The 121369-nt window shown below is 45.5% G+C and overlaps 8 protein-coding genes, 2 long non-coding RNA genes and 19 other non-coding genes across 31 annotated transcripts; 15 read left to right on the top strand and 14 right to left on the bottom strand.

The window, feature by feature from the left end:
* The first annotated feature begins 3414 nt into the window (after positions 1 to 3414).
* LOC113264292 (histone H4) lies at positions 3415 to 4041 on the top strand. The gene has a single exon (XM_026511221.4). The coding sequence runs from the start codon at positions 3438 to 3440 to the stop codon at positions 3747 to 3749; it is 312 nt and encodes a 103-aa protein (XP_026367006.1). The 5' UTR covers positions 3415 to 3437; the 3' UTR covers positions 3750 to 4041.
* Positions 4042 to 6586: 2545 nt separating this feature from the next.
* Positions 6587 to 6983, bottom strand: LOC113264295 (histone H4). The gene has a single exon (XM_026511223.4). It carries the CDS (start codon positions 6951 to 6953, stop codon positions 6642 to 6644), a length of 312 nt encoding a protein of 103 aa, XP_026367008.1. The 5' UTR covers positions 6954 to 6983; the 3' UTR covers positions 6587 to 6641.
* Positions 6984 to 11366: 4383 nt separating this feature from the next.
* LOC113264287 (histone H2B type 1-C/E/F/G/I) lies at positions 11367 to 11838 on the bottom strand. The gene has a single exon (XM_026511216.4). It carries the CDS (start codon positions 11804 to 11806, stop codon positions 11426 to 11428), a length of 381 nt encoding a protein of 126 aa, XP_026367001.1. The 5' UTR covers positions 11807 to 11838; the 3' UTR covers positions 11367 to 11425.
* Positions 11839 to 12076: 238 nt separating this feature from the next.
* On the top strand, positions 12077 to 12535 carry LOC113264281 (histone H2A type 1-H). The gene has a single exon (XM_026511206.3). The coding sequence runs from the start codon at positions 12105 to 12107 to the stop codon at positions 12489 to 12491; it is 387 nt and encodes a 128-aa protein (XP_026366991.1). The 5' UTR covers positions 12077 to 12104; the 3' UTR covers positions 12492 to 12535.
* Positions 12536 to 15469: 2934 nt separating this feature from the next.
* LOC113264300 (histone H3.1) lies at positions 15470 to 15916 on the bottom strand. Its single transcript, XM_026511232.3, has one exon. The coding sequence runs from the start codon at positions 15906 to 15908 to the stop codon at positions 15498 to 15500; it is 411 nt and encodes a 136-aa protein (XP_026367017.1). The 5' UTR covers positions 15909 to 15916; the 3' UTR covers positions 15470 to 15497.
* Positions 15917 to 17475: 1559 nt separating this feature from the next.
* On the bottom strand, positions 17476 to 17965 carry LOC113264277 (histone H2A type 1). Its single transcript, XM_026511202.3, has one exon. The coding sequence runs from the start codon at positions 17942 to 17944 to the stop codon at positions 17552 to 17554; it is 393 nt and encodes a 130-aa protein (XP_026366987.1). The 5' UTR covers positions 17945 to 17965; the 3' UTR covers positions 17476 to 17551.
* A 258-nt stretch (positions 17966 to 18223) lies between these two features.
* LOC113264286 (histone H2B type 1-H) lies at positions 18224 to 18699 on the top strand. The gene has a single exon (XM_026511214.4). It carries the CDS (start codon positions 18271 to 18273, stop codon positions 18649 to 18651), a length of 381 nt encoding a protein of 126 aa, XP_026366999.3. The 5' UTR covers positions 18224 to 18270; the 3' UTR covers positions 18652 to 18699.
* A 5839-nt stretch (positions 18700 to 24538) lies between these two features.
* TRNAQ-UUG (transfer RNA glutamine (anticodon UUG)) lies at positions 24539 to 24610 on the top strand. Its single transcript has one exon. It is a non-coding gene; the product is annotated as a tRNA-Gln (tRNA).
* A 2625-nt stretch (positions 24611 to 27235) lies between these two features.
* LOC123001720 (uncharacterized) lies at positions 27236 to 85924 on the top strand. Its single transcript, XR_008956670.1, has 6 exons — positions 27236 to 27387; positions 42680 to 42847; positions 52366 to 52494; positions 56812 to 60772; positions 80166 to 80324; positions 85767 to 85924. It is a non-coding gene; the product is annotated as an uncharacterized LOC123001720 (long non-coding RNA).
* Positions 28714 to 28785, top strand: TRNAQ-CUG (transfer RNA glutamine (anticodon CUG)). Its single transcript has one exon. It is a non-coding gene; the product is annotated as a tRNA-Gln (tRNA).
* On the bottom strand, positions 34228 to 34299 carry TRNAM-CAU (transfer RNA methionine (anticodon CAU)). Its single transcript has one exon. It is a non-coding gene; the product is annotated as a tRNA-Met (tRNA).
* Positions 41098 to 41170, top strand: TRNAV-CAC (transfer RNA valine (anticodon CAC)). The gene has a single exon. It is a non-coding gene; the product is annotated as a tRNA-Val (tRNA).
* On the bottom strand, positions 42536 to 42609 carry TRNAT-AGU (transfer RNA threonine (anticodon AGU)). The gene has a single exon. It is a non-coding gene; the product is annotated as a tRNA-Thr (tRNA).
* Positions 47051 to 47133, top strand: TRNAL-UAA (transfer RNA leucine (anticodon UAA)). The gene has a single exon. It is a non-coding gene; the product is annotated as a tRNA-Leu (tRNA).
* On the bottom strand, positions 50428 to 63172 carry LOC125283543 (uncharacterized). Of its 3 annotated transcripts, XR_008956665.1 has the most exons (6): positions 62776 to 63157; positions 60252 to 60733; positions 56834 to 56966; positions 52343 to 52535; positions 51602 to 51738; positions 50428 to 50892 (listed from the first exon to the last, which is right to left on the bottom strand). It is a non-coding gene; the product is annotated as an uncharacterized LOC125283543 (long non-coding RNA). The 3 variants fall into 3 exon arrangements; XR_007191449.2 differs by having other exon boundaries at positions 56834 to 60733; positions 62776 to 63172; XR_008956666.1 differs by having other exon boundaries at positions 50428 to 52535; positions 62776 to 63154.
* On the bottom strand, positions 66052 to 66125 carry TRNAI-AAU (transfer RNA isoleucine (anticodon AAU)). The gene has a single exon. It is a non-coding gene; the product is annotated as a tRNA-Ile (tRNA).
* TRNAT-AGU (transfer RNA threonine (anticodon AGU)) lies at positions 68246 to 68319 on the top strand. Its single transcript has one exon. It is a non-coding gene; the product is annotated as a tRNA-Thr (tRNA).
* Positions 71706 to 71778, top strand: TRNAV-AAC (transfer RNA valine (anticodon AAC)). The gene has a single exon. It is a non-coding gene; the product is annotated as a tRNA-Val (tRNA).
* TRNAS-CGA (transfer RNA serine (anticodon CGA)) lies at positions 73305 to 73386 on the top strand. The gene has a single exon. It is a non-coding gene; the product is annotated as a tRNA-Ser (tRNA).
* Positions 74427 to 74499, top strand: TRNAR-ACG (transfer RNA arginine (anticodon ACG)). The gene has a single exon. It is a non-coding gene; the product is annotated as a tRNA-Arg (tRNA).
* TRNAI-AAU (transfer RNA isoleucine (anticodon AAU)) lies at positions 75962 to 76035 on the bottom strand. Its single transcript has one exon. It is a non-coding gene; the product is annotated as a tRNA-Ile (tRNA).
* On the bottom strand, positions 77894 to 77966 carry TRNAF-GAA (transfer RNA phenylalanine (anticodon GAA)). The gene has a single exon. It is a non-coding gene; the product is annotated as a tRNA-Phe (tRNA).
* A 927-nt stretch (positions 85925 to 86851) lies between the features above and the next one.
* TRNAI-UAU (transfer RNA isoleucine (anticodon UAU)) lies at positions 86852 to 86945 on the bottom strand. The gene is made up of 2 exons: positions 86908 to 86945; positions 86852 to 86887 (listed from the first exon to the last, which is right to left on the bottom strand). It is a non-coding gene; the product is annotated as a tRNA-Ile (tRNA).
* Positions 86946 to 97248: 10303 nt separating this feature from the next.
* Positions 97249 to 97321, bottom strand: TRNAT-CGU (transfer RNA threonine (anticodon CGU)). Its single transcript has one exon. It is a non-coding gene; the product is annotated as a tRNA-Thr (tRNA).
* Positions 97322 to 105480: 8159 nt separating this feature from the next.
* Positions 105481 to 105586, top strand: TRNAL-CAA (transfer RNA leucine (anticodon CAA)). The gene is made up of 2 exons: positions 105481 to 105518; positions 105541 to 105586. It is a non-coding gene; the product is annotated as a tRNA-Leu (tRNA).
* A 3868-nt stretch (positions 105587 to 109454) lies between these two features.
* TRNAL-CAA (transfer RNA leucine (anticodon CAA)) lies at positions 109455 to 109560 on the bottom strand. Its single transcript has 2 exons — positions 109523 to 109560; positions 109455 to 109500 (listed from the first exon to the last, which is right to left on the bottom strand). It is a non-coding gene; the product is annotated as a tRNA-Leu (tRNA).
* A 5025-nt stretch (positions 109561 to 114585) lies between these two features.
* TRNAM-CAU (transfer RNA methionine (anticodon CAU)) lies at positions 114586 to 114657 on the top strand. The gene has a single exon. It is a non-coding gene; the product is annotated as a tRNA-Met (tRNA).
* A 453-nt stretch (positions 114658 to 115110) lies between these two features.
* On the bottom strand, positions 115111 to 117884 carry LOC130542241 (TBC1 domain family member 30-like). The gene is made up of 2 exons (XM_057304971.1): positions 116391 to 117884; positions 115111 to 115357 (listed from the first exon to the last, which is right to left on the bottom strand). Exons 1-2 carry the CDS (start codon positions 117875 to 117877, stop codon positions 115354 to 115356), a joined length of 1491 nt encoding a protein of 496 aa, XP_057160954.1. The 5' UTR covers positions 117878 to 117884; the 3' UTR covers positions 115111 to 115353.
* A 1059-nt stretch (positions 117885 to 118943) lies between these two features.
* Positions 118944 to 119016, top strand: TRNAK-UUU (transfer RNA lysine (anticodon UUU)). The gene has a single exon. It is a non-coding gene; the product is annotated as a tRNA-Lys (tRNA).
* The last annotated feature ends 2353 nt before the right edge of the window (positions 119017 to 121369 follow it).

Here is a 121369-nt window from a genome sequence, read left to right on the forward strand (position 1 = left end):
TGTGTGCTCTCTCTCTCTCTCAAATAAATAAAATCTTTAAAGAAATAATAAAATAAAAACAAAAAAAAAGAGGTTGAAAGGTAAACAAGGATGGAAAACATGGCGGAAAACATAGGAGTTGTTAAGTGAGCAACTGGAAAGCCGTCAACGAGCGGAGGCAGCGTGAGGATGAGATGGGTCCAAGGAGCAAAGACCGCTTTAAAGACTGAAATTGCCTTTTCAGTTCATGATGTTAATTTATCTGGAAAAAGGTTGCTCTGGATGACATTATTAATGTGGTCTACCTCCTGCTTTCAGCCCCAATCTATCAACAATCCCACATTTAAATAAACACTACGGATGTTAATGAATGCTAGTTCCCTGGTGGAAGAAGGAAACAGCTTCAGCGATGGGGGTGGGGGGACACCAGAGTTTGGAGGAAGGTGGGTTCTCTGGACAAGGAGCAAATGCCCAGAGCAGAGGATTAGGGATCACCCAACCAAGACAAATTTCTGAGCTCTCAAACAATGCCTTTCCCCTATCAATGTTTTTCTGTGGTTTTTATAAATCTCTCATCTTCCAGACTTCTACATATGCTTGTATTTAGATTGTTTCTATGGAAATACTAGTTTTCCTGGTGTGGTGGTGTTTCAGGAGGGGGTTTTGGTAAAGAGGGAGTAGCAATGAATCCTTTGCTGTGATCACCGTTCACTTACATTTTTAGCTGTTAGGATACGGATTAGAAGTTACTTCAAAACACAATACATGATAAAGATGATCATACATATATAAGAAATTTGCACAAAGAATAAATTAATAGAAGTTTATTTTGTTCAGGGTAATAAATATTAAAAATGTATTTTGACTAAAAATAAATGTCCCTAAAAATCTATATTGAAGAAGAGCAGATTTTGTCCCCCCCAAATATGTCTCTTTGGCATAAGGATTATCTTTTTAAGATACGATTTATTTGAGAGAGGGTGAGATCACACAGGCATCCTGATGTGGGGCTCGACCCCAGCACCAGGATCATGACCTGAGCTGAAGGCAGACACTTAACCTACTGAGCCACCCAGCTGCCCCCCCCACCCCCCCACCCCCCACCCCCCACCCCGCATAGAGATTATTTTGAGATAAAGGCAGTCAAAATTCAGTCGATTTTGGAAACCCTCTTAATTTCCCCCTCAACAGCCTAAATTTACATTGGAAAAGAGGCCTGTACCAAGAAAAGAGCTATTACCAGAGACACCTTTTCACCTAACAATGTCATCTGCATAACAAGGCAACCTTTATTTTCCAACAACTCTCTCCTGCCTGTGAATGGTCTTCCTTCCCTTTATACTCCCAGACCCTTACCCTTTTCCTTAGTTCAGGATGTTATGTAAGACTCAATTAACTGGAAAAAAAAAAAAAGACTCAATTAACTGGGAGCAGGACGGGTTTTACATTTTTACGAGTCTCCCATACATGCAAAGTTTGTTTTCCTCCTGTTAATCTGTCTCATATCAATTTAATTATTAGATCAGCCAAAGAACTTAGAAGGGAAGAAGGGAAATATTCCCTCCCACATACTATAAATACATATTTAAGATAAATATGATACTATGGGCAAAAATAAATATTACTTAACATTTTATATATAATATAGAATATTTTAAATCCATGTTTATCAAAGTAAAAGAATTTCAGAGGATTATATAAATACAAAATATTTAAAATTTAGTATTAAAAATAAAAATTACTTATACTATATAGAATCATGCTCTGTATACTCAATATATTATATAAATTATCTCCATTATTTCTTTGAGAGAGACATGGACACGGAAGGGGCAGAGGGAGACAGAGAATCCCAAGCAGTCTCCATGCCCAGCACAGAGCCCAACCTAGGGATTGAACTCACTACCCCGAGATGATGACCTAAGCTGAAATCAAGACTCTGACGCTTAATCGACTGAGCCTCCCAGGTGCCCCTCCATTAGTTCTTAAAGTAACTGTATGATGTTAAGTATTGTTACTATCCCAATCCCAGTCTAGATGAGCAAAGATTTAGAAGACCTAAGGAAGGACCCCAAACTCGATTGGTAGAGGAGATACAATTTAAAATCAAGTTTTTCTAAGTCGAGTTTCAGCTATTAAGAACTTTCTAAAACAACTGAATAATGAGTGACATTAGTTACAGGAGTTTACAAAATTATGTTAGTGTCAAGAATTTCACAGTATGATCCTGTATTTTTTTAAATAAAATTCAATGCATGCAAAAAATAATTCCATATTAAATATTATATGAAAACAGAAGTTAAAAAAACAAAAAACAGAATTTTTAGTCATTAAAAATTAAGCTTAAAATCAACTAGAAGCACAAGGTTTGAACTTAAGTACTCGATTTCGTAGGGCTTTAATTATATTCTAATTAATTCATAGTTAATGCAACCGTGATCAGAAGCTCAAAGGGATTTTTTACCAAGCTACTACGATGATTCTAAACTTACACACACACAAAAGGAATCTTGTGAAACTATATCAGAAACTTCTGAAAAGAAATAACGGGCCCTGCAGTGCCAAATTATGACCTGTTATTCAACTACAATTTAAAATATTGATGTAATAAAAAGAACAGTGTAGGGGAGGAAAAATAATTTCCCCTCCACCCTTCTAGGTGCTGTGAACCTCTCCCCATAATAAAAGACAGAGTAACGAGAAAAACAAACAGCAGTTTAATAACATGTTTACCTCCTGTATACATGGGAGATACTCTGAAGAACTGAGTAAAACTCCCTGGAAAGGCCCAAACCACCACCTTAAATACCATCTCCAGCTGAGAGAGGTTGGGGTGGGAGGGGAGCGCACGGGGAGCCAGGAATGGGTGACCAGGAAAAGGATGGTGACCAGCTTGTGATGCGGCATTAAGTCTGGGCCTTCTCCATGGACAAGCTTCTCTGGTGATGTAGTCATCCTTCTCTTTCTGGTACAGAGAGGGAGACAGATGGAGATCTCCTTTATAAATGTAAAATGTTCCTTAAAGAGGTCTCTGATTTTAGAGATTCTTCTGCCTGGTGTTTCTTAAAAATAATCTGCTCAAAAATAGTTCTCACGAAAAGAGGCGTATTTTGGGGCGGCATCTTAGGTACCGTTCCCAGCTAACGATCCCTTCTGAAGGAGAAAGGACAGTACTTCCTTGTAAACTAGAAGCCGCTGTGAACAATCTCATAGGAAGAGACAGCTGCGGATACAGATATCCCGGGCTCAGGAAAATCCAGAGCTTCCACGGGAAACCGCCCTGCTCCCTGCCGGGCAGAGAGCGGGGCTCTGCCCAGAGAGGGGCGGAGCCGGGGGTGGGGCCGCGGGTGCCGCCCGCGCTTTCAGTCCTCAACCAGGTCCGCAGTCTGCTTATAATTACTCCTGACGGACGCACAGGGCCATCGCTGTGTGGCACTCGGCCGAGCGTTTGAGCAGTCATGTCAGGCCGCGGCAAGGGCGGGAAGGGCCTGGGCAAGGGGGGCGCCAAGCGCCACCGCAAGGTGCTGCGCGACAACATCCAGGGCATCACCAAGCCCGCCATCCGGCGGCTGGCCCGGCGCGGCGGCGTCAAGCGCATCTCCGGCCTCATCTACGAGGAGACCCGCGGGGTGCTCAAGGTGTTCCTGGAGAACGTGATCCGGGACGCCGTCACCTACACGGAGCACGCCAAGCGCAAGACGGTCACGGCCATGGACGTGGTCTACGCGCTCAAGCGCCAGGGCCGCACCCTCTACGGCTTCGGGGGCTGAGCACGCCCCCCACCCCAGCGGAACGCAATGTTTCTCAACCAAAGGCCCTTTTTAGGGCCCCTAGTTTTCCATCTGAGGAGCCGTGATGCTGGTTTGCCTTTAACTTGGGGTAGGTCTTGGCCTTGAAAGTATATATCCGTAACCTGCTTAGGAAGTTACTCCGTATTCAACTAGGGAAGTTACTTGTCCCTTAATTTTCCGTGTTTTCACGCAGGGTTTTGGAGAGTTGTATTATGTTGATGGCTTTCGCACTTCATATGTAACATTTGTCATTTACATTCTAGGGTAGAATTTTAACTCTGTAATAAGAACGTTGGCATGACAGTTGGGAGTAAGCGGGTTTAGGACTTGAGAAAGACTTTCTCGGTGTGGATCTGGGTCAAGTGCAGGTTTTGGGGTTGAAAGTAACAACGGCAAGAACCTCAGCGCTGAATCGGTGAGAAGGTGCATTTCTGTGTACCCGAGGCTTTAAAATTTAATCACGATGTAGTTATCTCCGTTCTGGTGCCCCGTGTCTTCTCGAGAAACAAACGAGTGTTAAGTAGACTCTAATTGGAGACCACCAGTTGTGACAGTTGGTGCGAGACCAAGCATGTGATGGGCCTCTGGCTCTAGACCTGGTGTCTGCTGGGAGTGGAGACTGGAAGCTCCTAGAGGACTTACAGGCCAATACCCCACAGAGCACTTACTGAGAGTGGGATGCAATTAAAAGGCATTTCAGCTAAATGATAAAGGGAAACAAGGTTGCATTACAGAAATGTTGCCATGAAAGAAAGCAGCCCCTAGCCCAGGAGAGCTACTAAAAAGAGATCCTTGGTACAGAGTAGAAAAGGAATCAAACACGGGATTAGGACATAAATCCAGACCTATGCTCAAAGTATGTTTTAGGATTCTCCCAGAGGAGGTCTTAAAAACTAGAGAAAGAAACCCAAAAGCAAAGGGGAAGACTTGGGTGTTGGTTGGAAGCTTGGCTAATGCAGACACACAGACTAAAGCAGTAATTGCCCACACGTATATAAAAAGAGTAAGCATTGATGAGATGAATACCTTTTACAGCTGAAGTTAAAAACTTCCAACATCTCCTTGTGTCTCAGCAGGATTTAACCCTTGTAAGGTCAAATGCTAACTGTGCATCTGGCCCGTCTACCAGCTCAGGAAGGTTTCCTCAAGGACAGTTCTGAAATACAGTGCTGTCTTTCTCAATGATGCCGATCTCCCATTTTCCTGGGAAGACATGGACTTAACTTCAGCGAACATATGACTGCAAATTGCAATACTACAGTGTTTTGGGTGGGTTGTGTCCATTTAGCTCACCCAACAGAGTGAGATTTCTCTTTGTGCTATTCCAGGTAGCACATTGCCCGTGATGTGCATTGCGTTCTGGTTAACGCTTATCAATAATAAAACATTTCTGTTTCTACTACCTTTGTAGAGCGGTTTCTGGGTTGGGAGATTTTGTTTTTAATTCTATTTCCCCAACACCTTCTGAGGGCCAATTATGTACTTGTGGCTTTCCATTAATTTCTTTTGTTTTTTTAACATTTGATTGATTGATTATTTATTTAACTCAGAGAGAGAGAGAGAGAGCACAAACAGGGGGGAGTGGCAGGCAGAGGGAAAAGCAGACTCCCCAATGACCAGGGAGCCCAGTGTGGGGCTTGATCCCAGGGTATGAGCAGAAGGCAGATGCTTAACCGCCTGAGCCACCCAGGCACCCCGCTTTCCATTAATTTCTTGAATAATTTTGGTAAAAGTCTCTCAGTTCTTATCCTAAGTATTCTGTATATTATTTCAATGCTTTTATAGGTAATAGTCTCGTACTTGTCCTTCGATATCTGACTTATGTTCATAGCCTGATTTAATGAAACTTAAAACTTCTTGATAATACTTTTCCAAAATCCAGGCCCTAAATTTTGAATAATGAAACCTTTAAGGTATTACTTATATCTAAACTCATGCAGTTTCTCAAGTGGCCCCTGGGCTGCACATAATTTCATGAGAGGAGACATGGTTTGTATTCGTGATTAACCGTATGCAATTGTGAGAACAGTTTTGTTAAATATGGTGCAATAGGGAAAAAAGCAAATAAAAAATAAACTATACATCCTTGTTACCCAGATAAAATTTAATATAAATGTTTAACAATGTACTTCTTAAATTGGATAGAACATGCTTACATTTGCTTATTAAAACAATGTTACATTAACTGTAACTGAGTTTTTATTGGTGATCACTGATGACACATTCATCACTTGTCCATCATAAACGCTGAATGAGTGCCAATTATGATCATTGTCCTTCAAGATAAACAAAAATACCTTTACTAACTTCAAAAGTTCTCTACTCTTTTTGGTAAGTGATGGAGACCAGCAATAGGCCAGTAATTGTCCCTCCAGGCTGATAGTGACCTTCTGATTTGACAAGCCAGGTCCCATTTAGGAGCTGGGATCAGTTATAATCAAACTCAAAAACTGCCTTTTTCTGACAGAACACCTCCAGAGTTTCGGTCTGAACACTTTTCAAACTCTGCCGACTCTCCATTAGATTTCTTGCAAGATTACCGGAGGTCGAAGGGTTTTTGCCGTGCCCCAAAAACAGCGGTTTTATAAAAATAGCTGAGCGGAACGCAACACGCCCAAAGGATCTCACAGGGCCTACTGAGCAAATTCCTCAGCAACTTAAGATGCCAAACCAACTTAGAGAAAGATTCACGGCTATGGGGTTGGTTGGCAGAACTAGCGATTTGTGCAGGTCACGGTGACATGACCCGCAGCGCCACGTGGCTACGCGGACCAGTGTGCGCATAAAACCAGTGCCACGGCTCCTTGGGTGAAAGTGGGGGGAGCCCTGAAAAGGGCTTTTGGTTGGTTTGGGTGTGGACTTGGGTAAGGCTCAGCCCCCGAAGCCGTAGAGAGTGCGGCCCTGGCGCTTGAGCGCGTAGACCACGTCCATGGCCGTGACCGTCTTGCGCTTGGCGTGCTCCGTGTAGGTGACGGCGTCCCGGATCACGTTCTCCAGGAACACCTTGAGCACCCCGCGGGTCTCCTCGTAGATGAGGCCGGAGATGCGCTTGACGCCGCCGCGCCGGGCCAGCCGCCGGATGGCGGGCTTGGTGATGCCCTGGATGTTGTCGCGCAGCACCTTGCGGTGGCGCTTGGCGCCCCCCTTGCCCAGGCCCTTCCCGCCCTTGCCGCGACCAGACATGCTGAGAGAAGCGACTGCACAGCGCCCTGTGAGGGGTCCAGTGCGGCAGGCTTTTATACCGCTGCTGCGGACCGAACTGAGAACCTCAGACAGCGGGAAGTGCCACCCCGCGGGGGGAGGGAAGTGTAACAAGACAAAAAAAAAAAAAAAAAAGTCTTAGGTTTCCTTGTACTGTGTCTTGTTTTGTACCTCGTAACTATTTTGTTACACTGTTTTAAAGCTTTAAAAATTGTTTTCCAGTGCGAACGCCGAACGCGAATGTTGTGAGAAATACAGAAAAGGGCAAGTAGAACCTGAGTACTGCTGGCCAGTCTCTACTTTGGTGAATAGATAAGTGCACCTACTCGTTCAAAGAAAATTCCCACAGCGCCATGGATGGCGTTTTGGAGCTTCTTTACACTGATTCCATTCTAATCAGTTTCCCTCCTCCAAAGACTAAAAAAGTTGTTTTTAATATCCACTTGTTATTCCTTCTTAAGAATTCTCTATAATACGCTTTAACCAATTCCCTAGCAATTCCTTAATAAGCCACATGTTTAAAATAATTCTTTTGCTGACTGATTGATGTACCACTTGTGACACTATACTTGGAACTGTAGGGGTCAAGGGCAGGCCACCCTAAGATGGGCCACTTTGACATGGAGGTTATTAAAATCCAGCAAATTTTGGAAAAGCTTGTTACCTCCTCCATGACTGCCTAAAAGGAAATTAGATAGAGGACCTGCTCCAGGAAGAGAGTTATCACAGCAGAGAACTGTATTATATTATGAGCGAGGTATTGATGATGGGAGAAGCAAGGCCAGTTTGATCAAAGCCCTTGACGTCCCATTGTTTCCAAGTGGCATCGCAAACATTTATGTTTGAGGCATTTACTTTTCTGTGAATTACATTCCTTCCCTTTGAAGTCCCAGACCCCTGTCCCCTTCTCTTTAGTTCAGAAAGACCTATATACTTCATTTTGCTTCATTGTCTTTGAAATTTCATGTCTGTGTGGATTCCCTGTGCATATACTATTGTATTTGACTTTCTCCTGTTAATCTGTCTCACGTCAATTTGATTCTTAGCCCAGCTAGAAGGACCTCCAAAAGGACAGGATATTTCTCCTCCCAGACAGAACTATTACTAAAAATTCTATTCTGTTCTATAGTTTAATCAATTTCCTTTGCCAAAGGAAATCTATTTTCAGTTGAATCTTTGGAAAATTTCCATTAGGGAAAGTGAAACAAGTGATTATTTATGTCTGTGTAATATTCTATCATAAGCATTTTCTAGGATACCTTTTAAGCAAAATCTCTAGTATTTAACATAATGTGCTTTGTACTTTTTCTATTTTAAAGGATATCTGTACATAATTTGTTTCTGAGGATAACCTAGAATTGAAGTGCTTTGTCAGAGAGGATGTAGATTTTGTGGTATTTGATTAATATTGCTACATTTTCCACAAAATTCTTATCACATTCACCTGTGTCAGCAATAACTGTTGTGCATATAAGTTTACCATCACTGATACAATACCAAAGAGGCATATTTTGAGATGATCTATTCTGCTCCCCTTCAAAATATTGTAACTTGTTTCAGGTTTAAAGGAAAAAATGAACTCCCTTTGGAATTTTTATCATAATTGCATTACATTGATTAGCTGGGGCAGAAAAATGGGCATTTTTAGAAGAATGAGTTCTTCATCTTTGTATATTGTAGGAGCTGGAAAATTTTACCTTTTTTCCTTCTAGGTTCTTTGGCTAATCTACTAATTAAAATGACATAAAACAGATTAACAGAGAAAAATATTTAGTTTCATAAGCACAGAAACCCTGTAAAAAAAATAAGTCTTAAAGGCAGTCAGGCTATGAAGGCTTACATGCCATCCTCCGCTAAGGAATGGGAGAGGGGCCTGGGGCTAGAGGGGAGGACAATTCACAGCAAGATAAGAGTTTAGTGATCACATGTCTGCCCCACCAAGCTGAGTCCTTCACATGAAAAAGTTCTGTCTGATAATAGCTCTCCCTCTCTGTTATCAACCCCTTACCTAAATTCTTAAGGCAGTTAGGGGGAGGGCGAAAGTTCCTCTTGACCCGTGGTGCTCTCAGTTGACTTTAGTTCAAGATAGTCCTCGTGTCAGTGTCATTCTGGGGAGACTTGTTCTGAACCCCTTCACTGTCATATCGCTAGGTTGGAGTTGTGCCTGCTCACGGTAGAGGGGCAATGAGTCTCTATTGAATGAAATGTAGGGGAATGAAAAATTCTCTGTCCTCTTTGGATCTCTGCCTAAGAAACTGACATAAGGCAGGTGAACAGGAAAAAGCATACACGTTTTATTGGATTTTTACATGTCACATGGCAGCCTTCACAAGAGAAGGAAGTCCCAAAGCAACTAGTCAGAGGAATTTCATATTTTTAGACTAAGATAAATTTGTGAAGAATTGATGAGACAAAGAGGTTTGGGCTTGGGGTAGTAAATCGAAGAAATAACAAGGTTTTTTTCTTGTGGCCTTTCAGCCCTAAATTCCCTCTGGTGATAAGAAGGCCTCCTTTCCTCAGGGCACAGGGCGGGTACCTGGCACAGGGGAGGTTCACCTCCTGCTTTCAGGGAAAGGTGGGGGGGGGGGAGTCAAACCAAGCGACCTTCCTGCTTCCCCAGTTTTCTTTTAAGCTGTAGATAGTCAATATATGCCTAGGTGCTTTGTGGCGTTGAGTCCGAATGAACACTGCAAGTCTTTCCTCCCAAGCCCACTTTCTGAAGCCCTTTCTTGAGCAGTGATGTTGCGAGACATTCCAGCCTGTCCTCCTTCACCTTCCCCGTTAAATCATTCTGCAACAAGGCCTAACCTTTCTGCTTCCTTTTCCTCCGCTCTCTACCTTTTTTTCCCTCCTCCTCCTCTTCCCAATTGCTGCCCCTCCTTAGTTCAGACCCTCACCCCTGGCTGGTATTTCCAAACTTTTGACCTGGATCTCACCCCCCTTTCAATCCATTCTCAACTGGGCCACCAGAATAATGATTCTGAATCATACATTTTATAAGATTTTAAAATTCTGCAGTCTGCCTTCCCCTAATAGATAAACTTTATATTTCTTTTCAAGGTGTACAAAGCTCCTGAGTATCGTAAGAGTCTCTGCGGCACCTTCTCCTTACCGTTCCACATTCATCTCCAGCCATTCCAGCCTGCAGGCCTCCCAGAGGCTTTCTAAGTCCAGACCGCTCTGCCTGGAGCGCGCTTCCCCTCCCTGCTACAGGACCTGCCCCACGCAGCAGGCTCCATTTGCCTCCCTTCCCAGTTTCTTTTTAGAGTCCGTATTTTCTTAACTGTTTCTTCTGAAGACGCTGGAACTTTCCCATTGCAGGTACATTTCTTAGCACCTGTGAGACACCCGAGACCAGTTTGCGGGATAAATGTACGAGTGAAGAATGGTGGTTGCTTTGAGAAAGCAAATCTCAAAGTTAGGCTTAAGAAGTAACCTGGCCACACGTGTTTTGTTCTTGCAATCCACCCTGCGAGTCCTTACTCTTGAGCAAAGTTCATGACAGTAGATCTTCCTGGATTTACTAAAGCTGGTAGTCCAAAAACAGCACCCAAACCAGGCATGCCTTTAATATGGCTTCCCATTACCAGAGGCACCAGACTTCCCTGCAACCGAAATGAAGACAGAAAAAAACGTGCTGCATGACTGGGAATATGATTTTACAGAATTGAAGACGTGGAGAAGAAACATTTCCGGCTCTTCACTCAGCTCCACGAGAAAGAACTCAGGTTTAATTTCAAACCATATTGGTTACACTGCTAATAGGCCTTTAACAATGCTTGGAATTTTAATGGGAGATGGTGGACGGTGGTGAGGGCATCTCCGGGGGTAACCAGCCTGAGTTAACTAGGTGAAAGTAGAAAATGGAACACAGTCTAAATTATACTGCCTGGTGGCCCTGTCCCCATTTTCAGTCAGCACAACTGTCCCAACACACTATCTCCCAAAGATAGTTTTAAAAGACGAAGGAGGCTGTGGGCCTACTCCAGCGTGGCGAGGAGAATTAGAGAAAATAGCTGAATAATTCTCCAGTCTCATTAAATGAAACTTACCACTCCAAGATCCTGATTAATCCTTTAACTCTGGAGGCAATTAAGCGAGGCCTAACCAGAGATAAGCTGACGAAGCCAGAACTATTGGGAGATACACAGGACTTCCAAATACTTCTGCAGCCCAACAAAAGACCCGAGGTCTTATTTGCATTGGTGTCTTATTAGACAAAATGTTATTACTAAAAGTCAACTGCAAACTAAAAACACTAAAAATGAACTGCAAATCCCAGAAGCTAGCTAGAAGGTGCAGTTTACCTAAAGCTACTTATGTTAAAAAAAAAAAAAAGTGTTTACTTCTACTTTTAACCAAAGGTAAACGGTGCACAAGCTCTTTCTTAGAAAGTGTGGATGGCTCTGAAAAGAGCCGTTGGGGTTGGGTATCAAGACGCTTACTTGGCAAGTTTACTTGGAGCTAGTGTACTTGGTGACGGCCTTGGTGCCCTCGGACACGGCGTGCTTGGCCAGTTCCCCGGGCAGCAGCAGGCGCACGGCCGTCTGGATCTCCCTGGACGTGATGGTCGAGCGCTTGTTGTAATGCGCCAGGCGCGACGCCTCGCCCGCGATGCGCTCGAAGATGTCGTTGACGAACGAGTTCATGATGCCCATGGCCTTGGACGAGATGCCGGTGTCGGGGTGCACCTGCTTCAGCACCTTGTACACGTACACCGAGTAGCTCTCCTTGCGGCTGCGCTTGCGCTTCTTGCCGTCCTTCTTCTGCGCCTTGGTCACGGCCTTCTTGGAGCCCTTCTTCGGGGCGGGCGCGGACTTCGCTGGCTCAGGCATGGTGAACAGTGACAGAGTAAAGCAAGACAGGAACAGGCCCCTCTTTACTTATAATGACTTATGCAAATGAGATGTGGAGGGTCGATGGTGATTGGTGATAAATTTGGGTGACATCGCGTCCCAGTTTGACCCAATCAAGATACTCATTCTACATGGTTGCGTTTTCATTGGTCTAAATTAAAATGAAACATTAACCAATCGTATAGCCTCTTTTTCGCGCCCAGGAGGGGCTATAAAATATGTATTTCTGCATTTAAAAGCTGTAGTCAGTCTTGACAAGCGTCGTTGGCCATAGATCATGTCAGGACGCGGGAAACAGGGCGGCAAGGCTCGCGCCAAGGCCAAGACGCGCTCCTCGCGGGCCGGCCTCCAGTTCCCGGTGGGCCGTGTGCACCGCCTGCTCCGCAAGGGCAACTACGCCGAGCGGGTCGGGGCCGGCGCGCCCGTGTACCTGGCGGCCGTGCTGGAGTACCTGACGGCCGAGATCCTGGAGCTGGCGGGCAACGCGGCCCGCGACAACAAGAAGACGCGCATCATCCCGCGCCACCTGCAGCTGGCCATCCGCAACGACGAGGAGCTCAACAAGCTGCTGGGCAAAGTCACCATCGCGCAGGGCGGCGTCCTGCCCAACATCCAGGCCGTGCTGCTGCCCAAGAAGACCGAGAGCCACCACAAGGCCAAGTGAAGAAGTTTAGAAACAACTAAAGAACAAAAGGCTCTTTTCAGAGCCACTACTACAGTCATAAAAAGGTGACACTCGTTTTATTTTCATTTTATGCTACCAGTAAGGATGATTTGGGACACCATTCCCAGTTATGCTTTAGTCCTGGCTAATCTTCAACCTTTGTCTACACTTCATGAATTGGTGTTTAATGACCAAGGGCAGGCTCCCCCCGCCCCAAAAAGTTAGCACAATAGCATATTGATTATTGTGAATTGAGGCTATTTCAAAAACAGATTAAAGACACTCAGACCTTCCTGTTTCCCCCGAAAGCAGGAATTAAACCTATATGAAAAACGCTCTCTCTATACTAAGATAAAAAGACATCCTTGTCACTAGAGATCACTAGAGATAAATGGACTCTCAAGGCTAGGGAGCGGCAGAAACAAATCTCAACATTTTACTCCTCTACCTGAGCTCAAATTCTGTTTCCTCACTAATTCAGGCTCCCAAACATTGGTTTTCTTTAACCTGTCAAGTCCTCAAACATTTGTCTAAAAAGTATGAAAAGTGCCTCCTTGGTCATTTCTTTGGGGTTGGAGATTTCAGTGGGCCTCTGCATGTAATAAAACATGCTTTTCCTCCTGTTAAATCTGCCCCATGTCAATTTATTTCTTAAACCAAGTAGGGTAGAAGAGTAGAAGGGTAGAAGAAGAAATCGTTTTCCTTCTCTTCAGTATTTAGGATACTTTGCCAACCAGTTGACATTTGTGAACTAAAAAGGCTATTATTTCAAAGTCATTTATATTGAATACACAAGAACAATAAATTGACTCAAGATGATTACCTAAATCCATATCTAGAAATTAGTTCTGGGTGGCTTATGGGTGACAAATTTTACTACCAAAGCAACTTTGGGGAGACGCAGGAGTGGTTTCCATAAATGGTACACAGAAACCCATTGGGGTTGTTAGTAGGAAGTAGTAAATCTTGTATCTTAAAAAATTTGCCTTTAAAGAATAATTTTTAAATGATGCTTACTAAAAGTATTCAAGTATAATTTATTATCCATATTACCACCTGACGGCACATATATGTCCACACTGCCAAATGAGATGTTCAACACAGCAGTGCAGGCTTGGTTGTAACAAGGATGATACTGAATGCTATTAACTTGATTCCAAGTTCTGATGATAGAGACCCATAATTCATAAAAAATAGGAACATGTCTGAAAAGCCAAAGGCTGTTTTGAGAACAGTGAGGTCAACGATCCTGGCATGTTGTCCATGTTTCTGTATGGGCAAAGCAAGACCCTTTTATTCTGGGCCTCCGAAAGGACTGGAATGTTTATTCCACTTCCTAGTTTTGCCATCTCAAGAAATGGAGGCACAAAGACTATTTCTTCTGTTTCCTCTTATTGAATCTTCATGTACTTTTACTTTCTATAAATTTTCATTTCATATTCAGGGACAATGCATTAAGGACACACCAATAAAACACTGCTGGTCCAAAAGAAACTCAATCTAATGGGAAGAATCACACAAAAGCAAATAATTAAAGCACGATATAGCAAGAGATGTAAGGGCAGGATATTAGGAGGGCATAGAGGAGTAAGATCTGCGAGAACAAACTTCTGATCTAAAAGCTAAAGGAAATTGGATAAGCATCATCAGACTCATGGCCTGTGATATGTTCAGGCAGATGACATGAAGTTTGATACCGGCAATAAAGCGGAGATTGCAAGAGACAGGATGGAACCAGAAGGGACCTGTAGGCCACTCCCTTGGCTTAAAATACTGCTTAAATACGAATAACTCCCAAATCTTTCTGTCCATCCCAGACTTATCTCCTGAGTTCAGACGTGCATATTCACTCTTGTAGATTCCAGGAAACTCTGAATTCATATCCCAGACTGATCAACACCATCACTACTCCTCCAGTGAGCCTTATCTTGGTAGCTGGCCCACGGTCTACACATTAGCACGAGCCATGTCTGGGGTCACTGAGTGTTTTTGTGTGCCATTCCTACAGCAAAACTCAAGTCCTGGTATGGGGTGATGAGAGAACCTTGAAAGCCCGGAAAGAGCTTAGGTAGAGGGCCACAAGACGATCAGTTTAGCACATGGAGTATTTTGAAAAGCGTGGAGTATCCATGTCCACAGAACGAAAAACGTCCACAAAACTAGAACCACTTGCTGGTCCTGAGTAAATCTTCATATAATCAGAACTGAAAGACCAATTTGGAGAATTATATTTACTGCATATCTCCAGGAGAGGGGGCTCAGCCAGCCAACGAGAGTACTGATCAGTGGGGACAGGGACTTCTTATGTGGGCCCTTCTTAATAGCCTTGTTTCCCAGTACATAGGAAAAGAAGGCACTGCTTACACTCAATACAGGTCTGGTTAGAAGCTGGCCTTAGACTGGATCACCACCGTCTCAAGAGTGCGTGTGGTGGGGAAAGTGAGTTGTGAGGGAGGGTAGAACTTTCCACCAAATATTCTACTTTTCCTTCCACAGGAAGGCAGATCATTGACAGGACACAATACTTACTTTTGCTGAAAGGTATTAGAACATTTTTAATTGGTAAAATATTGACATCCTAAACTCCAGCTATGGAAATCGCATGTTCTACTTACCCTGAAATCACCTACAAGAAGGCAATAAGATGATCACGGTCGATGGTTTAACAGCGGTTGTGTATCTTCCTGTGCAATTTCTAATTTCTTCCTACCCGCTTCACAAAGTCTAGAGAGAAAGATACAATCTGCAGGTAGTTCTCCTGTACACTTAAGCGAAGCTATTGTTTACCGCCCTCTGCGTGAGATGAAGGGTAAAGTACACCAGACCGTAACAGGTGAAGCAGGAAAAGCGCAAAGTGGAGCACAAGCCTGTCAAGACAGCAGGGGGGAAACGCACTTATAAAGAATCTTAGTAGATACTTATAAATTACAAGGAAACAGGTCTTTTCAGAGAGCGTGTGGTGGCTCTGAAAAGAGCCTTTGGGAAAGAGTGGGCAGACCTTGTGGTTCAGGCCCTCTCCCCGCGGATGCGGCGCGCCAGCTGGATGTCCTTGGGCATGATGGTGACGCGCTTGGCGTGGATGGCGCACAGGTTGGTGTCCTCGAAGAGCCCCACCAGGTAGGCCTCGCACGCCTCCTGCAGCGCCATGACGGCCGAGCTCTGGAAGCGCAGGTCGGTCTTGAAGTCCTGCGCGATCTCGCGCACCAGCCGCTGGAACGGCAGCTTGCGGATCAGCAGCTCGGTGGACTTCTGGTAGCGCCGGATCTCGCGCAGGGCCACCGTGCCGGGCCGGTAGCGGTGCGGCTTCTTGACGCCGCCGGTGGCCGGCGCGCTCTTGCGGGCCGCCTTGGTGGCCAGCTGCTTGCGCGGGGCCTTGCCGCCCGTCGACTTACGCGCCGTCTGCTTTGTGCGAGCCATGGCGGGAACGCTCAATGCCAGTGAGAAGCGAAAGCTGGTCAGAGTATTTATAGTGAGAGTCAGAAGCTGATTGGACAAAAGGGGACCAGACTACACAACCCGAAACCGGATTGGTTAAGGACTCGAACTTTTCATTGTGCCCCAAATGCCCTGATATGACTTGCCCATGACCTCAATATATGTTTTCCAGTAGAAACAAGTGCAAGCTATAAAAGAAATAGTATTTTTCTAGGATCCACATTAGAACGAAGTAAAACCAGGAAAAATTATTTTAAATAATATTTTGCTTAACACAATATATCCAAAACATTCATTTCGACATGTAGTCAGCAATTGTTAGCGTACATTCCTTTTTATTTTGTACGAACCCTGAAGAATACAGTGTATTTTATAGGTTCTGCACTTACTAGGGTCAGACCAGCGCCTTGCCTAGTGATTACCAGCCACAATTAGCTAGATGTTACCACATGGGACAGCTCAATTCTATACCCTCTCCTCTCAATTTCTTATTCTTTGAATACTTACATTTAAGATTTGTTTTTATTTTTCAGCTAGAAAAATTTAATTTGCATGTGAGCAATCCAAGGCAAGTAACTTCACAGAGAAATACATCCTTACATGGACTTCTTCTCATTTTCAGGTAATATAAGACAATCCCATTGTAGCATGCTTTATTTTTCTGCTATACTGGAAATTCAAAATTATAAAAGAAACCTACTGTCTTCTTTTATTAATTTGGGGGCGGAGGGGCTGGCTCTGCCATGAGCATGAAGCATTGTATGTCTGCAATTTAACAGAATTACTCCTAATTCCTTTGTCTTAAAGAATCTAATTCCCCACCACCAGTAATCTAAGTAGGGATAAATACACCACCCCTTGGCATCTACATCTAACACTTCTCTTTAGCAACTGGCAAAACCATAGGATACGTTCCTCACATAGCATAATGGATCTTGATGCCTCCTGAGCTAGAAGTCACCCAGGCAGGTAATTATAGAATCTAATTCTATTCGTGCATGAAGACCTCTAAGTCACAAAGACCAAGATAAACGCATTTTAAAAACAGAGGAATGAGCATCAGTTAATCAGCTACCTTAACTTTTCAAGAGGCTGATTAAAATTATTTCAACTTAGCAATGTGAAAACAGGTGTCTCAGAATTCTAAAGGGTCAATCCCTGCACGTAAGGATGTCTTTAATTACCAAGAGCCAAGAAACAAGGTTTTGAAACTGCTGTTTGCCTCCAAGAAACCCACTGCCAGACCAGAATTCACCCCTTTAAGAGGCTTAAAATAGGAGAGGTGAAGAAAGCCAGTATTGAAAAGTTAAGGAGACACTGCATAATCCTCCATTACCAAATGCAGCTGAACCCAAATCCCTCGTTTAGAATATTCTATGCACCAACTCTTAAGATGGCATGAAGGCACAGGATTTTCAAAATTTCAGGCTTCACAAAAGGGGAACCTTGATCAATTTGCCATCCCTTAACCCAAGCTGTGAAGATAATGTGAACTGCTGTCCTTAGAAATTCAAACGGTGAAAGGTTTTGAAAGTGTTCAGTTCTTCATAGAAATTTGTAGGTGGCTCTTAAAAGAGCCTTTGGTTTGACTAGGAGAGTTGTGTGTGGCAAGTTAAACCACGATTCTATTTGCCCTTGGCCTTGTGGTGGCTCTCAGTCTTCTTGGGCAGCAGCACGGCCTGGATGTTGGGCAGGACGCCGCCCTGCGCGATGGTGACTTTGCCCAGCAGCTTGTTGAGCTCCTCGTCGTTGCGGATGGCCAGCTGCAGGTGGCGCGGGATGATGCGCGTCTTCTTGTTGTCGCGGGCCGCGTTGCCCGCCAGCTCCAGGATCTCGGCCGTCAGGTACTCCAGCACGGCCGCCAGGTACACGGGCGCGCCGGCCCCGACCCGCTCGGCGTAGTTGCCCTTGCGGAGCAGGCGGTGCACACGGCCCACCGGGAACTGGAGGCCGGCCCGCGAGGAGCGCGTCTTGGCCTTGGCGCGAGCCTTGCCGCCCTGTTTGCCGCGTCCGGACATCACGACCGTAACTGCACCGAAAGCAGGTACCGAAGCCAAAGGCCAAGCCGGGCACTTTTTATAACCCCTGAGCGCGCGAAAAAGAAGGTTTTCCATTGGTTAAATTTGGGGCTTTATAGTAACCAATGAAAGTGCGACTTTGGGATCCTTGCATTCTGATTGGGCAGAACTAACGTCTGACGTTGCCCTTAATAGTCACCAATCAGATACAGGACTGTAACTTACACCTTATTTGCATAAGGGCTTCTATATAAAAGGGACAAGTTGCTTTTTTTCTTCACGCTATTACTCTTTTTTTTTCTGATCGCTTCGGTGTTGTGTCCACCATGCCTGACCCAGCGAAGTCCGCGCCCGCCCCGAAGAAGGGCTCCAAGAAGGCGGTGACCAAGGCGCAGAAGAAGGACGGCAAGAAGCGCAAGCGCAGCCGCAAGGAGAGCTACTCGGTGTACGTGTACAAGGTGCTGAAGCAGGTGCACCCCGACACCGGCATCTCGTCCAAGGCCATGGGCATCATGAACTCGTTCGTCAACGACATCTTCGAGCGCATCGCGGGCGAGGCGTCGCGCCTGGCGCATTACAACAAGCGCTCGACCATCACGTCCAGGGAGATCCAGACGGCCGTGCGCCTGCTGCTGCCCGGGGAGCTGGCCAAGCACGCCGTGTCCGAGGGCACCAAGGCCGTCACCAAGTACACCAGCTCCAAGTGAGTGCGCTCCGAGGCACAATCAACCCCAAAGGCTCTTTTCAGAGCCACTTAAGTTTTACCAAGAAAAAGCTGTTGCACTTTGCCTATTGAAAAGCGCATATTACTCCGTGTAGGTGAGAGCGACCCGGATGACTTTCCCCAGGAACACCTTGAGCAACCCGCGGGTCTCCTATAGTTGAAGCCGGATGGCGGGTTTCGAGGTGCCTGCGTGTTGTCGTGCAGCACCTTATGGTAGCTCTTGGCAACCCCCCCCCCCTTACTCAGTCCCAGTTCCTCGTTCCTTTGCCACAGCTAGACCTGATTTTGACGGTATAGACGGAAACCCCAAGGACAAAAGTCAAAAATAGGGGCACTAAAGAGGGAAGGGGCGGGGTCACAGGCTTGCTTGAACCCTTCCGACCAAATTGAAAACTAGAGCAGCGCGGGCGGGAAAGCCTCACCGTTCGGTTCTGCCCCTTCCTCCTTCCAAAAGTGGAGGCAGGGAGGTACGTGCCGAAGCTTCTCGTGAGTCCCTGAGGCCGTCTTTGCGGTGCCCTCGCGGGGGATAAAGGGTGCTGTGGACTCTGGTATGAATATTTGAGGCAAGAAAAAGACGTTAGTGAATGTGGGTCTCCGCTTGCTACTTGCCAAACTGCAAATGAGGTCACAAGGTACGATGAAGTTCTTCAACTTGGAATAGGGATGAAAAGATCGGCTTCTGGCTTCAGCCCCACCCCTTGCCTGTGAGCATGGGTCTGTTTAACCGCTGAGTCCTGGTCTGTACTTACTGTTCGCAAACGCTCGCAGTACAATACGGCTTGTCACAGGGCTCGGGGTGTGCTAACTTCTTAGAACACCTCTGTGAAGTAGGGACAGTCATCTCCGTCTCTCAAATAAGGTAAAACAGAAGTAACTTATGCAAGGTCACACAGCGAAAAATGGGGTGAATGGAACTTAAGCTGCCAAAGTTTGAGTCCCTGCTTGTAGTACGATCTACTGCCTGTTTCAGGTCATAATCCCCACCTATGTGAGAATGGAAAGTGCAAATGAAGACTGAAAACAGGCCTTTGTTTTTATCAGTCGTTCTTTCATGATAACTACTCATTTATTCAAATTTATTGGGCATTAACTGTGTTCCCAGAGCCGGGCTAGGTTCTTAGCCCAACTAGGCCACTTCTTGGCTCTGTGTCTTGCACCAAATTACGTAAGACAGGGCTCTCCATATCTTTCTTCCATAAAATGGGAATAACTTGAAGATTGTAATGGTAAATTTAAATGGGGCTTCCAGCTCTTAGTCTCTCAATGTTCATTTGTCTTTTTGCCCTTGTATCTTTTCATATGTATTAGAATCATATGAAATAATAAATGTGAAGACTCATTATTACAATAGGGAAGCATTTTGCTACAGGAAAGCCAATAAATCAATTGTAGTCTGGCCAAAATTCTACTTATGATCTGCCACTCTGTTGCACTCTGTTTATTAAGGTATTAATAAAACTGCAGTAATGTTCGTTTATTACTCTTTCCAGGTTCTAAAATACATCTCTGTAATAGTAGCCCAACTCAGAGTGATCAATAAAAGTGATCAATTTCTACCCTGTCTTCCAATAATCTTCGGTGACTTTATTAGCAAACAAGATGCCAAAATGGATTTTAAAATGCTTTCCTTGGGGCGCCTGGGTGGCACAGCGGTTGGGCGTCTGCCTTTGGCTCGGGGCGTGATCCCGGGGCGTGATCCTGGTGCTGTGGGATCGAGCCCCACATCAGGCTCCTCCCCTATGGGCCTGCTTCTTCCTCTCCCACTCCCCCTGCTTGTGTTCCCTCTCTCGCTGGCTGTCTCTATCCTGTCGAATAAATAAATAAAATCTTTAAGAAATAAATAAATAAATAAATAAATAAATAAATAAATAAATAAAATGCTTTCCTTGCTGTCCCCCAAAAGCCAACTGTATTTCCTAAACCATTCTTCCACCCAATTAACTAACATTTTATTTAGCATTTACTATTCACTATAGGCTGGTCATTGTGTGTTGGGTTAGGAATGGCAATTCCTGAATAAGACTCTGTGATCTTAATTCTCAGTCACCACTGGTGGCCCTGAAAATAGGTAAAACTTTCATGGAGGAAAATTTGGCAATATCTCTCAAAACAGTGCACATAGTTTTACACCCAGAAACCCTACCTCTGGGATTGCACCATCCTTGAAAATGTGCAAAATGGCATAGGAGCAATCTGACTGATCAAAAACAAAGGAATGAATTACAGTGCATTATTCTATCTGATGGTAAAAACAAATGAGAATGCTCTTTTTCATAATAACAGTAGCTAGTATTTACTGCTTGCCAGATAATGTCCTAAAAGCTTCCTTACATACATCCAATTGTTTAATTTTTATAACAACCTTACGAGTACTATGCCAGTTTTATAGATTTATGAAATGGGGGTTCAGAGAGTTTCAGTAAATTGCCTGAGGTTGCACAGCTAATATGTAGCAAAAACATATTTTTTTTTAAAAATCTAGCTTCAGAAGACCTATTCATAACCACTGTGTATTATCAGGCTTCTCCAGATATTGATATGTGATGATTTCCAAGATCTACTGGCAAGTGCAAAAAGTGCAGGACAGTGTGCAGTAGAATTTTCTACATGTATGTTTATATGATTGTAAAACATCTCTAGAAGGATACTAGGTAAAATGCCACGGATGAAGGGAGAATCTTTTCAATTTAACCCTTTTATGCTCTTTGAATTTTAAATTATGTATGCATTGCCAGGGAATAAATGAATGAATGAATAAATAAATAAATGAATAAATAAATAAATAAATAAATAAATAAATAAATAAATAAATCTGATAATCCCCCGGCTCAAATATTAATAAAATAATATTGATCAATAAATGCCTCAGTAAAGATGTGTGTGGAAAGCCCCAGAGTACAAGATAGATAATATTCCCGGTAGGGTTTGGGGTAGTAAAAAACTATTCTAGGCAGATGAAGTAAGAAAGTGGGTATCACATTCCAGGAATCAGTTGGTGGGGCTAGAGTCTCCGAGGGTAGGCAGAAGGGAGCAGCCCAAGGAGCTGAGCAAGGAGTCTGACGGAATGTTAAACCCAGGGCTTCATTCTGTACCAGGCACAGGCTCCTTAAAATGATGACAGGATCTCAAGATAAAACAACTAGGTAAGAATTGTGAAGAACTTATCGAGTAAGATTCTGAAATACGCAAAATTCTAGATGCCAGTATAACAGTGTATGGTTATTTAAGTGAAGCAGACTCTCAAATTATTTATTAAATCAATCCAGCATTCATAAGATTTCTTTGTTCCATGAGCATGAAGGAGAAAAAGAAACTATCACTGGTTTATTTTGACACTAGCAGAGGAATCGTACAAGTATTTATTACCGGTTAAAAGGCGAGACTTCATACACAACATTGTTACCTTTGTAGCATATAATCAAGTAAGCCAGGGGATCAGAATGGCACCCTGCGTGGATACAGGTCTAAGATCTGTGCAACAATGTCCAGCATTTGGAAGTCCCAGGAGACCCCTTACAAAACAAATGACACTCCTGTGTTTTAATTCACTGAAAACAACTGGGTGACAGCTTTGAACACTGGCCCAGAACTCCATATTGGCTAGGCAACATGGTATGCAGGCAGGGCCACATAGGGCAGCCTTGAATTCATATTTTACATGAAGAAACAGAAAAGAGGTTGAAGAGGATTTTATTTCATACTACAGAATCGGGGCATGTAGCATCCTTTGATGGGGCTTTGTCTTCTACCATCCAGGAGATCCTTCTTTCATAAGTACTTATTGGCTTATTGTCAGTAATAAGGGTCTTCTTTGGTTTTTCTTTTTATATGTCTAGTATAGAAACATTCCCCATCTTCTTTCATGCAAGGTTCTTTTCTAAATTGATTTCCTTTAACTTCATATTTTCCTCTATGAACTTACTCTTCAGTCTGTCTCAGAACATGTTGACAAGATAGGAACTGTAACAAAGGTCTGAATAACCCACAGAGCTTGAGATCATGTGTGTAACAGGAACATAATTAAGCATCACGCATCAAGGGAAGAAGAAGAATATACACATTATTGCAAATTCCAGTTATAAGTCAGGGAAATCATTGGAGAGCCAATAACTTTACCTCTGTGTGTAAAGAAAATTAATGTATTTAATCATAAAATAGGACCATCTATTATATGGCAGGAACTAGTCTAGCATTGAGGAGAGACAGTGAAAAAAGCCTGTGAGTGTTTCTGTTCTTGCGGTACATCGAGGGGAGGAGTGAGCCAGACAATAAGAAACAAATTAATAAAACCTGTGATATGTCAGCTCCTTGATGAAGTAGCTTGTAAAACATAAAGGAAGGAAGTGGGAGTCGCAACGGGCAGGAGGGTATGCACAGGGCCTCATTGGGGCACCACTGGCAGCAAGTGCTGAGGAATCACCATCTGGGGGAAGCTACTCCGGGCGGAAGGAATGAGGGCGAAGTACACCAGTCAGCTCCCTGCTTAGCATGCTCTGGAAACAGCAAGAGAGGCTGGTGTGGTTGTGGATGGGGTGAGAAGTTTTGAGCTTCACATGTCTGCCTCTTTCTCTGAGTCCAACTTAATTCTTGCATTGAGCCTCAAAACCCTGAAGGTTTTTAAATAGTTGAGGATAAGCTCTGCAAAATAAGAGAAGATGGCCCACCTCTGCTAGGATCTAGATCTAGGAAAGCAAATGACATTTTTGTAAAACTCTCCCTAAAGAGGTGAATTCTAACAGAGGCATCTTGTTCCCAATCACACATACCCCCAGCACCAAGACAGGGTCGGGAATGGATTGACGTGCCCACAGATGGCTATTTACTGCTTAATGTAGTAGCAATACATAGCACTTAGAGGATGTCTTTGGGGGGAGTTTTCTTATCCTTACTCATCTACCTCATATTTTTAACTTTTCCCTAACAAATTTGTAAACAATCATTTTTGGAAGTGTATGACAAGATCTTAAACACGCGCACAAGAAGACATGAGCACTGACGTTCATCAACGTATTACTTATGGTGACAAAAGAAATTGAGGGCAGTCATCTTGGGCAATACTGAGGGAGTCGTTAGGGACAACTGCTGTTTCTAGAGGGGTTTTTTTAGTTACTGTTACTGCATAGTAAGCCAGCCCAAAATCTGGTGCCATAAAACAAACATTTTGTTAAGTTCATGGCCTCTGTGGTCAGGATGCACTGGGGGATGTCTGGAGCCTCAGCCAGAAGTTCTCTGACGTGGGGTGGTTCTTGGGATAGGTGCTGAGGGCTAGAATCATCTGCAGGTGTCTTCACTCACATGTCTGTCCACGGGGACTGTCATCCAGAGCTCTACTATCTCTGGTTTGGGCTTCTTAAAACGGTGGTGGCCTCACCACGGTCAGACTTACCATTCCAAAGGTGAGTCTCCTAGGACACTCACCCAGCAGCTGTGACCTCCCACCTCAGAATAAAAGTCAAAATCCTAACAAGGTCCTACACTGCCCGACAAGTTGTGTATGTGATGATTCAGGATGGATAGAAGGGGACAAAGGCGGGAGCAGGAATGTCACTATTAAAAAAGGCCCCTGAAAACCAGATGAAACATACAAGATCAGTTTACGAAAGCTGTGCGATCTCAAGGATTATTCTTTGTCTAAGACTGTCCCGAGAATTTCAGGACTTCCAGCCTCTCTGGTCCTGACCTGTACAAGCCATTTGTGCCCCCATCCACGGAGACGACCACAACGCTCACACGTTTCCAAAATACCCCTGTAAGGTGCAGTTTCGTCGGAAAAAGAGGGAAAAAAATCTTTTAATTTTAGTAATTAGGATTTGGTGCCGCAGTGATGCATATTTATCACAAGAGTTACCTGAGAGGCAACGGCCCCCGCCGGCCCCATGGTGTAATGGTTAGCACTCTGGACTTTGAATCCAGCGATCCGAGTTCAAATCTCGGTGGGACCTTAGAAACTTTACTTTGCAAATTTTTTCCATTTTTCTTTCTGCTATCTCCTTTCTTAAAACTAGCATTTTTTTCCCCCCAGTAATCCAGCCAATACGGCAGCCAGAAGGAGCAATAATATTATCGGAAGTCTGAGCCCACGTGCTGGAGCAAGACCGGGGCGGAGAGCCGCGCACGCAGAAGCGGCCGCCAATCCTGAGCTGGGCCCAAATCCGGGTGGGGGTCGGGGCGGGAGAGGGTGTGGGGGGGAGGGCGTGGCTCCGACCTCAGCCCTCCGCTTGGCGCCCAGAGAGGAATTTGTGTGTGCACAGCGGAGGCCTTGTGTGTTAGAAAGAACGGCCCCAGTCCTGCGAGACCCGAGCGGGACGCGCGGCCGGAGAAGGGGCGAGGAGCCGACCTGGGCGCGCTGTCCCCGCCTTTCTCCCCGACTCTCGGAGCCGGCGTCCGCGCGCACGCGGGCCGAGCACGCGGCTAGCGGTCTGCGGCGCTCTCTCCGGGCCCCGCAGGCCCGCCGCTGCCAGCTCTGGGGTGCGCGTCGTCTGTCAGGGTGCCCTGCGCTCAGCCGAGTCGTGCCCCGAGGCCGCGCTCTCGCAGCTGCAGGCGGCCGCCCCTCGGGTCGCCGCGGAGAACGCTCATGCCGCACAAGCCTTGCGGCTTTCTAGGGGCGGCTTTCTCCGTCGCTGGCTGCTGCCCTAACCTGCCCACACCTCCAGCCTCATTTTCACCGTTCCTGCCGCTCACGTACCCCCGCCCCCACGACCTTCTAGTCACCAGCCCGGTGAACTTATTTCTATTTTCTCATTTTCCCCCTTCTTCTCATTTTCCGTCTGCGGAGTGGTTTTGCCCTCCTCTCTCCCCTCGTGTGATGAGGTCCAATTCTCTACCCATTCCTCAAATAGTAACTTAGACCTTTCAGCCCTTCTCCCTGAGGCCATCCTTGGCCCCCTTTATCTGGGCTTAAGTGCCTGCTCTGCGTTTCCTCAGGACCCTAAAGCCCCTTCTCAGACCTGTCCCAACGGCTTGTTCAGTAGGCCCTCCCTCCTGTTCAAGACAGCACGTTCTCCTGCGGGAAGGATCCGTCCTGGGGCCTGTTCCGCTTTCCCTTCTCAGTCCCACGCCCCTGGCTCGCGGCCGGAGTTCACAAACACTTGCTGGGTGCAGAGCCTTTCACCTAATCGGGTTTGACCGTCCCGGAAGCCAGAAGAGCTCCTTCCGTGCTTGGTTCCAAAACGTTCTGCTCTGCTCTTCCCAGATTTCTTCTGACTGCTTCTCCTTCGATGACCCCAAGTCCACGCCGGCGCTAAGAACAAGCTCTGCCCAAGACTGGAGCACAAGTCTCCTTGGAGATGGATGTCAACCATGACTTTTTTTTTTTTTTTTTAAGATTTATTTATGTATTTATTTGAGGAGAGCGAGCAAGCGGGGGACAGGGGGGAGCGGTGGAGGAGCAGAGGGGAAGCAGACTCTCTGCTGAATGGGGAGTCCAGACCAGGGGCTCAGTCCCCTGACAGGGAGTTCATGACCTGATCCAAAACCAAGAGTCCGGGGCCCCATTCATGACTTGTCTTAATGAGGCCACTCAGAAGCTAAAGGTGGGGGGGGGGTGGGGGTGGACCACTGCATTTTGCATGTCTGGGGTGAGAATTCGCCTCAGGCACGAAAGGCTTCTCTCACTGCATACCTGCCCAGTCATCCTGAGGTCTGCATGTGCCTACTTCTGATTACCTGTTGGTTGTAAGGAGCCCAGTGCCTGTCGGGGGCCTAGACTCTGGAAAGCACTAATTGCACGTTTGTGATTAAGTTGAAGCTTTTTGAGTGCTGCCCAGGAAGCAAGGTTTTGGGCTGAAGGTGTCTCTATTTCCTCTCTGAGGGCTCAGGAAGGAGACACTGGCTTCTGAACTGTGCACGTACTGGGCTCCTACTCGTGCCGCCCTTGGCTTCCATCGCAGCCCGCTGAGGGGGGAAGGAGACAGCAGGTGGCCCAGGAGCAGCACAGCTATGTTGTCTGCTAAACGGAGAGCCGCTGCTGCTCAAGTCAGGGGCACCTTCTGAACCCCGCAGGGTCAAGGCCATTGGACCTGTTTTTCCCTTTGGCCTCGGAAAAATGGGATCAAACGAGTGTTCATCTGCCTAGTTTTGTCAAGGAATGAGAAGATTTCTCAGTGCAGGTTTAAAAGTATTTCCTTTGTGAGGCCCTTTTCCTTATCTCTGCCAGGTTCTGAGGGTGGGGGCTCACCTGTGGAGGACTTTTACCCTCTCTCCTGAGGATCTCCTACCACTTCCGTGCAACAACGAACCGACCTTGACCATCCTCCACCCGTTCTAGCTTGAGGAAAATTCCCAGCCCAGCTTTCCAGAAAAGACCCAATTGTCCCGTAAGAGCCACCCTGCAGAAGTCGCTTTGCAAGGGAATCCCTCAAGAAGCCCGGTGTTCACTGGGAGAGTAGCGTGTTGTGGGGTTGGGGTGCCCCTGTTTGGGGTGCTGGGGGCTCTTTGGTTTCGCTTCGCTTTGCTGCGCGTTACCGCCCCTCCACCAGAGGGCGCGCCGCCCTCGAAGCGCGGCTCCGCGAAGCCCTGCAACCCGGCGGGGCAGCCCCCACCCCGCGCACGCCGGAAACGGCCTTTCCACCCGGCGGTCCCGCAGCCGCGGCCCCGAGTCCCGGGAGGCACCTGGACAACCCGCGCAGCTGAGGAAATGGCCGCGGCCCTCGCTCCTCCGCCGAGCGCCGTCGCGCCCCGAGCGGGCGGCAGGCCCCCACGTAGCCCCCTCAGGTGCCAGGTCAGGACGCCACTCCGCTTTCTACCAGACGTGCCCCCCCCACAAGCGCGCGCGCATTCTCCGAGGCCGCGTGGGTCAGACAGAGGGCGCCGACGCGGGTGCGGGCAACGCGCGCGGCAGGTGGCGCAGAGCCTTCGCGTGAGTTCGGGGGACCTCCCCTGCGCCGGCTTTCCGTCGGGGAGGAGGACGCGAGGGCGCGGGGCTGGTGCGGGAGCGCTTCTGAGGGCCCCCACCCCGACCCGAGGTGCCCCAGGGCCGCGGGGACCCTCCTCCCGCCTCGTCCCCAGCCCCCCTCACGGGTGCCCCAGCGACCCTCCTCCCGCCTCGTCCCCAGCCCCCCCTCACGGGTGCCCCAGCGACCCTCCTGGTCCCCAGCCCCCCCGCACGGGTGCCCCAGCGACCCTCCTCCCTCCTGCTCCCCAGCCCCCCCCCCACGGGTGTCCCACTGACCCTCCTCCCGCCTCGTCCCCAGCCCCCCCTCACGGGTGTCCCACCGACCCTCCTGGTCCCCAGCCCCCCCGCACGGGTGCCCCAGCGACCCTCCTCCCGCCTGCTCCCCAGCCCCCCCCCACGGGTGTCCCACTGACCCTCCTCCCGCCTGGTCCCCAGCCCCCCCTCACAGGTGTCCCACCGACCCTCCTGGTCCCCAGCCCCCCTCACAGGTGCCCCAGCGACCCTCCTCCCGCCTGCTCCCCAGCCCCCCCCAACAGGTGCCCCAGCGACCCTCCTGGTCCCCAGCCCCCCCCCCCCCCAGGTGCCCCAGCGACCGTCCTGGTCCCCAGCGCCGCCTACAGGTGCGGGAGGAGGGTCGCTGTGCCAGGGGCTTTGGTGAGACCCGCAGGGCGTCCGCAGGCTCCGGCTTCCTCCTCAGTTAGGACGGTTGTTCGCGGAGGGAACAGAATCGAGAAAGCAGAGGGGGGCCCTCAGGTGTCTCCCCAGTAAAGTAGCGACAGTGGTCCCACCTCAGGGTGCCCTGAGCCTGGGGGGGGATAACACTACGAAACACCTGTCACAGAGCCTGCGCCTCGGGGAGGAAGGTTCGGGCTCCGCCACGGCCTCACCTGCTTCAGCGGAGAAGCGGGGGCCCGGCACCCAGTTCCCGAACCTCGGGGAGGAAATTCGGGGGTGAGGGGAGGATTCCTGGCGTCTGACGTCAGCGTTGCTCAGTAAGACTCTGGTGTCGAAGGTGTGCAACAGGTAACCGTCACATCATCCCAGAGGAGGAAAAGCGTAGCGCGCTGGTATGGACCTTTTAGACAGGAAGGTCAGGAGACCTGGGGGAGGAAAAACTGTCATCTAAGCGTTAGAAAACACCACAAGCAGGTGGGCCCCATGGTGTAATGGTCAGCACTCTGGACTCTGAATCCAGCGATCCGAGTTCAAATCTCGGTGGGACCTCAGTGTAAATCTTTTAATTCCATTCCTAGCTCCTTTCTGTAAACTACTGATCATTTTACTACCTTTACCAAAACCTTTCCATTCTAGCCCTAGAAATTGTCATCCACAGATACCTGACCTAAATGGCGGGGGGAAGGGGGGCGGGCGCGGAATCCCAACCCTTTCATTAAGTTCCAATACAGTTTTCTTTTTCATATACTGTATACTTATGAAAAATTACATATTTACTTTTTATTGATTGCATACTGTTAAATTTAAAGACAACTCAAACTGGAAGAAAAACACTTAAAATAGAAAGACTTAGAAACACTTGAAATAACTAAAAATCATACCTCAATTTTTATGTTTTTCTGTTTTAGACTAGTGTGATAGGGTAATTAATCACAGCCTTTAAGCATAAAAATGCAATATCTTGGGATATAATTCTGTGACAGTTATAGAATAGAAATACTTTTAAAAGAAAGAATTCATGAATTTTTTTAAACATTTTTTAAACTGCCATATTTTTTTTAATTGAGGTATAATTAATATATAACACTAGTTTTGGGTGTACCATATAATGATTTGATATTTATATATATTGTGAAGTGATCACTGCAATAAATCTAGTTAACGTCCAATACTGTACATAGTTACTTTTTTTTTTTTTTACTTGTGATGAGAACTTTTCAGATCTCCTCTCTTAGCAACTTTCAGATATGCAATACAGTGTTATCTATGACAGTTACCGTGATGTGCATTACCTCCCCGGGACTGATCTCTCTTGTAACGGGAAGTTTGTACCTATTGACCCTGTTCTGTCTTGCCACCTTCTGCCTCCGTAGCCACTAGTTGGTTCTCTGTATCTATTAGTTCTTTTGTTTGTTCTTGTTTTAGATTCCACATACAAATGGTCATATGGTATTGGTATTTGTCTCTCTCTGTCCTACTTATTTCACCAAGTATGTTTTTAGAGAATGCTAGTGCATATCAAATTGTTAGAGCTTTTAGTTTCCAATGGCCAAAATCCAATCATTGATTGGACTCTTTCTTCATGTCCACATTTTACCATATGCTAGCAGATACATTCTTCAGAGTGACTTAAATTTATGAGGAAACCTTTTAGAAGACCGCTGGAAAGCAATATGTGAGAACACAAAATTACTGTGGAAATTCATAAAGACTCCAAGGAATTAAAATTGCTTGAGGACACTGTTCTTGGTTAAAACAATGAAGTGATGGGCCAAAGCAGCCCCCTCTATCACCTCCATCAGACTGGTTCATTTCTCATTTTCAGACGGATTTTTTCCTTTTGTTTGTGTACATTTGATTTAAGGTGGTTTGATTTAGGACGGTTTATTATGATTTTCTAAGCTTTCATTGAAGAGTATTTATATTAAGCCTCGTTGCTCAAATATGCGACAGTTTCCAGTAAGTTTTCTCTGAGTTCTCTTATTAATTGCAACTACGCGTTTGGTTAGCTGATATTTTGTATTGAAATCATGAATCTATCTGGAACTGGATTTTTTACACGGTTGAGAGGTAAACGTCCACCTTTGTTTTCCGCCATAGGCAAGTTAGTTGTGCCATCAGAATTTATTTTAAAGTCGCCTTTACCTGCTGACTTGAAATACTAACTTTGCCATATGTTAACTGCCATCTATCCTTGTATCCATTTCTTAATTTATCTATTTCCCCCATGTATACTTCTGACAATGCTAAAATTTTCTGATTAGATTCTCTTTTAATGCATTTTAATTCCCTTGCAGCATTCTTCCCCTTAGAGTATTTGAAATTTTCAGGTACAGGGGAATAAGAAGATAAAAGGGGGAGGCTGGCGATTCCGATAATGTTTCATTTTGTAATTTCCAGCTTCTGGTAAAGAACTGAGGACAAGTGAGGCTGCTGGCGAGCATACGTATGAACTAGTTAGTCTGGAGGAGAGACTGGGGGGCTGGATTCCAGTGCTTTCAATCTCTGTTTAGCTTCCTGGGTGAACCTGGCAGGCTTTGAAGGATCCATAGGTCATAAAAGGGCTTCAGCATTTGTTTGATATTTGGAATATGATACAGCTCATAGTCTGCACAAATCAAGCCAAGGGCTCCATCTCTGAGGGACATCTTTTGATTTTCGTGATCCACACCTCAAGGGCCGTCTGTGACCCTCCTATGTTTCTCTCTTCCACGATTCCCTATTCCTTCTCTATTTCTACCACGAGCCTCGATTTTTTTCCTTATTCTCTTCCCTGCCTACCCGTGAAGTAAGCTGACGTATTGTGTCTGTGCGCTTTCTGAGCTGCAGGGAAGGACTGCTTTTCAGGCCTGAAACTGTCCGAAGCACGGTAACAGCACCACGCTTCTCTGCGGCGGCACCACTAGAGACTTGCGGACTGGGTGGCAGTTTCAAATCCTGGATTCGCCCTGAGGTTTTTATAATATGCATGAATCAAAGCAGGTGCTCCGTGTCGGAAAACTGAGAAGCTTCCTTCTGAGCCGGGTACGTCTGACCTGGAGCCTCAGGAATGACACGGCTGGAGAATGCTGAGCAGCTTCAGTGTGAATCCTCGCTTCCTGTGGGTGAGCTCCGGGAATGTTCCATCTACTTCCACAAACGGTGACTCCTTCAAAGTATGGAGCCTCTGCAGCTCGCAGCTGAGTGTATGTCGCGAAGTTAGGAAGGACGAGTGTGGTTCCTTCTCTTTAAGCCAACGGCCGAGAGTAGCATGGACTGGAAGCTCGTTCTCCCGATGAATGCAGTCGTTACCATGCAGACAGTGGTCCAGGTCTCCCCTTTCTGTGCCTTCTCAGAGACTTCTACTTTGGGGTCGGTGAAGAAAGACCTCAAAGACATCTGGGAACAGACAGAGCAGATTTGGGACCAAAGGTGAAAGTGAGCCGTGGGGTTCTGGGGAGGGTCAAGTCAGGGTAAATGCCAGGTCCTGCTCCAGGCATGAGTTTATGAACTCCCATGCTGACCCAGGCCGGTGCTGGGCAGTGGGGACTCTGCGGAGAACCAGGCCTCAGGACTGGTCCCCACGTGGGAAGCTTGCAGGCAGGGAACGAAGGCAAAGGAGTGACAGCAGAGTGGGGAGCTAAAGAGTCCGGTGGGCAAACTGAAGATGAGCACCGTGAGGAGGAGAGAATGTGACCATCGCTGGCACTTGGAAGGCCCACGTGCAGCAGCACGTTGGTTGGGGCAGCACCACCCAAGTGTAAAGGCTCCTCAGAGAATTCTCTCCTTGTTTACCAGTCTGCACTCCATATTCTATTTTAAGCAAGAGTCCTCCCTTTTCTCCGTTAATTAAATATCACTCATCAATGTGAATTCATGGAATCTCCCCCACCCCCCAATGGTTTATGCTTCATTATTGCCCTTAACTATACTGGTGTTGAAATTTACCCATATTTAGCCAGGGGAAGCCCCTTCAAGCTGGCTTCTGTGTCCTTGGAACATACCACTGTCATGCGTGTAAGCTTTCTTGTACTTTCTTACTTTCTGGCATAACCAACCATTGCAGACTTGACTCCCATCTACCCTGCCCCCCACCCCCTGAAGTCAGGTGTTTCCCAGAGATGCCCGGGTATCTTTCAGTAGGAAAAAGGATTAGAAACCAGCATTTGGGAGCTTAGTGTACTAATTGCTTCTATGATGTCTGCTTCTTAGTCCTTTTAATGGAAAGATCTAGGAAATGCATGTGGATTCCTGTGCACATATATATACATATATTCCTATATTCTTACATGCATATATGTGCAGATACACATATGTACATGTTTTATGAATCATGAGCTCACAACGATACCTCCAACTCCAATCTGTCTCTGCAGTATGCTTTCTTGCATTCCCTCATTCCATATTTGTATATGTCCCTCCTTCCACACTGCGACCCCTAGCTCCAGCCCGTTGGAGTGCTGACTCACCTGCTTCTTGTGTACCTACAGTAGTTTCAGAGTGCTTTTGGCCCTCCACTACCAAAAACCCTCTACTAAAGAGAGTTGAAGAGTTGTTTGCAGTTCCCCCCGACCTCCCACCCCCTGGCTAAGAGTAACAGTGTACCCTCGGGAGGCATGCTCACAAATTATGTTCTTTTCCCTTCCATATCTTTATGATGATGGAATAGAATTCAGTTCATTTGCTTTCAGCTTTGTTTTTCTTTCCTTCACTTCCCATCCTTGCTGGTTTAATACTAATTTTTGAAAATGTAGAACATTCACATACTTTCAAGAGGAAAAAGTTTGCCAAAAAGTATACTCAGAGAAATTCTTCCCGGACTCAATTTCCCCCTACTACCCTCTAAGAAAAACAGCTTCACTGGTTGTCTGTGAACAATACTGTACGTGTAGGTTTTCCTAACTCCCCTTCTTTCTTAAAAAAGGGTAGCATAGTATAATGTTCATCTGTACCCCCCCCCCTTAACAATATCTCCTGGAAATCAGTCTATGTCATTTTCGTAGCTGCATGGTGCTTCTCTTTGAGTCCATATGTCACTGTTTCTTCAACCAATCTCCTCTGCCTGGACATTGAAAGTTAGTTAAAATGCTTTTAGGGGGTAAGCAAGCAAAATAAATTGAAGATGGTTGGTCCTGCCAAACAGGAATCTTCACCCCTAAACTGAGGGAACAAAACGGGTCTACTGCGTACACATTTGTATTAATATTTTTGTTTTTGATATCTTGCTCTGTGAATTTCCATTGTTTAGAAGAGTTTATATTTTCCTGCCACACTCTAGGCACTCATTAAAAGTATTTCAATTAGTAATTTTCTCTCAGTTTCTTCTGCAAATATATCAGAAAGACTACTATTTTTCTTCCTTGTTTGTCCATGGAATTTGATGCACAAAATGCTTCAATTTCATGTATTCCAATGTTTTCTACCATTTCATATTTAACTTCTTTGCTTCTTGCTTTTCCCATAACATTCCCAAGAATCCAGTGTCTGTGGGTATGGACAAGGAGAGGCTATAAAAGACATCTTCCCGGGGACTGCACATAAATTGCTTTAGAGAAGAATTTGCAGCCCATTGCCATCAACTTGAAATGGATGTAATAAAATCATGCATAGACATAGACAAAAGAATGAAAGAAGCAGAAAACTCCCCCACCCCCAAGTAAAAAAAGGCAATATAGATTTACGGTAACCAATGGTCTCGGGCAGAAGTAATGTTTTTCCTTTAAGTGTAAGAAAATGTGCACGGAAATGTAAAGTCATGTGCCACCTAAAAGTAGATTCTATTCCCTGGAAGGTGGGTTAACCTGTTGGGAGCAAAATTCTCTTTTCTAGAGGTAAGATCTACCTCTACTTTGAAATGAGCAAGAAAGGAATTATGTAATCATTTGGAGAGAAGGGAGGAAAATACTGCATTTCTAGAAATCAGATGTAATGTCAGAGGTGAATTTTAGTAAGGGGCATGCACTTACTTTCTGAGGCCCTCTCCCTCCAGGCACAAGGGATCAAAAAAAGGGCTAGCAGAGGATGGTTTCGATCCATCGACCTCTGGGTTATGGGCCCAGCACGCTTCCGCTGCGCCACTCTGCTCCACAGTGAGAGAGTTTGCTCTTATTATTTATCATGGGAAGGATCAGCCCCCTCGCCAGCCTGTTTTACATCTCCCTTATTTCTCCCTCTCCTGCCCCCCGGCTCCCGCCTGGCCTCTGCAGGACCACCTCCTCCGGGAAGCCGGCTTCAACTGGGGGAGCTGCTCTGGGCCCAGCCCGACGGGAGGAGGTGCGCAGAAGCCTAGCTTCCGCCCCGGGGTTCTTGCGGTTTCTGCCTCTGCCTTGGGCTTAGAGTCAAGGCCGAGCCCGTGGCCCGTGCCCTCCAGCCCCTGGCACCCGCGGCCCCTGCACAGCCTTCCTCTGCCCAGTCACCAGCTCCTGCACCTGCCTTTTCAGGTGCCTTCACGGAGGACTTGTGGACCAGCCCCAGGACACATAGGGTGTCCGTTACTGTTACTCCGGTAGGGGAGGGAAAATCATGTTCTCTCTACCCTTGGAAGCCCTTGGCTGGGAACTCTGTAACAAGAGAGCAGCAAAAGAAACACACGTTTATTAACATGTGTACCCCCTGCGTGCCTGGAAGAGACGCAGGGGGAAAGGAGCCCCTCCCAGAGGTGGGCTGGAAGGACTCCAGTACCACCGTCTGCTAAGGACAAAAGAGAGAAACGTGTGGGGGAGGCCAGTCACGGGGAGGTGACCGGGACAAGCACAGGACGCAAGGGTAGGTGTGTCACACAGACTCGAGTTTGTGCCTTCTCCATCAGAAGGGTCTAGAGCTGTCCTGGGGATTAACTTTTGTCTTGCCCCGTGGAGAGGGGAGGATGGGCCCCTTTGTAAACTTCTGTCCCGCGTTGAGGCCCATGGGGGTAGGAGGGAGGGCAGAGAGATTTTCTTGCACCTGGTTCTTCTCTGGTGCCTTCAGCTCAAAAGAATCCTCATGCCAAAGTGGCAGATTTGGGGGTGGCCTAATTCTGCCACCCTTCGCTCCAGCCATTCTTTTCGAGTTTTTTCCTTCTTGAAGAAACAGGCTGACAGCCTGAGGTTAGGAATACATTGCAGAACAGGAGAAAGATGAAGGATTCCCGTGCACAAGATGGATCCTCAGCAAAACAGATCCAGGCCCACCTCGGAGGTGACCTGTGACCCCCAGACTTGGGGGCCTGGCACTTACTGTCTAGGGGTGAGATTCAGCAGCTTACCTTGTTCCCCAGCCTCTGCTCCCCGAGGCCCACATGGTCCCTGCAGCTCTCCCTGGGACCTGGACACTATCTCCTTCCTGTGCTCCTTCTGCAGTGTTCTTCCATAGTCCCTGCAGACTTCATCGTCTGCCTTCTCTGTGAAGTACTTCTTTTTCACCTTTCCTGCAAGGCCCATCTATGACAATGTATTCCTTCTACTCTGGCTCATCTGACCAAGTCTCTTTCTTCTGCACATTGAAGGTTAGCTTCACTGTAACAGAATTCCACACTGGTAGTTGTTTCTCTCAACCCTTTAAATACTTTACTCCACTCTTCATGCTTGCATGGTTCCTGAGAAGTCAGCCGTGACTCTTATCCTTGCTCCCCTCCAGACGAGGTGTTCCGCCTTCTTCATCGAACCCCACATAAAAGCCCTAGGCTTTAGCCCTGTTCTCCAGTCTTCCTTCCTTAGGAAGGCTCCACGCCCTGTAAAACTTACAGAAATGTGTGTGCATTCCTCCTGTTCATCTGTCTCTGTGGGTCTAATCTCCAGACCCAACCAGGGACCCTAAGAGGGGAAAGAAAAACATTCTCTCCCCTGAAAGCTTGGTACATGAATCATAGCCCTTGGTACAACAATCATAGTTGTTTCACACTCCTGGTCTGATGACTCTAAAAATTTCCCCTACAGATCTAATTCTCAGGCTTTCTCTGTCTCTAAATATCATGTTTTTGTCTTTTAGCATGACTTGTCATTTTTTTGAAAGCCAAACACGAGCGCTGGTGAAAGGAACTGAGGTCAGTAGGCCTGCAGTGTGGGCTGTTAGGCTTACCTGGCTAGAAGGGATGCCGTGTTCGGTTTGCTAAAGTCTCTCTGCTGCCCTGTCTTGTCCTCCCCTGTGGGGTTTGGCTTTCCCTAGAGATGTCTTAAGTAAGGTCTGCGAGGTACAGTTCTTTCCGTAGTCATTCAAGGAGTGAGGGGACGGAGGGGAAGCACTCTGTGCCTAGGGCTCAGTGGGTCAGTGAGCCTGAGCCTCAGGCTGTGACCTTTGGGACCGTCACAAGCACTGCTCAGTTTTTGCCGCCTGTCCCTCTTGGGGTGAGCACAGAAGGCTAGAGGAGGCTGGGAGCTGGGTGTCCACCCCCTGCCAGGTCTGTTAGGCTCTGGTGGACAGTTTCCCCTGCGCACAGGCCTTGTTAGGGAGAACCGAATGCTTTCAGGCTATTTTTAAATGGTCACTGTTGCCCTCCCCCAGGGCAAGCGTGAGGAGATTTTGTTCTCCAGTCTTCACTGGGAGAACCTGGTAGGACTCCCAGAGGTAAACTCAAATGTATGGGGACCTCCCTAAGACAGGGCCACCACCAGTTTTTGACTTCATGCTTGTCCACGGGGAGCCTCCAGCAACTCGTCGTTGAAGTGACCTCCGTGGTGTTGGCTCCAGCGAGCCCTGGTGCTCGGCAGCCACCTGTCTCTCAATTCGGGACGCAGCGGTTTGCCCTGTTGACCTCAGTTCTTTGATGGATCTAAGAAAAGTTGTTAGTTTTCAGTTTGTTTAGCTTTTTTCTCATTATGAGGACAGGAGTGACAACTTCTAAACAATTTATATGCAGGATGGGAAACAAGAAGTCGTCAAATTGGCTTTAAAATACTTCTGTTTTATCAAAGATACATGCATGGCTAGGGTGGTTCTCGGCCATTCTCACCTACAAATTAATGACCCTTGGCAACACTATGGAATGAATTAACTAAATGAAAGAATTACCATGAGACTCTCAGTGGTTTCTGAGCAATATGCATCTGCCCATCTATATTGTTTAGTAATAAAAATTTAATTTACGGTTTCTGGATTCAGTAAGTTCTCCGGAGAAAGGGCATGAGGGGTGAGGGGTGTTGATGGTCGAGACTGGTCAAGTAATTAGACTGTGCCTACGAGACCAGCTCACTGTAAGACCCCTTCACCAGGAACAGACTTTGAGCCTCGTGGGAATGATGCAGGCAGGATGGGTCTGAGGACCCAGACACGGGTCCCACAGGACCAGCCAAGAGGGTTCTTGGCTTCATGCAGGATAGAAATCAAGCATGAGCCAGAGAAAGTGAAAACACAATTGAAGAGACAGGGTGAGCATCAGAGCCATACCCAGGGCAGAGACACTGCAATTATGAGACCCAGAATTTAAAACAACTATGGTAAATGTGCTAAGAGTGCTCATGGGTAAAGTAGGCAACATGCAAGAACATGGGCAATATAAGCAGAGAGAGGGAAATTCTATGAAAGGACCAAAAGCACTGTAACAGAAATGAAGAACACCTCTGACGGGCTTATTAGCACACTGGGCATGGCTGAGTGAAGAATCTCTGAGCATGAGAATATCTTAGTAGAAACATCTAAAACTGAAAAGCAAAGGAAAAAAAAAAGACCAAAGAGAAGAGAACAGAATATCCGAGAACAGTGATAAGTTGGAAAGGCATTACATAGGCATAATGGAAAAGAAAAGATATTTGAACAGAAAAGAACAGAAAAAATATTTGAAACAATAATGACTGAAAAATTTCCCAGATTAACGTCAGACACCAAATTACAGATCCAGGAAGCCCAGAGAGCACCAGCCAGAATAAATACCAAAAAGATTATACCCAGATGCATCACTTTCAAACTACAGAAAAACAAAGATAAAGAAAAAAATTCCTGAGAGCTGCTAGAGGGAAAAAAATTACCTACAGAGAAGGAAAGATAAAGCTTCTCAGAAACCATGCAAGGAAGGAAAGTGAGGTGAAATATTTAGTGTCGAGAGAAAAACCCACCAATCTAGACATCTGCTTTCTATGAAATTATCCCTAAAAAGTGAAGAAGAAAGAAAGATTTTCCCAGACACAATATTGAGAGAATTTGCTGCCAGTGGATCTGTCTTGCAAGAAATGTTAAAAGAAGTTCTTTAGAAGAAGGAAATGATAAAAGATCAGAAACTTGGATCTATGTGAGAAAGACCATCAGAGAAGGAATAAGTGAAGGTAAAATAAAAATTTTTGTATTTCTTATTCTAAATTTATCTGACTGATAACAGGTGGTTCAGAATAATAATCCCAACACCATATTTGATTGTGTATGTATATGTGTATGTATGTATACATAAATTTGCTTATGTATCAGTAAAACAAATGGCAACAATGATACATGGAACAGGAGGAAGGAATTGGGATCATTTTGCTATTATAAGGTATTCACGCTATCTGTGAAGTGGCACAGTGTTATTCGAAAGTGGGCTTGGGTTAGTTCTAAATATATATTGCAAACTCTAGGGCCACCACTAAAAAAAGTAAAAAAAAAAAAAAAAGTACAGCTGATATGCTAAGAAAGGAGAGAAAGTGAAATAATATAAAATGCTCAGTTAAAACCACAAAAGACAGAAAAAGAGTAGACAAAGACAAAAACAGGAACGAAAAACAAAGGCAACAAATAGAAAATTGTAACAACTATGGAAAATATTAATCCAATTCTATCAGAAATCAGTTTAAATGTCAATGGTCTAATGCACCAATTAAAAGACAGAGATTGTCAGAAGGGACTGAGAAACAAGACTAAAGTATATGTTGTCTATGAAAAATCCACTTTAAACATAAAGACTCATAGACTGAAGGTCAATGAACGGAGAACGGCATACCATACTAACACTAGTAAAGACAAAGCAGAAGTAACTATATTAATTTCAGACAGAGCAGACTTCAGAACAAGGAAAATTATCAGGGATAGAAAAGAACATTACAGAATGATAAGGGGTTCAATTTTCCCTTGATGAAATCAACATCTCCAGACAGCTTATCCAACAACAGCAGAACACACATTCTTAAACTCACATGGAACATTCACCAAGATAGACCACATTCTGGGCCATAAGACACACCTTAACACATTTAAAAGAATTGAAATCATACATGTCTGCTCTCAGACCACAATGGAATTAAAGTAGCAATCAATAACAGAGAGATGGCAGGAAAATCCCCAAATACCTGGAGACTAAACTACACACTTCTAAATAACATATGGATCAAAGAAAAATTCTCAGGAGAAATTTTAAAATATTTCAAATTAAAGGACAATAAAAATACAACTTATCAAATTTTTTTGGATACAGTGGAAGAAATGCTTATAGGGAAATTTCTAGCATTGAATGCATATATTTGAAAAGAAAGATCTGAAATGAATCATCTAAGCTTCCATCCTAGGAAAGTAGAAAAAGAAAACCTAATTATCCAAAATAAGCAGAAAAAAATAAATAAAAGAGCAGAAATTAGAAACAGGAAATCAATGAAACCAAAAGCTGATTCTTTGAAAAGATCAATAAAATCAATGAAATCAATCAACCTCTCACCAGGCTAACTAAGAAAAAAGGGAGAGGGCACAAATTAGTGATATCAGAATTGAAAGAGGGGACATCACTACAGATCCTACTCATTTTAAAAGGATAATAAAGGACTATTACGAACAACCTTTATGCCCACAGTTTGGATAACCTAGATGAAATGGACCAATTGAAATTGTGAAGACAAAATTTGCCAAAACTCACACAAGAAGGAAGAAATAATCTGAATAGGCCTATATGTATTTTAAAAATTGAATCAATAATTAATAACATTCCAAAACAGAAATTTCAGGCCCAGATAAGCTCATGGTGAATTCTGCCAAACATTTAAGGAACACATTATACCAATTCTCTGTGATCTCTTTCAAAAGACAGAAGCAGAGGGAGTATTTCAAAAATTCTATGAGGCCAGCTTTACCCTAATACCAGTATCAAAGACATTACAGGAAAAGACGACCACAGACCATCATCTCTTATGAACCCAGATGCAAAAATCCTCAGCAAAATAATAGCAAATTTATTCCAACGGCATATGAAAAGATATCCCACGACAGAGTGGGATTTCTTCCAGGCGTGCAAGGCTGGTTCAACATTCAAAACCACTTAACGGAATCCATCACACCGACAGGCTAAGAGAGAAAAAGTACATGATCAGATCAAAAGAGGTAGAAAAAGCATTCAACAAAATCCAACTTCCTTCCGTGATAAGAACTCAGTAAATGTACCTTGTACTCAGTTTTGCTGTGAACCTGAAACAGCTTTTTACAAACTCTAATAAAAAATAATAAGTACATATATTAGAAAAGAAAAATGGTTTCTGTTTGCGGAATTTTATGAAGAAGTGAAGTCCTGCCTTTCAAGCGAGGCGGGGAGTAGACGGAGAGCCCTGCCCGGGAGCTGCGCGGAGACGGAGAGCAGCTACCAGGCGTCGCAGCGAGCAGGCAGAGCCTTCAGGGTTTGGCAATCATTCCCACGCTGGGTGAGCGGGTGGAGAGGCATTCCGAGGGGTGCGCGAGTGCAGTGCAAGCTTGTCAGCGCCGAGATGTTCGAGAGTATTCCGATGCTCGTCCTGGCTCTCGCAGAAGACTCACAGACCTTGAATACTTCCAACTACCTGGGAGTTGGGTACCTCCTCACCTCGGCGTGCTGCTTGATTTTTGGATCAAGTTTAAAATGCAGCTGCGGACAGTGACTCCGTAACGGACCTGAGCAGAGAGAAGACCCCAGGGTTTTGGGAACCAGCGCGGGGGAAGGCAGGAAGCCTACGAGAGAGCTCCGAGCGCGCCCTTGCGCACAGAGGAGTTTCCGTAGTGTAGTGGTTATCACGTTCGCCTCACACGCGAAAGGTCCCCGGTTCGAAACCGGGCGGAAACACGCTTGCTCCGTGGGGGGTAGTTTTTCTTTCTCCTTCACAGTTAGACCGCGCGTTTCATGGACACCTCCGACCCTTTCCGACCCAGCGTCCTATTCAAACCTAGCGATGGTATCCGGCGCACGGCCGCACTGTGTGGAGCACAGCCCAAGTTAGACAGTCACCGGGATGCGCCCGGCCGGGGTGCCTGTGTACCCTGTCGCCAAGGCCAGGTGGCGTTTAATGGGACCTGGAACGAGGAGTCGTTTGAGAAAAGAACATGAGCCAGAAAAATATTGTTGGACAGAAAACGCTTCAACCAAGTTTTTTTCACAGTTTTTGTTTATACGGTGTAACATTCCCACGTCAGTACCTTCAAGCTGTCCTCTAAAAGTACTTGATATCGTGGACCGTCACTTGGGATTCCATTCCACTTTTAGATGTCCTTTAAAATCCAGTCTTTGGGCAAAAAAATCGCACTCCCAGAGAGGGCTGGCTTCGTGCTCGCCACCCGCGCGTTCGCGCCAGGCCAGACTCTTGATTTAATGTTCTGCGATGGCTGGTTGGGAAATCTCAGTAACTTTTAAACAAAAAGTCCTGCGTTCTCATTTTGCACTGGGAACATAAGTAATGTAACAAGTTCTCCCAAAACCTCACAAATGGAGCAAAAGCTCCCAAAACACACTAAAGGAGCAATCATCCGAGTTCAGCGTTCTTGACAGGGAGGAGCAAGAAGCTAAGAACAAGGCCACCGTCTGATTGACAAGAAAAGTGCGCGTTACTGCGGGTGAGGGCATGACTTGTAGAATATACTTGAAGACACGCCCTAGGATATCAAAAGAAAAAGATCCACTAGAACATATAAAACTTGATTCTAGGGTTTGACGGATTTTTCCAGCCTTTTATTTTCATCTGAGTCCTTCAGGTCTCGCTTGCCTCCCACCTCGCTATAGCTTTCTTGTCTTCCACTCTGTTTTGTTTCGGTTCATGTCATCACTAATCATTCTTACTCTTTCAAGATTCCATCCGGTTGCTCTACTTTCCAAGCATTCAGTGATCATGCAGGATCATGGGAGAAGGAGGGATCGTTATCATAGCACTCAGTTTATACAATATGCACATTTTATCTCTTTTTTTCTTGTCTTCTTTTTGAATTATATTCAAAGCAGAATGTGAAGGGAGACTGCGCGTTTCTTAGGAAATGTGGAGTGTAGTAGCTACAAGTTTAAAATTAGGAAACTAGCTCAAGTCTAGTTCATAGCATAGACGTTGCTAATTCATGGTGACAAATTCTCTAACTCTTATACAAAGTACCTCAGGCAGGTTGACTGGTTGTCTGAGGCTTCAATCAGCTATAAATCCAAGTTTTCATAAAAGCACGAAAGGAAAGGCCCCGCTGGGATTTGAACCCAGGATCTCCTGTTTACTAGACAGGCGCTTTAACCAGCTAAGCCACAGAGCCTTATAGTCCAGGTATTGTTGTCACGTATTGTTTTAAAAATTCCACACCTTTATCTGTGTTCTTATTTCAGCAATTTCTCTAGGATTTAGCAAGAAAGTGAACCTGGACCCCAGTCAGAACCAAAGAAGAACGCTTCCTCTGTGGAAAGAGAACCCTATTGAGAATCCAGTCTTGCATGGTTCTGAGACCCATCACATCCCTCAGGACCAGCAGTTAGCCTGCCTGTCCAACTCTGTGGGTGAGTGATATTAGGATTTTATCCATACGTCCCCCTAACTTTTGACCTCCAGCGATTCTGTCTCTCCTACATGCCAAAATACACTCCACCCTCCCAGTCTGATTCCTTTGTAACATCAAGGTGAAGTCCAGGATGGCATCATCTAAATCAGGTGAAGGCTCAGACGAAGTTCCTCAGGTGGGAAGTAGAATCCTTTGTAACTTGAACATCTGTGGACCTAGCATACAAATCACCTGTCTTCCCGGACAGGCACAGGAGGCAGAGGATAAGCTCTATACACACTCCCGTTCAAAGAGAACGAAAGCAGGGGACACGCTGGTCCACAGCAATTGTAGAAGCCAGTGGGCACGTGATGCCACTTGATTGGGACTCAGTCATGCTGTCTGGGAATTGTCCTCCTGGACCCTTGGCTTCACCCTCTGAATCACCCATCCTGTTCATACGACACTTCTCTGACTTACTGAGTCGTCTTCTTAGCCCACTTCCTTCCCATCACAATCTGGAAGGTTCAGGGTCCTCTTTTCATTTTGTGCTGTCCTCTACCCTTTTAGCTCAAGCCGTCAGTGTTCAGCCACCGTGCTCTTGACATACCTGTGATGTCACGAGCGTTGCTGGAGCATAGTCCTTTAGACTTGGAGTCGGCAAACGATGACCCACAGGCCATACCTGGCCAGCTACCTGTTTTTATAGTTTTATTGGAACACAGCAGTACTTACTCGTTTCATATTATCTGTGGCTGCTTTCCTGCTACAACAGCAGATGTGAGTCATTTTGACAGACGCTGTATGGTCCACAAAGCCTAAAATATTTACTGTCTGGCCCATTGAAGAAAAAGTTTTCCAACCTCTGTATTAAACAAAAACGGCATTCTCGAACCTGATGAAAATAAGCCCTTGTTTACCTTGGCTTCCTATGAAGCTGCTGGTGGGCCACACCCCTGAGATTTGCGGTTTCGTGGAGGGGCTGCGTAGGGCATGTCCTGAGGATCCTTAGAGGCTTGTTGTTCTGCCTAGAGCTCGCCTTAACTCACTTGGGAGTGCCAACACAAGATTTCACAGTCACACGTTTGGCTTCTGACAGCGCTCTGGACTTGATGTTTGCCTGAAAGCCCTATCTTCGTTTTAGCATCGGTTTTCATCTGGAGCGGCTTCGGAATAAGAAACAGCTTTTCTTTCAAACCCTTGTGAGCTCCGGCTCATTTGTATTTAACAGTCCTTCCCTGAACTTCAATCTCTCATCTCACATTTTACTATAAACAGCAAGAAAGGCTAAGCAAGCCGTCACCATCCGGACCGGAAATCTCTTTAGCTAAATTAGCCAGCTCGGAGTTTGTTGTCTACATCCCATAATACTGCCGGCAATAGTGTTTGTAAATTCTCTGCTCCTCCATTAAGAACCCCTTTTCTTCCAAGCTCAGGTAACGTTTTCTTTGGGGTCCGTGTGCCCCACCTGTGGCTGACCTATAAACCTCATTAGGGAGGGTCCAAACCTAAGGTTCTGCCTTTGTACAGACTCCCCCTGATGCCCCGTAAGTTACGATGTCCCTTCAGGACAGCTGCTGGGAGCTAATTCAGGCACTTTATATGCAGCTTACTTTTATCCAAGGGCTTTTCCTCCAGCCTTGCAGAGTTTTAACCCCACTGACATGAACCAGTATTCCACGGAAGGGGCCACAAAGCCCCTCTGCCAACACTGGGCTCTCTCTCTTTCTGTGTCTCTCTGTGCAGGTTTCTCCTCTCTGGCATCCTGTTCCAAATATGCTAACTGCATTGGCCTCCCTGAAATGTGATCTTTGTGCCCCCAGTTTAGCGACCCTGCCTGGCTCGGAAATCCCACCGGCCTAGAGGCCTAGAAACTGCCTCTTAGGCAACAAGCTAAAACCTTTAGAAGACTCATGGCGTCTGTTCCCCTTCCGTCAGGGACCAAGGTCCTGCACTGACAGCAAGTGTCAGAAAACAGTTATTCACATATTTATGTCTAGCATCCTGGTTGTATCCAGGGGAAGCGTCATTCCTACAGCGGCTGAAACAGGAGGTGTGGTCTGTTTGCAGAGCTCTTTTGCAATAGCGTTAGAATTTTAAGTTCCATCCGTCTTGCTCTGTGGTCACATTCTCTGTTATTATAGAATAAATGTGCATACTATTCTAAAGGATGCATTTACACTGCCTAATAATGAAAACCAAAGTTTCTCCCAATTTCACAAGACCGCACCCAATGCTGTGACTAACTTCCTTCCGAGTGTCCTCTGTCATGGGTAGGATTTGAGGGGCAGCAAGGGTGGGGGAAGATTCAAAAGCAGGAGCAGAATAGCTCCATGCTAGAACGGGAACATCCTTTACTAGAGTAAGAAGTTCTCCAGGAGGACATCCTCGATTTCAGACCCCACCAGCAGGACATGAGCATTCTTTAATTCCTAGTCCTACAATAATGGGTTTTACTCAGCTTTTTACTTTGCCAATCAAATGGCGGTAGAGTACTGTCTTTTTTTACTTTTTTTTTCTGTGGCAATTAATGATTTGGGAAATTTTTTGCTGTATATTTGTTAGTCTTGTGTATCTCTCTCTTAAATTGCTTGTCGTGTCCTTTGTCCATTTCCTTTTGATCTTGCTGCTTCTCATGGCTTCTTGCTATTATATCATCTATCTATCCATCTTGCCCCTGCCATTTGGGGACAATTTAAATATACTCTCCCCGATCACATTTATCTATTTCTATTTCTATTATGTCCTTTATTTTACATATTCTTCATTTTAATGGAAGCAAATACTAGAATTGTATTTCCTTGTTGTTCGTGCCTCACTGGCAGACGAGGATATTCTCCTTCCTGCGCCTCTGGTAGTTTTATTTTTACTTTCACATTTAAGAATTTAACTGAATAGCTGAATCTACTGTGTAGCCCAGGTGAAGAACAACAGTAATAGAATATTTTGGAAACCTTTGTATCTGTCTATACATGATGGATTCTATCTCTGATCTGTTTTTTTGTGGAACCCTGGCGTCCTGTCCGACCCCATCCGCAGCCCAGTTCTCACCCCAGAACTGAGAGATCTGCGTTTCCTTCAGAGCCTGGGAGGCGCGGGACTCTCTCAGGCAATGTCTCCTTTCTAGGAGTTGAACCTTGATCTGGCCAGAGACAGAACCCAGAGTGGGACAACCACAGCACGTGAGGGGGCCATGCTTTGTACGTGAATTTATCAGGAAAAGAGAAAGATCTGGATGTGGACCCAGTCAGTCTGAACATTCAAAATGAAGGGTGGGCTTCTTCATCAACTGGGAAGAGTCATGTTCAGACCCTCTGCTTGTCTTGTACCGCTGACATAACCCGCTCCTCTTGGGGGGCCTTCCCTCAGCTGCCTGAGATGCCCTGTCACACACTAGGTGTTCCGTATTGTTACATAAATTAATTATATTCCAGCCTGTGCTCTGGGATTTCATTTCAGCTCCGTGTCCTCCAGAGACCCCAAATGTCCCCTCTGGGAGCTTCTTTCCTGGATCCTTAAGTTCCCCATGACCACTCCTAGCATCCTTGATTGAGTGTAGTCAGCAAACAGTTGACGTTAGTCAGCTGGGTGTGTTTGCTGGAAATCCGATTCTTGGGGTCCTCCCTATATCGGAGTTGGGGTGGGGGTGTCTTTCTGTGCAGCCCACGCTGAGCTCAGTGCGCTCCTATGTGGACATACTGGGCGTCAGTGAAAGCGTCTTGTCATTAAAATCAAAGCCACGAATTCGAACTGTGTCCACTAGGGGTTTCCAAATTTCCCGCCAGGGCGAGCTCGTTTTCACCTCCTGTCCCTCGGGGCCCAGCCCTGCAGCCTCCAGCACTGGGAGGGTTGAGAGGTGGGGAGGGTTGGGCCACAGCAGGAACCACGGTCTCTTCCGGGAGGACTGGGGGGGCGTCTGCAGGGGCAGAGGAAGCAGGTGCACCCCGGCGGTGGTTTCTCTTACTCTCTGTCTCTCCCCTCATGCGTGTTGCTTTCCATCAAATAAAAACAGCGATTTCTCTGAAACACCGGCGGTGATCTAGCGAGGGGAGCTGGGGGAAAGTGGGCGCTTTCTGAAAGCACAAAAAGCGTGCTGTTTTCTCCATCACAATCCTTCTCGTGCAATTCCACAGAAACAGAAATAATTCTGTATTTCTTTCATGCGCAGCACAAATACATTGGTTCCAATAAAAAAATAATTGCCAACAGGAGGAGCCCAGCCACCGGGATGGCCGAGTGGTTAAGGCGTTGGACTTAAGATCCAATGGGCGTGTGCCCGCGTGGGTTCGAACCCCACTCCCGGTAGAGCAAGTTTTCGTCTTTGCAACCCCTCCTGGGGAGGGGGTTGGCCCCTGGCAATGTGCCGGGTCGGCTCCGGTGTCTGCTTTTCCACCCCTCTGCGAACACATTTCCTGCTGTGCAGTAAGGAGGGCGAGTCAGTGGTACCTGCGTGGACTATTTTCTGCCCCGACCCCATCAAATTGCCAACGCAAGGAAAACTCACCCAAGTCAGTCGACAGTCTTCGTAAAGAGATGTTAATACTCCAGGCACTTCAGTTGCAAGGGGCATCGACCTTGGAGGCTTTGCCCTTGAGGCTCCAGGAAAGCAGCGCTTGTTCTCTGCGGCCCCTGCGAAGTGAGAACCACGTACCGGGGATTCTCACAGTTTCCAACGGTGGGTGGTCGGAGCTCGGCCAGGGCAGTCCCGTCAGCTCGCTCCGGAAAGCAGAGTTGAACCCTCCCCAGCAGAACATGAACGCTTAGATTTTGCCTTTCTCGGGTTAGTGTTGTTGAGCACTTTTAAAGCTTATAAGCCGCCTGTATTTCCTTTTCTGTGTACTCGTTTTTCTATTAGTTGTTAGGTCTTTTATGATTTGTAGGAGCTCTTTAAATATGAATCAATTAAGCCCTATTCTGATATGTCCCTGATAATCCAGTTTATTTGCCTTAGAATTTATCAGTGATTTGGGTCTGCGGCCAAAGTGATGAGTCTTCTGGTTCAGCGTCTGACTTAGATGTGTCTTTCCCCACTAGGAGATCAAAAAGAGTCATAGAGGAATGCCATGCTTTCTTCTAGAATGTACACGATTTTTTTGTATTTAGATCTTTGCTTTATCCAATTTTTCCTGTGTTTTAATATGTGAGATACAGATCTAACTCTACCTTATCTCCAGAGAACTGCTGGTAATCCCAACACCATATTTTTTCATTTAAATTCAATTTAATTAACATATACTGTATTATTAGTTTCAGAGGTAGAGATCAGTGGTTCATCAGTTGTGTATAACACCCAGTGCTCATCACATCAAGTGCCCTCCTTAAGGCCCATCACCCACTTACCCCATACCCCACCCACCTCCCCTCCAGCAACCCTCAGTTTGTTTCCTATGATTATGAGTCTCTTATGGTTTGTCTCCCTCTCTGGTTTCATCTTATTTTTCCCTCCCTTCCCCTATGATCCTCAGTTTTGTTTCTCAGATTCCACATATCAGTGAGATCATATGATAATTGTCTTTCTCTGACTGACTTATTTCACTTAGCATAATACTCTCTAGTTCTATCCACATCGTTCCAAGTGGCAAGATTTCAATCCTTTGGCTCTGTACACCAAAGATATACCCAGCATAATGGAGAAAAGATGAAATACTTAAAATAAAACTTTATAAAGAATGTCTTGCTCTGACAGCATAGGGCTGACCCTCAGGGTTCCTTACGCAGGATAGGAATGAATTAAGTCAAAACGATAGAAACTTTGAACAATTAACATTCTGCTTTATCATAGGGGTTCTCTGAATTTAGTTATCTAGATAGGAGGATTCCTACAAAGGTAGTCACTCTCTAGGAAAAAGATGTTTGCTTTTCAAAGGCTAGTTCAGAATGAAGACTTTGGAGCAGATTGCTCAGATCTAGATAAGTCATCCCCTTACCTGAGACCTTGAGAAGGGAAAAGCTCATGGACACGTGGACACTGCAGCCCAACAATCTTGTCTCCCAGTTCTGGCTTTGCTACCTACTCTCCCTGAGCCACAGTGTCTTCGTTATTAAGATAGAGATAATCTCTTAATAACTGGATTGTGAGCAGACACAGACATATGCGCACACACATGCACACACGAGCAGACACACACGAGCACACACATGAGCGCACACACGAGCAGACACACGCGCACACACATGCGCACACACATGCACACACACACGCACACATGAGCAGACACACACGAGCAGACACGCGCACACACATGCACACACGAGCACACACGCGCGCACACATGCATGCACGAGCACACACACGAGCAGACACACACACATGCACGCACGAGCAGACACACGCGCACACACATGCGCACACACATGCACGCACGAGCAGACACGCGCACACACATGCACACACGAGCAGACACACACGCACACACACATGCGCACAGACATGCACGCACGAGCAGACACGCGCACACACATGCACACACGAGCAGACACACACGAGCAGACACACACGCGCACACACATGCACGCACGAGCACACACACGAGCAGACACGCACACACATGTACGCACGAGCAGACACACACGCGCGCACACATGCGCACACACATGCACGCACGAGCAGACACGTGCACACACATGCACACACGAGCAGACACACACGAGCAGACACACACGAGCGCACACACGAGCAAACACACACACATGCACACACGAGCAGACACACACGCGCACACACATGCGCACAGACATGCACGCACGAGCAGACACGCGCACACACATGCACACACGAGCAGACACACATGCACACACGAGCAGACACACACGAGCACACACACGAGCAAACACACACACACGCACACATGAGCAGACACACACACGAGCACACACACGCGCACACACATATGCACACACGAGCACACACACGAGCAGACACACACACACACACTGTGTGTAGCACAGCGCCTGGTCAGTAGTAAGTGCGCAGTATTAGTTCCTTTGCCCTTTAAAAGAAAACTGTTTTCTTCCTTTATAAACTGTCCTTAATGAAAATGTTCCGGATTAATTTCTGTAGCTTTTTTTTTTTTTTTAAAGATTTTATTTATTTATTTGGCAGAGATAGAGACAGCCAGCGAGAGAGGGAACACAACCATGGGGAGTTGGAGAGGAAGAAGCAGGCTCATAGCAGAAGAGCCTGATGTGGGGCTCGATCCCAGAACGCCGGGATCACGCCCTGAGCCGAAGGCAGACGCTTAACCGCTGTGCCACCCAGGCGCCCCTAATTTCTGTAGCTTTTAAAATAGTCTAGAATTCATTTCTCCCTTCTCTAAGAACTGTTCTCTCATCAACACCTCTGTCAGTGAAGCACCTGTGTGGGATATTCTCAGTGGAACAGACAGTTGGCAGTGTCTCTTTGGTCTCTAGGACCCGTCTGCTGCGCCTTCCACGGCAATGGTTTTGTACGTGGTAGGGCCACGTGGTTACCGCCTTTCTGGTGCACCAGACGACCAGCTAGCAGAGTGAGGACGACCTCTCCCCCAAACACAGAAGCCGTGCCCACCAGCCACAGTTGCTGAAATAACACTGTGGGGAAAAAACAACCAGTCACAACACTTCCAGAGGAAAGAGGGCTTTTATTAAACTTCACAGATGGGATAAGGGCTTTGTTAAGGACAAGGAAACACCCCGTAAAACAGGCACCCCTGTGAGCGCAGCGTTGTGGAGATAATGGCAAGCAGGCCCCTACCACGCTGCCTATCTGCTTCTCCCGCACACACAATTCTATCTCCTTCCCTTCCTCTGCCATGAAACAGACCTGGGGTCCAGGGCTCCGGAAAGATAAGTGAACAGAACAAGGGGAAGAAGTCAGTTCTTTCCAGAGTCAGTGACACTGTCTTTGGGGTGAGTGGCTGAGGAACCCCAGTCACGGGCAGAGAGTCCTCTTCATTCTGTTCACGCCTTCTGCTCGGTTTTAGGCTCAGTGTTGTGTCTTCTAATGAAATGGTAGCCATGTGGTAGGGTCAGGATCTTAAAACTCTGACAGCTTCCAAACACTGGGAATTGTGAGGCAGAGGGCTCCTAAGAAAATAACTATACTGATGATTCTGGCAAGGACAACTCTAATTTTCAAAGAGCGTAACTGGACCAAAAACGAAAGCGCAGGTTACCCACACATGTTTTTGTTATCATCCCACAACACGTCCGAGCTGACTTCCCAGTCACATGACTTGGGCGGAGACACAGGGTCCTCCTGTGCTTGGATGAGCCTCACACTTGCTTTAATGCTCTGCCATCAGTGTCTTGAAATTGTTAATAATTTTTGAACAAGAGACTCCACATCTTCATTTTGCACTGGGCCTCACAAATTATATAACTGGTCCTACATGTTGTCTTTCTATTTCCCGTTGTCAAAAAAAGGAAACAATTCTTTCCCATATTCTGCATTCTACACCCTTGTTCAAGGTATGTTTGTTGCAGAGAGTTCGCTTCTCAATCCCAATTTTGGGGTTTTATACTGCAAAACTGAATTGCAGGAAGAAATCAAGAAGGAACAAAATTTTTAATATAGGTCACTGGACATTAGGATGAATTCCTGGACAAGCATCATAAGGGACACCAATGCCCAGAAACCAAAGAGGAAAAGGAGAACATTAGATAATCGGCTGTGGATAAAACTTTCACATGTTTGAGACTAAGACAAAAGAAAAGGGAGATCAAAGAAATGAGCTTTACCCACTTTCTGGGAGGTTAACTCACCTTCCTCCATCAGAACCCAGTGATCACTCACCAGAGACTAGGACAGGCCAGAGCTGGACACGTTCACGAAGTAAGGAAACTTATAGGTGACTTTTGGTGGATCAGGTTCCTGAGACACTTCCAAAATTTGCATGTAGTGCATAAATAATGAGAGGAACACAAAAGTACCTGCCAACCCAAGAAAGGGGCGAGACAGGTCTGATTAGCCTACGCCAGCCCTCCAAGGTTCCGCTGTTGGGTCATGATCACTGAACCAGAATCATGTCATTGGTACCGCCCTCACTTTCCTCTGCCTCCTTTGAGACCGTGTGTTTCTCCTAGACTTTTCTTTTCCTCTGTACTCTCCTGGACAGTGTTTAAAAAGCTAATCAAGTGAAAATCCCACCCTAACCCAAAGCCAAGACCTTGCGAGTTCATTCCTGCCTCTCCTTCCCTGTGATGATGAAGATAAAAGCACAGGAAACATACTGTTTCTGGGTCTCAGGGAATAACTGAGGGAAGACCAGCAACAAGAAGTTGAAACAGAGTGAGAGGAGAAGGGCGCTGATCATGAGACCTCCACCCAGTATGAAGTAGGCTAGAATCAGGGAAGGATGACAAGAGAGAGTCTGATAAGTTCGTCCTTTTTTAGGGTCCACTCCCTGGTTTTCCGAGTGCCCAGGTGTACAGGCAGCACAGCAGGTGTGGGTGGGCACCAACGGGAAGGAGTGGCAGGGACGGCGAGGTGGGCAGGAGGCAGGTACCCGAGGCTGCAGGTTAAACCAGGACTCACTTGGCTTGTGTTTGGGCACCCAGCACATTTGACTACTGCAGTCTTTGAAGGGCGCACTGACGAGGATGTTGGGATCTCCAGGCAGTTCTATTTCCACCCAGGAGGAGACGAGGAAAGACCACCACATCAGGATGGTGGCCAGGAAATGACAGGTGAGGATCACGTCTCTCTTCAGTTTCTTCATCCTAAAGCACTGATGGAAAGGGAAGAGGTGGGGAGGCATTTCCCCACACCCTCCAGATTCACTCTTCATCCTTCAAAGACAATTCCTAATGATCCCTCATTCCTAACACTTTCTTAAATCTCCCATTCTAGCCCCAGTATCCCCTCTACAATTTAGCTCCCTATTTAACAAGTACTGTAGGCCCACAGTGTGAAGTTCTGGAACATTGCCTCCTAATGTCTCTCCCAGGCTCCAGCCATTATTGCCACCATTCCAGACTCCAGACTGACAGCCCCTCCCCCAATAACTTTATCAGGTTCTCCCCCACTCTTGGAAGCCCCCTAACATCTCCCTGAGCACATCTAATGTGATCCTTCGAGTGACATCCAAGCCCTTCCTTAATCTAGCTTCAACATATCTTTGAGCTTTATTTCTGTCTACTCCCTCCAAAAATTCAACCTCTCTGCCAAAATGTGTTCACCACACTGTTTCCCAAATCCTATACAGGCAAGTGTTTCTCCAATGGGCTCCATCTAAACCTTCTGTCCCATTGCCCACTAAGTACCATCCAAATATCTCTCGTTCACTAAATAAATGTCTTCACCACCTACTATGGTGTCTATACTGTTCCAGGTGCCTGATACTGGTTTGCAAACAAGTATGGTTACCATATGGAGATACCCCTAGAGTGGTACAACCCTTTGCCTTTGCTCAATCCCATCTACTAGGTCCTCCTGTTTCCCTTTTCTCATCAGCCAGTATAAATCTATCCTTCGAGGCCCAAGCTTGGGTTGAAAGCTTATTCAACCACATTGGCCAAACCGTGTTCACCCTGTGTGGATACATATGACAATGGCTGACTGCCTCATTTCATAGTCAATCACATATCACTTCAAGCGAGGAGGCCAGCATGGTGGCTGGAGTGGGGTGGAGTGAGAGGGGAAAGTCTAGAGGTCAGAAAGGAGATGGAGGCCAGATTGTGTAAGATCCATCAGGTAACATTAAAAAATTTGGTGTTTATTCTAAGAAGCCATTGGAGCAGAGGAATAAGATCAGACTCACATTTCTATGGATTCGCTTGGTTGCTGCATTATGATTAGACCATAGGGCATGGGTTTAAGCAAGGAACACAGGAGCTACTGGAGTAGTGATGCCATATGAGACGATGGTGGTTTGGAGAATGTTCTTGGTTGAGCAGGGCATTAGCAGTCTCATACTGGGCTTACTGTGCAGGCAGAGCCATTGGACTTAGTGATGAGATGAGATGTGTGATACGAAAGAGATAGGAGTCAGGAACGACCTCAAGGCTTTTGGATTCAGATTGGTAAAGTCTGAGTTGCCCTTTACTGATATGGGTTAGACCAAGTCGGAGGCACAAGGGAGTGAGAAGCAATTTTATTTTAGACATGTTACATTTGATATGCCTTTTAGATCTCCAAAGAAAATGTTAGGTGAGTATATATACTACTGTGAGGGTTAGCAAAGAGGTCCAAGCTAGAGAGACCGGGATTTAAATTTGAGAAACATCCACAATACATAGGAATTAAAACCACTGAGAGTAAATGAGTTTCAGTGTGGCCCAAGGAGAGAAGTGGTCCAGGACTGAGCTTTTCAGGATTTAGAGACCCAGAGATGAGAAGTACCCAACAAAGAGGACTGGGAAGAAGTCCCAGAAGCCAAGAGATGAAAATGTTTCAAGAAGGAGGAAACGTCTGTGTCAAATGTCACCCATAAGCCAAGTCAGGTGAGGCATGAAAACGGATCACCAGTTCATCAATGAGAAGGCCACTGCAACCTTGACAAAAGCTCTTGGCGTGGAACGACAGGTAGAGCCTATCAAAAAGACAGAAGAGGAGGTGTCAAGGAAGGACAGACCGGGAGAGGTGGGTATAGCAACAATAGACAACTCTTTGAAGAGCTTGCAGAAAAAGCAAAGAGGCTGAAGCTAGAGGAATATGTGGGACCAAAGGTCTTTTGTTTTTAACATGCAGGAGACAGATACTAGTAACTTGAAGGAGAGGTCACTATTCCCGGGGCTGGCCGCAGATGAACGAGCAAGCTCTGCATAGTCGTCAGAAAGAACAGCAGACTATATACCAGCAAGTTGATAGATGGGGTAATGACGAGGTATGGGAAATGTCTTCTGATTGCTTCTATTTTCTCAGAGTAACAGAAGGCAAAGTCATAGCTGAGGTGAGCACAGGGTAGAAGGTACTGGAGATCTGCGGAGGTGAGAAGTTACCTAGAACAGTGGGCTGGGGAATGGTGTGGGATCACATGGCAGCATGAAGGGCTCACTCAAGGTGTACGGTCATGAATTTACAGCTGGACAAGTCAGTCTGCTTGTTTTTTTCCAGTTTCATTCACCTATATGGGTGCAGGCAATGAGTAAATAGAAATGCAGATTATTAGAAGGGTAAACATCTCGTACAAGTATTGAGGAAACATGTAGGGTAAGTGTGTGGGCAATAGAGTGGCTGCAGTGGTGAGCCATGGACTCTAGTTTGGGTAAGGAGGGAAGTGAGGGTGTGGGGGGGGGGATGGGCAAGACTGTAGGACAATGGATACATATTTGGTACTAACTTCATACTTTGTACCTGTGGTAGCAAAGAAAGTAGTAGATTGCAAAACTTCCAGTTACAAATATTCACACGCAGGCATAGTCTAAATGGAAGGTGTATTCATGACTGTGACCTGACGCAAAAGAAGGTGGAAATCACTGGTCTGAGTTTGGGGCACATGAGGGGTTGAAAGGAGAGTGGAAACAAGATCACTGGATGACGGATCAGGGAACTGGGAGGCCAAGAGCACAGGAAAAATCGCCTTCCTGGATACTAACATCACCAGGAATTACGACAGGAGTAGTATCAGAGACTGAGAGTGATCTAAGGACTTAAATGTTCAAGGAATGAGAGGAATTATTCCAACAGTCTGTAGATGACAGCAAAACGAAGGAAGAGTGGTCAAGTCTAGGAGAAAAGCTTCCAGATTAGGTGTTTTTATGGAGAAGGGAGGACAAAACCCAGAAGGGGCAATGAGGAGCAAGAGGGAGACCTACCCATCTCCAGGCCCAGCGGTAACAAAGGGTAGGGAAGAAATAGCAGTTACTGCTCAGAAGGACTGCAAGGCAGGCAGGGTCAATAGGAGCGAGCCAGATGAAAGGAACAGTCAGACAGACTGAGAATATAGGTAATTTATCCTGCTTGCTCATTGGTGGGACCACTTAGTGACATCATAAAAGTGGGAAAATTCTTATGGACCCAAGATTATGATTTAATCTGCCTTTGCGAACACAGCCAATGTTCTCAGCTTTCTTTGGCACTCGACACAAAGCCATCCTTTGTGTCCCTTTTTTCTGCTCTAGAGGAAGGAAGAAACCCTATGCTCAGGAACAAAGTCTAGAGGTAATGAAAAGAGAGGTCAGGGTCACTGAGTGAGTGGCCAGCAGCTGAAAGATTCTGGGCTGGGAGTGGGGGGAAGGTGTAATGACATTAGGGTGTGGAGAAGACTCCTGGGGCCCCGGAGCTGCAGGTGGGTGGAGAGCATCATGGGCCATTCACTCTGCCAGCTTCTCTCTCCCCACTAGGCAAATGAGATTCAGGGCTCCAAAAACTACAAGGCCAAGGAAAAGATGGGATTTCTTAAGTGTCCATACTCCCATGTTGGCAGTTCTGTGCAAGTGTAGTTTATAATTAATATCCAGTTCTTTGCTCAAGGGCCGCCTTTGCTCTCCACCCCACATGATAGAGCACTCCTCCTCCTTCTCTGTCCACGCACTCTGCTTTTTCTTCATAGCTCTTATCTACCAGAGATACATTTTTTGTTTCCTCCCAGTAGCCCATAAGGTCCCTGACCTTGTCTGTTTCCCGATTGCCTAGAACAGTCTGGCATGTAGTCACCTGTGCTCTTTGCTGAGTGATGAAGCCATCACAGAATCATGGCCCCAGTGCTCAGAAAACCGTAAATCCCAAGTGGAGTATTCAAAACTGGAATGGTCAAGAGCTAGAGCTCCTTTACCACAGAGCTAGTTAAACTTCCAGGATGGCCTCGCACTCTCAGGAAGCAGTCACTGGAACTACAGTGCTAGCAGGGATAAGAGCCCACCACGAACGCTCCGGCCGTACTCCAAGAGCTGGGTGATCCGTCATGGTGCACTGAGAATACAAGATCAGTGCTATTTCTGGAGCAAGACGGGCTGTAGGAAGCCGTGGACCTCCTTATTCCCACAAACACACCAATTTAGTAACAATTCATGGACAGACTCCCTTTTTGAGAAATCAAAAACTAAAAGGCTTCTGCATCCTAGGTGAACACAACATTCGACTCACCCAAACTGGTAGACTTGGGACACACTCTTGCTGGGTCTGCCAGCGTGTTCATCATCGCCAACACACCTCAACGATGACTCGATGAACAGGATACACCACGTTGACGAAGAAAGGATAAAAGTCACATGATCATCTTAACAGGGCAGAAAAAGCATCTGATAAGATTCGACAACATTTTATGATTAAAAAAACTCCCAACAAACTGGGTTTAGAAGGATGTACCTAAACATAACTTAAGATCAAGTATGAGCCCACAGCTAACATCATTCTCACAGGTGAATAAATGAAACTTTTCCTTTAAGATCAGGAACAAGGCAAGGATGCCCACTCTTGCCACTTCTATTCATCGTAGTAGCAGAAGCCCCTCACTCAGAGCAATGAGGCAAGAAAGAGAAAGAAAGGGCATCCAAATCAGAAGTGAAGAAGTAAAATTATTCCTGTTTACAGCTGACAAGCGGAATGACATCAAGTTAAAAACCTTCTGCATAGCAAAGGAAACCATCAACAGAGTGAAGAGGCGACCTACAAAATGGGAGAAGATATTTGCAAACCCTGTATCTGATAAGGGATAATTCTCTATATAAGGAACCGCTACAGCTCAATAGCAATAAACAAAACCAAAAGACGAATAGGTCAACAAAAAATTGGGCTAAAGACTCGAATAGACATTTCTCCAACAAAGATATTTATGTATATGGCCCCACGGGTACATGAAAAGATGCTCAGTGTCATTAATCATCAGAGGAATACAAATCAAAACCACAATGAGATACCACCTCACCACACCTGTGAGGATGGCTATTATCAAAACACCAAGGACCCGCCTCCCAAAAAAAGACAAGTGTTGGTAAAGATGTGGAGAAAATGGAACACTTGCACCCTGTGGGTAGGAATGAAACGCTGCAGCACTTATGAAAACAGCATGGAGTTTCCTCAAAACATCAAAAGCATACTGTGCTCCAGCCATCCCACTTCTGGGTATTTATCCAAAAGAATCGAAATCAGGATCTGGAAGAGATCTTAGCGCTCCCTTGTTCGCTGCAACAATGTTCAGGATAGCCAAGACGTGAATACAACCTAGATTTCAACTGCATTAAGAAAACATGGTCTGTGCACACAGTGCAATGTTATTCAGCCTTAAAAAGAATGGAATTCGGCAACATTCGACAACATGGATGAACCTTGAGGATAGACTAAGTGAGATAAGCCATTACAGAAGGACAAATACTGCATGGTTCCACTTACTTGAGGCATCTAACAGTCAAATTCACAGAAGCCAAGAATGGAACGGGGGTTGTCAGGGGTTCGGGGTCAAACGGAGTTATTCATCAACAGGCACAGTTTCAGTCGAGAATGAGTGAGCTCCGGAGATCTGCCGAACAACGCTGTACCTACAGCCAGTGCTAATCTACTGCACATTTAAAAATGTGTTAAGAGGGCAGAGCTCATGTTAAGTGTTCTGTGCACAACAGAAAGAAAGAAAAGAAAAGAAAAGAAAAGAGAAAAGAAAAGAGAAAAGAAAAGAAAAGAAAAGAAAAGAAAAGAAAAGAAAAGAAAAGAGAAATGAATCAGTGTACTCCCGGAGAGAAGAAAAGCAACCTAGTGCAGACACAGGAGAAATGACAGGAGGATGTGGGGCCAGCAAAGAATGAAAACAAGCTGAATACTTGTGATTCTAAACTCATTTCCCCTCGTTTGGATTACACAGAACCCCCCTTTGGAGGTTGAGGCCCAAAGTCCAGAAGTGGCATGAAGGGTAATCTCTTGGAATTTAAGAATTTGGCTATGACTATTGCTACCAGGACAAGGTGTCTACTGAACTTAGGACATATTCAGAGTATTTGAATCTTTACCTAAAACTGTGTGAAGAAAAAGTTAAAGATGACGCAAGATACTCAAATAATCCCCTCTCAGGGGTGTATATTGACACAGAGTACAAACAATTTGTGACTTGCAGCTTACCTCCATGTTCTTTGCAGATACACCTACTTTCCAGGTGAGAAACTTAAACTCAAGTAATCTGTTTTACATTTTGTAGAACGTGGCGACGATGATTCTAAGAGATCTCTTAGTATCCTTTAGCTTTCAAGCTGGGATATGTGCATCCCTGGGATACACGGACACACTTCTCAGGGAATCCACCTGCTGACCCTGGGCTTCCACGTAGACTCATCATCACTGATCTGCCTGGAGCTTCCTGCTTTCCCACCTACCCTTTTGTCACAACCCCTCGCCCACTAAGGAAACAGGAGGTAACTCTCAACCATCCCAAGGTATCTTCATGTTGCCCCAAGACACAAAGCCTCCTCAAAGCATCTGACAACAGGCTCTAAAATAATGATGTCAGTGAGCAAGACAAAGGCCTTCCACACCTCAGGTGGTTTCTCACATCTGCTTTCAACAAAAGCGGGTCTAACCCAGTCGTCAGCAACAGATTAACAATTTTTTGTAATACATAATGTGATTCTGGCATGTAATACAGGAGTCAGAATAATCAGAATTGCATTCCTACTTCAAAAATCCTTGAATTCCTACCTACTTATGTAAACTGATATAATCTCTCATATCTATAATAATGAAAATTGACATAAAACTGATGTTGAACTTTTCTCATTCTTGCAACAAGGAATATTGATCCATAGATACATAAATTCATTAGAAAATCTTAGCAACATCCATCTCATTAAGAGGTGCATTTGCAATTCGACTTTATCTGTTAACTTATCAAAATATATAATACATTCACAATGAATTTGATTTTATACTAATAAAAATCATAATAACTTAATACAGAAAATAAATTTACTCTTAAAGCTGTTAAAGTCACTGGAACTTTTTTTAAAAAATATGAAATTCACTGTTCGTACTTTTTTGGTGCAGAGAAGTATGACAAGGTAGACCAAAAATAGCCATGTTACAACAGAATTTACTTTTGTGGGGTAGGGAAATGAAAATACAAGTTCAGGTACAAAGAGAAGGATATAAAATTTCAAATGTTAGAGGAAAATTATTTTTTTTAAATGGATAATAGTCTGTTTAAAATAATAATCACTGAGGTACTTAGATTCCATTGGATACATTTAAGAGAGTGATTGAACACATTTTAAAATGTCATAATTTACAATGGACTGGAAACCACATTCTTTACCATTGCTTAAACTTATGATGTAAAATTTCATATGTGCAAGGGGGTACATTATTTTTCAAAGGGGTACTAGAGACCACTTCTCTAGAGCAGGAGTTCTTATCATGGGATGTAATGTAGTCATTATAGATACAGACCGAGTAGTTAGTCTTACTGGCTGAAGGACATGAGGCAAGTGACTTAAATTCAGCTCAGTCTACTTGTCTGTAAAATGGGTATAGCACCCTATCTATAGAGATAAACCTGTCAAACTTCAGCATACATCGGAATTACCTGGAAGGCTTCTTAAAACAGACTGCTGGGCCTCTACTCCCAGAGTTTCTGATTCGGGTCTGGGGTCAGGCACCCAAAGTTGCACTTCCAGCAAGTTTCCAGGTAGTGGTGATGCTGTTGGCTCAGGAACCACACTTCTGAGATCTTTCGGTCTATCTCCGAAGATTGTTATGAGGACTGTCAAAGTTAATACATAACGTGGTTAGAGCTGCACTGGCACAGAACAGGTGCTAGTGTTTACCAGCTGGTATCACCAGTTAGGACTGAATTCCCTGCAATGGGAAAGTCTACCCAGTGGGTGACACAGAAAGGAGTGAGCATGTCATTTAACAAGAGGTCCTGGGGTAAAGCTTCCAGGGCTGGCACCACTGGTCAAGAATGGCATGACGTTCCCAGGCATCTTCTGTCTTCTTAACTGTCTCTGTCCTGTGGCTTTCAGCATCACAGACGCGTAATAGCTGCTGTCACTCCAAGAATCTTGTCTGCGGTCCAAATAGGAAGAGAGAAGAGCAAAGTTCAAGGTAAGGAGCTGATGGAACGTGCTAGCTAAGTCACCCTGTACCTTTACAAAGACTTTATTTTTTTAGAGAAGTCACTCCCTTTAAAAACAGGTTTCCCTCTGGAAGCCCCTCAGAAGTGATTGTCACTTGAATTTCAATGGTCAGACCCAGGTCACATGTCAGCCACTCCAACTATAAGGGAGTCAGGGAAGAATTTTTGGCTCTCTAGCTACTATGGTGCAGGAAACCAAAGGAGAAAGGGACCTGGATAGAAAATATAGAGCATCAGCATGTAGACATTGGCCATGGGTGATCAATTCAACCTCCAGCCCCTCTCCCCTTGCTGGAAGTCGGGGGGCGGGGGCGGGTAGAGCTGGAAGTTGCAATCCTCTAAACTCAAAATTGGTTCCTAACCCTATTTTAAGTTACTAGGAGCTTTCCAAAAAAATCACTTTATTAACATAAACTCAGGTGTGGTTGAAAGGGGTTTGTAGTGAATAACAGAAGATACTCTTTTTACATTTACCACTCTAAAGATACTTCAGGAACCAAAGGGTAAACACCAAATACAGCAAAAGATGCCCCTCTTATTCTAGTCTCTAAGGAAACTACAAAGATTTTGGGCGCTATAAGCCAAGAACCATAGATAAAGACCACCAAAATATGTATTTATTATGTTATCATAATAAATAGTTTATTCATACATAAATAAGCTATTACTAAGATGGTGGTAAGTGGAGAAAAGTAAGTGTAATGTGCACTCTAACATACAAGAAAGAGTGAAAATAAGAACATAGATTTGTGTTTGCTTGTATATTCACAAAGGAATTCTGGAGAGACAGCTAAAAACACTAACAAAGATGGTTACCTGTTTGCTGTGGTGGCAACGGAACAGCTGGATGGGAGGTTGGGTAGGAGGGAGACTTTACTATGTACCTTCTTTAGTATTTTGATTTTGAATCACATGAATATATTATGTTTCTCAAAAAGTATATTTATAATAAAGACGTTTTAAAAATTGAGAGACTGTAGCAGAAGCACCCCATTGGCTTAAAAGTAAACAACACAGGCTCTGATGTCATACAAAGATGAATTCAAACCCTTGGTTCTGACGCTTACTAGCTATGTGATCTCGACCTATTTAGCAAGTTAAACTCACTAAGCCCCAGCTCTACACGGTGTAAACGCATCTCTCGTGCAGGGTTGTGAGGATTAATCACAAAATAGTTGTAAAGCTGTTTGGTAGTAGCTGGCACAGAATTCCTCCCTGTGTGTTCTTACAACTACTGCAACAGAGCAAAGATCTTTTGAAGGATTTTTTCAGATCACTGGAGCTTTTAAGAGCATCGCTCAATTTTCACCCTAATTCCTGACAGAAAAGACACTAAAATTCTATCACTGAGCTCTTATCAGTGCCAGAAAATCCTTACATGGACTCTATTTTTGCTGAAGAAAAACCTGCTTAAACAGAGAAAAAATACTGCGGAGTTCTTCACCTTAGACAAAGACAGAGATAAAAGTGAATTCCGCCCCTCCGCTCTTTCCTTGTACTACGGGGCTGGTAAATTTCACTCGGCGAACCACACACACACGAATTAAGAGCCGGCTGAGCCACCACGCCTCGACTAGACACAGTGTCAAAGAACGGTGTCTCCCCAGAAGGAAGAGGGAGAAGCACCTCTGGGATCCGACAGGAGCCCCAGGGTTCCCGTCGCCGTCTGCACATTAACACTGCTCAACAACTCCAATCTCCACTGATTTCGAGGTAGAGGCAGGGTGTTGAGGTCGACGGACTGCTAGGACGATCCCGTCCCCGCGCCCCGCCCCAGGACAGTACACCTCTCACACTTACTGAGGCCCAGAATCATCAGTGCTGCCTTCCAGGGAATGGTTCTGCAGAAGATGCTGTTACCCTGAGCAGTAACCTCCAGCACCTGCCGCTCCAGCACCTGCCGCTCCAGCACCGAACCCCCCCTCCCGTGCGTCCCCGTCCCCAACCCCACGCACAAACAGGGACGTCCTACCGTCCGCAAGGCCAGGCGGCTCCGGGCGGACCTCCCCGGTGGGGAGCGGCCAAGCCACGGCCATCTGCTGCCGGGCCCGAGCACTCTCGCTGCACAGTCATCCGCTCGGTTCCCGCCCGAAGGCCGGGAGCCCCCGCAGCCAGCAGTGTGCCGCGGGGACAGCTCTCGTCGCGAACCTACGTTTCTGGACGTGTCCCCCCCACGTCTCGCCTTCGTCAGGTGCCAGGCTCCGAAGCCTGGCCCTCCTCGAGCCGCCTCAAAGCCCATAGCGGTCCTGCTGTCCTCTGGACTCGGGGAGCCGGTTTCCCACTCCGCGGGAGCTCACGTCACCGGAAAGCCGGCGAGCACAGGGACCTCTCGGCTCCACAACCGGACGGCTCGGCTTCCCCGCGGGCGTCATTTCCGGTCCGCTCTAGGAACCTGGGAGGGCTCTGCGCCTCTGTGGTTGGTTCTCGAGGTGAATGCTCCGCTAGCGTTTCCCGCTCCCTTGCTGCCCCCGATATGGTTTGACCGAGAATAGTATCGTAAACCCCATAACCACATCTAACACGTTCAATAATTATCAACTCATCTATTTCCAGCCCTCACTCCCCCTACACACTGAAGTAAATGTCAGACATGAAGCTCCGTAACTTCAGCGCAGCCGGGGTAGGGTAAGGCGAGTCAGCGCCTGCCTGGGCACAAAATTTAGAAGGCTTACCAAAAACCTTAGCAAAGAGGAGATATTTTAAAGTGGTATTTTTTAAAAATAAAAATCAATGCAAAAGATGCATAATGAATACAATATCCAAGTTTTTAATAGGGAATCAGTATTACTGATGTTTCCTTTTGTCTCAGGGTCCAATATAACTGGCACAGGACTAATACTCAAGTATGTATCTCTAAAAGATAAGGAAAAAAGTATGAATAAATAAAAATAAAAGGTGAGGACTCTGAAAAAAAACCTAATCACAAAACAATGATCACATCTAAAAATAAAAATAAAATTAAGTATTCAATTACTGTTCAAAGTTTGCCACTTGTTTCATATATTTTATAAATGAGCCCTATAATATATAACAATTATATGTAGATATTATAATGATAATATTCTATATAATATAGAATATATTACAAAAAGCATATATATAGATATATAGATAGATTACACATATACTTTTTAAAAAACAAGTCTTTGGACATACATGTCACTTAAGTTCTTTGAATCTATAGTTTCACTCTCCCTCCTTCTATTTTTAGAAGAAACTTGAGATTTTCCACAGTCTGAATTTTGTTTCCTGGGGACTTTTAAGAATGCACACATCAGAAAACTCCAGTCGCTCACTCCAATGAAGAGAAGCAAAAATAATCTTTCCTTCTGCCCTTCTAAGTTATTGATATGAGTCCCTGTAACAAAAGACGAATTAACAGAAAAACACACAACTTTACTTAACCTGTTTTATGTAACATGGGAGCCCTCATAAGCCCAAAGAAGCAGGTAGAGTTTCACATGTATATACTGAATTGGACAAAGGACAGTAAAATCAGGAAAATGTGATGAGCCAAAGGGGCTGGGGCTAGGGTAGTTAATTGGGTGAAGTGACTAGGAAGATTAGGGTTAATTTAATAAGATTTCCCTGAGCCTCAACTTTCTATCCTTGAGAATTAGAATGTGACTCTTCTCCTGGAATAAAGAAGACATCTTTCACATGGGAATTTTATCTCCTGCTTTTAAGAATCAGAAGAAAGTTTGGAGTGGTTTTCTTGTATCTGCTGCTTTTTCAAAAGCCTTTAGCTAAAAATGATCGTTGTGCCAACGTGTCATATTTTGGGCTGGCATATTCTGCCACCCTCTACCAGCTTCTTCCTTATTTCCTAATGACAAAGCCCACAGATCAGCCAACCTACCTCACAAAAAGCAGACTTTTCAGCTGGACCGCCTGAAGCTTGAGATGATTCCAAGACTGGAATGGGCACAGGAGGCCAGAGCACCGGACCCTTTTCCTTGCCAGCTTCCTTCAGCCACACAGGTCATCTGTCTCTACAGTACTGCATGTTCACTTGCCTTTAGAGCCTTTGCAGTTGCTGTACTGATGGAGAGGAAGAATTTTCTCTACACTTCAAGTTTCTTCTAGCTAGTCTCAGAATTAAATTTACATGAGACCAATTAATAGGAGGAAAAAACCCAAAGTTTAATTATGTACACATAGGGGCCCAATAATGAGCAAAATTAAAAGCTTCCTTCCACAAGGAAATAAATATTTTTTAAAATTGTACATAATTTCCTTTGATAAACAGTTTGGGAGTCCATATTCAAGCCTCTAAATGTGATATGGCCGAAGAAAGAAAGTGCTTTGTTCACATTAGAGAAAATTAAGGATATCATTTCCACTACCTCCTCCCCTGGGCTGGAAAAGCCTACACTTTGTACAATGTTGAGAAGTTTCCAAATTCAACTTCTGGCTGGCAGGACCAAGGCATTTGAAAATAAGCTTTAATTTTGACAGTGTACAAAGTAGAAATTGCAGTTAGAAATACTCAAGGTATACTAAGAAAAAAAGTGCAAATGCAAAACAATGAGTAAATGATTATCTTTTGTGTGAAAAAGAAGAAAAATAATAATCAATATAAATATTTACATATGCATGCCTTAGTTAGGAAAACCAGTAAGGATAAATGAGAAATTGTGGACAGAGTTTACTTAGGAGGTGATGGTGAGAAGTGGGCAGACCAATAACAAGGGTGAAAAGAAAACATCTCCGTTTATCTTTTTAAAGTTTCTTTTTGAAGCACATCAAAGTAGGTATTACTTACGCAAAAAAGAAACAAAATTATGTTTCAAGTTACTCAACCCTTTCATTTCAGATAAAGTGTGAAAGTGTATAAAACAAATCATTCTTACTATTAAAGTTTTGGAAGATCTTTTCTTCATTTTTTAGTCTTTTTTTCTTTTAGACTGAACTGGGGAATGCAGAATGACCCAGAAGGAGTGAGATAAAGGGTGAGTCCACAACTGGTTTTCAGAGGAAACTATCAAATAATTCAGGGTTTTTTCCCCTCCAAAACCAGTTTCTTCACCGGAAAACAAAACAAGACAAACGCTGTCCGTTGTCCCTGGTCGCTGCTGCCAAGCTGCCCTGCTAGCGAGGTGCAGGATAAGCTGGACCTGAGGCTGGTACTTAACTGCGTCCATCTGAGGGGCCAAGACTCGCCGCAACCAAGTTCAGAGATTCATTGATTACGCAAAGCCCGTACTGCTATTACTCTCCGCGCGCAGCGCAAAAGCACTGCACAGCTTGGCCCGTACGGGGATCGAACCCGCGACCTTGGCGTTATTAGCACCACGCTCTAACCAACTGAGCTAACCGGCCAGGATGCCCGGGGCGGGGGGGGGGGGGGGGGGGGGGGTCTGTAAAAGACACTAAAAGAGCATTCCCTTCTTGATCTTGGGGGAAAAGAGAAAATTGTTCCTATTCTTCGCGTCCTTCCCTCTGGAGGGGTAGATGGGGGAGAAGGGAAGGAAAAAGTTCCATATTCTGCCTCAAGGGATCGTGCTTCTTCCAGGAAAACCTGAGAAGATTCAGGCCAACGTCCGGCAGCGAGACCCAGGTGCCTCCCCGCTCCTGGGGCCTGTTCGCGGCAGGTCAGCTCCGCCCGGACGCTGGGGACCCGGGACCCTGCAGCCCCCGCTCGCCCATCCCGAGTCCGCCGCGGAGCGTCGCGGCTGTGGGACTGCAGTGCGGCTCCCCGGACGCGCGGTGGCGCCCGAGTGCGGGGCTGGCGGCGGCGGCGGCCCCAGAACCGCGGTGGTCTCCGAGGAGCTTCTGACCGCGCCGGGACCCGCGGCAGAGAGCCAGGACCCCCAAACCAGGACGAGGTCTGTGGGAAGCAGCGCGTGTCCGGAATCAGGGAGAAACGCCAGGACTGAGAGGGGAGGAGGAGGCGAGGCGCGAGTCGGGAGGCTCAGGAGCACGGCGGGAAACCACCTAGGAGGGCGCCCTCTCCAGCCGGCGCCTGGCCCACCTGCCGGCAGGTGCCCGCCCAGGGAGGGGCCGGCGGAGCAGCCAAGGCCTCTCTTCCTCCGCTCTCTCGGCCGCGTTCTGCTTCTCCTCTTCCCACTGCGGCTCCTTCTGAGCTCGGGTTCTAGTGTTCAGAAGCTGATCGGTCTGTGTACATTCTAAAAACCTTTACTCTCCATTTGTAAGTGCATCTGTGCACATCTATCTGTGTATTATATGGTCTTCTTCTGCATGCGCACTATAGTCTCTAAGATGTTTAGTACTTGATACGCGCGTTTTTTCCTAGAAATGAGAATCATATTCTTTGACTAGCTGAATTTGCCATTTAGTTTCTAACCTCGCATTTCAGGTACTTGCATTTAATATCATAAATTATTCTTCTGGTCCTTGAGCACGTTTTAACTAACTTTATACATCGTTTGAACCAACTAGTCGGTGTTTTCATAATTTTTTGTTGTCGTTCTGTGGTGACAATTCTGTAAGTTCATAGGGTAGAATATTAATATTACTACCACTCTTGTTTTGCCAGGGTGCTCGCTGTGGTAAATGATTTCTGAGTCTGGGCCACATTCAGACTTACTTTGACCTCTACAGATCCAAGTAGGCACCAGTCACTTGCCTTTGGTCGTGGGTCAGTTCCCTGGGAAACAGACCCGGAGATGGTGGTTGTGTGCAGGTTTATTGGGAACGCTCTTAGAATCAGCAAATAGGAGAGGGTAAGGGAAGCAAGACTGGGAAGAGGCAGGAGCTGAGCTTGATGTAGTTTAACAGAGATCTCAAGCTGATTCTCGGGGATACTGCATCCTGGAATGGCCCTTCAAAAATGTCCTGCGTTAAGGCCAATAGGAGGATGGGAAGCCTTTATACTTTTCCATCAACCAGCCTTGGATGGGGGCACCCCCAGTGGTGGGTGTAAATTTGGGCAAGGTGCCTCTTTGTTGAGGACAGTTCCCAGAGACCCACCCAGTTGTGAGCCATAGGCAGTCAACATTTCTGAAGTTGAAAAATGAGTGCCACCATCCTTGAGCGCCATCTGACAGGTGCAAACATGTCCTCACAGTTCTTTTGGCAACCATGTGTCGGACACGTGCTAATCTTTGACCAATAACATGTCCTTTTCCACACTAATAGAGGAGAGCGCAGGTGTGGTTACAACGAAATGGTGGTTAGTAGAAAGTCAATTCATTTTTCCTTTTGGGTTCAACAAAGGGCTCTGTCCCTGCCGCCAGAGTTTATAGTCTAGTGAGTCTAGTGGTGTCCACATTGAAACAATGATCCAAGAAGAGACCGTCATTTAGATTCAGTCCCCATGTTCATCCTTCCAAAAGAACATTCTTCTTTGGTTTTGACTGAGACAATGTCTATTCTTTCTTGTTTTTGAAACATCTGGTAAACTAATTACTAAGTTTGTTGCAGTGGAAATGTGTGAAATCATACTCAAATGAGATGTAAGTGAAGGGGGGCTTGTGCCTGGCTCTGTGGCTTAGCTGGTTAAAGCGCCTGTCTAGTAAACAGGAGATCCTGGGTTCAAATCCCAGCGGGGCCTATCTTTCTACTCTCTTCCTGGCTTTTGTGATTTAACCTCCTATGTTTTCTCTAGGTGCGTAGGAGCCAACCTGAATTTACACAAGATGACTCTTGAAATATTCAGGCGTTTGAGAAGCATTCCCAATACATATACATCATTCGAGGACACAATATTTGTGCTAGTCATGATATTTGCAGTAGGTGAGTAACCTCACCTAGCCTAGCTGAGGATTGCCCCTCTGCTCTACCACTTGAGATCAAGTGAGGAAATGAACCACTTTGAAACCATGTGCCTTCAGATATTCTTTGTATTACTAAGAAATTACTGATTACTAAGAAAGGGTTAACTACCTTCTTGTTGGTTGTTGAGCATCTGGGAATAGAGATGTTAGAAGAGGATTTTTTTTAAACTCCTTGAAGTGGATTGGAATCTAACGGATGACATCATGTAACTCCCAAAAAGCTGAGCGGTTAACAGTACTGAATGATAAAAGGTGGTGACTCTGTAAGACAATTTTAACCATGGCCTGGACATTCACAATTGTGTCTTTGCTGAAGGGAGTTCTTTCTCATGGAAATACTATTTCTTTCCTGACATAAGTTATTCTTTATTCAAACCACCTCCCCTATTAAATGTTCCCTGGCTTGGGATCCTCAGACAGCTCCTCTTTTGTGCTATTAGAGCAGGCATGCTGTTGTTTTAGGCCAGCTGTGTGGTTCTTTCTTCTCCAAGTCTGCTCATTGGTTAAATTGGGCACTGGATAGTTTGGTGAATTCACTTGAATGAAATGTCCATTAAAAGTGAAAGGTGAAGTATGGCGATGAGGAGAAATGTCAGGGAAAGGGAAATGGTTAGGAAGCATGTCCACTTGGTGACTAACAAAAACTAGGTATGAAACAAATGTGATGACCACACTGTGGATAACTACTTCCAGAAAGCATTACTCTGCAGACTCAGCTGAGATCTTCTGGATTCATCTGTCTCTGTTACCTGTTATCACACTTTCTTCTCTGTATTGGGATTGTTTAATGCTGAGTCTGTGTCTTCAATTCCACGTACACAACATCAAACTCAGGAGTGCCAAACACTCTCAGATGGCTAAGTTTTACGTTCTTGAGTCTTACACCTATACCACAATGGCAACCAGAAGTATCTCAAGCATCTTGGCACTTTCCAGGGCTGATGTTTACATCTTGACCCATTGCAGAGTCTCAAGTTGATCCTTCATCCCTCAAAATTTCTTCGTCCCCTCTAAACATCTTGGCTGCCTGCCTGGAGCCGATCTCCCCAGATATCCACATCTAAGACAGATCTCTCCCTAGCTTCAAACTCATATTTCCATCTCCATTTGAATTTCATATAGGTACCACTAACATGGTGCACCATGAACTCAACTGACATCAATCCCATCGGAAACCTGTAGTTAACCTTGATTCCTCCCATCTTCAAACCATCACAAAGCCTTGTTGACTTTGCCTTCAACATGTGTATGATGTCTTTTCCTTCTGTCCTTCTATTGGTCCCTATTTGGGTCTTCAATATCTCTTCTTGACCATAATCTATAATAGCCTCCTCTTGTCCCCGCCGTCTTCAAGACTGGGCATCAAAACCATTCTCAATACAGCGAAGTTTCCGGCTTAAAATATAAAACATCTTTTCCTCCTTAAAATTTCTCAGTTTTAACCCTCAAATATAAGACATCTTTTCCTCCTTAAGATTTCCCAGTTATAACCCTCTCTTCTTTTCCTAATATATACGTATAAACTTACCTATTTCCCTCTAAGCACTGTTCTACTTGCATGTACTTTCATTCTTTTAGTTAGAATGTGGGTTATTTAGACGTGTGGTGCTTAAGTTTCCCTATATCCAAGAATTTTCTACTTACCTTTTTGTTATTGACTTCTAGTTTAATTCTGTTGTCAGAAAAATTTTTTAGTTGTTTTAATCCTTTAAAATTTGTGAGACTTGTTTGATGGCCCTGTTTTGGTGAATTTTTCATGTACGCTCTAAAATAATGTGTATTCTGCAATAGTTAGGTGTAGTTTCTTATAAGTGCTAACTAGGTCAAGTTGATCAGTTACTAGCTGTGGTTCAAATCCTCTGTATCCTACTTATTTCCCCTTATCTTTCAGCCTCTCATCAGCTACTCAAAGGGGTCTTTAATAGTTGTGGTTGTACTATTTCTTGTTTTAGTTTTCTCAGTTTTGCTTCAGATAAGAATTAATAAGTCTTCTTGGTAAATTGATCATTTTATTGTTATTGAATATGTCTCTATCTTTGGTCTTACTTTTTATCTTGGGGTCTACTCTAACTGATACTGATATATCCACACCAGCTTTCTAATGGTTCGTGCTTTCAAGGTGTATCTTCCGTCACCACTCTGCTTTCAACCTGTCATCTTTATTCATCTTATGTGTCTCTTGTAAGCAGGGAACAGTTGGCTCCTGTTTTTCTTTGTTTTATTTTACTATTTAACCTGCCAATCTCTGCCCTTTAATTGTGTGTTTATCTCATTTACATTAAATGCAATTATTTATATTTGAATGTAAGTCCATCATCAAGTTATTTGTTTTCCATTTGTCCCACTCGTTTTTTGTTCCTCTTTTTCTCCCTTTCTTTGATTTAATATTTATTATTCCATTTAACCTTTGTTTCACCTAAAATGTATTCCCTTTTCCCTCCAGCTGCTTTTAAGATTTTTTAAATCTTTGGTTTTCAAGCAGTTCGATATAATTTGGGTAGTTACAATTTTCTTTGTGGTTATCCTGGCTGTCATTTGCTGAGTTTATTGAATCAATGAGTTGATGTGACTTTTCTTTTTCATTAAGCTGTGTCCTTTAGATTAGTGCATTTTAATTATGTAAAATTACATTTTGATTTTTTTTTTTTTTAAGAAATCTTCACTGATGACATCTACACTCCAAGAATTAATGGTTAGGCTCCAACTTCTCTCCTAATATTCAGATTAAAATATACCCTCCCCTCTTTGGAAGGCACGTCCCGTATTTTCTCTGATCTGGCCCACATATTCCCATTTAATCTCATTTATTCCCATGCCCTGCTTCAAACCCTTGGATACCCTCCCACCACCAACATCATGCGCACTCCAGTTCCCAAGGACAAAATCCCCGTTCTAACCTCTCTGCAGCATATTCATTATACTCTGTTCATCTGTGAAGTCTCATATCTGCTGTCATTTTCTCTACAAAGCCATCGGGGCATTGCAGTAATTTCCAATTTTTTTGGCTGTTCTAAATAGGCTTCTCTGAATGTTACAGTAGATGTATTTGACGAACGCATCTCTACTGGTATACAATAGTGTTAACTTCATAAAGGGAAATCTCCAGGAAAAGGACGTGAGGCATCAAGAAATATCTACTTCTACCAAAGTAATATTCAGTGGGGTTTCCGTAGTGTAGTGGTTATCACATTCGCCTAACACGCGAAAGGTCCCTGGTTCGAAACCGGGCGGAAACATATACTTTCTTTTCTTCTGAACCTATTTCCTTTTAGACATGTACTTTCCTTTGAGAGTCTCAGACTTAAAAACAAACGTGAATATTTGTGACCCAAAATATGCCACTTTGGCACAAGGATTATTTTGAGCTGAGATCAATTAGGGAAAAGCAAACAGGAAGGGCTCTCTGTCTTCCTCCTGTCTGCCTAAAAGCAGGGCATAAACATCCCTTTCTGAAGGTGTTCCCCTTCCATCTCTCACACCAGCGGAAGAGAACTACCCTGATCACTAGAAATGGAAACTCAGCGCCAAGATGAGTCTGCAGAAACAAATCCCGCTAAAATAACCCCGGCTTCTGCTAGTTTCCCCATATAGTTACCTTCCCACAAATATTGCCCCTAGAAGCTCAAACTCCCCCTTTTGTCTACCCTTTTCCCTACAATGTTGTTAAGATAGTATAAAAGGTTTTGAGTCTAACTGCTTCTTTGGGTTCTCCCTTCTTTCCTGGGAAGCCTTCATGCATGTAAAATTAAAATTAAAAATATCCACATCAACAAAATTTGTAAACTTTTTCTCCTGTTAATCTATCCTTTGTCAATTGAACTCACAGGTTCCTCCTGCAAACCTAACAGAATAGAGGAAAAATTCTTCCTCCTTACATATGGAAACTGTGAAGGTCAGGGCTTTGGGAATTTGAAGAAAATACACACATATCCAAAAAGATGTTAAGGAAGAAGCATGTAATGTGGAGCTGGGAGTACTTGCATTTGAACCATAATTCACATGGTTCCACACAAAATAAGTAAGGTACAAAGTGTGCTAAAGGACGATGAGTGATATGGAGAAAAATAAAGCAAAGAACAGGAAGGAGCACTGGAATGAGGGGAGTGTAGGGTTTAGACATAATGTTCAGGCTGTGTTTTCTGGTGAGTTGATATTTGAGAAAGTACCTGAAGTGGGTAAGGAGCTAGGTCATACATACATCAAAGTAAGAATATCCCAGCAAGGGCTGCAGTGGGAGAAATGAGATCTCGGGCAACTCAGCAGCCCAAGTAGGGACTTTGGCATTTACTCTGATGAAATGAGGAGATGTTGAGTTTTGAGCAAACCTGTGCTCAAAGTGTTTTGGTTCAAAAAGATTTCTGGTTGCTTATCATTGAGTGTTTTATAAGGCTGGAAAGGGTGGAAGAAGGGAAATCTACTAAGAGATTTTTGCAATATTCCATGTCAGAGATGAAGGTGTTGTGAGCCAGGGTGATAGCAGTTGGGTGATAAGTTTTTCGGATCTAGATGCATTTTGAGGGGTGAGGAAAAGAGAATCCCCTCACATATGTGGAATGAAAAAATAATTGAGGTCAAGGGTGTTGCCAAGATTTCTAAATATCTGAAAAGTTGAAATTGCCATTAAGTGAAATATGGAAGCCTGGGCTTGGAGAAGGTTTTGAGGGGACACTGAGGAACCAGTCATCCTCTCTATTCTAACAGACTACATGGTAAACGACATATACTTGTCTTCAGCCTAATGAGTAAAGGGCTTACAAGAGGGGCTGTGATGGCCGAGTGGTTAAGGCGTTGGACTCGAAATCCAATGGGGTCTCCCCGCGCAGGTTCAAATCCTGCTCACAGCGTTGTGCTTTTTGGTGTGGGGCCCACAGCTTGAAGCTTCTGCAAAATTGAATGGCTCCCCGACCAGCACCGCAGAGAAATCCCTTAAGTGGCAGTTCCAATTTATAACTCAAATACTTCAGGAGGGCGTCGCCAGCTAGTTATGCGTTCCATTATCTTCTTTCGTCCTCTGGGCGCCTGTGAACCGCCAGAGCTCCCTCTCCCCGCTGTCCACACTGAGCTTTGGACTGGGAGCACTCAAAAATACTGGCTGCGTTGAGGTGAAATTGTTATATCTGGCCGGTGTCTGATCACAGCGGCAAAGAGAACACAGGAGACTTTGAAATTTGGGGAAATAGATGCCCTTTCTGATTATAGAGAGCCAGCAGCTTCCTTAAAGGCGTGCTCAGTCAGTGATCTTCAGTGTTGGTACTGACATCAAAGGCCAGTGAGAGCCATAAAAAATTTAGGATAATTTGCCAAGCGCTCTTTGAAGCACTTTTTGTAAATGAGGAAATTGAGACAGAGAGAGGATATATTTGGACTTCTGACTTTGCCTTTTCAAGCCCATATGAAACCTCATCTCCTCAGCACTTTTGCATTTTCAGCTATTGAATTCTTGCCTCATTTTTGTATTTTGTGTTTATTGCAATTTGTGGACAGATGAATATTGTGGGTGGGGGAGGGCAGTAATGAAGAACTCAAAACTAGGCACTAATCTAAACTGGGTAAGGAGTGAAGAGAGAACGTGGAAACTGAGTCCATGGAGATATGGTCAAGTTAAACAACAAAACAAAAACAAAACAAACAGCTACTAGGCACCAAACAAGTTTCCAATGCATACAGTCAGAAAATAAGTGAAGACTGACCTGTTTTCAATGAAAACATTTTATGTAAATGTAGGTTATGCAAACAAGTCACAAAATAAATTATGCTTTCCCAGAATCGGTACAGATTTTGTTCCTAATCCCTGTCTAAATTAAAAAATCAACCACTTCTTCGGCTGGTATGAATTGTGTACCGTAATGGAAAATACTAATATTGAGAGCAGTGTGGCAGGTGTGGGCCAGTGGCGCAATGGATAACGCGTCTGACTACGGACCAGAAGATTCTAGGTTCGACTCCTGGCTGGCTCGCTGAGCTCACTTTTTCTTCACACTGTCAAGGTACTTTTTCAAAAACAAAAACAAAAAAACATTGAAGCAATCCTTAAAGCCTTTCGAATACACTTTCCAGGAACTGATCTTTCACTTTCACGGATGCTCTCCCAAATCGGCTGTCGTTGAGTCTGAAAGACCCGTCAGAAGCATCAAAGGAACGGTCCTCTAAGATTTTCTCAAAATTTATCTCTTCTTGAACTTGAGACAGGAGATTGGCTGAAAAGGACCATTAAAGGAAGGTTTTAAAATCGAAGAGACTCTAAAGAAAAATAAACAGTAACTTTTCTTCCAGTGTCTTCTCCATCGATATTTTTTCCCCATTGGGAAGAGTCCTCACCCCAGAGGTCTCGCCTGTGCAGTTCCTTTCTCGCCTGGCTACCAGCAAAGAGAAAGGGGGCCGACATCTCCTGGGAAAATGTTGAGGCAAGGAAGGTTCGGCTGCGGGGACACGGGTACGAGCGGCTCTTTGCCTCAGTTGAGCCCTCTAGATAGAGGTTGGCCCTGAAGGCCGCGGTCGCCACTCCTCCCCGACGTGTCCCTACGTGCGCAGCCGAGCCTTCGTCGGGGCAGAGGCCCCCGGGGGACAGAGAACCAACAGGAATCCCTTGTTTTGCCAAGGTAAACAGCCTGGAGAAGATCCGAGTGTAAGGAAGACCTGGGAGGTGGCAGCTTTCGGACTGCCTCTCTGGACAGACCCGCCTCCTCCCTGTGCATCGAGGCCGCGCGTAGAGGCTGGAGGGAAATCACTGCCAAGTGGGAGGCAAGTCCTCAAACCAACCCAAAAGATCATCTCCATATGTGGACGGATTTCCGAATGTGTAGCTTGTCTCCTCGGTGTGCATCGCGGGTGAATTGCAGTCACCGCGTGCGCCGTTGGGGGCCGGAGACCAACCTGAGAAAGCAGGTGCGCGGTCGCCAGCCACCGCCCCGCGCCTCACTCGGCGCCTTGTCCTCACAGGCAGCTGGGAGGGAGGGTTCTCGGTGAAAAGGAAGGACCAAGCACAGACCCGACTGGAACACAGCGCGTGTCTCGCTGCTCTAGTTGCGCAGGACTCCTTTTCTCCACAGAAATTTGAAAATTCTTTGACGCGCCCAGATAATGTCTCCTGCGTTTCACTAATAACTGAGCAGGCGTATTTCAAAAACTCCTCAATTTCCCCTTTCCTAAAACACAACCGTCTGGCTCCCACGCAACGCCTTCAAGTGTCTTCAGTGAGGTCTTCCTAGCAGGTGTACGTTACTTTTTATTAAAAACAAGCAAAGCGAGACGAAAATCCATAGCCTTCTTGTTGAGAGGGACAATGTCTGAAGTCTCGATTCGGAGTACGGGCGATTTGGGTTTATAGGTGGTTGTCTGAAGTCTCGATTCGGAGCACGGGCGATTTGGGTTTATAGGTGGTTTGAATTGGGCAGAGGAAGGGCAAAAGAACATCCAACGTGGCCCGTACGGGGATCGAACCCGCGACCTTGGCGTTATTAGCACCACGCTCTAACCGACTGAGCTAACCGGCCGCCCTGAATACCGGCCTTTTCTTTTTTTAAAAAAAGTAAGCTCCTCTACATTTTTGTGCGTCTAAAACTAAAGGGAATTCTTTCTCTTCTGCCCCCCCCTTTCTAAGGAGATCTTTACATATTCATAGACTGTAATGAGGAGTCCACATTCTTTCAATTCTTCGGATTTGGAGAAGAAAATCCACGGAAGAACTTTTGTGCAGAGACTGAATCTATCCTTGTGGAGGGTGCACTGTAGCCGGATTTTCAGTTGTTGGTGAAGGGAGTTCCCCCTTTTCAGAAGCATGTCTGTAGCACAGGATCACAAATTGCACACTTGTCTTCCATGACCTGTAACTTAATGACCCATTAAGTGCAGGTTGTTTCAAGGCGAGGAAACGAAGACGAGCGGTGGAGGAAAGGATCCGGTGCCCCGGGGTCGCGGAAGACCCGCAGACACCTGCACTGACGTCATCAGCCATGCGCTCCAGTGCTGGACCACGGCCCCCAGCAGCACTTGTCACCCGCCAAGTCCAGGTGACTTGTCTTGTTAGGGGTGGGAGAAAGGGGCCGCGGAGGTTTGCAGAGGACAAGGTGATGGCAGCGCCCGGCTGAGGGTTAAAGTTCTCACCCAACCGCACATTCTGTGCGTCATTCAGGTTGCGGGGTGCTAGCCGCGTGACCCCCGCCCTGGGCGGCGGAGGCGGGAGCCGGAGAGGTGCGCCCTGCGGTCCCCAGCGAGCTTATCGTCTGGCTTCCTTACCCAGAGACAGGTTGGAGGCGTCTTCGGCACTTCAGGAAACCTTGTGTTAGTTCCCTTGTAACTTTCCAAGATGTGGGTCTGTTGTCCTCACCCCCGCCATCAGCTGCGTCCCGGGTAGACTGAGGGCTCCAGATCCAAGAACTGTCTTTTTCTGTACCCTGCTTTTGAATGAAATATTGTGTATGAACGTTACTAGTAGTGATTCCGGATCAAAAGAAGGGCTCCTTAAAAGATCCGTCCTTTAACATTACACCATGGTACAGAACGAATCTCCACGGGTCTCAGACTCCAACTACCCCCCAAATCCTCCTCGGAGGCCACCGGAGCTCTAGGTTTCTTGTTTATCCTCCCCAAAATATTCCACGCATAGTCAAGCATACATCTCCACCTACATTATTGGCAAAACACAACGGAGCATCTGCAGTGAATGTCTTGTAAGAGAATTTCAAATTATGTGTGTTATATTCCAGGTTAGAGCCTATAAATTATCCAACACTGTCTCGGGAAAAATAATAATAAAAATAATAAATCAATATTAACAATTCCTATTATATTTTACAGCATATATGTATTATGCTATCACATATAATCTTAATAAATACTACTAAATTTCAATTTATGTTTATGCTATCATTCATGCCTTTCTCCATAGTAAAATGATGCAGTAGACCTGTCCCCGCAGCTGAAAAACAAATATTGTATAAAAAAACCAAAACTTTTTACAGGATTCAAAGTGCTGACGATAATGTAAGGATCTGTGAGGCCCAACACTAAGTGAAGCAGGAGCGGAGGTAATTACGGGAAGAATTGGAAGTGCCCATGTCCTGATTCTTATAGATGCATTTAATAACACCCGAGTGCTCTGAAAAAGGCGCTGGGAAGGTTTTCTTTACCTCAAGGAATTGCTGGGAGCAATTAGGCGTATGGACGTAGAATTGTGCTTTGCCAAAGAATTTACAAAAGCCCTTTCTGTGATGAGGGTAAATGTCTGTAGCTCCTTTCCACATCGGTAGCTCGGGGGACTCAACTTATTTGAAGATTGACGTTTGGTATGGGTTTACACAGCCAATCAGTAATGGGAAAGTTAAGGACGTTTGCAAAAAGACTGGAGATACCTGCCGAGACCCGGGATCGAACCAGGGACCTTTAGATCTTCAGTCTAACGCTCTCCCAACTGAGCTATCTCGGCCAGCCCACAGGCCTTCTTTTTGTCAATTACAAAATAACCTTTTCTGAGCAGTTTATTTTCTTTTTTGGATGCTACATTTCAGGAAAAATAAGTAAAGTCCTTGTCTTGTTTTCTGCAAATGTAACATTCTGCCCTTTTCAAAAATAATTGCACCAACATAAAAATTAGACATTGGGGAAACGTACTCAAAAGTTTCCTGAGTATTATAGGAAGAACGAAAAAACATAACGAAAATTTTATATACGGTTTCTAAGGATATGAATTAGACAACAGTTGGGATGTAGTGATTCCAAGCTTCCTGCTGGAAGAATTCAAGACAACACCATCTGGGATAAATTCTAGTTAGTACCTCAAATATTTTTTTACTCTTTCAGTTGTTTTTATTCTTTCGCCCTTTCATTTATTAAGGTATAAATTACGTACAGTAAAGTATGCAAATCTTAAGTGCACAGCTTGATGATTTTTAAAAACTTAAATTCCTGTGTAACCACCTCAGCTCTCCCAGGATTCCTCTCCTTTGCTATCCTCCCAAAGTTAGCCGCTGGTTGGAACATTCACTATACGTTGTGGTTTATTTTGTACGTTCGCACACATTAAATCAAATTGAATCTGCAGTCTTCTATCTGGCTTCTTTCACTCAGTATTGTCTTCGAGATTCATGTGTGTTTTTATCTGTGAAAACAGTTTGGTCATTTTCATCAACTTCCATTTGGTCATACCACAACGTACTTGTCCATTCTAATAACAATGGGCGTTTGGTTTCCCGTTCTAGGTTACAAAAATCATGGAAACTTCTTGTGCAAATTTTGGGTGAACATAAACACTCAACTCTCAGATAAATAGACACATACATATATACATGTATACATAGATAGGTACATAGATATGCAGATAGATATATGAAATTGCTGGGTCATGCATGCTGGATGTATGTATTTTAACTTTATTAGATGTTGCTACACAGTTTCCCAAAATGCACGTATTAGTGTACACTATTAACAACGACCTTAATGAGGCTTCTTGTTGCTCCACAGACTAGCGCATACTGGATATTATCAGCCATGTTAATTGTGGCTTTTCAGGTCAGGATGTCTTGAAGGTTCTTTGTGATTTTAATTTGTGCTTTTTGATGACTAAGGACACTAATTATTAAAGGGGAGAGACTAAGATATTTTTGGTGTTTCTCTTTTTTTTTTAATACTTACATTATGGGAGTATCTATTATTTGGATAATTGAAAAAATAATTTAACATATCCTATATCAAAAATTATATGAGATATTTGCAGTCAACAAACCCCACCTCCTATATAATGCAAAACATTATAGTATTTAGGTATGGACAAGGCCAAACACAAATCTTTCCTCTTTTGCTCAAACCTGCTGATAAGGCCAAACACAGACCCTTCCCCTTTCACTCCTTGCCAAGTCTTGTTCTTTGTCTCATGAGTGATTAGCTAAGATGAGAACAATTTGTCCCTGTGTTTCCCCTGGTTCAATGATTCAAGAAGGACTCATAGGACTCAGCATATAGTTGTCCTCACAGCTATTATTTGCTATACCAAAAGGATACAAAGCAGAGTCAGCAAAGGGAAAAGCACATGGGGCAAAGTCTGGAGGAAACCAGGTGCAAGTCATACAGGACAGGCTTAATTCCTTCAACCCAAAATTGTGACAACACATGAAAAATGTCTACCAGGGAAATTCACTAAAGACTCGGTACCCAAGATATTTGGGGGAGGCTGCCTAGCATATATTAAAACTCCAGACCCAGAAAGAAAGCACGTGTTCAGCAAGAAAAGTATGGTTTGCATGAACAGCTTAGGCAGTGAGCCACTCCTGTCATCTGGGAAATAGTGGGAACCCTCTTAATATCGAAGTTCCCAGACGCAGTCAAGGGCCCACCTTGCAAGCAGGACTTTCTAAGGAGAATAGTCTCAGTCCTGCTATGCTAAATCTTTCTGTACAATCCCCCTGAAAGTAGCTGGACACAAATGAACACTTTCCATTCATCTGATGGAAGCTTCTCCAACACAAAACAATTCCAAGTAACCTCACCTGGAAGGTGTGTACCGTCCCATAAGAGTCCAGCAAACTACCCTGCAGGGAACACTCTGACCCTTCAATGTGGAGTGCTCTCCTGGTCGCAAGAGCCTAAATAACGTCCATGTCCTCATTCACCTGGTTTTTGTCTTTGACAGATTGGTGTTCTGAGTCGCACAGGAGTAAAAGCCCACCTGAGACACCCATCTCATCCACCCAGACAAGGAGTCCTCCCAAGCCTGCTGTGCTCCTTTCCTTGCGGATCCCACGGGGAGCCCAGTTCCTCATCCAGGTGCTCCAGACATTCGTCTATGGAGGTTGGTAAGGATTTAATTTTGCTTCTTTGTTTGAGAGTTCTTTTGGTTTGGTGTTGTTGCTGGCTTTTGTTTAACTTTGGTATTATGGGTAACTCCAAATCCACCCCGAAATCCCCCTCAAAAGCCCCCACCATTACATGCTTTGGCACTATGGTGACAATTCAGTTCATTTCCTCCCCAAATGGCAGAATTTAACTCCTAGAACTAGCTCTTTTCAGTATGTCCTTGATCATTTAAGATATCAAAGTCTTCCCACTTTTGAAACAGCTAAGGTTATTTATAATCATATCACTGCCTATGTTGACTTTTTAAAATAGATTTTATTCTTTAGAACATTTTTAAATTTACATAAAAATCGTACGGAAAGTACAGTGTTCCCATATTCCTTCTCTCCCAACTTCAGAAATTCCCCTATTATTAGCATCTTGTGATTTGTTACAATGATGACCCAAGATTGATGCACTGTTAGTAGCTAAAGTCCACAGTTTACGTTAGAATCTACTCTTTGTGTTGTACAGTTCGATGGATTTTGAAAAACGCGTTAGTTGAATGACTAGTAGGCATTGCAATGTAGCGTGAGGCTACTACGGACCTTCTGATGACACGTCAGAAGGATTATCAGACCTCAGTGGACCACGGGCCACTGAAACTGTCAAAAGTGAAGCCGTGTGTAAGGGTGGATTACTGTGCAGTCGGTCCCCAACTTATGACAGTTCAGTTTACAATGGTGAAAAAGCAATACACATTCAGTGGAAAGCATACTTTGAATTTTGATCTTTTCCCAGGGTGTGATGTGGGTGGGATCCTCTCTGGTGATGCTGGGCAGTGAGCCGCAGCGACTGGTCAGCCCCACGATCACGAGGGTCAACAACCCACACACTGAAAACCATTCTGGCCCCACTCAGCCATTCTGCTTTTTGCTTTCAGTACGGTGTTCAATGAATTATGTGGGATATTGAACACTTTATTACAAAATAAGCTTTGTGTTAGATGATTTTGTCCAACTGTAGGCTAACATAAGCATTCTGAGCACATTTAAGGTGAGCGAAACTAGGCTATGATGTTCTGTAAGTTAAGTGTACTAAATGCATTTTTGACTTATGATATTTTCAATTTATGATGGGTTATAGGGACATAAACCCCTTGTAAGTCAAGAAAGATCTGTATTTGTAAATATTTTCTATTCATTTCCCTTGTTCTTTGTTTTATACTTTGTTTTCCACCCCGTTTCTGCTTTCTTTGGGCTTACTGAACATTCCCTGTGATTCTCACCAGCTGTGATTCACTCTGCCCCCCTCTCCAGGTTTTGGGTCGGCAGGCTGCCCTGTGACCTCAGTATTCTGATATAACAAAGGAGAGTTATTAATTTTCAGAGTGTTCAGCTTTTCTCCTGTTCTGAGGATGAGAGTGGTGAGTCCCAAACTTTTCACATGTTGGAGCAGAAATGGAAAGTCTTCTGTGTTCACTTTTACCCTGCTGGCATCGATGTGTGTCCACGCACGGAGTATTGTCAGCTCAGGAAGTTCACCTGAGTTTCCATGTCCAGAGTTTTTATTGGGGCTTCATTATATCGGCCTAAGTGATTGATTACCCGTGTGCTCGAACTTACTCTCCAGGCTGACTGATAGAGCAACAAAGCCCTCACCCTAAATCCCATGGTTGGTCTTTCTGACATGATGAGGGTATGTGGCCAGGTCCACCCTAAAAATATATCCTACTGTACATAGATCATTTCCCAATAGCCGAAGCAAAGGCCTGACCTCTCTTTGGGCATAGCCCAAGTTTTCACTACATGGGAAGGGATGGGCTCCTCTCCACACACTCACCTAGAATGGTCTCTGGCAAAGAAGAGAACATAAATCATTCTATTTCTTAAAGAAACTAATAATATTAGTAAACTAAAGGAAACGTCCAACGTTTCCTGTGTGTGGGCCCTGCTCCTGGGCTCCCAGGAAGCTCTACTCTTACATTTACCCAGGTCAGAATGACTCCGCAAAACCTCAGAGCGTGGGCTCTATTTCTGCCCCGAGCACTTTGTACATCTGCTTCGTTAAAAAAATAACCAAAAAGGAGCTTTCCAAGCATAAAGATAAGAAAAATGTTAAACTATCCCTAGTTCCAATTAGATTAAAGTCATATGGCCTTGCACATACTAAAAACATTAGATGAAGTCTGTAACTTTCTGGAATGTTCTTCATCATGATGATTGGTAACTTTCTAAAATGTAAAAAGCATATATAACCCTGTACCAGGTATTCCCTCCCCGGAACACTCTCTTCTTTGTGAAGAGTGTGTATCCTGGGCAGCAGACCCAACTTGGGCTCAAATAAAACTCTTCTCTTTCCTCTTTAAAAATTAGACTAGGGAGGACCTTTATCTCTACAAACATTTGGAACCAGAGGAATGTATTATCTAGGCAAAAAATAAAAATTAAAAATAAACAAAATTGTTATGTGAAATAAAACTTGGATGTGACAAAAGACACAAAAGTAGGCCATATTCATAATGGATAAAATCACTTGCAGAGCTTTTTAAAGATCTGGATCTTTTCAATCTGCAGAAATAGAAATGGAAACCGGGAGAAATAAATAGTAAAGAGACCCAAAAGGTCGGAATTGTAAGAAATGTTTCTTGGTCAACAATTTAAAATTCTATCACTCCATAAATAGTTTTTTAAAATGGGGATTGGCCACAGGGGTGCCTGGGTGGTGCAATTGGTTAAGCGTTGGACTCTTGGTTTCGCTCAGGTCGTGATCTTGGGGCCTGGGATCGAGCCTCACATTGGGCTTGTAGTCAGCATGGAGTCTGCTTGGGGTTCTCTCTCTCCCTCTCTGCCCCCACTCTCCTCTCTAATAAATAAAATCTTTTTAAAAACTTCCTGGACACATATGAAGACGGACATTTTTAAAGTAGACAATCTGGCCCCTTCTGATGATGGCAGTGTGAGGTCTGGACAGTCGGGGGTTCCTCTACAAGGGGGCTAAAACAAACTCTACCAATTCTACTTGTCAGCCAAGCAAATGTGTTAATCTTCATTTGGCAGAAGCATATGTCAACTCTAGAAAAGCCTTGAGTTGTAAAGTTTGAAATATCCAGTATTTTCACCCGAACAATCAAAAGAAACACACTTTTTTGCTTCTCATCATTCCCATCCAAACCACCTCACTTTTTCCTCCGTTCTCTGTTGTCTTCCTCTTCTCTCACCAAAGTTCTGAGTTTATGCCACTGTACCGTTTTGAGACTCTATGAGTATTTCTGAATATTTTCTACATGTCTCATAATTAACTATGTGATTAAAAGTGAAAAGTGAAAAGTTAAAAAAAATCATGGTAATTGTCCTCGATAAGCAAACTAGTAGAAAAGACAATTGTGTCTATAAATACATCTTTTTTACAATGAGATAAATGCAATTTTAATACAACAACTGATCTATTGGTAAGAAGGAAAAAACCATCAGATTTTTTTTCTGGGCCATGATGAACGAGCAGAAATCTGTCATGTAGAACAGATGAAGAGTGTTGTGGGTAGAGAAAGGAGTCAAACAGGCCTCCTGCTTTTTTATCTGCATTGGCAAATTCCTTCTCTGACCTTTGACTTTACATTCTTTAGTGAAAGAAACTGCAAGACAAAACAAAACTCTCTTGTTAATATTGTTCATTTCTCAGTATCTATGTTGAACTTTCGTTTTGCTAAAATAAATGAATTAAGTCAAACAAAACAAAAGAAACTCTCACTCTAAGGAGCTAAGCGGGAAGACAGAGGGAGCCTCCCTGAGGCCACAGGTGGAGAAAATTTACTGAGAGGTACACTGAGTCAGGAAGTGAGCGGGGTACTGAAGAAACAAAAGCAGTTATAATACAGTCCTTGCCCCCCATCCCTCTAGGAGCTTCTGATCCAGCAAGTGAGGGAGGAAAGCAAAGAGAAGCCTGAGCTAATGCATTGGGGTGGGGCCTGGCCGAGCAGGCAAAGCTCACAGGACAGCATCCCGCAGGCTTGCAGTCACCAGCGGAGAAGTGGACGCGAGGAAAGAGAAACGAGCCAGGGCAAATTGAGGGTATTTTTCAAGACACAGAGGACTTTGGGAACATGGACTACGAGCAGGGAAATGCTGAAACATTAGGAGGTCAGAGAGAATCAAGAAGTCTCAGGAACAGGTAAATAAGGGGAGCAGAGAGAAGAAGGAATAAAAAATGAATCTCGGCTGCAGAGATGAGCATAGCATTATACTAAGTAAAAGAAGTCTAACACAGAAGCCCACACACCGTATGGCCCCATTTACACAAACTTCTAGAAAAGACAAGATAGCAATGGAAAGCAGATCAGGGGTGGCCAGGGGCAGGCGTGAGGGAATGATCCATTACACAAGCGGGGGAGGAAACTCCCGGGGGAGGCTGCTGTTCTCCATCTCACAAAGGGTAAGTGATGACCCTGGCAAAGCAGGGTTTGTCAGAGCTGTGCCCACGATAAGGCCCAGAAGCTGGGAATGTGCTGCCTCATGGGGCGAAAGGGGTTTTGCAGAGGTCCTTGAGGTAAGGATCTTAAAATAGGGAGATCATCCTGGATTATCCAGCGGGTCCAATATATAATCATAGGGTCCTTCAGAGATGGAAGAGAGGCGTTAGAGCCAGAGAAAAAAATGCCACAACAGCAGCAAACACCAGAGTCATTCACTTGCCGGCTTTGATGGTAGAAGGTGGCCACGAGCCAGGGACTGTGGACAGGCTCTAGACGGTGGAACGGGCAAGACAAAGGACTCTCGCGCAGAGCGCCCAGAAGACCACAGCCCAGCCAGCGCCGGGTTTCAGCACGCAAGGAGAGCCGACATAGACTTCTGGCCTACAGAACTGTAAGACAACAATTTTGTGCTATTTGAAGCCACCAAGTTGGTGAAAATCTTACTAAAAAGGAGACACCAGAGAGAAAACTGTACTGCTGTGTTCTGTTTTGAACAGCTCCACAGAAGCTGGTGTGATCAGAGTCACTGCAGTTGTAAAATCAAGCTTTGGAGACTGGGGACAGCCCAGCCCTTGGTAGGTCAGAGACTCCCAGAGCACACAGCAGAACCCCTGGGAACACTTGTCTCGTTTCCTCGGTCACCGCCACTGGCTCACCGTCTTAACTGGGATCGTAAATAACGTTGCATCAGGCACTACCTTTATGAAAACGGTGGAAGCGTCTCTTCTGCTGGTGTTTCTGGGCCAGGCCCACAGTGAGGCCTTTGTGTTTGTTCTCCCTCTGCCTGAAGCGGTCTTGGACCGTGTGTATCCAAGACCTTCTTCCTGACCTCCAGGCCTCTGCTGAGAGGCCACTCGCCCAGAGAGGCCTTCGGTAACAGCCCTACATAACACAGCACTCCCAGGCCGACCCTTGGATCATCCCTCCCTCCTATCCTGTTTTTAGTTTTTTCTATAAAACTTCATCTACTTGTATATTTATTTTTAGCTGGTCACTGTGGATTCCCACCTGCTAGAACTTACCTTCCAAGGCCAGAGGCTTCCTCTTTCTACGTCACCACAGTAACCTCGCACCTAGAATGGACCGGGCAGGAAACGTAAGCGTTGCATGTTTATTACACAACTGCGTTTGAGAGAAAGAGCACAGGAGAGGAGTGGATTGAAGCTGGACAATTTTCTCACGCGTTGCTGTGACAGACCTGCGGGGATTTGGGTCAGAAAAGCGCGGTTGGTCAGCAGGGTGCCTGGCTCTGGGTTCAAAGTGGGGGGGGGGGGGAGAAATGGTACACGGTCATCAGTATTTACAGACAGGTCGTGATCAAGGGCATGAACGTAATACAGAGAATGCGCCTATCATTAGCTGAGAGGAAAGTGGGGGACAGAACTGTCAGGAATATCATACTTAAGGAAGAGAGAAGGAGGGTTCGCAGAGACAGAATAAATCCAGGAGACACTGGATCAAAGCAGAGTAACCTTGAATCACTGATTTCGGACATAGCGTCAGAATCAATGTATTTGTCCAAACAGGACTTGTTTATTTTCTGATGAAAATACATACCCAGCCACCCCTGCCGGATGTTTGACTGCTGGAGGCTGGCTTGTGTGACTCAAATCACATTAAGATTTCACAGGTGGAATTCAGCATCCCAGCAAAGATGCTGTTTCCCCGCTCGGGGGTGGGGGGGCTTCCGCACCTCCCCGAGCCCCCGGAGCTGACCTCCGGAGCTGACCAAACCGCAGAGCGGAGGACCCAGGTTTTCCGCTCCCCTGCGCAGTTCCCAAAGGGCTGAGGATTCCTCTAAAGGAAGGAGCGGGGGAAGGAGGAGAGGGGTTCCTGTGAAGCTGCTTAATGGCTGTAAGGTCTGAGGTGGAGGAGAACTTCCTTGGGTAAATTCCATTTGCCTCCTTCTGGTCTGTGGTTTCTTCCTGTTCGAATGCCTTCCTTAATCGTGGGAATATCCGCGGTCTCAGTATGGAAACTAAAATACCCTCCTTCCAGCTTTTTCTTCGAAGAGGAGGGGGGGGAAATGCATTAGAATAAAAAGAATCAGAAATCGTAAAGGGAAGAAAACATGCTCCAGGTGAGGCTCGAACTCACAACCTCGGCATCACCCGCACATATACTGCTGTATAAGTACCGCGCGCTAACCGATTGCGCCACTGGAGCATGCTTTCCCCGCAGCGCCGGCGCGCGCTCTACAGAGCCTCGGGCCAGGGCGCGACCGTCCCCGCGCCGCCCCCGGCAGCGCGCCGTGCCGCAGGGTCGCCTCCCGCACCTGCCGCCCGCCTACGCGGCCGCCAGCCTTCCGAGCGAACGCGCTGCGGTCTGGACGCCTCCCTCCCTCCGGGGAGAGGGCAGTGCTTCTTCCCCGGAGCTACTGGGGACCCAGGACGCGCCCTTCACGAGAACCGAGCAACGGCGGAGGAGAACGGGCGCGCGGACTCCGGCTCTTCCCCGCCTTCCCTGCAAGAAGGGAACGACGTCCGTGGAAGACGCGAGCCGTTTGGCCGAGGCGCGGCCTCCGGGCGCACAGCCGGCTGTTCGGGGATGCTCCCAGCAGACCCGGGACCCCGAAGAGCCGAGTCCGCCAGCCCCGGCTGCGCGCGTCCCCGGGCGGCACCCCGGTCGAGTCCGCGCACCCGCAGGCTGCGTCTCCCCTTCCCCACAACCTCCCGGGCCTGCCTGAAAACCAAGTCAGAGCCGGCTGCTCGGACTCCTCTTGCAGGAAACCTGCAGGAGTCGTGACCACTCCTCGTTTGTGCTGCCTGCTACAGCGGCCAAGGCCGTGTCCGCACCCCCGCCCCCCGCTCCTCCCCGTCTCGGTCTCGCAGGCGCCTTGCAGGTAATGCACCTCAGCGACGCCGTGCCCACCGTGACCCTCGTCCCCTCCCTGGGCCTCTCAGTAGAAAGGCCGGTCGTGTGCTTTTCTCCGTGTGCTTGCTTCTTTGTTTGATTTTGGCCTGGGGAAATTGCAGCCGTCAAAGCACACACACCCAAGGTCGGAAGCCTTTTGGCTTTTATGAAATAATTCCCATGAAGTAGAAGGAGAACTGGCTAAAATGAAGGGAATAGCCTGCCTGTTCTCGACCCCACAGCGCCTACCAAACAGGACTGCGAGTAACAGACCGGCGGCCAGCTCGCTCCTTCCGGACACACGAAGAGTGGGGGAGGGGAGGGAAGCCGTCTCGCTGTCTATGGCGCTGCTGTGCGGGTGTCATTCCGCGGGTGTTAACACCTGCACGTGAGGAGCAGTGAGAAGGTTCTTTGGTAGATGACCACCTCACCTCAGATCCCTCCAACATCCCCACCACACAGTCCCAGGGAGACAGACCAAGTTCCCCGGACCCTCTAGAGGTCGTTCCGTCTGAACAACAACCCTAGCGATTGCCCCTTGGAGAGAGCTTACACTAGCCAGGCACCGCTCTAGGGCATTTGTGTAAGTCTAACAGCACTGACGGCGCTGCGCTCCGAGTCTGGATCTAGATCAGAACCAGGAGCGAGGGAATTACTGTTCTTCAGGGATGAAGCTTCCCGTGACTCACGGTGTCACTGGCTATTACACTGACTTTCATCAGAGAAGACGAGCCTGACACCACATAGGCATTAGGGCACGAAATCATGTTCATGGAGGAAAAAGCAGAGAGCTAAATGCTTGGAATAGTCAGTGTTAAAAAAAAAAAAAAAATAGCCATCTCTGACCTCCATCTACCCTTCATGAAAGCCTGGCCTGTATGGACCACATCACGGGCTCCCTGCCGTCTGCCTTCAGCCGGAATCTCATGGTGGGAGCACCAGAAGGAGATGCGAAGGAGAGAGGACACGGGTTAGAGTGTTCATTTTTCTGCATTCTTTTCTGGGAGTCAACTCTGTGTAGTCCGTCCAAGTGGACCCTTCCTTCACGTTCCAATAATGTCTTCTTTCCTCACTCCTTCAGGCCCTTGGGGTGCCAACCACCCAACACCAGTAGCCCTCCACTCCGCCCTTCCCCCCAAACCTGCCCACACCTTGATAAAATAGCTGCTCTCTGAAATCCTTCTTAAAATTTCCCATTGCCAAGAGACTCTCTGTACCCTCTGGATTTCCTGATTGATAGAAACCGTGATCGAGCTGACAAGTATGAACGGCAGTAGTTTGGGAGACAGTTTATAATATTGTGTTTTGAATAGGGGAACAATAGCATGGAAATAAACATACTTTTGTAATTGATGGGGTTCAGAACACATTACCCCAAAAGATGGCAACTTGGCAAATTAAATCTTTTAAGCTGAAGGAATCTGAGCAAATGTGAGAAGCAGGAAGTTCACTCTGACCCGCCCCTGCCCCTCTCCCCTGACGCAGGTCATAAGAGTCCCATGTGAGAGGTACCCTGAGAAAACAGGCACCCTTCTGTCCAGAGACAAAAGGACGCCAAGAAGTTCCTCCCAGTTTACGAGACTTACCTTGTACCCTTTGGCCTATCATAGTTGTCCACAACGACCTCTCTACGTCAAGCTCAAATAAAAATACTTGGCTTTAACCACTTCCTCAGATTTTCACTTCCTTATGAAGGCTCCCATGTCCCCTAAACCTCTTATCAGGTAAACTTGTATGCTTTCCTCCTGTTAATCTGTCTTTATCAGTTTAATTTTCAGACCCAGCTAGGGACCCTAAGAGGGTCCAGGAAAACTTTTTTCCCTTCCCTACATAATACTAATGCAAATACAGGGAAACCACTGGATCTTTAACCTACTTTTCAAGAAGACGATGGAGATGTGGTAACAACTGAAATGTCCTCTCAAAGTCATCTCAGACAGGAACTATAGGGAACGCTCAAATTCTTTTCAAAAAGATGATTCTGAAGAATCTGTCATTCAAGGTTCTCATGATTCTGCTCTGGAAAGAATCTGATGCAGCTGGGCTCCATTTGCCATTTCAGAAAAATGATGTCTTTTTATAACCTGAGAAAAATGCCATTTATCTGTGGGTGTATCTTCTCTCCACAAATCTTTAAGACCATGTTAATAACATGAAAATGCTGAAATAGCGTTTTACAGATTTATTTATTCATTTTAGAGAAAGAGCATGAGCAGAGGGGAGGGGCAGAAGGAGAGGGGGAGAGACCCTCAAGCAGGCTCCCTGCTGAGCACTGAGCCTGATGCTGATGCGGGGCTCCATCCCAGGACCATGAGATCATGACCAGAGCCAGAATCAAGAGCCAGTGACCCAACTGACTGAGTCACCCAGGCATCCTGAAATAGCATTTTAAACATCTCAGGACCTGGGCTGCTATGTGCTTCTGGGGTACAAAACTCTCCAATCCCTTTTACTCCATATTTTTAGAATAGTGGTTCCCTGGAGGAACTGGAAAATTGCCTAAAACCGTGAATAGTTCTCATCCTCAGAGACTGAGTTTATTGATTTGGGATCGATCCCACAAACCAACATCTTTAAAAAGCTCCTAGTTGGTTCTAATAATCATAGACCCTCCCTGTCTTTTAATCTAAGGAGACAAATAAAAATAAGGAAAAATGTTTGGATCCCTCTCAAGTACTCAAACTGGAGAAAAAGCTAAAGTTATACATCCATTTGAAAAGGGTCACCCAAAGAATGAATAATCTAAAAGAAAAGTTGAGGAATTGAAGCAGATGGCCAGGTTCTCTCTTACACACCCCCGGGGTGTTTCATAGAATGTGTTAATTAGGCAAAAACTGAAAACAGTCAGTACCCTCCAATTTGGAAATGTGTAGATTGGCAGTGGGAGGTGTGGGCTGCAGCCTGGGGAAAAGTTGCACAATATCTTCCTGGACTGGAAGCCCATCCTCCCCCAAATCAGTAAGGGGTACGTCCCACAAGATGGAAGAACTGCTAAACTCCACTCTTTTGCCATTTCCTCTCTCAGATAAAGTTAGGAGAGTCTTAGGGGAAGACTTATTCAGAATGAGTAACCTCCAAGAGTACACCGAGGCTCGGCAGGTCACAAAGAACAATGGAAAATAATGCATAAATATGGGTCAATTACCAAAACGATGCCCAGAAAGTCTGTAGCCCCCTCCAGCACTGCGGGGAGAGCAGCATGTGCAAGACCACAAGGACCCCAAGATCATCTCTCTCTCTCTGTATCTCTGTCTCTCTCTGTCCCTTTCCTTCCCCCCACCCCTTCAATCCCCCCCCCTTTCCTCCGAAGGACAATTAGGATGGAAAGTGGGGGAGATAGGATTGGTGGAGGAATATGATCCTAAAACCAATTTTCTCCAACAATCTCAAACCAACAATTTCACCCAATTCAGAAGAACAGTCAAAAACTGACACGTTAGCAGGCTTCTGTTATGGCTCTTTAAACAACACTTCAAAGACTCCTTGTATCAATCAGAGTTCTTAGCCATATATGGCCAAACCCAGCTCTGCAATAATTAGGTAAGAAATTCACCAAAGAACACAAGAATGCCTGAGAAGGCCCGAGGACCCGGCATGGGGGCTATATAACCAGGAACAGCGCCCCAATCACCCTACAGAACAGCTTGCACTGTTGCCACCGTCGGGCAGTGCACGAGGTTGTTCTGAAAAATGAACCCATTTTCTGGCCCTCTCCGCAGAATGGAGGTTTTGCAGTCTCTGCTCTTCCGCGTCCCCATCTCCTGGATCCAAGCCTGACATGAGTGAGTCCGTGGGTGGCAGCTAGGTCCTATGCTTCTGCTCTGGCTGCAGGAACAAAATGAAGTTAAAGACAGCAGGACTGAGTGATGGTGATGACTGCAGAGCAAAGACAAGAGAGTGAGTGAAGATGACGGTACAGCTTGAACAGCCAAGAAGCAGCAGGAACGGAGTCTGTCCCCTCCTCCTGAACACCGATGCCTGACAAAACAAGCTTAGTGAAAATTCCATAGAATTCAGGAAAAAGACGAACACGTAGAAGATAGCGGAGAGCTGAACAGTCAGGTAACCAGTGTCTGCAGCAGAAAACAATTATGTGAACCAAGAAATACAACCTCAGTAAAAATATTGGTAAATATGTACAAAGAAAACCATCTTCCAGGAAAAACAGATATTGACTCTGATGAGGTTGGGGAATATAGGTGAGGTTCAGTGGGGTGGAGTCCGGAGCCGACGACCAAGAAATAATTCTTGAGGCGTCTTTGGTGCAAAATGGTGGTTTATTAAACCACCGGGACAGGACCCATGGGCAGAAAGAGCTATTGCACCGGGGTTGTGAGGAATGGCCCATTATATACCCCCAAGTTGGGAGGGGGTTAGGGATAGCGTAAGTCTCTAAGGAATTTTGGAAGCAAGGTTTCCAGGACCTTGAGGGAGTTAGTTATTGTTGGGAAAAGGTCATTTATTACTGTCTAATAAAACCTGAGTCATGAGACCCTTCAGATGTATATCAGTGGGCCATATGCTTGGGGGGTGATTGCCAACACGTATCTTGGGGGAGGGTTAGAGATGAAGTTTCCAAAGGAATTTTTATACGTTAAAGTAGACTTACAGGATCTTGGTGGAGGGGAGGGGGTCAGGCTAGGACTGCCTTTTGCCCTTAACAAGTATTAACATCAAGGCAGCTGAGTTCCTAGAGGAATGTCACTGTGCCTGGTTCAAGGACTTGTCAATGGGCTGTAGGTAGTAAGGACTGTTTCTTTGTCCTTTAGGGCAGCCAGGAGTGCCTAAGGAATCTTGCATACATCCCAGGGGGAGGGGGTTGCCCGGTGTCAGCTTCTGCTTTGTCCTCAGCTTGCCTTCCGTTCCCTCATCAACTCCATCAAAACTGAGATATATTCTCATTGTTACCAAACTTCAAAATAAAGGAAGAGAGCACCTTACCTACAAAGGGGGCATTGAGTGCAGTTAAAGTATATGACAACCTTATGAACACCTTGCGTGGCTGTCGCCGGGGCCTGGAAGGGCAAGTGGGGGATCCGTGAAAACGTAGTGCCTTCTCAGCAAACCTACTGAGTGTCCCCTTTGGACCAAGTAACTGGCTGCAGGGTGAAATCAGGAACTGGCAGTGGCTGGCCCACGTAGGGAGATGGTCATCCCAGAATAAATAAATCATAGCCAGGTGGGTTACGTTTTGTTTTTCAACATGATTTCATGGGTGGTACTATATAGATGAAATAAAATCAATTTTGAGGTAAGGAAGACATTATTCTAGATATCCTGCCAGTGTGTTTTCATAACTTTTAGCTACAGCTAAATGTGGGCTCAGAGCCTAAAGCCTTCACATCATTAAACAAGAATAAAATAGAATAGAGTAAAATAAAATAAATTTTAAAAAGGTGTTTGAGACACAACATTGGGAGAGGAACAATGAGAGAACCAAGGCAGGCATCAGAAATGAATTAAAATAGTTGAAAACAAAATTTAAAAAGGATAAAACTGGATCCCAACGATTATTTTTAGGAAAAAAACAAAAGGGAAAAATAACAGACAGAGATAAAATATCTATTTTAAAAATAAAATAGATGATTAGTTTATTAAAAACAGGAATATAAAATTGGGAATTACAACGAGGAGGCAGAAGGAATTTTTAAAAATCATAAAAGTATTTTGCGTAACTTAGCAAGAAAATTGAGAACTTGGACAAAACTGATGATTTTCTAGGACAAGAGGCATTTCTAAGGTTGATTCAGTAGAAGCTAGAGGGCCTTAGAGGCTAATAGTCCTGGACACAGTTAAGTGACTTGTTGGGAGAGTCAAGCCTCAGCTTCCCCAGGCCCAGATGGTTTCACAGGCGAAAGCCTTTCAAATCCTCACGGATCCCATCCATGTATGTGAAGATGCTGCAGGAGAGGAAAACCCATCTAGGTCTGTGAGGGGCAAAGGGTTAAACTGACATAAAACATTGACAAGAGGGGAAAAAAGCGGTTTTAATTAGGTGTGTATGCATAGGAGTTCACAGATGATTGAGACTTACGTACCATCCTGGGGTAACAGAGGAGTAGGGATTTGGATCTTCTGAGTTGGGGGAGGCAAATTTCGGAAGGTACAGGAAGAAATGCATGGTAAACAAATGTTGCCTTTTTGTGCAGATAAGAGTGTCTCCCGCAATAAATTTGTCCCTGGGAATAGCTCTCTTCTTGGTACAGATACTTTGCCTAATGGAAGTTTCCCTTGTGAGTGTAAATTTCCTTTACAAAAGGGGATATTTAGACGTATTTTAGGCAGTTGGGGGGGGTGGGGAGAGGGGCAGGTAGAGAGCTTTTCCTACCTCTGCTGGTTCTCCTGTTGACTAAAAACAATCCATCTGCAAAGTGGCATAGTTTGGGGTAGAATGTTTTGAACCCTTTTCATATTTAAATCATCACGCAGCAAGAGGTGCCTTTGTTTTTTGATTTTTACAACACCAGTATTAGTCTGATACCAGCAACAAATAAAAGTAATGCAATAAAAGAGCACCAGTACAGGAATTACCTGTACTTTGTGGTGTAGGAAATGATGAGGTTGGGAATATAGGTGAGGTTCAGTGGGGTGGAGTCCGGAGCCGACGACCAAGAAAGAATTCTTGAGGCATCTTTGGTGCAAAATTGGTGGCTTATGAAAGCACGGGGACAGGAGCCGTGGGCAGAAAGAGCTGCTGCCCCGGGGTTGTGAGAGGTGGCTGTTATATACCAGGGGGTTGGAGGAGGTAAGGAAAAAGGGAGGTTGAGAAAATACTTTCATATGTTAAAGAAGACGCACAGGATACCAGAGGCCTTGCCATTGTCACGTTAAGGTTGTTTACCCCTCTAGGAAGGCATTAACGTGAAGATAGTTGGGAACTTCCTGGAGGCTGCAGATTATAAAGACATTCAATTGTATCTACATTCCCTTCCGGAAGCTACGTTATTGGTAGAAATGCTTCGTTCTTGTACACTGCTAAGACATTTGTAAACTGAGGGAGACTCAAGTCTTGCAGGATTGTGGTATCTATAGGTTAACTATTTCTTTGCCCTTTAGGGCAGCCAGGAGTGCCTGAGGAATGTCACCTACATCCCATGGTGGGGGGGGTTGCAGGGTGTCAGTTTCTGCTTTGTCCTCAGCTTGCCTTCTGTTCCCTCATCAGTGGCAAGTGGTTAAATTTTGGAGCTATTGAGAAAAAGGCGTAGAAGGGATATGTTGATGAATTGAGCATGAAAAAAGAGTTCAGGATTATTCCAAGATATATTTTAATGAAAGTCTTATTTTGAAATAATTTCAGATTACAGATTAAAGTTAGCAAATACAGCACAATAATTTCCAGCTACTCTTCATCCAGATTCATCAAATGTTGGCTCTTTATCACATTTGCTTTATTTTTCTCAATCTTGATACCTATGTATGAATGTGTGTATGCATATGTAGCATAATTATTTTATTTCTACCTGAAACTCTCTGAGAGGAAGCTGCATTTTCCTTTTACCTATAAATATTTCAAACCGTGAATATTTCTTGGAAAAAAGAAATTCTCTTACCTAACTACAACATAATTATATAATAAAAGCAGAGCATTAAACTTGATACAATGCTGTTATCTTACCTACATGTCTTATTTAAATTTATCCCAATTTAGTAATGTCTTTTGAAGAAAAAAAAGGATTATGTGTGATGCTTAGTTGTCCTGCAATTATAGTCCCTTTTGATTTGAAACAACTCCTCCCTCTTCCTTTATCTTTCATGACTTTGTTATTTTTTAAGAGTACAGGACAGTTATTTTGTGGAAGATACGTCTATTTGGACTTGGCTAATATTTCCAATTATTTATATCCTAAATAATACTCTGCTTTCTCAGTACTTCCTGTCACGTTATCGTGATGTCAATTTGTCTCCTTACTGGTGATCTTCACTTTGGTCACCTGATTAAGGTGGTATCTCAAGTTTTTCAACTATATCTTACTATATTTCCTTTCGTCGTTAATAAGTATCTTATTTCCCAATAATTTTAGCAGGCATGGATTAGTTTTGCCTGAGTCACTTATTCCTGTTATGGTTTTCCAATGGTGAGTTTCCAATTCCATCAATCTTTTTGTATCTATTAGAGAATATTCCATGGTAAGGAAAGCCTGTTTATTTCTTTCCATTTAAAAGAAAGTTGTCCACACCACTCTGGTCTCATTGTATGGATTTGCATTTTAACCTAAGAGTTATAAAGCTTTACAGTGATTTTTTCCTTAATTTTCAAATAGTTCCAAATTCGGCCACTGTATATTTCTTCAAAGTGTGTTTTTGGCAGGTTTCATCATCTTTCACACTTCTTCACACTTAGACAATGAACGATGTTACAAGTTCTATCATGCAGTTTCCTAGGCCTTGACTCTGGATACACACACACACACACACACACACACAGTCACTCAACAAATACTGGAAGCCATTGGTTTGTATAATCACAACAGAGGGGGAGCAGTGATCTTGGGGACTGAAAACGTAATGCCCATGAAGAGGCTGCTTCATAGAAACAAAAGGAGTTCATGGGAAAAAAAGAGAAAATCAGTCTTTCAGTTGGATTTTTCGCATCTCATTCCACCGATTGTCTGTGCTTTGAGACCTGACACATGGGCCCCCCAAAAGTGCTGCTCGCTTCACTCGTCTCTAGTTCTGTGCCCAGTAAGACAAATCTGGGTTTCGGCATCATAATCAGAAGCTGTGTTTTATGCCCTTCTCTTGTCCTGGCAAGAGGTTTTTCTCATCCTCCTCCTCTCGTCTTTGTGTCCTCTCCCTCTATTCCACCAGACTCTTGCCTTTAGAACATCATCAGAGCCCTTCAAGGCCCAGCCGCCACCTGCAGCTTCCTGTTTCCGGAGCAACTCTGGAGCAACTGCCGTTTCTGACCTGGGAAAGAAACACACTGGCCTCCAACTTTTGATGGAGCAGTTAAACATCACTGATACTGCTTAGTATTCTTAGATGACGGCCAGTGTTCGCGTGGGGGCAGTTCATTCCATACAAAACACCAGAATGAGGCGGGAAGGATTAGTCACTTCGCGTCTGGTAGAATGTACCAGGGCTGAGTAGCTTTCTTTGTTCTTCTCTATTAGCTGACCTTGGTTCCTTGACCTTCAGATAATTTTTATCCCTCCTACGGTATTTGCAAACTCACCGCACTCTGGTTACATTTCTTTACCTGGGCTTCATCCAACCAACCTTTACTGAGCACAGACTGAGTCCATACTTTGCAAGCCTCTGCGATCCCATAGCAAACAAGGTACAACTCCTGTCTGCCCGGGTGTGTGTGTGTGTGTGTGTGTGTTAGAGTCCACTAGGGAAGTATGATAAAAGCAGTAATTATAATACAACTCCTTTAGGCATTCAATGGCTAATCAGGACTCTAGGTTGTGACGGAGACTCCATACACATTAGCTTATCTGCTGGCTGATATTGGCATTAATTGTAGTGCTGGTGGCATTTCAAGGTTTCCTACACCTGATTTCTGAGAATACAGAGTATAGATTTGTCAAATTCATTTCTAGTTCCAGGTTTTGGTGTCAAGGAAACATCCTTTTGAAATAATCTACGAGAGATGAAAAAGCTTAAGAGCTGAAGGCCCCAGTGAGATTCGAACTCACGACCCCTGGTTTACGAGACCAGTGCTCTAACCCCTGAGCTACGGAGCCTCACTGAGGGACCCCTTAACTCCTTGCCCTAAAGTTGATTACATATGCAAATGTTTCGTTTTCTGTTTTTGTGAGTCTCTGGAAATTGGATGTTCCGCCCCCTCCCCTTTCGGATTTCCTCCGTGACAGTTTTCACATCACAAAGGCTGTCTGGGGACTCGGCCCGGACGCGCGACCCCACACAGTAGGGAGGCCGGCGTGAGGAAGGAAACCGCGCCGGAAACCGCAGGCCTCCGGCCCCAAGTCCGCCGCAGGTGCCTCTAAAACAGCAAGCGGGGCTTTCCTTGTCACCTTCCCGGCTGGCCGCCGGCTTCTGCAGAAACAGCAGCTGTCCTAAATACAAACCCAAACACCTCGACTGCTGCCGAGGACACGCCGCTCACTAAAACGACTCAGAAAAATAGGATTCACGGGGTGGGAAGCCGGGAGCCCGTCGCGCGTCTGCCGGATTCTGGACCACGCTCCGCGCGCTGCAGAGGAGAGGCGCTGCGATCCAGCCGGAGCCGGGGAGGGGGGGGGTGGGGACAGCTCTGCAGAGGGACCCACGCCCTAAAACAACCGCGGTCACACACAGGCACGACAACGCCCTTGTGACCCGGAGTGTCACAAACGCCCATGATAGGAAAACCAAGCAAAACAAGGAATGGTCATATCAATGAAGTTGAGAGTGAGGGCAGGGGAGGGGATGTCAGTCTTTTCACTTACGCTTAGTGATTAAAGATCACTAAGGATAAAAGATCCTTTTAGGATTAAAGATCCCTCCTGCATCCCAGAGGAGCCAGTTTTTTCCAATTCTCCAAAACCCTAAGCTTCCCTGTGCATAAGGGACCCTACCTACTGATACCCCTCCTCATCCCCCAGGTAACAGAGAAGAAGGCGATTGCAGGCCCAACAGGCCTGTGATTTGCAATGTTTTTCAGATTTCATCCCAAATTTAGGTACCGTGTTCACCTCCTGTTTCTAGCACCTAAAGAAATGCATAACCTCAGGGAAATACAGGTCTGTTAGGTTCAGAGGAATCACTTGGGTTTTTGTTTGTTTGTTTGTTTGTTTTGGTGTTTTATGTTTTAATGATCTTAAGTGTGATCTTAAGTGTGATCTTAGTGGGCTCTCTTTCTTCCCCGTCTGCAGAGACAAAAGCTTCTGATCCTTAAATGCATTCATTTAATAAAGCATTTACTAACAGGTGAGCAATCATTAAGGGCAGGACACCGTGGAGACGCTTGTCTAGCTCACTGAGTTCTCCATAGTTAACAGACCGCCTGCCATGCAGTCAAATCTGTACCACGTAGGGCATTTGTGACAGAATATTTACCTACAAATACAGTAAATGGCAAGTGCTTTTGCAGCTCTGGGAAGCCTGCAAAGACCCACAGTTCTGGAAGGGTTCCAGCTCAGAGAGCCAGCTCTCTTCCTCCCAACTTCAGTCTCCAGAAGTCTGCAGAGCCTTGCACGGAGCTCAGATATAAGACCCCTGAGGCAGGAAGATAGGACTGATTGTCGGGTGCTGATAAAATGAGCATGGGCTCTTCATTAGAATGAAAGAACACTCTTTAAAAAGAGGGAAGGGGTGGTAAGAACACCAGAAATGAAGAAGAGAACATAGCCGGAAGGGAGACAGGAAGGACAGGAAGAAGGAGAGGATAGGCACTGGCTCCCACCAAGCCACCAAATCTGTGGACAATAGTCCCAAAGATGCCCCGAGCCACTCCTCTCCCAGGCCTGAGTCTCTGGTTGTGACTCTGAATTTGGGCCCGGCTTTCCACTTACAAACACCACACTAAGGTGCTATATATCCATACAGAATAGCGTGTAGTATAAGATGATACTAGAGTAATATTTCTTTGTATTTGGTTTAGCCTTACCTACGATGAATGTGATTTGAGAAGCCAAATGATTCAGAATTCAGTCTATGTAGGACCTGGCCCTTTGACTCTGTGATGCCAACCTAGACAATGAACTTTTCCCTACGTTGTTACTAATTTCCACCTCCTTCTAATGTAAGAAATCTTTGCCCAATTGGAATTTGTTTTAGCAAGAGTTTTCAGAACACCCATTGGATTGATCTCCACACTTCAGGTTACGTTCAAGAGGGGACATCAGGCACCTACCTTTCTCCTCTTCTTGCCGTCTCCCATCTGCCAGTCCCTTCCATTGGCTGAGTCCAGACAGGAGCTAGCTAGGGGCAAGAGAGCCCAACTGATGCAGCCTTCCAGGGCAGAAAAGCAGGGCAGAGAATGGGTCTGGATGGGCAAATGGAGAATGATCACACCTGCTGTTGTAACTGTAACCATAGGGTTAGTGTAGGGTTGGTTAAGTCCTGATCTTCCATCTTGTATAAACCTTGGATAATAGTGTAGGTTGAAGCTTGAGCAGCTGATAAGTAATATGTATTGCTAAATAATTTTTATCATCCTATATTGGGAGTACAGCCACTGCAAGGAGGAGTACGGATATGTTTGCCACTACCTGACATGAAGTGAGGAAGAAGGCATGAAGCATAGGTTCTTTCCAGCAGATGTGTCCCAGTGAGACTGGCATGTGCAAGGCAGCTCTTCTGTCAGATAAGGCTGGGGAGGCATCTGGTCCTGGAGAAAATGTGGGGCTTCTGGTGTTCGGCAGTAGCTCTGTTCATTCCAAACAGCCAACTGAGGCTGCAAGGTGGGCATATTTCCTGGCTTCATTAGGCCTGCTGGTAAGCAAGTCTGTATCTCTTGGAGACTCGATGATCTATACAAATAATGTGTTGGAAATCTCATTCTGATACTAGTAGAATGAATTATCATTTTATTTTATTTTTATTTTTTTAAAGATTTTATTTATTTATTCGACAGAGATAGAGACAGCCAGTGAGAGAGGGAACACAAGCAGGGGGAGTGGGAGAAGAAGCAGGCTCATAGCGGAAGAGCCCGATGTGGGGCTCGATCCCACAATGCCAGGATCACGCCCCGAGCCGAAGGCAGGCGCTTAACCGCTGTGCCATCCAGGCGCCCCTGAATTATCATTTTAAAATGCACAGTCTTGGGGCACCTGGGTGGCTCAGTCGTTAAGTGTCTGCCTTTGGCTCAGGTCGTGATCCCAGTGTCCTGGGATGGAGCCCCGCTTTGGGCTCCCTGCTAGGCCAGAAGCCTGCTTCTCCCTCTCCCACTCCCCCTGCTTGTGTTCCCTCTCTCGTTGTCTCTCTCTGTCAAATAAATAAATAAAATCTTAAAAAAAAATTAAAAAAATAAAATGCACAGTCTTGCCCCGCACTTGAGTGTTGAAAGGCTCCTGTAACGCCAGTGACGAGCCAAGTTGCCAGTCAGGAAACATCAGTTACTGGTCCACAGAGAGGCAAGCTTGTTCCAGAATATAATTAAATGCACTCCTACCTTCACTGAGGAACTTCACTACCAACAAATCATCAACAGAACTAAACAAGATGCTTGGTGAAGTAGTTGACTTAACTCTGGCACAAGCTCCGTCTCTGGAAACAGCGCAGACTGGTACCGAACATTTACGGATTGTGCTGGTCGGCCGACCACACTGTGAGGGGCTCGCCCAGACTTCTCCATACTTCCCATTGGACTGAGTTTGTACACAAAGCGAAGACCCTGATTTTGTAATAGTTCCTTTTGGAGGCAGATTTCTGGTCAACTGGACTCAACTGGAATCCATAAGATCTCTCCTAACAACTAATACCTAGTGTGGCTGCTGTTGGCAGCAGATGGAAGAAATGTGGCCAGATCTCTGCCTTCCACAAATCTCTCACCCCACCCACCCGGGGATATGCTTCTCTAATCTAGAGTAGAGAGAAACTGTTAGCCCAAGAAGCTGGAGTTGGTTCACTCCACTGATAGGACACGAGCAACAAACATCTGAAAAGAACCAGAAGCTCTAACCTTCCTCCGGGAGAACAACAAAGAAGACAAAGCTATCAGTGGGCTCAGAATAAAAAACACAGAACCACAGATTTGAGCAAGAGTTGGCAGACTCGTCCTGTAAAGACCAGGTAGTAAATATTTTAGGCTTTGCGGGCATGTGGTCTCTGTCACAACTAAGTTCCTCCAGTGCGGCTCAGAAATAGTCACAGAAAATAGATAAGCACAGAAACGTGGCTGCATTCTTACAGCTCTTTATTTATCACACCGACATTGGAATTTCATATAATTTTCACAGGTCCCGAAATACTCTTTTGATATTTTCACCCATCTTAAAATGTAATGTTTGAGGTCACAGGCCATGCAAAAATGGGCATGGGGTGGGATTTGGCCGGTGGGGTGGTTTGCTGACCCTGGAATAGGATACAATATAGACTGTCAAATATGGGTGAATACAACCTCTCAAAGTCTGGTTTGAAACTCGAGTGCCATTATTTGAATTTCTTCTTTCCCTTTTTCTCTTGTTGTTCCTTTAATTATAATATGATTATATTTGCCATTATTGTTGCCTTAGTTACTATGGCTGCATAACAAATTACCCCCCATCTCAAGGGCTTAACACAATTACTACATGGGTTTGACATATATATGTAATTTCTGACTCCCAAGTCCGCCGTGGTGTCACCTGACATCCTTCTGGGATCTGACCAAAGGTTTTACAGTCGCACCCATGGCTTCATCTTTAGACCATGTTTTCCTGATGTTTTCCCAGAAGCCTTTCTTAATAGTAACATGGTCTGTCATCTGGAGAGGCTGGCAACAAGGGACAGTTTTCTTGCTGGGTATCCAGCAAGCCCTGGTTCCCTTATTATGAACAATTCCTTCTTTAGTGTGTCTCTCTCATGGCTCATGTTATCGTATGCATCTGGGAAAGGCCAGGTGACACTTTCAAAGCTTTACCTGGTCATGTCCTTGGCTGAATCCCCAAATCCATTAGGTCCATTTTCTACTTTTCACATTAGCACAGAAACAGTGTTGCTCAACTTCCTGCCATTAGACATTAGTGGCAGTGCCCTCATTTCCTCCAGCATTTTTTTTTTTTTTTAGATTTTATTTTTGATTGATCTCTATGCCCTAAATGGGCCTCCAACTCACAACCTCAAGATCAAGAGCGTGCTCTACCGACTGAGCCAGCCAGGTGCCCCTTCTCCAGCTTCTAACAGCATTTTTCCTCACTCTCCTTTGAACATCTCTGACTCTGGGACCCAGCACAGCAGAGGTGGTAGGAAGAAACTGTCTTCAAGACTTTTCAGTATCCTTCTCCTCAAGCTCTTTCTGGTTTCTGCCTGCTGCCCAGCCTTAAGGGCACAAGCTTTGGGATTTGTTATCATTTTCGGGTAACAAATTCTGCATTAGCTTGTACCCATTATGAATTTATTGCCTCTCAGTCCCAAATTCACTCTTTATGCCTGCTTTCTAGAAATGGATATGAATCCTTTCTTTTGCCAACTGGCAATGAAACTTTGTTCACAGAGGATGGTGGAGAGTTATTGCAGGAGGAAGTGGGTTTTGCTTCCTAGTTCCCACCTGTTACATGGTCTGCTGCTTGCCCAGGGCCTCGCTCCTACACCAGGCACGGCTTCCCCACCCCCATCGGGCTCCAGCAGCAAGCACCAGCCCCCCCTTCCCCTGGCATGCCTCTTGAATGTCCTCAGGGAGAGACCTCTCCAAGAACAGCTTTCCAAGAAAAGCTAGAAGATGGATTTCCCACAAGTTCCAGAGGGCAATTTCAAGCGAGTTCTGCTAGCACAACAGGGCAATGTCTCTGCTCTTTAGTGAGCCCTTCAGGCTGTGCCCTTTACAGCAAGGTCTGGGTCTTTGCTAGGGGTGGGGTGAGGGGTGGAGGGCTCTTCCTTCTGTCCTTATCTCTGTCCTCACTTCCTAAGGTGCTGTATCAGCCCTCGGGGTGGTGGTGACTGCCCCTTACATCTGCTATCCTTATAGTCCTTAGAATTCTCTTTATTTTTTCCTAGCCAAATCCTCAGTCCTCCAATCTCCCCTGTAGTTAATAATTCTCTATATTAAAACTTTCCTGGTGCATTACCAGATAAATATGTTCTGGGGATATAATGTAAAACATGTCACTATAGTTAGCAATACTCAATTGTACATTTGAAAATTGCTGAGAGAGGAGATCTTAAAAGTTTTCATCACAAGGAAAAAATTGTCACAGTGTGAGGTGCGGATGTGACCTCGTTATTGTGGTCATCATTTTGCAATATATGCATATATCAAATCATCACCTTCAACTTACAGAGTGTTGTATGTCAATTATATCTCAATAAAACTGGAAAAATAATTTAAAAATAAGCAAGCAAGCAAACAATTTTTCCTGGGAAATTACTGCGTGGTTTCTCTCTCCTGATTGGACCAAGATTGATTCCTACGTGCCAACTCCATAAAAAATCATATTACAACTTAATGGCTTAACTTACACAACAATGATCATGTCTTCTCTCACAGACTTGGTTAGGAATTTGGGCAGAGCACAGCAGAGCACAGCTTGTCTCTGCTCCTGATTTCTGGAGACCCGACTGGAAGACTAGAAGGCTGGGGCAGGAAGTCACCTACTCACGTGTCTGCCAGTTGCTGCTGGCTGAGGGCCGGAGACCTCAGTTCCTCTCTACAGGGTCCCTCCCTGTGGGCTTTCTTGCAGCATGGTACCTTGGTTCTGAGGACCAACGTTCTGAGGGAAAGCTGTTGGAAGCTCTGGTGAGCTCGCCTGGGGAGTCCCACAGCATCGATGCCAGCACACCACAGATCTATCCAGATTCAGTGAGAGGGAACACAGACCCCTACCTCTGGAGGGAAATGTGTCAAAATCACTCTAAAGGAAGAGCACATGGGATGAACTATGTTGCCATGGCCATCTTTGGACAATGCAATCTGTCACAGGCTTTTTATGGCTGAACTCAGAAGCCCCTACTACCTCAGATTTCACTTATCCAATTTCCCCTGAACTTGTAAAGAAAAACTCAAGAAAATAAATTAATAATAAAGAGGTGTTAGGAAATATTCTACCCAGAAGTTCATGAAATATCGACTGTGCTGTGCAGGAACCAATCTATCAAAGACAAGTGGATTATGGCATCTTTTCAGAGGCAATTCCATATTCACATTACATTTTAATAACATTCATTTTCAAGTATCCCAGATATTTTAAACCTATATTCAGAAGTTTTCACTTCATAGAAAATAGATACATAAACTTCAAACAGGTATAGGAAGCCTTATGCGAAAATTCAACATATGCAAATACCAAAATATACACTTAATTTTGCATACTGTTGTAATTACACTGCTGAAATATAGTCACATTTAAAAAGTAACATCTACAAATAATAACTTAATATTCAAGAAATATTTCCCACTCAATTTTAGAGTCACAGATGAAGAAATTAAAATTAATTTTAAATTAGATTTAAAAGTGATGTCTACAAATTTAAGTGTCCTATAGATTTAGACCCTGGCCGTCTAATAGAAACCTGCTGAGACTTATTTACCGGGATGTTACATTGCTTTTCTCCTTCACAGTTTAATCGGGGAATACTAGTTGCAACAAGGTTATTTCTTTTTCTTTCTCTTTTTTTGGCTACTTCATTTCCACAGTCACTGAAACATATTTTTTCAGCCATAAAAGGCAAACCTGTTTCAGAAGAGCTGCTGCCCCCACCCCCACCCCCCGGGCGAGTGACCTGGTGGAAAAGCCTCCGAGGGCTCTAGAGGAAGGAGGGACAGGCTCACTCCGCAGCGCCCGAGCGACCCCGCGGGGCAGGAGAGCGAGCTGGTTCCGAACCGTGTGCGGGGATGCGGGCGGCGGCATCTCAGGCTGGGTCGGTCGAGAACAGGAGGAATGCCTCGGAATGCACGGAGCAGGTCTCTGGACGACGACCCCTCCGTCCAGGGCAGTGGGGAAGGTGTTTGCTCGCTGAGTCTCCGCCGACCCTGGAGCAGCCTGCTGCGGGGCCTGCAGGGCGCGGGTCCGAGTCGCAAGGATCACGGTGACGGCCTGCGGTCCAGGTGCCAGGTGGGGGCGCTGCGAGCACCCGGGTCTCCAGGCCTGTAGGAACGGCTCGGGTCCGCAGCGACGCGGTGCTCCGCTGTCTACGTTTCTGCATCAGAATTGGGAACTCCCGCCTGGTCCGCCAACCCCAGCGAGAGTCGGTCTCCGCGACTCCGGGGCGCCCAGCGCGAGGGCAGAAGCCTAAGTAAGAAGCTTTAGAAGGCGGCTGCAGCGGTGTCAGGATGGCCGAGTGGTCTAAGGCGCCAGACTCAAGCACCTGCTTCCCGCGCTGGGGCTTCTGGTCTCCGCATGGAGGCGTGGGTTCGAATCCCACTTCTGACATTTGCAGTTTTGTTCCTCCTGAACACCCCGACTCTGGACGAGGGGGCAAGTTCCCAACCAGAGACTATGGGATGTTTTCAGGGACATATGGCCGCAGCCCCCAGCGCCGTCAGAGCTCCTCTCTTCCCAGCAAAAGGAACCACGCCTTGGGTCCTGGCTCTGTGCTGTAGAAAACTACTGAAGTCTTCACTGTTTTCCCGCATGCGGAAAAGAAGCTGTTATGAAGTTCTGTCAAAAAGTTCCCTTTACTCCTTCTAAACTGCGAGGGAAAGCCCCTCCCAGTGAGGACACCGTTGAAAATGTTTAGGTCAGCAATAGCAGAGAAATGGCCGTGATGTTAAAATAAACCAAACCAACAGCTCCCTTTGAGATTTTATCTCAGAATTATGTGATTTAGCTGTCTTTTCTTTCATTTTTTTGAAGTTAAAAAAATGCATCTTATGAAGTTCTACATAACTTGGTCTTAAAATTAAGATCTTAGATTTTTGCATGTTTGCTTTTAAACGAGTTTGCCTTCCTGTATGTATAGCCTTCGGATTACTAGTCAGCAGTGTCTCTCCTGGGGATGTACCCCGGCGACATTCCAGCTCAGCTCCATGACTGCCTTGTCTAGTATAGTCTTCATAGCATTTTTCTTCTTTTTTCAAAATTGAGATATACTTGACACGTAATGTTGTATGTACAACATAGTTCTGTCTGGCCACATAATTACCATTTCTTCTAGAGCTGAGAACAGTTAAGATCTAGTCTCTTGACAAGTTCAATGTTTATAGCACAACTTTGCTGTCCATAATCACTGTACCGTGTATTAGATTTCCAGGAAGTGTTTAGCTACTAGTTGCAAATATGTACCATAGAACAATCTCTCTCCCATTCCCCTTCTTCCACCTCCCGGTGTCCACCATTTTACTCTCCGCTTTCACAATTTTTAAATAAAAAATTCAACCTGTAAGAGATATTACGTAGTACTTGTCTTTCACTCTCTGACTTATCTCACTTAGCATAATATTCTCAGGGTCCATCCGTGCTGATTCAAATGGCAGAATGTCCTCTTTTCTCATGGCTAAATACTATTATATATATAATATACAGAGATATAGATATATCTATATTCTATATATAATTGAAGAGTATATATAGTGATATATAATTTGATAGTTTATGTATAAATATACATATAAAATATATTATATATCTTACATCTTTATTATATATATATATATATTATTACATATCTTACATCTTTATCCATTCATGCATTGACAGATAAAGTTTGCTTCCATATCTTGGCTATTGTGAGTAATACTGCAATAAACATGGGAGTGCGTATGTCTCTTCAATACTCTGTTTTTATTTCCTTTGAATAAAATACACAGAAGTGGGATTTCTGTGTCATATGATAGTTCTATTTTTAATTTTTTTGAGGAACCTCCACACTGTTTCCAGTGACTGCACAGTTTACACTCCGACCAACAGTGTAAGAGGGTTCCCCTTTCTCCACGTCCTCCCAAACACGTGATCTCTGGTCTTCTTGATGACAGCTATTCTAACAGGTGGGAGGTGGTATCTCATTGTGGGTTTGATTTGTGTTTCCCTGACAGTGAGGTTGAGCACCTTTTCATGTACCTGCTGTGCATCTGAAAGTCTTTGGAAAAAATGTCTATTTAGTTCCTCTGCCCATTCAAAAATCAGATTGAGTGTTATTAAGTTATTAAGTTATATGAATCTTTTGTTATTAAGTTATATGAATCTTGTTATTTTGTTATTAAGTTATATGAATCTTCTACAAATTTTGACTACTAACCCCTTATTCAATACGTGGTTTCAAAATTTTTCTCCCATTCTGTTGGTTGTCTTTTATTCTGTGCAGGAGAATAGCTTCTTTTTTAAAGAACAATATCAAACACTTTATAGATCTATATGTTGGGGGGGAAGAAAGGGTTGGATACCAGGCATGACATGGAAAAACAAGCATCAGAGTATTACTGAGAGTGACCTTTATGGACTAATAACAAAAGTGAGTCATGGACAGCCAAGCATGATTAATGTACTTCTTTGAATTCAAAACCTCCCTCCCCCTTCACCAGATTATTAAATTCCATGTCTTACACTCTCCTTCTCACTTCTACAAGTGTATAACCACCTACCACTCTTTCCTGCTCTACCTTTCCTCTGAAATGATGAAATTCTAAATTATTTTTCTCTGTATTCTCCGTTTGTATCTTTTTCATTGTTCTGAATTGGGACTGTTTATTTTTCTGTTACTGACTTTGCTTTCTGTGTTTCAAAGCATCCACGGTATATTTGGGACTAGATAGGAAACCTTCAAAAATAGAATAGAATAAAAATCCTTTGGCAACGTTTGCTTCCCTTTGTAAAGTACCCAACACCTGCTCAAGGCAAGGAGTACGGGCTTCTCGCTCCCTCGAGCCAGGAAACTGTTCTGAGCTTGATGGAAATGTGCAAGCAGTGATCTGAGTATTTGCCCCCTCCCCCAATGTGTCATTTTGTACTAATCCTGGACAATGACAACATAAGGTATGTTGATATTACTTTTAAAGCAAAAGGGGAAACCAGAAAATGTGTGTATTTACTCCCATGATATATCTTTCTCAGTAATATAAAAACACAAAGGCTGTAAATCTCTTCTAGCAGTTGTATTATTGATTCTGTTTTGTTTCTTTCAGTTTCTCTCTGTGGGGAAAAGCAGTGAATTTCCCAGTAATTTTGTAACAGCTCTCCTGGTTGGAGTGCTTAAAGGTTAACTTGCTTCAGGCTTATGTGCTCCTTGCTTGCTGACCTAAGTCCCTTGATCTGTAGCAGAAATAACCTACTTTCCTTGGGATTGGCAGACCCGTGGCCTTGAGGAGTGAAGGACCAGGCTGTCCCAGAAGATAAGGCCTGACTGCACTTGAAAACAGCTGTCACGGAGTCCAGCAAGTCTGTTCAGGGTCATGTCCACATATAAGTAACAGCCTGGACACCTGCTTCTCCTGCATGTAGCCCCCCTCCCTTTCCCCCCTGCCTTCCCTTTACAGCCCTCCAGCATCACCTGGACAGGCAAGATGGTCTCTGAGACATTAGTCCATCATCTTCCCAGGTTGCTGGCTTCCCTTTCCCATCCTCACTGGTCTCTGAGTACTGATTTTCCAGCAGCCAGCAGCCAACCTAAGTTGGAACCAGATCTCTGTCCCATAACGGTTTCCTCAGTGGAAAAGCCTAGGACAGATGCGTGGGAGCCTCTTCAGCTGAGCTACCACTCATGAAAGCCTGGGTCTTTCTCGTTCTCATGGCCAGGCAGGAGACTGGCCTGTACTTTCCCCACGGCAAGGCAGACAATGTAGCATCTTCCTCCTGACCACGGAATCTGGCTGCACGTGTCTCCCAGGAAAGGGAGGTCTTTCTGGTTACCTCGTATCTTTTGTTTTGTTTTGTTTGTTTTTAAGATGAGTTCCCAGGCTTCGTTAAGGTCACCAGGTTGGCAGAGCAAGTCATGACTTTCTGGTGAAAATCGCTGCCACCTTCTCTCCAGGAAGAGGGGTCACTGGTGGCTCTGCGATGTTTAAATGCGCCCAACAGGGTGTGGAAACACGCAGGTTCTCTAATGGAGAATTTTCGTTGGTCAGCTGCGTGGCTGGGGTGCGAGAGATGCCTTCGGATGTGCTGTAGGCGCGGTGATGCTGCCTGTGGAGGGGTCTGGTGGGGGGAGGGGAAGGACGAAGTAACGGAGGGTGCTGCCCTCGTGCGGGGAAATCGAGATGGGGCTGCGCAGGCGGGGAGAGCTGGAGGAGTCTCGAGGGGGAAGAGTGAGACCTAGGACCTAAAGGTGAAAATGTTTGAGGAGTATGGCAAGAACAAAAATGAACCATGTCAGAAGTGGGATTCGAACCCACGCCTCCATGCGGAGACCAGAAGCCCCAGTGCGGGAAGCAGGTGCTTGAGTCTGGCGCCTTAGACCACTCGGCCATCCTGACACGACACGTGGGGCGTGTGCGAAGTAACAACTGTCAATGATCAAACACCCTCCATCCAGGAAGGGAGCGGGGAGCTATTTCTAGCAGGGGCAGGAGCGAGGAGGTGTTCGGCACCACCTGCAAAACCCAAAGCTGGGACCCGACGAGTTCTGCGGGGAAACTGAGTTGGCGAGCGAATGAACGCAGCTCTGAAGTCCGACACCCCTCCGGAGGTCTTTCTCCGGCTGCCCCCCAACCCTGCTGGCCGAGACTTGCAGGACTGGCCTTGGGCGTGGGGGCTGGGGATGCAGGTTTGATCTGCGGCTCTCCCCCCATGTTCTCAGACTGTCCCGCCACAGTACCTCACAGTACTTTATCTCAACAAGTTTTATTAGTGCGGGGCCTGAAATATCCCCGTACACTAGTATTTTCAGCAACTTAACAATCGCCCGCCCACCGTGGGTCATGGCTCCCTCAAGATGCCGTAGACATCCCAATCAGGACTTCTTTCTCCTTCTCTCTTTTAAACTCTCAAAACACACTGGCGTCATCAGACGAAAAGCTGATAACTTCACTTTTAAACAAATTTAAAATGAACACAGTGTCGAAGATTTCATATATCTCACCAATTAATGCGTAAAGTGATAGAAATGCTTCAAAGGAGATATGAAGAACAGACGACAAGCAATCAGAAAGGATGAAATAAATTTGCTCAAAGAAGCAAAACTGGTTAATATCCTATAGGGCAATAAAACTCAATGTTTGGGGTTATCTCTTCTACTGGGCAAAATTGTATCTCAACTGAGCAAAATCCTTTGTGCTGATATAAACAAGAATCACTTGCATTACTGTCACTTTCTGTAAGTTAACTTCTACCATCATAGAGTTCTAGAACAGACTAGCGGATAGAAAGTCAGTTAAATGTGCACATTCCTGTAAAATCAGGTAATTCCCAGAGGGTCTGCTAGACAATGCCCAGCACTTCACTAAGGTAAGGACCCAATAATTTCTGTTGTCCATTTTTAAGTCTTTGACAATTTTTTTTCCGACATATATGAAATTTTAGATAAGCTGTTTAACTGTAAGCTAATCAGCAGAGTGTTAGTGGAGTTGGAGACATGTTTGATCAGGTCAGTCCTGACTCTTATCTTAGTTTACCTATTTATAGAACTGGGGATATATGTATTTAATTGCAGTACTGTGGTCAGGTGGAACATTTTAAAACCTTTTATGCTTTCCTTAGTTTACATGCTTTAGAAGGGGAGCAGAATATGCCACCCAGGCTGTGCCACTTTGGCATTGGGACCCAACTGCCTGAAAGAATTTAGATAGAGGGCCTGGTCCAGGAAGAGAACTATTAGCAGAGATAACTACAAAGAGTATGGGCCAGGTGTGGTAAGCTGAGGGGAGCTAGCAGGGCCTGTTTGTTCAAAGTCCTCCCTGTGTCCCATTGTCTTGCCTGGCATGACAAACATTTGTTTACCAAACATTTGTTCTTCCCATCTTCCTGTGAATTGTCTTCCTTCTCTTTGAAACCCCAGACCTCCATCCCATTCCTTAGCTCAGGGTGGCATATAAGCCAACTTTCCCTTCAGTCTCTTATCTTTGGGGCTCTCGTAGGTAAGAAATTAAATTTGTTTTTGTCCTATAGATCTGTTTTATGTCAAACTAATTAATAGACTAGCCAAAAGAATCTAGAAGAATAGAAGGAAAATTTTCCTCCCCTACACTTTCTAATTGTTGTATGTTCTCCAGATTAATAAAAACAATGTATTCTTCTTTCTTCTTCCTTTGTTCTGAATCTTTTTTTCTGTCCCTCCCTCCTTGATTATTTAAAATACCAGATGTATGTATTGTGAAAGGAATTCAAAATCAGCAGAGGCTCTAGAAGGCACGTGATATTTGTTTCTCAAGCCCAATACAATATGCAAGTCAACTGAAACAGTGAAAATCTAGCAGACCAGAGATATAGCCAGGGTCGTTAAAGACTCCACAATTGGATTGATGGAGGTAACTAACCCCATCCTGCTAGAGTAGGCAGTTAGTTAGGCTCTAACAGGATGCCTGGGGCCAAAAAGAGGATGTTAGAGACTGGTCCTGGTAGCACTCCAAAACAAAACCACAAGAAGCCAAACTGCGTTAGACAGGCCCAAGACAAAGAAGGCAGGTGGAAACCCTGACCAAGTAAGGATGAAAAGTCATGAAACCAAAAAAATCCCCTCCCCACGTAATAAATATTCCATTCCCTCATTAACAACTGTCAGTAAAAGATAGTAACCCAAACCCTGAATGGGCAACTCTCCCTCGAGCTCACTTGCTTTCACAATGTCTCAAGTGTACTCTCACCTTAATAAACTTTCTACTTGCTCCTCTCAACTGTCGTGTCCTTGAATTCTTTCTTGTGGCAAGAACCAGGAGCTTCCTGAGGCTGGGCTGGGCACAGGCCTCAGGGCCCAGGGTCTCCCAGTCCACCCAACACCACTTTCTGCCCTACCATTCCAACTGCAGACCCAACAGGAAGAGAGGGACTTCACCTTGCAAATGGATACTATTCTACTCTTCCAGCCACAGGAAGAGACGCTTTCTTCATCAACCCCCCCCACCTCAGCTCAGCCAATGAGAAGTCACCATACTTGAACTCCCAGTTTATTCCAACGGATTTTAGTTTGTAACTGTCTTCCCAACTTACCCCTCTTCTCCTTATAAGAGCTCTGGATTTGCCTATGGTTTTGCCATAGCCTGTTTGTTCCAGATTGCGATTCTCTTTTATTCCCAAATAAACCCATCTTTTGCTGGTAAAATAATTGGCAGTTTTTGTTTTTAAGGTTAACAGTCTCATTCAATGCTGAGATAATAAACATCTTTATGATTTAAAGGCCTTTAAAAATAATTGTTCAAAATTTAATTTGTGTGTCACTACTCATAAACCGTATTCAGAACCTCAAGGGAGAGAGAACAGCTTGGTCCCTCTGGTGCTGGAATGTCATCTGTGGCTCCTCTAACAGCTGGGGCAGAACTGTGACTGCCACACGGGCCTTCTACATACGATCTTTAAGTTTCTGAATAGAAATGGAAAGACAGTTTTGAAGCTAACGATGAGGCGTGAGGAGCGAGCTACAGACATGAGATATTTGTGGCATACGCCCTGGACTCCAGCTAAATACAATGCCCACAAAGCATGAGCAACACACCAGGCCTCAGGGCGGTTTTGCTGGAATAAGATACCTCTGCCCTGAGCTTTAGAATGGTCTTGTGGAGGGCCACTCACAACACCACAACCCACCACAGCTGGATCTCACCGCACTTCCAAACCTTCTCTTCTAGGTTTTCCTGGAGGAACACTCACTTAGGACTGAAAGTTACTGGCTTCCAGGACCAGAGGCCAGTGGTCTCTTTCGGAATGAGGTATTTATTTATTTACTTATTATGTTAATGCTGCTGGGAGGTTATTCGGAGTGAAACCATCCTGGGGAACTCATGACCCCATGGCTTCGTCTTAGGAGGTCCACACAAATTCTGCAGGCTCCTGTAGCAGAGAAAATGAAAGAGTAGAACAGCCGCCCGCAGATTTCAGAGGGAAAATTGAGAAGGACAGAGCAGCTCAGAATTTCCTGAGGCTGGAGTTTATGCAATAAACGTCGCACTTGATTTGGAATGTTGGTGGCCAGGCTCATCTCAGGAAACTAGTGTTTGCTCTGCCCTTGGACAGCAATCATTTCTCGTTCCTTAAGAAGTTTGGAGTATTGATAACCTGTCTTTGTAAAAATCCATTTAAAAATTTACCTCTCCAGTAGAGAGCGCCTTGTACGTTCAAGACTTCTTTTTTCTTTTGAGCTTTAGAGCAGTCCAAATCATACAAACGAATATGACGTATAACCATGAAGCTGGAAGGAGAGAAGTCTGGTTTTGATTAAGTAGGCAGCAGGTGGCCATGGGCTCAGGTGTGAACAAAGATTCCAGCAAGGTGACAGCACCTTGGGCTCTGACAGCTGTAAGGCCTAGTGCCTGGAGGGAAAAAGGAAACTCCCTGCACAAACTGAGAGGAGGCTTCAGATACTTTTGTGGAAGAGAGAGTTTTTCAAGGATGCTCTGGGAGCATCCTTGGAAGGTGGGAGAAAGAAGAGACAGTGTCTGAGAGGGACAAGTAGGAAGGCGCAGGCAAAGGGTGTTAGTTAAGAAAGGAAGCTTTAAAAACAGCTTGGCAGGATTCTTTGTCCGGAAGAACCAGGCTTCGCTGACAAGAGCGGGTCCACGGACATAACTAGAAAGCGACCCGGGCCTGTTTCCCCCGCTCCATGGTCCATAGATCAGGTGGTTATAACACACCACAGACCGTCTCACGCACACCCACTCAGTGCGGAGACTAGAAATTGGAGATTTCTTGTAGTCAGGACGTCCCAGTGCACGGGAAGAGGGCACGGAGCCTCCCGCGAGTCTCGTGCGGTCCCCACTTCCCTGCAACCCTGCGAGTGACTGTTCCTCCCCTGTCGCCGAACCGCGTGCCCTACTGTCCCCACAGTGACAAGCCGCGGGGAGCCCCGCCCCCGCCTGCCCCTCCTTCTGCCCGGCCCTCGGCCCGCCCCCCGCCCCTGCCTCGCCCCTCCCCTGCACCGCTCCGCCGAGATCGCCCTCTGCTCGGGAGCCCGGTACCCCGGCTCTGCCCCCACGCCCTCGTCCCCTCCGGGGTCGCGGAGCGGCCAGGCGGCCCAGCTTCGGGTCCGCGAGCGCGCTGGTGGAGGCGCGGGAGATGCTAGTTTTGAATCCACCCCTAGAAACCCGTGGGGGAAGCCCTAACCGGTGAACACCGAGCTCCCGAGAAAGGGCTTCAGTTCAGATTCTGGGTTTTCTTGCGTACGTTGAAAGGCGCAGACGTCTCAGCGATTTCTTGCAGGCGGCAGGTCTGAGGAGGCAATGTGGGGTAGACCCGGGTGGGAGGCCGAAGTGGAAGAGCGGGTGCAAGAGAGGAAAAAGGAATAGTGGCATTCTCGGAGGACCGTCCTAAGGACAGACAAATGTGTGAGAATCAATGCGAGAGGTCTGACAGGTAGCAGAGTGGCGCAGCGGAAGCGTGCTGGGCCCATAACCCAGAGGTCGATGGATCGAAACCATCCTCTGCTACAACGTTTTACTGCACGCTTCTTCTCTCCAAAGTTCCAAAATTCAGCAGCCAGGGGAAACCAAGCCCCAAGCATTCGTGGCCGTGACACTACTGCTTCATATTTCTTGTTCTTTCGGATCTCGTTGAAAATTGGCCATTATCAAAATTGTGTCTTTATTCACATTTTTTTTTTTTTTTTTTTTTGTGTTCTACTATTTTTTTATTTATTTTAATTTTTTTTATTATATTATGTTAGTCACCATACAGTACATCCCTGGTTTTTGATGTAAAGTTCGATGATTCATTAGTTGCGTATAACACCCAGTGCACCATGCAATACGTGCCCTCCTTACTACCCATCACCGGTCTATCCCATTCCCCCACCCCCTCCCCTCTGAGGCCCCCAGTTTGTTTCTCAGAGTCCATAGTCTCTCATGTTTCATTCCCCCTTCTGATTACCCCCCCTTTCTTTATCCCTTTCTTCCCCTACTGATCATCCTAGTTCTTATGTTCCATAGATGAGAGAAATCATATGATAGTTGTCTTTCTCTGCTTGACTTATTTCACTTAGCATTATCTCCTCCAGTGCCGTCCATGTTGCAGCAAATGTTGAGAACTCGTTCTTTCCGATAGCTGAGTAATATTCCATTGTACATATGGACCACAACTTCTTAATCCAGTCATCTGTTGAAGAGCATCTCGGCTCCTTCCACGATTTAGCTATTGTGGACAATGCTGCTATGAACGTTGGGGTGCATATGGCCCTTCTCTTCACTACGTCTGTATCTCTGGGGGTAAACACCCAGTAGTGCAATGGCTGGGTCATAGGGTAGCTCAATTTTTAACTTTTTAAGGGACCTCCACACTGTTTTCCAGAGTGGCTGTACCAACTTGCATTCCCACCGAAAATGTAGGAGGGATCCCCTTTCTCCACATCCTCTCCAGCAATTGTTGTTTCTTGCCTTGTCAATTTTTGCCATTCTAACTGGCGTAAGGTGGTATCTCAGTGTGGTTTTGATTTGAATTTCCCTGATGGCTAATGATTTTGAACATTTTTTCATGTGTCTCTTAGTTAATTATTCCCTGCATATTCTCAGACCACAACGCTCCGAAATTGGAACTCAACCACAAGGAAAAATTCGGAAGAAACTCAGATACTATTTTTTTAAGTAGGATCCACACCCAAAGTGGGGCTTGAGCTCACAACCCTGCGATGGAGAGTAGCACGGTCTACCAACTAAACCAGCTAGGTGCCCTTTGTGTTTTCCACTACTGACTATGTATTAAGCACCAGAGACACCTTGTACATATTATCTCATTTAATTTTATCATGACCCTGAAGGGCAGAACTAAATAAAGACTAAGGATTCAAAAATCATCCAAGAATGTTAATCAACAAACCCAGCTACTCCTCTCCAATCTTCCTCTTCTCCGTTCCTCTCCTTCCCCTACTTCTCAACTAGAGTTCAGGGACAGGCTGCAGAGTAAACCAGCCAGAACACTAGGACTTAGGAGAAGGAGATCTACAGACCTGGAAAAGTCTGCCCCCTTCCCCTAAATAGATTCTATTTTCCCCCCCAACAATCAAGAATCAGCCAACTAAGATTTCAGGGGGCTAAAGCAATTCGACAAAGTTCCCAACTTTCTCTTTTGCTCCTACTTAAATAGAGATGCTTTGCACGTTAGAGCACAACATTGCGTAAGCCCCCCCCCCCCACAGAACAGAACAGAACAGAACGGGGCAATCACTTACTCCCCCAATTTTGCCCAGATGGCCAGCGACACTCTCAAGATGATTTCCGAACCTTCGAAGAAGACTGAATCCCAGATCTTTAAGACCGTATGGTTAGGGAGGCATGTAGCAAAGAGAGTCAGAAACCACTGCATCGTGAAGACATTCGTAAGGGGGGGCTCGTATCCACCTCCACTTTCCTTGTTTGCTGTTCTCTGAAGAGTATCCAGGTGCTGAGATAATTCGGGGAGCTTCAGTCTCAAGAGATCTCTGAAGACCGCCATATCCACAGACAAAGCCCGGAGATTATTGACAAAATAGCTCTCGGGAAGTACCTTATCAATAAGGTAAATCATAATTTTCAGTGCATCCCCTTCATTGCCTTCCACTACTTCCAGAATTAGAGCAGCCAGGATGTTAAAGCCTTGGCAGTACCCAACATTCTTGTTCCATCGGGCGTAGGCCAACAGGACCCGTTTTAACACAACCCTGTCCTGCTCAGCCTCCTGGCCACAGTAAGAGCTGCAGCCTGTGCGGTGAAGATCCTTGACTATCTGAATTCCCATCGAGTCATCATCAGGATTACTCCTTTCATTGAAAGTGAAGCGCATGGTTTTGTCCCAATCAATAGCTATACTGTGCAAATAATGATCTGCCAAGGTCAACCAAACCTTTCTCCTCCATTCCTTTGGTATTCCTGTTGATAATCTGGCAACTGCCTTGAGAGCATCATACCACTGCTGAAAACCATTTTGACCTAAAGATGGCTCAAGAGTGAACTTCAACTTTGTGTCAACTCTTCGCTTCTGGGACACAGCCTGCAAGCATGCAGTCACAATATCACAGTTTCTCTGTACTTTGTGCAGAAGCCTGTCTTTTTGCTTCAGCTGCCGAAGTAACTTTGCTGATTGAATGCCAATTCTGTACTTTAGCTCTCGAAGGATTGTCTTCAGTTCATTAATGTCTTTCTGCCGCAGGTACTGCATCTGGTGCCGCTGGCTCGGCCGCTCCTGCAGCTCCTGCAGCACGCGGGAGTCGCCGGCGCTGCCGCGGCCGCCCAGGAACACGTCGGAGCCGGAAGCCTCCGTGGAGCTGTCGAGGCTGTCGCGGCGCCGTTGGCGACCCCCGGGCCCGCGGCCCCTGCCCGCCGCTTCCTCCTCCTCCGCGCAGCTGTACAGCTCGGTGAGCAGCCCGCTCACCAGGGACGCCGTGCGGCTCGTCCGGCCGTCCCGCGGCTCGCCGGACTCCAGGTCCTCCTCAGCCTCCCAGGAGTCCCGGGAGCCCCGAGGCCGCTCCGCCGGGGGCGCCCCTCGCACGCACGGGGCTCGGGGCACTCCGGGAACCGCCTCCACCGCCGCGTCCTCCGGCCCTGCCCTGGGCTCCGGGCGCCCCATCCGGCCCCCGCCTGCGGGAAGGACCTCCATGGCCCGCGGCGTGCGATAGCCCGGCTCCTGCGGCTCCTCCCGCCCTGCCGCGCGGACCAGTTCCGGGAGGAGGCGCGGCCTCATCGGCGCCGGGGGTGCCTTCGGCCGGGCGCCGCTTTATTCACATTTTTAAAGCTCACAACTTACTGGGCAACAACGCACCATCTTATTTACTGTCCATATGCACCGACTCTCCCCCTGCTTCTTTGCCTCTGCAGAGGGCTACCATGTCTCAGGAACGAGCGAAGGCCTCCAGTGACAGGGGCCGCACGCCTTTTCACCTGCCTGGTCCTTCCTGCCTTTAAATGCCGCTCAAGATAAAACGTGGAATTAAAAAATAGAGCAAGTGGATCCAAGCGGACTCCCGTGCGTTGTGGCGAGGGGCGGCGCATTATAGGGTTCACTTCCGTGGAAGGACGGACGAGTAGGCGCAAAGATGGCAGAATTGGTAGAGGGGAGGCTGGACAGGTGAGGGGGACAGAAGGAGGCCAGGGAGACGGGGAGAGGGTGAAGGAAAGGAGCGTGGAGGAAAGGTGAGGAACGACAAGGACGGAATTGCAGAGCTGCGGGTTTCCAGGGAGTTAGGGTCCCGGACAGAAGCCCCACTCAGGAGAGGGTGTCACGTTTGTCTGTCCGTTGCTCTGCCGTTAACATCCCAGGACCCTCCAATATCCGAAAGAAAACACTGTTGGAAAGGACAGGAAGCGAACCTCCTGTCTTGCGCCACAACCTTCCGTCTTTACCCAAGGTTTGGCTCTCCTGAGATTCTTCCCAATTACCGCAGCCATTGGTGGAACCGACACTCCACCCTCCCGGTGAGCAGCCGGGTGAGGGACCTGCGAGTCCCCTGGAAGGCCGGCTCGAACGGCTCGGTCCGCAGTCCTTACTGGCAGGAATATTCATTCCCTCCCCAGTGGGTCCCACCGCGTTCGGAGCCACTTTCCTGTCATTCCTCCTGCAGTAAATACCACCCAGTAATTGTGGAAGGAAGAAAGGCAGGGCTCAAGGCCATCAAGCTCAGGTGTACGCCGCCGCTGGGGTGTGTGACCGGCGCGCCTGGAAGACGCTGGTAATTTCTGAAATCAGGAACAGAACTAGGGCTTCTTGGAGCTCTTAGTTATATATAATGAAGTGAGGTAGAGTCCAAGAGGCCTGGGTAGCTCAGTCGGTAGAGCATCAGACTTTTAATCTGAGGGTCCAGGGTTCAAGTCCCTGTTCAGGCGAAAACCAGTCCTTTTATCTCAGAACTAGGTAAGTGGAGCTCATGTAGAATGTCTCTGCAGTGGGGTATCCCTAACAGCCAAAACAGACAAGGGCATATCCCTGAAATGGTTTATGTTCTAGTGTTTCATTAATATACCTCTTCCCAGAGTTAACTAAAACACGGTCCCACGTGTCCAAGAAGAATTGAACAAGGGCATAATGTAAAAATAATACACTAGTGACGGAATTACTAAGACAGCCATTTGAAAGTTCCCTTGACGTGATTCATTAATCTTGGAATGGCAGGGGAGCATTTGGAGGGGGACCCGACAAGAATTTAAGAGAACAATGGCTCTGTCCCGTCTGTCTCTGAGGTTCCCCACAGTTTGGATGGACTCTTTCTACATCGAAAATTTGTGGCATCTTAAAAGCCCCTGGCTGTAAGAGCCATATTATGCAAACACATTTTGAAATGGTCTTAGCTATCTTTTTTGTCTTAACATTTAAAAGTTGCTGTTGTTATCCAGGGATCTGGATTATGGTTAAAGACCCTGATCCTGGGCTCCTAGCGCATGGTTTCTGTGGGCAGAGTGTTAAACCACGAGGCTGTGAAACAAAGATACTGAGAATTCAGTTTCTGTAATTCTTTATGCTTTTAGCCTGATGATGTGAAGTATAAACACTGCACTTAAGTTCATTGTGTTAGTTCTCTCCTTCTTCGTTGTTATATTATTAGTTTGAAATAATCAGATGTGTGCCATTTTGAATCTCTACCCTGTCCTTGTTCATCTTATTTATGATTTTTGTATGCACAAGAAAGATAACATCATTCTAAGTCAAAACTATGCAGAGAGATATACTGAGAGAAATGTCACTCACCCCAGTGCTTCCCTCGCCTTTCCTCCGTCTCTCTCCGCTCACTCCCACCTGCTCTCTGTGGGTCGACAGTCTCTCCAGCTTCCGGTTTATTCTTCCTGTATCTCTTTTTGAATAAACACACAGATACATAATTTTTAAATGTCCTCTTCTTTCTTAGGCTAAAGATAGTATACTTGATTTTTTAAGTATACTTTTAAGCACTTAATTTTTTCAGTTACTGATAGATGCTAGATATTGCTCTGTCAGTTCAGAGATCTTCCCTGTTCTTTTTTATATTTTTGCCGCTGGATAAGTACTCCATTGTGTAGAAGTAACACCTCTTTTCTAGAGCTTTTAGGTTGTTTGCAATTACAATGTCGCAATGCTGCAACAAATCAGTAGACACACGTGTATTTTCATTCTGTTGAAGGTGGATTTTCAGGGTAAATCACTAGATTTAAGATTGTTGGAAGAACTGATGAGTGCATATGCAATCTTGTTAGATAAACCCAAATTCCCCTCTATAAAGGTTGTATCGATTTGCATTCCCACCAGCAATAAATAAGACTGCCTGTTCCCCAGAGCTTTGACATATTTTTAATTCTTGCAAATCTAAAAGCAGAAAAATGACATCCCAGTTTGGTCTTAACTTGCATTTCTTTACCTATTAGAGAGTTTGGACACATATTCATATCTATAAGGGCCCTTTTTCTATCTTTAAAAAGATTGTTAACATCTTTTGACTATTTTACTATGAAGTTTTAGCATTTTTTTCAATTGCTAATTGCTAATAAGTTGTTAATTGTTTATCTCTCTATATTAGGGATATTAATACTTTATCTGATACGTATTGCAAGTACTCTTTCCTCCTCTCCTCCTCGCCCCAATTTGTAAGCTGTTTTTAGCCTGTTTATCGCATTTTTTGAAATGTCAACATTTTTAGATATTTAGATATATCAAATTGCAGTGCTCACAAATGAATAGACATTTAGCTCAGTGCAATAAAATACCAAGTTCAGAAATCAACCAAATCACATAAGGACCTTTAGTATATGATAGAGAATGCACTTCAAACCACAGGGGCAAAGGTAGGCTTTTTGACGAATAGTTCAGGAACAACATTCCTAGAATTGGAGAGAGTCAAGGCCTTGCTCCAGATGAGGTTTCAGCTTCAGAAAGTGCTGTGGCTGGTTTGTCTTCGTCCAGACCACTCAAAGTTTCTCCATTTCAGCAATGAGGTGGTTTCACTTTCTCATCATTCTGTGTTCACTAGAGTAACACTTCTGGTTTCCTTCAAGAACTTTTCCTTTGCATTCACCACTTGCCAACTGTTTGGCACAAGAGACCCGGCTTTCAGCCTATCTCAGCTTTCGACATGGCTTCCTCACTTGACCAATTCTAGCTTTTGATTTAAAGTGAGAGACATGCCATTCCTCCTTTCACTTGAACAACTAGAGGCCTAATTTCAATATTGTTTTGTCTCAGGGAATACAAAGGCCCAAGGAAAGGGAAAGG

The sequence above is a fragment of the Ursus arctos genome, unplaced genomic scaffold (assembly GCF_023065955.2).
Source record: "Ursus arctos isolate Adak ecotype North America unplaced genomic scaffold, UrsArc2.0 scaffold_31, whole genome shotgun sequence".
In the NCBI taxonomy this organism is placed as follows: Eukaryota; Metazoa; Chordata; class Mammalia; order Carnivora; family Ursidae; genus Ursus; species Ursus arctos.

Excerpts from the sequence above, each read along its gene's own strand:
- LOC113264292 (XM_026511221.4), top strand. The coding sequence starts at position 3,438 with ATGTCAGGCCGCGGCAAGGGCGGGAAGGGCCTGGGCAAGGGGGGCGCC.
- LOC113264295 (XM_026511223.4), bottom strand. The coding sequence starts at position 6,953 with ATGTCTGGTCGCGGCAAGGGCGGGAAGGGCCTGGGCAAGGGGGGCGCC.
- LOC113264287 (XM_026511216.4), bottom strand. The coding sequence starts at position 11,806 with ATGCCTGAGCCAGCGAAGTCCGCGCCCGCCCCGAAGAAGGGCTCCAAG.
- LOC113264281 (XM_026511206.3), top strand. The coding sequence starts at position 12,105 with ATGTCAGGACGCGGGAAACAGGGCGGCAAGGCTCGCGCCAAGGCCAAG.
- LOC113264300 (XM_026511232.3), bottom strand. The coding sequence starts at position 15,908 with ATGGCTCGCACAAAGCAGACGGCGCGTAAGTCGACGGGCGGCAAGGCC.
- LOC113264277 (XM_026511202.3), bottom strand. The coding sequence starts at position 17,944 with ATGTCCGGACGCGGCAAACAGGGCGGCAAGGCTCGCGCCAAGGCCAAG.
- LOC113264286 (XM_026511214.4), top strand. The coding sequence starts at position 18,271 with ATGCCTGACCCAGCGAAGTCCGCGCCCGCCCCGAAGAAGGGCTCCAAG.
- LOC130542241 (XM_057304971.1), bottom strand. The coding sequence starts at position 117,877 with ATGAGGCCGCGCCTCCTCCCGGAACTGGTCCGCGCGGCAGGGCGGGAG.